This window comes from Coloeus monedula, assembly GCF_965178545.1.
Source record: "Coloeus monedula genome assembly, chromosome: Z".
Lineage (NCBI taxonomy): Eukaryota > Metazoa > Chordata > Aves > Passeriformes > Corvidae > Coloeus > Coloeus monedula.
In genome coordinates this window covers 46,860,296-47,004,474 of record NC_138822.1, presented here as the reverse complement: position 1 = coordinate 47,004,474, position 144,179 = coordinate 46,860,296, and the positions used below count along the sequence as shown (strand labels likewise).

Here is a 144,179-nt window from a genome sequence, read left to right as displayed (position 1 = left end):
TAGCAGCACTTGTTGGTCAAAAGCTTTAGTTGTCTCCAAGGTACATTTCCATCCATCTCCACATTTAGTATCTTTTATTAATTGAGGGACTGCATATCAAAATATTGTGGGAAGAATATTATTCAAGAGGGAAAGACAGCAGCATTCTCTAGAGAGGAAACAGATAATTCAGAAAAGAACCTGATTTTATCACATATTTTATGAAACTATTCATTTTTCTTGGTAGTGGCTGAGAACTTTTTACATGGCTTTCAAAACTCTTTCTAACCTCTTGTATTCAGAAACTTATGTATGCATCCATATGTGTTGGAGTGAAAGCTCCTCTGGACTCAGGCCCAAAGGGAAGCCAAAGCACAGGGATTGAATTAAAACCTTTAGACAAGCTGAGATACATTAAATCACACCAAAGTGAAATAGAAATACAGATTTTTTAACTTTTGTTAGAAATATATGCTTAGTGCCTTAAACATTGAAAAATTGCAGCAGAGACTTTAAAACACAGTTCTTACTGCAGCAGTGTTACCTTTTCACAGAATTCTTTTACTTTAGACAAAATATAGATAAACTATACTGTTCACATTTTTAGCAAGAGTGTTCAGTATAAGAACTGATAGAAACGGTATACACAAATCTGTGTAATACCTATGTAACACTTGTGTTAGGCTTACGACTGTTAGAATTAGACCAGGATAGGTTAAGAAAAGGAAAACTAAAATCATGTGTTAATCTTATTGGTCAATTAATATAATATAATATAATCCACACTTCTGTAAGAAAAAAAATATAGAGGAAACTAGAATTAGAAGAAGCAGCTGTTTTCTGCCTGCTGTTTGCTGTTGCTGCTTGGCCTTATCATGTAACCCCCTTGAACTCTGTCTTCAAGAACGCTATGAGACTATGAAATAAAGAACTTAGCAGAAAAGCAGCCTCCTCTGCTCTCTTACCCAGGTCTGACAAAGAAGGGTATCCCATCAAAAGCTCAACACATGTGCATACATGAAGTGCAACATCACAAAGCAAAGCTTCAGGAAATCATGTCTCCTACAGTGCTGGAAGAGTTGCTTTTTAATTCTGCAGGTTTCCCCAACAAGAACAGATGAGCATCTACACAGGTATTGAGGATACTTCCGTACAAACCACAGTAGAGTGTCATATTCCAATTGACTAATTCTGGCACGCAGTAAAGATACTATGAATTGCTGAGATGATGCACCATATCTTCTGATACCTCACTGAGTGCCTCATTATACCGGTTTGGCCAAATTTAGAAATATCCTCTGAGAGAAGGCACAACCACCCCTCCCCCACCAGGTTCAGGAAAAAATAAATTTTCCTCAAAGGAAAGTAAAGGAAATAAAACTATTTATTTACCAGACACATGGGAAAAGGAAAATAATGCTAAATAATAAAAATCTCTTGCTGTGGAGACAAAAACCTGGGAAAGTGTTAGAGTCCTCCCTTTGGTCTCCTTAGAGCTGGGGCTTGGCCCAGGACCAGGCCCTCTGTACCCAGTGGAAAGTCCTCCTGATGTGCTCTGATATTGAAGCAGTCCAGTAGAAAAGGGAGAAAATCCGAAATTCCAGGGAAGGAAAAAGTTCAACTCTCAGTCTCTCTCCAGAGAAAAAGAAACTGAACAACTGGCTAAAAGCTGACTGGAAAGCAGCAAGCTGGGTGCTTCCTCCCTCCCCTGCTGCAGCTGGAAAAAAAGTTGCTATCTCCGTGTGACCTTGAACAAGCTGCAAACTGCTTTGAAAAAGTTTTGCTCAGTTTTTCCTTCCCCCTCTCAGGCTCAGTTTAAAGGCATAGAAAGGCACAAGAATTAATTTCTGGGCATAGGGCAGCGACATGGGATACGCATCATAAAGTCACCCCTAGACACTCATAAAATGCTGTGCAGCTCTGTAGGGGTTAGTGAGCACATTTAGAGGCAACTAAAATATCCCCAAACTGTGCAGCCTACAGCTTTGCCACTGTTGTCAACAATAAACTATTCCACAAATGCAGTACTGATAGTACTCACAAAAATTGTTTCTATTTAAATGCATGTATTTCCTTTCCTCTCCTCAAACAGAAAGAAACCACCTTTTCACCACAAAAAGTGTCAGTTGGCTCACAGTACTTCTGTGGAAGACGGTGTTAAATCCCCCACTTACCAGAACAGCAGCAGAATTTTGCTAATATCAAGTACTCTTGAAAAATCCCAGTCTTCATCTCTAGTGTCTTGAGAATACATACACAAGAAGGATCAAGTTGTTACCTTACATGTTTCATAACATTTTCTGCAAGAGATAGCACTATTTCTTGAGTTTAATGAGCTGTGACATTTGGTGGTGAAATCAAACCTGTTACTCTAAAGGTTGCTACTATGCAAGCTCTGATGGAGCAAGCAATTGAAAATTTAGATGGATTTTTTTTCCCTTCGTGCTGTGATACAAAAGGAATTAAAAATTAAACCTAAAATCTAATCTCCCCTTAGTGTTGAACTGTAGGCATACACCAAAGAAACATGACAGCATTTTGAAACCCCACAGGTATTTTTGGCTGGGATGAAGGCCAGAGCATAAACCAGAGCTTACAGTACTCCAACTGCCACTGTCATCCATAGGACTTTTCTTGCTCCTCCACCATGGTATGGCTATTACCCTCTCTTATCACAACCAGAGAGGTGGACAGCAGGTTTGTTGGCTGGGTGGGTGGCTGGCTGGCTATCCTTTTCACTGTGCCTGCCTTCACACAGCAAGGAAGAGGACATTTGTTGCTCAGAGGTGGTTTTCCACAGCAGCAGGTGTTCCTTGTGCTTGATTTTGAGGGCAGCAGCTGGGTGGTATAAGTGTGGAGGAGATTTGTCTGTAAGAAAGGGGAAGCGTAGAAGAAGGAGGAGGCAGATGTCAAAGGTTTTGAGAAATATCAGTTCAGCATAGAAATACCTCAGAAATCAAGACAGGAGAAAAATAGAAATCACTAGGGGCACAAAAAATTGAATTAGTTTAGCCTGTTAATCTACCATAAGAGATATGGACAGAGTTGTTATGGAAAATTTTAAGTGGAAAACCTTCAGAATTCATAATTGAAGCAAAAATGCAGCTGTGATATGAGTGTTTTCTGGCTAAAAAATGACGAAATGCTGAAAACACTGGCTGACCATCCATGCAGAACTCCCTAAAGCAAACAAAAGAGAATCACAATTTCAGATTGGCAATAAAGCTTTTAATCTCTGAAGGAAGGGAAAAAACCCAAACTTTTCTTTCACCAAAGTATTAAAAAAGGTGCTGTGCACCATCCTCTCCTGCTCTACCACATGGATGTTCATCAGGCTATTTATAAATCAACAGCAATTCTAATGTAACTTGCTTGAATGTTCTGAGTGAGAAGATACTAAGGGACTGGAGGATGGCAGTGAAGGGCTTTTGTCTCTGTGCTGGTTTTGAAGGGAAGAGAGTTAACATTTTCCCCAGTAGCTGTTATGGTATTATGTTTTGGATTTGTGTTGCACACATTGTTGACAGTACAGGGCAGTTTTCATTACTGCTGAGCTGCACTGACACAGGGTCAAGGCCTTTTCTGCTCCCCATCCCACGAAGCTCACTTGGGCAAGAGGCTCTGGTGGGGGACACATCTGCAACAGCTTACTCCAGCTGACCAAGTGGATATTCCATACCACATGAAGACCAGCTCAGCAATAAAAAGCCGTAGGAAGAAGAAGGAATGGAAGACATTTAGAGTTATGGACATTCAGAATAATAACATTTGTCTCCCCAGGTGACTGTTATGCATGATGGAGCCTTGTTTTCCTTGAGATGACTGAACACCTGCCTGCCCATGAAAAGTGGTGAATTAATTCCTTGGTTTGCTTCGCTTGTGTTCACAGCTTTTGCTGTCCCTGTCAAAAAGTCTTTATCTCAAAGCCATGAGTTTTCTAACTTCTGCTCTCTTCTGACTCTCTTCTCCATCACCCTATGTGGGAGTAAATGACTATGTAGAGCTTAGTTGCTGGCTGGAGGGCTAGAAATACTGACTGATAAGCTCAAGTTTTCCTACACAATGTGAAAAGTAAAATCAAAGAAACTGTGTGCTCTAAACTGATTACTATACAATTTCAAAACTTGTGTCTCTATACAAAAATATATTCTTCCCAGATTCAGCTGAGATTTTATTGTTAAAAATGGTATTTGTTTAATTTTAGATATTTCCTGGGGACACTGATACAATCGTTATTATTCAGGGAGTAATAATGATTTGAGGTTTGAGAATTTAGTGGCATGAGGATCAGGCATTCTTACTCTGCATTCTTCACTTCAACAAGATACAGTGCCCATGTCAGAGTACATCTAAAGTAGCCAATTTGCAATAACAAAAAAATTCTATAAATATAGTTTCTACTGCCTAACCCTCCAGCTACATTACAGCACAGGGTTCATTATCTTTAATAGACTAAAAGGAAATAAATTATGTAGATAGTGAATCTAACTTAGTGATTGAGTAAAATTAAGACATCTGCAGGGGAAAGATATGGATTTATTTGTGTGTAGTCAAGGTGAGAGAGAATTCTATGCATCTCACACAAATGCCAGTGGAAGTATGAAGTTAACAGATGTCTGATCACATGGGTTTTTTTGCTTAGGTGGTGTTTTGGAAAAGTTTAGTTAATAACTGCCAGTAGTACTAATGCTCCTTCAATCCAGCTATGAAAGCTTTTTAAAATCTATGTAATCTAGCAATATTTCAACTCTATGACTTGAAAAGTGATCAGATAAATAATGATATATTAGACTTGCTAATACAAAATCTTTTGTAATAAGGGAAACAAAGTGGTCAGTACAACACAGCAAGTGACAGAAATAAACATCAGTAACACTCAAAAAAGCCAGATCCTAGTTTTTCATGGCAAACATTTCTAACACCAATCAGCCATTTAATACAAGATAAAAACCACTCTAGAGGAGTCTGCTTGCAAAAACCAGGACTGTTATTTTCTGTTGAGTCTAGAAACTAATAGTAACTTTCAAAGATTATTCTTTACAATAGATCTCCTATGACAGAAGGAAAAGAAAAAAAAACAAAAACAACAAAAAGACTTGTAAGGAATTCAGAAATTTTCTTTTTTTCTTTTTGTGTTTTCAACAATTACGCCAGCAGAAATGTATTTACAAGCAACTTGCAGAAGAGCAAAAAAAAGGACAACTTGAATTTAACTGATGGCATGGTTTTGCAAATTATACTGTAAGTACAAATAAGGCTTTTCCAGAGCAACATATAAATTGGATCCTTTCTAAATTCCCAGAGTGGTTCAGGGAAAAGCTATCTGTATTAAACAAGCATCCAGTTCTTACTGTTCAGTCAACTTACAGCATCCAGCAAAAAAGTGTTTGAAGAACTTACAATAAGCTGGAAGGCATCCAACAATTATGGAAGGAAGAAAACTTAACGAGCAGAAAAAACTTAAGTGTGAATACTACTGTTTCCAAGAAATGCATTCTGTTGCCATGGACATTAGGCAATCTATACTGGCATATGTTTCATGTGTTGACACACATATGAATGCATGTATCAACTTACAAATTAGTATGGGGAACAAAGCTGGTGGTAGATAATGACAATTTCAAAAGCAGACAATACTGCAGACTGGATTCACAATTAAAATATATCATTTATGTATGATGTGTCACACCTCACAGCACTGGTGATTGCAGACAGAAAAATAATGTGCAAAAGGGTTTAGACTTCAGGATAATTAGAGATAGAAGCAGACATAATTGGTTAAGGTATCACAGAAACAGCAGAAAAACCACTATGAAGTGGAAACCACAGATACAAAAAAAATTATCCTAAAATAAGAGAACAATACCAAATCTTAAATATCTTTTGCACAGGGGTGCTTTAAAGCATATTTTAGCAGAAGATTTAGGCATATGTAGCGGGTTGGGTTTGTAACCGGGCAGAAACACCGATTTAGTGTAGTGGTTTGGTCCAAGATACTCATTACTGTTTATCTTCTGTGAGATAGGAATTAGGAGAAATGCAAAGCAGGCACCAAACTTGAAAGAATATAAAGAAGTTTATTAACAGACCTAAAAGAGGGGAAAAAAAAAATTATACCATACCTTTAGAGCACTCCTCCTCCCCCCACCTTCCTCCCTTCTCCCACTGACAATGTAAAAAACAACCCTTAAGATGTTCAGTCTGGTTACCACTTCCATAATAACCTTGTTCAGTCCATTTAGAAAGAGAAGTCTCTTCTTGCTCGTGCTATGAAAACATTATCACAATGAGACAGCCGCCCACTTCCAAATATTGTTCAGTCCATTTAGGATGAGGAGTCTCTCTGCTCGCATGTGAGTCCCTTCCCCCGACTTGCAGCTTTTCCCACAACTGCTTTCGAGGGTCCACTCTTGAAGTTTTTTGGGGTACAATTTTAAGGTTGAGCTGTTCAGAAACAAAAGTTCTCTTCACCCATCTCTGGGAGCATTTCATCTCTAAGAACAGAGGCCCTTCTCCTTCCCTGGGAGCAAAGGGTCTTCCTCATCTTCATCTCTAGGACTATCTCTGGGAGCATCTCTAGGAACTGAGGTTTTCTCCTTTTCCATTTGGAGCAAAAGTCCTCATCGCTTCCATCTCTCCCTGTTCAAACTTCTCATGAAATTACAGCTGTGTCAGCATCTGCCTATCTCAGCGCAGCTGATTTTGCTCACAAGCACGAGTTGAACGCTCCACCCCCCATATCTTCATGAAATTACAGCGGGATACTCTGATATATCATAGCTTCACAACAGACTTTCAGCTTTAAGCTTCTCCTCTTTCTCTTCCCTCAGGTTTTCAGCTCTTCACAGCACTGAAAGGGTTAATCTCACCTCGGCCTTGCAGCTGTTTGGTTTATCGCTGTTGGTTGCCTGACCTCTGCCGGACAGAGGTGCTGCTTTGCTGAAATCTTGGCCACAGTGGAGGTGGGGGAGTGGTTCCGAGCCGCTCTGGCTGCCCACAGCCCTGCTGGGAGGGGTCATCCTGGAGCCGTGGCCCGGCCCAGCCTGGCCTGAGCAGGGCCTGGGCTGGCCCCACTGGCCCCCACACGGGGCCTGCAGCCACCTGTGCCAGCGCCGGAAACGAGAGAGAGCTGTGGGGGGAGTTTGTCTATTCTTAGGCGTGTATCACAGAGGCGGTCACAACTTTAAGTGGCTTAAAGAATTGTCCATATTCAAACTGGCCAGCTGATAGGTTCTGTCAGGTCCCAGAGGAAGCTGTAAGCATCCCTTGGCAAGGACATCACTTCCGAGACTCAGCTTGCTAACCTATGACAGCATAGTAAATCAGAAAGAAAAAACATTTATACCCAAGAGCCAAAAATCTCACCAAACCCACACATATCTATAGGCCTTATAGTCTTTAAAATAATGGGATGTCCTTTTTTTCACTTTAAAATCTTACAGATTTAGAGATTTAAATGGTTTATAAAGTAGACAATACATTGATGACTACCTGCAGCCCAGGAAGGCTTCAAACAGTTTGAAACTGAACAGGAAGAATCCCACCTGGGATAGGTAACATGAGACTTATTAGGTAAAAGAAATTCAATGAACTTGAATGGCTTGTAAGCATTCAAGTTGCTGGAACAAACAAGATTTATATAAAATAATATATCAAAATCCAAACTAACCTTTTGGCTGAAGTGTAATATATTCAAACTTGGGATACAGCCACTTACAATGTCATAAACAAATTTATAACAAATTCAGAAAGAAAACCCAAACAAACCAGAAGAACACAAACCAGTCAACTCCAGTAGTGGCAGTCACTAACTCCTGAAGATAATGGTTTCAAAAATATTCCTCTAGGAGGTTAAATGTCAGATCTACAAAGACCTTCCAGCAATGATTTCTCCCTTGCATTCAGAAACACAAGCCTAAAAATCTTGCCCAAACTCATGAATACTTGATTTTAGGAGACAGATCCCACAGCTCCAGAAGATCTGCTCTGTTACATTACTAGATCTTCTGTTTTGTTAGGGAAAAGTCAGTCCACAGAGACTAACAAAACACACCCTTCCTAACAACATTTCTCAATATAGGAGATATAATCCAAGCTGCAAACACATCTGCATTTGCTTTAGGTTGATGTATATAAGCATGTGTTTGCTTTAACAAAAGTCACAACAGGTCATTTTGTCATCATACTTCAGGATGAAGTGGTTTTTCTCCCTCCTACACAAATTTTAGCATTAGGAGCTCATAATGTGATTTATGAATTATAATTAACTATAATGTTAATCGCAACACTTTTTACTTAGCAACAAGCATTTGAACCCAGTGTTTCCAAAAGTACCATCCCAAGTCAAAGACTACTGTAAAATCCTGCGAGTAAAAAAAAAAAAAAAGAAAGAGGCCCTAGCCAATCCATTTTATTTAGTTTTGCACAGAGGAGTTCAGTTGCCCTGCAGCAGGGTAAGAAAGAGGATTCTGTACCCTCCTGACATTGATTTCAATGCCATTTAGGATACTAAAAGAATGGCACTTGTGACTCAGCTGCACTGAGCTATTTCTGTGATGAAACAGTGTAATAAATCCAGCTTAATTTAATGGTTGCATTTTGCTTACAGCTAATACTTGTTACTGACAGAAACTCAATTCCACGTTCTTTAGGCAAGAGACTATCTTTTCCACAACATATTTTTAACATGCAGGACAAAAAGGCTGAGATTCAGAACAGAAATGACTGCAGCAGACAGAACCCACTTGTGAATCAGCTTGACATTTTCTCTAGACAGCTATTTCAGAACATTACTGTTTAACTTTGGGTCACCCAATTAGAGGCATAGTAAGTATTTACAGAGGGAGTCCCTGGTGCCTTTATATCATGTCTAGAGAAGGTAAATTACAGGTTTCTCTGCATCAAATTTGCCAGTGAAATATTTTTGTCTTTAGAGTGATGGAGACAAGGGAAAAGAAGGAAAATACCCCTTCCCAGTCAGTTTCTCCATTGTTGCTCTTAATCACTTTTGAGAGTTTAACATTTCATTATCAAATGTGCCAACTACAATTTAATTAGTCATCAAAGCCTCAATACACAAAGCTAGTCTGATAAGTTTGGTATTTTGAAGAATTAGCTATTTCTTCACTTTATGGAGCTGTAAATATCAATGTTACTCTTGCCAGCCTTTTCTAAATTGAATATGACAGGTTTGATTTTTTTATGTGAAATATAATACATCAGGTTGAACAGCTGGATAAGCTAGAGCTTTAACTGGTTTTGTGAAATATTAAATCAGAAATTTATTTACCATATCAGCTATATGTTTTCCATTTGCAGTCAAAAAACCTCAAAGCTTGAACATATCTCATTTGTAAAAGTAAATATATACTTGTGCATTAGGATTGTGTGTATATGTGTAAACACATTTGTAATATATACAGGCAAGGGGGGTTTGCATGTACCCACAAATACACATGTGCTTGTATATACCATCTCTGTCATACATGTGCACAGAAATCCCTGAATGCGGATGCTTGGGGTTGATGAGGTTTTATTAAACTTCAGTGGGAATTCAAGATGCCTGTAAATTTCCTGACTCAACACCCTTGCACAAATTCCTTGAAAACCTTCCTAGGTTTTAAGCTATGTCAAATCAAGCATGGAATGGAATGGAATGGAATGGAATGGAATGGAATGGAATGGAATAGAATAGAATGGAATAGAATAGAATAGAATAGAATAGAATAGAATAGAATAGAATAGAATAGAATAGAATAGAATAGTAGGGACCTACAGTGATCATCTAGTCCAACTGCCTGACCACCTCAGCGCAGACCAGAAGTTAAAGTCCATTACGAAGGGCATTGTCCAGATGCTTCTTTTAAAGAGACTGACAGACACAGGGCATCAACCACCTCTCTAGCAACTCTGCAACAGTGTTTCATCATTTTTTCAGTAAAGACATATTTCCTAATGTCCAGGCTGAACCTCTTCTGATGCAGCTTTTACCCTTTCCCACACATCCTGTTGCTGGATCCTAGGGAGAAGAGATCAGCAAACTCCTCTGCACTTTCCCTTCTCAGGAAGAAGTAGAGAGCAATGAAGTTACCCTTCAGCCTCCTTTTCTCCAAAATAGACAAAACTAGTGTTCTCAGCCACTTTGCATCCATCTGCCAAATGTCTGAAAAAGAGCGGTCCTTTCCAAGCAGAGCAGAAGAAATACCATTGCCAAGTCTGGAACTGGAAGAGAGCAAGTAACATCTGAGCTCAAGGCATAAGGACTTAAAGAATGCAGTTGAACTGTCTCAAAACACTGTCAAAGCCATGGAAGGAACTTCTCATAATCCACAACAGGAACCTGAGATAAGCACAAACAGGACAGCAGGAAGGAGTCAGTTCCAGGACTAATGGAGGTCAAGGTTTAGTTAGTATCCAGATGAAAATTCCCACCATGGCAAACTGTGGGAAATGGAGAAAGTGCTTATGCACATATCATCTCAAGTTATCGGAACAATATCTACACCCCATGGATACCTGGGTCTTGGACTGTATAAGGGTGATACCTCCACAAGAACAATTTCATGCCCCCCACTACCATGAAGACCAGGGTGAGGAACGACCATGAGGATGCTGCAGGGATCCACATGGTGGTGATACCTTTTCCTTAATGTGTCTCTCTCACTGTCTTTCTCTCCCACGCATCCCTCTCTCTCTTCCTATTTATTCCTATCTCTCTTCCTCACATTTACTGTCAAATAAAATACATACTCTTGACTTCAACATATGGTCTCATTTTCACCTTAATTCAGGCAGAGGCAGCTCTTATAATTGGACCATAATACGAGGGCAGCAGCATGGTTGCCTTTCTCTGGCTTCTACCAGCCAGGCAGCCTGATGCATGTGCTGGTGCCTGGCTTTGTCCCTGCCCAGGGGCAGGACTTCAGACTTCTCCTTTATTAACTTCTTGGGACTCCTGTCTTGGCGGGTATGACCCTGGGGTGACACAGAGAGCAGCACTAAGTGGTAACCCCAGGCAGAAGGAGGGAATTGGCTGTGGCCATAGGAAGGCTGTACCAGGCAGCACAGGCTGGTAGGAGAACAGAGAACCAGGATGTGGGGGCAAAGGGTGGGGTTGGAGAGCTCATGAGCATCCTGGGGTGATGAGCTGTGGGGCACAAACTGGACCTGGAGACCCCTCAGCTGGAAACTTCTGCCTTGGGACCAGCTACAGAAATGGGCCTGGAGCAGACCAACATGTGCCTTCAGGGGGAAGCGGAAGACAGTCTGGAACAACCTGGCACACGTAGAAGGACCCCTCCACAAACACCCCGACCCACCCATCAAAAAAAGCAAAAATCCGTGAGGACAGCCACACCACATTCCCTGTTCATAACACTGAGACTTTTCCTGTAGTTTTCACGCATTTATTTTATTTGAATAGTTTGATCTGGAGGGCTGGGAACCCTTGAGGTCTGGTGCCCTCCCCAGCTGATGGCTCGGTCCTGGCTTGGTCAGCCCCCAAAACACCTTCCAAATTGACCGATGCAGTGTCAGCCTCTTACTGGCTGGAGAGATGTTAGGGCTACTTGTCCTCATCTGGTGCACAGCAGAGGTTTCACTGCCCCGGTTGGAAGTGGAGGGCCTAGACACAGCCTCCCCTGCTTCCTTCTGATTCTCTTTGTGCTCGGCAGGGATGGCAATCACAGAAAGGGGGTGACTTCTGGTTAACTGAAGCTAAGTTAAACCCCAACCATGGGCAGTGGAGAAGGTGCTGAGGAGCTCATCAGCACTGGGTCTTGCAGCACTGATGAAGGAGCCTGGAATGGGAGTGAGAGACGCTCCTCAGGAGAAAGCAGCGCCAGGGACACATGCAGGCTGACCCCTTGCCCCCTGGTGCAGAGATGCCCTTCCAGCCCAGCAGCCAACAGCCTCTGGTGCACCACTGCAGAGCCATGCATGCACACTCTTGCACAAATATCACCATGGCAAAGATCTTCAGCTCCTGATGGACACTGGACTGCAGGATCTGGGGGAGTATTGGATGGCTTTGGAAGTTTTTCATCCAGTTCAGGGCCTGGAGGTTGCCCACAGAATGCCTGGGTACCCTTTCTGAAGCCTACCATTAAGGGGTTTCTTCTCCTTTTCTTCTTCTCTCCAATATGAAATTGATCAGCTCAGAGAAAAACATTCAAAGTGTAACTGTGGTCTTATGAAGCAAATTCTGGTCTGTGCCGCAAGGACAAGAACATTTTGCCCAGATCTCCAAGCTTGGAAAGCTCCTCTGCATCCTTAGGAAAATGTATTTCTTTTCATTCCTTCAGGCCTGGCAGGACCTGCTCTCTCAGCTGTGAAGGCACCATGTGGCATTGTGCTATGTGGAGGAGTGGCAGCTGATAATCATCTTCCCACTGAGAAGTGTTCAACACAAGCAACCCAATAAACTCAGCCTGCCACAGAAAACAAACATAGGTCACTTTGACAGCCTACTTTTGGTGAGTTTTTGCGGGGATGGGGAGGACACATTAAGGAAAAGAAGAGACTAACTGAAGATCTAGACATCTTCCTCTTTGACAAGGCAGAGTGGCACATCTTTATCCCAATACTACATCGTAGAAGGCCCATATGTATCATAGGAGGCAATTGTTCTGTGATTCCACCTATAGTAATAATTTAAAAGGTATCTACTGGGAACTTAAAGTCTGTAGTCTTCTAGTTTCCTGAAAAATTTCACTGGTGGTGGAAAATCTTATATACAAATAGAATCTTTCACTGAACACCTGCACTCTCTAGGTACAAATATGATTATCTTCACACTCACCTCATAAATATTTACATGACCTACAAAAATATTTCTAGATTCACTCTCAATTCCAGTAGCATCTTAGAACACATTCTTAACCCATACAGTGCTCTGTAGCCTAGTGTCTAGCAGTGGGAATTCTTGCCAACTAATTCTTGCCAAAGAATTTAGATAAAAGTTATTTTTTTGCTACAGCTGAGCCTCTCATCAGAAGACCATAAAGAGTTTTATCCAGAAGATTTCTCTGAACACATTTTGACAGTCCTGATCTCACTTATGGAACACCCAGACTCATATATTATACTATAATTTCATCAGTGGGGAATCTGACCAATTATAATATGAGAATCCTTGGGGAAGGGGAAGAACAGAAATGAAATAATACTCCTTTAAGTTGTTAAAAAGTACAGCTAACTGGTACAGCTCCTAGCATGCCTATAGGAAGCTGACCAAATTCCTTGGCTTCAGAGCTGTAGAGTCAGTCTGTGGGCCCAGAAAATTCGGCATTATGTTTTTCAGTGCTAGAATGTCTGTAAGTCTAGGTCAACATAGACAACAGTTTTGTTCCTGGAACTGCTGCCAAGAAACTAGGTAAAACAAATTCTATCTAAGCTGTTTATTACAAATCAAAAAATTATATTTAAAAAAACTTATCTTTGCATTATTACTTTTAAAGTGAATTAACAGAGCACTATAGCAGCAGCTGGTGAGGAAAAGCCTATGGAAGTTAAGTTTAAGATTGTCCTGGTATCTTCAAAAGAGATCAGAATGTTGAATATATAGCTGTAGCATTGCTGGAAATAATCTGGCTGTTGTGTATTCTCCATGTTATTCCTTAAAGTTGTTAGAGTTCAGGACAAACACAGGTAAACTAAAAACTAAAACAGTTCATTTACCTGTATTTTTTCTTTAATTCATAGCAATCATACCAAAACAAAAGTAAAATCACCTAAACAAAAACATTGATTTTAATATCCACAAAGTGTCTATTCACCCTCATCAGTAGGATGGAAATACTAATAGCCAGTCCTATAGTTATTAAACACAACAAACACACTGTTTTACCTATTTATTAGAAGACATATTCCAGAGGGGCTCAAAATAAATGAAACACTAGTTAATAAGCGTACATCAACATGCCATTCTAATCTAGCTTTTTCATAATACTTCAGGTAATAATATTGAGATACTAGGGTGCATTTTCACTTTTGTACAACCTGTCAATTCAATCTTATGACTTTTTGTTTCTGCTGTGAATATCATCCACAGCTTCACTTCAATACCATCTGCTATACACCTTAGGACTCCCAAACAACAGCCTTTCCCTTCAAAACAGCAATCATTTAGAGCCATAAAATCCCCCTATTGTGTTGGTATAATTTGGGAGGCATCATGCAATCACAAATTTCATTTAATGTTTCTCAATCAACTATTTTACTTACTTTTTTCCTTCATTTTTATTAGCATTTTGAGCATGCTAGGTAGAATTGGTCTCTTTCTTCCTGCTGATTTGAAAGTGATAAAACATGAAGAAGACACAGCATACAGAGGGCATGTTAAATTTTCTGTCCTGTGATACTCTCTCACTCAGACATTTATGAAGAATCATCACCTTTCTGGAAAACCTTGTCGTTAGCTCTCCAGTTCTTAAAGACAAGGAAAGAGTAAGGGCAAATTCCAGTGCCAAGATGGCAACTGGTTTGAAGACAATTGAGACAAAGACAGGTAACATTTTTAATGTCCTTTGAAACACTGTTTCAAATGTTTCATACTCAGTCTTGACCTGTCTGAAAAAAAATATGTTTTAGAAATTTCCCTTAAGTATGAAACAACCTTAAGTTTTAACAACCCTCTAGAATATTCTAAATTGAAAAAATAAAGTATAGTTGCAATTTCAAAATGCTTCCAAGCGCATATCACGGCTCTGCCCTAAGGCAGTACTAAACCTTGCGGAGCCAGAGTCTCAGAAGCTGAGATGCCTGTGTGGTACGGATACATAAGTTGTATCTAAACAAGTGAGTTTGCACCAGAAACATTTAGCAGCTATTGCACAGAGCTTCATATGATAAGCAGGGTAAACCAGCCTATAAAGGTATACCAGACTGTGAAAGGACTGATTCCAAAATCCAAGCTAGCTTGGATTATCTAACTCTTGTTTTTTTCTACAATCTGCACTGCAACCCATCCACAGACAAACTACGTTCTTGGGAGCTTTGCTTAGTTTTCATTAGTACCCTGAGCATATCCTAGCTTTGTAACTGTGTACATACTGAGTTTCTCCTGTTCCACAGTTCAGCATCACAGAGCACAAGTACTCACTAGACTAGACTGAACTGCTGCACAATTAGGAGTGTTGCCAGCACAGGGCACTTCAAATATCCCTCATATCCATAACATTTAATTTTCTTTAATTTGCGTATTTATGCAGGAAATTTTCAAAGCAAAAAAATAAGTGAAAATTGACTCCAGCTATGCTAAAAATATAAGTAGTTTCCCAACTGTTTAGTCAATTCCTGGACTTTCTGTGTATTACAAAAAGAGAAGGGCATAACAAGATTATGAATTACTGCATTGTTTGAGAAGATATGAATAGCTAAGCTGACCTTTTCTACTTGAAAAAAACCAGAACTGTAGTTATGGTCCAGGAAACTTATTTTAAAAAAGCAACAGTAGTCAATAGTGTTTGGACACAACATACTTAAAATTATGATGGCACAATGTACATCAGGTTGGGGCTTTTTAATATTTTTTTTTAGCTATCATCAAGGAATGCAGTTTGACTGAAAAAGCCAATTAAATAAAATTCCAGGAATCACTGCACACTTACTGAAACCTACAATAAGGTCAAACAGATAGTATGAGATGAGAAATAAAATTATCTCCATTTGAAATGATTGCGCTAGATTTCCCCAGCTGTCATGGTGCAGAAATAGCAAAGATATTTTTCTCTATTTCTATTTTTGGTTTGCTTGTTGGTTTTTTGTTTTTTGGGGTTTTTTTTTTGGTTGGCTGGTTTATTGTTTGGCTGTTCCATTGTTCATTTGGTTCTAACTTCCCTGCTGTAGACAGGGACACCTTCCACTAGACCAGGTTGCTCAAAGCCCCATCCATCCTATCCTTGAACACTTCCAGGGAAGGACCATCCGCAACTTTGACCAAACTGCTGAAAAACTAAAAAAGTGTTTAGATACAATGACTTTTCAAAACCAGTTTCCCTTCAGCAGTGAGTTTTTTACAAAGCTTCAGGAGTCAGCAGTTCACCATTTAATTTGAAGATTTTTGAAAAATCAAGTTTTTACCTCAGGCTTTTGAGACTAGTTGCAGCCTGGTCCTCTTGGGCAATTTCATAGTCATCTGTGACCCTTAATATCACTTGCTCTTTATCTTTCACTTCTTGTTCCAAGGCATGAATATGTATCCTATGTTGCTTCAGTAGTTCTTTCTTTTCATGTCATGAAAAAAATGTTTTTCTCTGAGAATAAATACTTCTTGTTTAACCTTCTGATATTGCTATTAAATAAACACACAGCAGGAGATAGCAGAGAAATAAGAAACTGTATGTTAGAATCAACAGCAAAACAAATTCTCCTTGATAACTGCAGTCAAAAGCATTCAGAGTACGAGTCGGGAAAGCAATTATACAGAAGACATTTCCGTCCTCTTTGTGCAAAAGTGAACTTTGTTAAGTTTCTGTGTTACACTGTCTTAACTTGAATTATTTCATAACCCATTAAGATTTGTCTGGTTCAGTAGAAACCTTATAAAAATGCATCTTACTTTCAGCCACAGTGCCAGAAGGAAACATGAGATGCTTCAGCTCCATGACTTTGTAACTATATTTATGCCGTAAGTTTTTTGTACATGTATTACACCTCCTAAGTAGAGCCTAAACAGGGACTATACAAGTGTCACTGTAAAGCAATAGACAAACTTATTACCTGTAAATCTCCTCTGGAAGATAGGAGGTTCTCATATTTAGCATCTGAAGGCCACTGTTAAAAGCAAAGAAGATATAAAATAAATATTTATTTACCTGACTTGGAATCTGAGTTAATATTTAATCTCTATAAACTGAAACAGCTATATTTTAGGTAGTGGCTCTCTCTGACATCAGAATTCACGAGCACTCTTGTATGAGTGCAAAACAGGTACAAAGAGAATCCTGCACACAATAAGGCAAATCATCACGCTGATAAACCACCAATGTCATCATCACATTGACAGAGAACATAGGGGCTGGTGACACACGATAAAGAAAATTGCATAGAAGAGTTTGAAGAACAAGTGGAAAACAAAAAAGCAAACAAACAAAACACCAACCAAAACAAAAACAAAACAATCTAACTTAACTTGTGATTATATTTAATGCTCAAAAACATCAATTTTCTTCTTTAATTTCTTTTTTACCTGTTTAAAAATATGGAAATCTTTTCTAAAAAGAGGGCCACCTACAGAGTAACTAATTCATATTATGGATGAATTCTGCTAATAGAGTGATAATTAAAGTAGGAAACATTTCTTTTGTGTCAGCTTCAGAATAAAGGTAGACTGTTTTCTCACATGTCTTTGGTTAGCCTTTTGAAAGCAGAAAAAGTAGGGAGAAAAAAGTCATCTTACTAATTGCAAACAAGTCTCTCTCTCTGCTCAATTAAAATTTAAACTAAGTGGAATAATTGTACATATGGCATGCATAACAACAGCAATAATATCCTGTTCAATTCACTGCAATGGAAATCTTCTCCTGCTGTTAACAGTATATAATGTCACCAAATTTTAAAAATTGAATGAAATAAAAGGTAAAAAATATGGTCCCTTAAGAAGCCTTATACAATCAAAAAATCAGTACCTGACAGGACCTCAGAAAATATGTTTATGATGGCTGAAGGTTTAGCAAAAGACAACATTCATCGCATAGACCTGTTTCCTGGTGTATGCAATAAACTTCTCCCAACAGAGGTGTGTAAGATGCGATTGCAACACCAGATTTTTAAGCTTCATAAACTCAAGATCCCAACACAGTAGGAAAGAACTACAAATTTTGAGTCACATAAGATTAAGCTGAATGTCGTGATCTCTATGATTAAAAGACACATAATTCAAAAGTGCTGATAGTGAGACTCTGACACCAAATTGTTTTGTGATTGTTGCTGACTGGCTAGAAAAATTCTGGAATTCTGCCACAGATTATTATAATATTTTTGACTATTTGGAACATTGGTACCAGTATCAAAATTTTGCATACATAGGCAGTCCACTTCTCAGCAAAAAGACCTCAGTTCCTTGTCAATTAGAATGCTATGAAATGATACTACAAATTTTGTGATCATCAGTGGACATCTCATTCCTCAGTATGGTTAGCTGACTAGTGTGTCATATGTCATTAGGCCTGAGTATTACAATATTTTCTTACTTGATGTCCATTCTCATTAACTTCTTTAGGCTGTAGGCAATACAGGTTCTAGAAGCAGCTGATAATCTTTATCTTTTAAAGAAGGTTTTTAATTATTTAAAACCTATGCAATTGCACTTTTTAATAGGAAAAAAAAAAAACAAGACACATCCAAAAGAAAAAATTATAAAAATTATTAGAAACTGTTTTTAATCAGTGTTAGATGGGCAACAAAAAACTATCAGTTAACCATACTTTGATGGATTGGGGAAAAGAATAAACCATTCACATGGCCTTTTTTAGTTAGATTTTTCCAGGAGTTTTCACAATGTGATATCAAAATTAAATCACATCAAAATTGAAGATTTCCGCTTTCGTAAAAAGATTTTATTACAACTTGTATGTAGCGAGCATCCAACCTGCAGTTTGTTGGTTTCACAGAATTCTCTTTTTCTTATTGATAATTTAATTCTAATTCTATAAGTACAAAATTTGTTGCCCTAAACATGACTTGAAACTGATTTCCTTTTATTTTAATTACTTCTCTTTTTTTCGGCTTGTTGTTGTTTTTTTTTTGTTTTGGTTTTTTTTTTTTTGAGACTTTTGGTATACAAACCAGCTGCATTCTTCAAATGCACAACATGATCCTCTAAATCAGAGGGCTGAAGAAGAGAGAAAGGAAAGGGAGGGTTTATAGAGAAGGACACACTAATTCATCACGTAGTCAGTCTTCATTGATTAGGTTACTGACAAGCCTTTATTTCTTCTACCTCTTCTGAAATAGTGATTTCTTCTTGAAGATAAGTTGCATTTAATTTTCTGAGGCAAAGAAAGACAGTAGGCAAGGAAAAAAGTTATGTCTTTTATGGGAATGACAGTCTGATGTCTACAGGAAGTTAACATGGAAATATCTGATAGACACTTCATGGTTATTCAGAAATAACAGTCTAATAATTATGTAAATCAAAACTTTCTCAGTCAGAGTGCAGGGATTTGCATAATTGAGAAATAAACATACAATTATGGGTCAGTGATGGAACAGCATCAAGGTACTTGAGAGGAAATGTTTCAATATCACTGTATTTAAACCAAAAATATGGAGTAATTGAAGGGCAATAGATTGTAGCATATTAAGCCTGAGTCTACAGAAATATGAAACCTATGAAAAATCTCATTCTATGCACCAGAATGAAGTACAAATCCTCAGCTGCTAAAGGCCTGCACAACTTCACTGATTGAAATGGAGCTACATCAATTTCAATAGCTAGAAAGAGAGCATTGGTAGAATAAGTCCGTGTGCTGTGCAATCAAGATAAAGACATAGAACCAAGATAAAACTTCTTAGAGAATTACAGTCTCCCCCCCGCCCCCTCCATTTTCCTTGGAAGAATGAAAGTTGTTTGAAATCAAGATTACCCCTAATGTTATGGAGACCTTATCAATTCCCTACTGGTATTGAAGGTCCAAGTGGAGCAGCAGTCTCATCAGCTCTCTGCTTATGCTACACACCAGCATCCACAGATTTAGTGGCAGATGTTTGGGCAAAACCTTTTTGCCCAAAGATGGGATTAAATAATGTTTTCTGGTATAATCTTTCTCCAGTGCCTGGCCTATTTAGTTTGATTTTAAATTTCACAAGTGCATAAAAAGAATGTTTGAAAGTTAAATACTATTGTTATCTTTTTTTTAATTTTGTTAAGCAGAAGTAGGAAAAAAATGGCTGTTACTGGAGAAATAAACCTGTCACACGTGTCCCAACATTTTTAAAAAGACTAAAGACCTTGTTAGAGGCCTCACAACAGAGTATGAGCTAATTTTCAGCTAACTGCTAAAAGATTATTGTACTAGTTTGAAAACAAATCAGTGGGAGGCATCAAGTTAGAATAACAATTTAATAGGGAAATCAAAAAAAAATAATAAAGGCAGAAAACACTGGGTTAAATTGACAGAGCTAGGATACAACCTGACACCCTGTTAGTCAGGGTGGCAGTAGTAGTCTGATAAGATGGTGGTAGCAATCCTCCTGAAGTGATGGATGTGATTCTTTCAAAGCAGTGATCCTGTAGAAAGGGCCTGCTCTTCCTCGGAAGGTTCAGTGGTGGCTATGTAGCTCCTGTCCTCTGGGAATCCAGTGGAAAGGTTGTCTCTGATGTTCAGAATCTCAGATTATATCCAAGATGGAATGCTTGGTTCCTCCCTCTGGGTGGAGCATCTCACAATGGGATAATGAGTCATGAGGCCAGGTGTTGATTGGGCTCAGTAACAGAAGATAGTCCGGAGGGAGTTATCTATGAGTCATGCGGCAGGACAATGATGAGCCATTAACAGCAAGACAGTCTGGGGGAAGGAGGCAAGGAAACACTGCCCCACCTGATTTCAACAGCTCCTGAGGATGGTAATAGAATACACTGCAACCCAGGACAATTATACAATCTTCTATATATCTCTTCAGACCCTGAAAGTTTGGACCTCTATTCCTGTTCATGATTTTCAGATTTGTCTTTTCTTCAAGCAACAATTTCATTATGGGTTTTCAGCTCAATTATCCTAAATTATTCTAAATTATTTATCTTCTTGCCGAACGTTTCCACCTCCCTTTTTTTGTTCATGCTGGAATCAATGACTCCCTTGAATGTTAATCAAGAGAAGGGATACTAATGAAATCACATAAACTTGTCAGATGTTACAGAGGTTTCTAAAACAATGTAGCAAAAAGAAAGAAAAGCATGCTAAACTCCAGCTAGCATTGTAACTGGATTACAAAAACACACATATAGTGTCTATTTGTTCGCTGGGACAGGGAGCTGGCAGAACAGGGAAAGATTTCCCTGAGTGAAAGATGACAATGAACCTTTGGTGGCACCTCATACATTATATCACAGAAGATATAGGGATTCCCAGTTTGAGAAAAAGAGCTTTGTCCTTACCTTTAGCACTTGTTACTCTTCTGTTGAAATTTCTTCCATATACTTTGCCAAAAGACGTCTGTCCTTTAATTCATCTGTTTGCTTGATTGTTTGTTTTGCAAAATCCTAAATAAACCCACAGGATGATTTCTATTTAGGTAGCTGAAATATATCTAAAGGCAACCAAAGTAACATTATCACATCAATAATGAATGTAGTGTCAGGTTCGTATTGGGTTTTTTGCTGTGTGTAGTCTGTTTCCTACCTATTGGGTTACAAGAAATTTTCTTGAAAATCTTTGTTTTCCTCTGTCCAGTTTCACTTCCAGTTGTTATTTCACAAGCTGTTAAAAAATACAACACAAAAACATCACAGAAACACTTGTTTAAAAAATTCAACCAAAATGTATGTGTTCTCGTTTGTCAATATGAAACATACATTTCATAATTATAAACTCCTGGTTATGACAAAAATCTGCTATATCAAAATACTTCTGTAAGGCAGACTCAGAAAATATAACAAATATAAAACAAAGGAACAACTTGAAGTGCCACATTAAAACAGAGAATGTGTACCATTCAACATATGAGGTAGGCTTTTATCAGCACTGAATTGGAAAGGAAGGTATTTTCTCTTTTTAAATTGAAACAGTTCTATTTTTTAATAAACAGAAGAATTTAAATACAAGAAATACATTTAGATGCCTGTGATATTCAGTGACTTCCCATTGGCCTTATACTAGTATTTTCCACCTCATGTTTATACTTCTTAATCTTACTAAGTTGAATGTTTCTGCAGTAAATTTAGCAGAAGCTATTATTTATTTCATCAGAAGCTATGAATTAAATCTATTTCCACTCTTATCTGAAAGCTCGTATAAAACATGGGCCCTTCTTTTCATTTCATTCAAGTTGGTTTGAAAACAAAATACAATCCAGAATTGAGTCAAAAAATCACTTTCCTTCTTAGTTGCACAAACTTACATGCAGTGACCCTGGAACCTAGTAATTCATATATTCATAAAACGATGGAATTGTTGAGGTTAAGACTGGAAAAGCCTCTAAGATCATCAAGTTCAACTGTTTAACTAACCCCTCTGTGGTCGTCACCAAATCACAACCCCAGCTACCACACCCACATGCCTTTTGAACACTTGCAGGGACAGTGATTCCACCATTACCCTGGACATCCTATTTCCAGTGTCTGAACACCCACTCAGTGAAGAAATTTTTCCTAATATCAGACCTAAACTTCCTCTGGTGCAATTTGAAGGTGTTTCTGCTCATTGTGTCACTTTTTACTTGGGAGAAGAAGCTGATCCCCGCTTGGCTACAGCGTCCTTTCAAGTAGCTGTAGAGAGCAGAAAGGTACTTGACACTTCTCTTCTCCAGGCTCAACAATCCCAGCTCCTTCAGCTGCTCCTCATTTTGCCAGGTGAAGAATTGCTTGCCCCTAGTGGGCTAATTCAATGATAATTTTGCAAAATCATTAGGCTAATAGAACCGCACAATCAAAAGGTATGATAAACATTAACCAAGGAAAGGAATAAGAAACGACTCTCCATCGATCTAAGGACTCACAAAATAATGAACTAGACCAGATATGTTAACTTCTCTCTTAACTTGGAAAAATAACACCAGTTCATTGTGTGGTCAGACATGACTGTGGGGTGGCTGACTACCAGAACACCCCCAGGACAGAAGAACCTATGTGCTCATGGAAAGGAATATATCTTAATGGCTTTGGGGAAATTATTATCACATATATGTTTCTTCTGGGAAAACCTATGAATATGTATGCAAAATATAGTATGTAAACAGGAGCTTTTTCTGTTCTCAGCATGTACAACAGGTGGAGGCATCCCCTGTATATCTGGTGTCACAATGAAGAATGCCCATCTTGCAAATACAAAAATTATAATCTGAGAAGAGTTTGGTTTTTTGCTGTTTTTCATAACACTCATAGAACTTGTGCTTCCTAACCTTGCCCAGCTTTGTTGACCTTCTCCAAACTTGCTCCAACACTTAAATGTCTTTCTTGTAGTGAGGGATCAGAAACTGAATACAGGATTCAAGGTACACCAGTGCCAAGTACAGGGAAAGGATCCCTTCCTAGTCCTGCTTGACACACTATTTCTGATATTCACACTAACAACGGCAACATAAAAACATGACTTAGCTTCTATGCTAATTAAAAACTGTAAATATTTTTCTTATCTTGCTTTTCCTATTGCTGTAGATTTTGCACACCTCCTTAATAAGTACACAGCATCAGTGGCAGTACCAGGCTGCTGGACAAAAGGAAAGAGAAAACCTCCACAACTCCAACAATAGTAGCAATCAAGACCTTGACAGAAACATATGGCAATGACAGTGAAAGTACTGGAAATTAACACTAAAAAGGGGAATTTAAAAGACACCTTGTAATTTTTTTAATTAAAAGGGCAAGCTAGTTTTTTACTTCCTGGTGGCTCCTCCTGGCTAAATTTTTAAAGATAAGCAAGATGTGTGGTTGGGGTTTACTATGCTTAAACAAGCTTACATTACTCAAACAGGTGGTGTTACAAGATGAATTAGGTACCCACAGTTTAGCAATAAAAGATTAGAATTAAGACCAAATTATTAAAAGCACTTAAAGGTATTAAGACAATCACTGGAGACAGAATGTTTCTTTTTTAACAGTCAAGCAGAGGCATCTGCAGAATCAGTGTTTGAAGTCTCATACCATACATCTCAGTTTTCCATCTGCAAATATTCTAGAGTGATTCCTGTTTGTATAAAATTGGGTCTATTTGAAGAAGGAGAGAGACTGTATGTCTTATTATCAGTAGGACACTTTTTCCAGAAAGCAGTGTGCTAAGTAGAACAGGCCAGTCTTAAGTATTCGTCTGTAGAGCAATTCGTTCAAAACAGGCCTGGCTATATGAAAAATAAATACCAAGAAAAGAAAATTTTATCTAACTAATATCCTCTAAACACATTTGGCACCTGCAGTGCACTGGCTAATGAAAGAATCACTTTAAGTATGAATTTGCAGGCCTTGATTTAGTAATTAGGAATGTTTCTTAAGGTCTATAAAATAAATAGCAGACCATGTACTGACAAAGGTAAGGCAAACTACATTAAACATCACAGTGTAATGTAATGTAGAGAGCTGGAGGTAATTTCACAAGTGCAGTGCACATATGTGTGTTAGGGATGACTTGTAGCTCTCCAGTGTACATGAAACATTTCAGTGGTGGCTGGAATAGGACAAGTTTGCTTTTTGTGATTGCATCTTCAAAGAAAAAATTTTATTTCCTTTTTGGTGACAACTCCCAGCAAAATAATGATACTGATCTTAACAAAACGCCCTATTCTCTTGTTCCAAAATGCAATTCTGTAACAAACTGAATAATTCCTGAAAAGTGGAAATTTTCACTGTGTGTGCTTTTTATTTTTCTGTTCAAAAGGAAAAAAAAATCTAATATTCAACTGACTAATCAAATTCACTCTGAAACATAGAGAGGTTGTAAAATTAATGTTTCTAAATGGTATTTGTATTTATTGTTGTACTGGATTTGGCCAGGATGAAACTGACTTTCTACACAGCAGCCCTTTGGGTGCTATGCTCTGCATTCATGGCTAGGAACGTGCTACTGCTGGTAGCACACCTGTGTTTTGGCTATTGCTGAGCATGCTTGCACAGCATTAAGGCTTTCTCTCTTCTACCTTCTCCTCCTGTGAGCAGACTGAGAGTGGAAAAGAGGCTGGGAGGGCACACAACCAAAGGAGCTGACCAGATCTGCCCAATGCATTATCTCGTACCACATGGCATCTTGCTCAGCAGTGAAAGCTCAGGGAGAGGAGGAAGGAGGGATCTTTGTGGTTCTGGTATTTGTCTTCCCAAGCAACCATTATGCTTTTGTCCTGCTTCCCAGGGAGCAGCATCTACTGGGGAGTGGCAGACACTCCTCATTTTCCTTTCCATCCAGCTTTTACTCTTCTTATTAAAATGGCATTGCCTCTATCTGTGAGTCTTCTAACCTTCTTTCTATTTTGTCCGCATTCTGTAAATGTGAGTGAAAAGCTGGGTGGATGTTTGCTGGGGCAACCCACTACACTCACTCGATGATGTTACATGATTTTTTGCACTACCCATTTACTTTAATATCTCTCTACTGCTTACCTTCTGTGATTAACATATTCACTGGAAAATCTTGACTTTTTTTACCTTCCTTCCCCTTCATATTTCCCTGTGGAAAAGTGTGCTTGAACATTTTAAAAACACAAAGATAATTCAATGAGACAAATAAAGGAATTATGTGTGTCTTTGATGACACACAAAATTGAGATTCTTAAACAGAATTACAAGGCATTTCATTTTCACAAACCACAGAATGTGCTGACTTGCAAGGGACCCATCAGAATCAATGAGTACAACTCCTGGCCCTACACAAGACACCACAAGAGTCACACTGTGTGCCCAAGAGCATTGTCTAAATGCTTATTGAACTCTGTCAGGCTGGTGCTGTGACCACTTCCCTGGGGAGCCTGTTCCAGTGCCCAACCACCCTCTGGGTGACAAACTTTCTCCAACCTAAACCTCCTCTGACTCGGCTTCATGCAGTTTCCTTGAGTTCTGTCACTGGTCACTATTCTGAGGGTGGGAGAAGGCATATGTTTAAGGTTTGAGAAATATTTAAGAATATCCAGATAGGCCCTTCACAATATTATAAACAAGCACAAGGACTTACCTTTGAACCTTATTCAAAATTTTCAAAAATATCATCTGGTTTTAAGGTGGAATATTTCATGATGGCAATATAGCAAACATGAAGAATATTTTAAGAGATATTGCAAAAGCATCCCATGGGCTTTTACATAAAAACTTTCCTGATGCAAAAAAGATATTAACACCATAAAATATTACTGTGTCCCGCAGCCATAGGGAGGAGGAGAGAAGATCCAGCAGGCAGGAATTGTGCAGCAAGATTGATTGATTTAATTATTTCACAAACTCTTTTATAGATTTTTTCTTCATAGTTTAATTGGACAAAGGATCAGCCACCCCTTGGGGTGATTGGCTAAAATCCTAAAACATCCGTTGTCAAAATATTTTTCTACTATACTATAAACAAGACTTTTCAAGGCTGCAGCTGTTTCATTGTTTATAGAACTCTTCTACTATTATCTGTGAGAGAGAAAAGTCTCTCACGGACTTAGAAAATAGCAAGAAAATCCTTGCTAGCAGCATTTTTGTATCCACAAAAAGAGCTCCTTCAAAATGAAGCGTGTTCATTTTGCTTCATTGCAAATAAATGAATGAAGTACTTGTGGTAAGCTGAAATCAGAATATAGATACCCCTAAAAGTTCTGTTCAGTAAGAAATTGGTTAAAATGTGAATCATGTGACTTCCCGTTGATAACTTCTAAAATGATGAGAAGAATCAAGATTTGTCAGTAAGCAACAACATTATGATAAAGTGGGCATCTGTAGAAAACTAGCACACATTTTGTACATGCTTGAGTATACAAAATGATTTTCCACACAGCAGTGCTGAAACATATAGGTAGTTCAGCATGCCACTTTGTTTCTTTTTTTATTTTATGCTGGTGAATAAAGAAAAAAATTAAAATTTTAGAAAGGGTTATTCAAAACAATCAGACAGAGTAAAGATCCTAGAATCAGTGCAAACACCATGGACGGAGAACTCCATGATCTTACAGAGTAGACGGGAATTGTTTAAGAATGAACAATGTTGCTGACGATATGCATTAGAGAATTATGTATAAAGATAGGGGAAAAAATCTATTTAAGGGCAACCTTGGTACAGAACAAAACAAATATTGACTAAACAAAAATAAAAAGGGAGAAGGAAGTTTCTAATTGTCAGAATATGAGGCTTGACAAAGCATTGGAGAGCACTGATAACATGAACTTGGAAAAAGGGAAAGGATGTTATGACATTTCACATTCTGCTTGGCAGAGAAAACATGCATTCATAGATTTTGAAAAAAGTTGTAGCTATCAGAAAGCAGGTTGATGGAGCAATTTTTGCAATAAGACATATGCGTCTTCCCACAAGAAAAACAATGTTATTAAAAAAATTATACTGATAGGTTAGCATCAGATAATTTTGTAATATAAAACTATAAAGCTGGACAATTTTAAAATAATAATGAGTAGCCAACTTATTAAACATTCAGTTAAGATCAGGCAATCAAGTCAAGAAATACAGTGAAGAATGTGGTAAATCAATTACAAACTTCATCAGCACATTCTCTTAATAACTTGTAAGTTTTTATGACATCTCAGAGGATTTTTTGTTAAACAAAAAAATCACTTGGCATGTGGCATTAACACCTATGCTGGTTTACAAAAACAATGAAAATAAAAATACTTCCAATAGCCAGTTAAAGAAGGAAACAGCAACTGCTGACTTCAGATAAATAGAACACTTGTTCTGCTACCATCTATCCATCTATATCAGTTTAAATTCTACGGCTGCTTTCTTTCGATATCTTCAGATTTTTTCACCAAATATATTAGTAATATCAAATTATAATTTCTTTTATCAAAAAGAACTACATTTTCCACATCAAAAATGGCAAGAAAATAGTTGTTTTCCAAAAGAGCTAAAAATGCACTGAAGATATCTGTAAACTTCGGGCAGAAAAAAAGAAAAAAAAAAGATATGGTCTAAAATGCATGGTTGAAACAAAAATATTAATGTAAATTTTTCTTTTTAATTTTCAAGAAAAACCATAAAATAATCTTGTGAAATTTATGCGTCCATGACATAAGTCAGGCTACATCCTATATGACATTAAAGCTGTGGTAATAATCACACTGTACTCCTCTGTCTTTTTCCTATCACGATAATTTCTGCAGATATCTCTATGGAATTGGGATGGAAGGGAGAGAGAATATGGGATTGCTCACATTTCTGAAAACAAATCTCAGCTTTCAAGCTGAATCAGTAAGTTTCAGAAACCTCCCAGAAGAAAAGTTGCTAAGAATGGTGCTTCAAGTATTCTAACGAAAGTTCATTATTCAGTGGAGTGAGACACTCTACAGAAGTGAGAAAACACAGAGGACACCCATTTGTGGGGTCTGTAAGATATGTTGGCTAGAAATCGGTCACAGGGTACTTACATTATGAGCTACAGTCACTACGAGCCCAAGTAGCACATAGAACCCAGAGGATACTTACACTTTATGAATCTGCCCCAGAGAATTGAAGGAGACAGATGTAGGAAATGTGCAAGAGGCAAAGTGAATCATCAGTGCAGCTCCAGAACTATTCAAAAAGTTGCATTGAATATAATGAGGATGATACTGTGAATTCACATTTGCTTTTTAATTTCAACATTTTTAATAAAGATTCTGAAAGTAGAAAAAACACCTACAGTGAATTTGACAGTCTCTTCCACAGTGCTGTAAGTTTCATCTAGATACCTTAACCTTATTTATGATGCCAAATAATTCCTTTCAATCAATTTCGGTGCTACAGTGTACTCACTGCTGTAGTTTTCTCCCTCCAACAGTTCTACTCAAACACCTGATTAAAAAGAAAAATTATGTGAACATAAAATTCATGCTATTTTCTTTAACTAAACTGATCTGGACAGATGCTAAAATGCAGACAAGCGTCTAGCCTAAGGCTTAGTACTGCAAAAGAAATTAATGTATATGAGTGTATGTAATTTCCTGAAAATTTCTACTATGACTTCAAAAGTCAAAGCAGACCATGGGAAGGCTTTTCCCTTGGCAAAATGCCACTGATTTCCAAGGTAAAAATAATATGGAAATAAATCACTCCAATGCCAGATAGCTTCCTTTCTAATAAGCCTTTCTACATCTAAAGTATGACAAGGCTTTAAAGTAAAGTGCTAGAAATTACAGTAATCGTCAGTAGCACTAAAAAGGAGAGGAAAATCAGTATTCTAAAGAGCAGTTATAGAACATTATTCCTAATAATTTGATCAAAGTCTCTCTAAAGTAGTTGTGAAATAGGAATAACAGACGTGTAACAGATATATTTATGCCTCTAGGCCATAACACCAATCCCAAGGATAAAGCAAACAGCAATACCTGTAGAATTTGTGCTGGACAAGCCACTTTCAGCAGCTGCATGCCAATCCTGGGCATGCATCTTTTCTCCAGCCAAGGAAGGAAAGGACATGAAATGCCAGTGAAACAAGGTGCTCTTCCCAGTTTGCCCTACAACCAGTGCATTTTGCAGAACAGCAATAGGCAGGGCTAAATAAGAGAATTTAAGATTACTGGATGGGTGGGAGCTGTGCTTTGTGAATGTGGGGAGCTGGCTGGGAACAGTTAGACAGAGTCCCCCAGGGTTTAGAGTAAAGTCAAGGTGTAGAGTAAGAGTGGGGAAAAGGGGCTGGAGGCTGCTACCTGTCTCCCATACATGACACCATCTGTCAGCTCCAGCTTCTCAAACCTCTTCTTTGTTCAAATCACTTGTGGTGCCAAAAGTATGTCACATTAAGAATCTCAACCAGACCAGAAAGCAAGTCTCCCCTGCACTTAGCTGCCATTTCCTCAGCACTCTGCTGCCAGGCAGAAGATATATGAGTAGGTAGCTTGCTTGTTGTGAGGAGAGAGCAGATAGAATTGAGCTTTGGGCTGACACACCTGCAGAATGCCATGGCAGCACAGAGAGGCTTGTCTCTACCTGACCTTGGGGGGAGGAAATGCCACTCAGCAGAGCCCTGCAGAGAGGAGCCTGCCAGAAGCTGACAGACACCTGAACAGCATGGGATCACCCCCATATCAGGACATTAAGAAAGTGTGTTACTGACATGGCAATGTGTGATAGGTCGCTTGGTGAAAAATACCATATTAGGAAATACTGTGTCTTGAGGAGGTGTCTAAAACCAGCTCGTTTCTTTGAATAAAAATCTCAGATTCCCTGCCGGTCTGAGTCCGTGCCTTGGTCATTACAGCTTGTCACCATAAAAATCATGCAGATACACCACTTGTGTCACTATGTGCCCTTACAGACAGCCTCTATGGTCCCCATGTCCCCTACAAACTAGGAGCAGTTTGCATCTGGCTGAGTTGGAAATGGTCCTGCACTTACCTTTAGACTGCTCTCTCTGCATCTATATGTGTGACATGGCTACACATATTAGTAGTAAATTAGTAGTAAATTTCCTACTCACGTTAGGAAAGACAGAAGAACTATACTAAGCCATGGAAATTTCTACCAACAAGTATAGTTGCTATACTTTTTGTGTACAAGCACAGCCTCTCTAAAATGAAAATGAAAATTTCTTTTCCCACAAAAAAGGACTGCAGAGATTCAGGAAAAATTACATTCCTGCTTCCCATAGTGTAGTACTTATTAATATATAGATTTTTTGAAAGATATCTGGCTAATTAGTATCTTGAAGTGACACAAACTAGGAGCAGCTAAGTCTTCTGGGCTAAAAGTCTTCCTGAACTTCAGAAAGCCAAGCTCATACAAGTTTGGAGGCATATTTTTTTTATATAGACCTGATAAATGATAAGTTAATAAAAGTCTTTCATGCTGAATGTAGAGCTACCAGGACGAGAGCAGATGGCAGATGGTCTTTTTTACGTGAGGCAATCTCCGTGACTTCGTATACCATCCCTCTCAAAACCAAAAAAAGTCCTACAACCACTACTGTCCCTGCATTACAGTATTTCTGCTAGCTAGCCAGTCCATGGTTTTTGCCAAAAGATGCTGAAATTTTACCTGCAGGAATAGACAGATAAAGCTAAATTCTAATTAGCTGGCTGTACATTGCTTTTTGACACAGTTGTTGCTGTATCTGGACAGAGGCTTCCAGAATGCTCCTTTTAGTCAGAATGTAGACAAAAAATAGGTTCTTAAATACAAATGTATTTTAAAGCTACATAATACATCACTAAAAAAATACTAAGGGTGAAATGTAGGGAGAGACATGCTGAAAAGGTAAAACAAGGAAAAATCATACCTGATAAAGATGTTTGACAACAACTAACCTTGACTGTAATAGCGAACACAATTTCAAAATATACAGTACTAACCCAGCCTTCCTTAATCTGTTGACTTTGTTCTATTATTTTTGGGTTTAGTTTCCACTATAACTACTTCTATTTGTAGTTTAAATAAAAACTGTGCTCACATTTCAAAAGACCTACATAAGAAACAACGCTGGAGAAAATCAGTTTCTAAATAGTAATTTGACATCATTGCCAGAGCAATTATAGAGAAGAAGAAGTGCATAACTCACACACAAATTCCAGTACATTTGAAATTACAAAGCTTCTTGAGGTATTCCAGTACAGTCTGAAAGCCCTTCAGACTTGGAAGAACAGACCTGTTTATACATTGCAACATTAGCAGAGAGTGGATTGAAGTCACAACACATTTTGAAATTAAAAGGTATTCCTGACTGAAGATGTAAATTTCTGATACTTTCCAAAACTCCTCTCTCATGTAACATGCAGCAATTCTCTCTCTAATATTTGCAGCCGCCCAAAACAACTGACCACAAAATAAGTGAAAACTTTGAAGCTTCAGATCCATGTAGCAATATAAATTAAAACCTTTCCAAAACTCTCAAGTCTACAATCATGCTTCTCAGACAATAGAGGACCAGTCTTTTAATTCAGAAAGAGAAACTCATCTGTTTTGTAACCATTTTGGACTTTGACTTTCCCAAAACCTTAGGCTTTCCCCTCCATTCATACCATTTATCCTGAAAATACTTCATATTGCCTCCTAGAAATTTAGAAAATTAAATAGGAGAAAAATGCCTTGAAACTGGAAGACCTTGAAAAATCTAAGCCTTGCACTTTGGACTGCAGTAATACGTTGAACCATATTTCAAAGTACATACATATCAGTAGTTCCTTCCAATCAGCTGACCCTTGATGCTGTACAAAGAACTAAAATATTAATTTTTTTTTTAATGTTGAGAATACAATAATATTCACCAGTTTCCCCATTATATAATCTGTATGGCTTGGTTAAATTAAAAAATTCAATGGAAAACTGGTCCAGAAATGTTTATCTCCCTCCAAAACAAGTATTGGAATGACCAGTGAATTCTCAGTCAGTGGTTAGTTTGCCTTGGGTTTTCTTTTTTTCTCGTATTTTTATGTCTATATGGTTTTCAAATAAAAAATAGAAATAGGTCATAAAGAATTCATTGGGAACTTTTGAGAAAGGAAATTGAAACCATCAGCCAGATATGAAAGCTCTTGAAATTAGTAACTGCACAGAGCATGAAGAATGGACTACAATTCCCAGAAGATCGCATGTAAAATGCAATACTTAAGTATCACAAACATGGCTGGCATTTTGTTTTCCACAGCTCATTCCTGTTCTGGTATTACAGAGGTGCCAATTACAATTGTTATTCTGATAGTTCACAGTGGCACTTCCCATGTGTATCTGCTACATTGATTTTAAATAGATCAGAAAATGTCAGGAGCCAACAACTGGATAACCTACAACTTTGTCACAACCTGGTTACTAATGAGGCAAGGCTGTGAATATTTATTTCAGAGGAAATGCTTTACTAAACCCCTTTGTGATAGTAGATACAGTCAAACAAACTGCGAATTTACCTGAACTAAAAATAACACTCAAAAAACTTAATCCACATGAGTTGCCTGAGGGGGCCAAAAGCAATATAAAAAACAAATTATGCTGACATAACACAATGAAATGAAATGACTGTCAAACTCTGACCAAGATATCTTACTGGTGACTTCAGAGATTTCATCTGAAACTGTTCTCACCTTCACTTGGTATTGTATATTTAAAGCTATTTTACTTATTGACGTGAACTTCTCAGAGCTACTCATATTTCTGATTTGATTTTAAACACAGAAAAGAAGCTGCTTTTACTTCACTTTTATTTTTTTCAACACCTCAGACAAAACTGTAGCATCCAAGCACACCAATCCAATTGTTTACTTAGTGAATCTTTGCTGTAAAGCCTTGTAGTACTAAAGACAAAGAAGGGAGTACTGCAAAACACAGGACATTTACTGTGACGTCTCCATAATTCCAGGTTAATAGCAAATGAGATGTAGTCCAGAGATCATACTTTTAACAGGAAATCCTACTGACAGGCTATACAGGTCTTCTTTAAGGTCAAGTGTCAGGTCCTGCACCTGGGGAGGAATAACCCCAAGGGCCAGCACAGGCTGGGGGTTTCTCTTACAGAGGAGCTCTATGGGGAAGGACCAGGGACTCCTGGTGGATGACAAGTTGCCCATCAGCCAGCAGTGCCCCTGCGGCCAGGAGGGCCAATGATATCCTGGGGTGCATCAGGCAGAGTGTAGCCGGAAGGCTGAGGGAGGTGATGCTGTCCCTCTACTCGGGCACATCCAGAGTGCTGTGTCCAGTTCTGGGCTCTTCAGTAAAAGAGAGAGAAGGAGCTCCCGAAGAGGGTCCAGTGGAGGGCCAGAAAGATGATTTGGGGTCTGGGCCAAGGTTGGTCTCCTCTCTTATGAGGAGAGACAGCAGGAGCTGGGCCTGTTTAGTACGGAGATGAGAACGCTGAGAGGGGATTTCATTAACGCATATAAGTATCTCAAAGGTGGATGGCAGGAGAATGGTGCCAGACTCTTTTCAGTGGTACCCAGCAACAGGATGAGGATCCATGGCCATAAACTGAGTACCCAAGAAGTTCCACATCAACATGAGGAAGAACTTTGCACTGGGGGTGGCAGAGCACTGGCAAAGGCTGCCTAGGGAGGTCCTGGAGTTTCCCTCTCTGAAGACATTCAAAATCCACCTGGATGTGTTCCTGTGTCACCTGCTCTAGCTGAGCACTGGCTTGGCAGGGGGATGACAGGTCCTTTCCAACCCTACCGATTCTGTGATTCTCACCATACAGCAGCAGGGGATATGCAACAGAGAAAACTTCCCACAAGTGTGCAAAATGACATCATTGCAAACATCTGCTGAATTTCTTTATAATATTTGCATCTATTAATCCAAGCATCTGATGCACAGTACAGCAATACTCATTCCATGAGATATGGAGTGAAGCAGTTCTAGAGATGCACAGACCAATTTTCTCTGTTTATTGAAGCAGCTTGCAATATCCACAAATGATGATGAATGTCAGGCAGTATTCACCCATAACTTAAGATATTTTTTCATTTTCTCTCTTCTGAACGTTACTGCATTATAGAAATATTCAGTGAGGTTTTATATTCCTGATCTCAGAGATGACAACACAGCAGATAACACTGCTCCAATAAATCTGCCATAATGAACCTGCACACAGGGCATGCAAACAACCTTTCTGTAGTGCTGAAACATTACAGCTGGGATTAGCCACATGAAGCAAAACAGTTTTCAGGACACCTGTCCTGTCCCTGGGTCACAGAACAGTTGAAGGAGGAAGAGACCTCTAGGCATCACCTGGTCCAATGTCCCATGCTCAGAAGGGGTCATCTAGAGCAGATGGTCATAAACTATATTCAGAAAGCTTTTGTTTTGGTTTGGTTTGCATTCTTTGGGTTTCGTTGGGTTGGGGTTTTTTATTCTCCAAGAATGAGGACTACCACTTCCCTGGAAACCTGTGCCAGTGCTCACTAACAGTCATAGTAAAAATGCATTTCCTGATTTTCAAGAAATACCTCCTGTATTTCAATTTATGCCCACTATGTCTTGTCCTGTCACTGGGCACCACTGAGGACAGCCTGGTTCCATCTTCTTTGCACCCTCCCTTCAGGTACTTATATACATTGATAGGGTCTCTCTGATCCTTCTCTTTTCCAGGCTGAAAGTCTAAACTCTCTCAGCCTTTCTTTGTGAGATGCTCCAGTCCCTTAATCATTTTAGTGGCCCTTCATTGGACTTTTTCCAGCAGGTCAGTAGATCAGCTGTAGTGGGAAGCCCAGACCTGGACACAGATGTGACCTCACCAGTGCTAAGGAGACATGAATGATCACTTCCCTCAGCCTGTTGACAAGACTCCTCTTTATGTAGCCCAGGATACCATTAGCCCTTGCCTTCTTGCAACAACAGCACATTGCTGACTCATGTACAACCTGGTGTCTACCAGGACCCCCAGAGCAGTTTCTGCAAAGTTATTTTCCAGCTGGGCAGCTCCCAGCATGTACTGATGCCTGGTGTTACTCATCCTCAACTGCAGAGCTTTATGCTTCTCCTCACTGAGCTTCATGATCTTCCTGGCAGCCTATTTCTAGAGGTTTCGCCAGGATGAGAGCACAATATCTGAATGGCAGCACAACCCTCTAATACATCAACTACTCCCACCAGTCTTAAGTCATCAGCAGACCTGCCAAAGGTACACTCTGCCCCATCATAATGATTATAATCAGTTACTAATTAATTATTAATGAAGATATCAAACAGGATCAGACTCAGTATTTTCCTTGAGGATCACAGATTGATACTGGCCTCGAATTAGACTTTGAGTAACCAATCACCACAGTCTGGGCCTGGCCACTCTTCCACCATGCCAGGCATTTCAATGTGGAAGCTTATCAAGCCGGTCAGGCATGAACTCCTCCTCATGAAGCCATATGAACAGCCCCCCATGATGTTCTTGTCAATGTGCCTAGAAATAGTTTCCAGGGATTAAAGTGGCATTTGTTTTCTGCCAGTGTTCAGGCATTTCTCCCAGACGCCATGATCAATCATTGTGAGGCAATGCATTGTTATTGCAATGATATCATCCAGCTCCGGAAGGCAAGGCAAGTCAAGGCAAGGGGAAACAAAGTCCTGAGGTCTTCCCTCAATTACTCTGAAATTGAAAGCTCCAGGTATTTTGGCTTAACAAAATACATCCTTAAACTAGTCCAAAGAGGAAAAGGAAAAGTCCATGCAACATCTTCTGAGCAGAAACTTTCCTAAGACTTTCTAACATATGCAGAGGCTACTTCTAGCATAAAAGCAGATATATAATTTTTATCCATATCGAGTGTGTTGTCAAAGATCACCTCAATGCAATTAAGATACTATTGCTTTCTTTAAACCTTCATTCCTAAATCACAAGCTACCATAATATGCCAATATGTTCTTTGACAGACTGCTTCCTTAGCTATAGAGAAAGGAAACCTGTCAATATGGACCTCTTTAAAATGTAAAAACAAAACCATATATACTTTTTTTTTAATATAAAGAGTCAATCTCCTTTAGTTGCCTGGCTGTATCAAGTGTTGCCAGTAGTGGTTCCTGAAGTTGCCAATATGTGACCACTGAACACACCTTCTCTGAATGCCCTCAGAGCAAACAGATGACCTGCTCTAATCCTCTGGGGCCAGGCAACACCACAACCTTAGGATCAACTTATTTTCGAATACTTATCTTGACAGAAAGTTGTATGGATGCCACAGATGACAGATCATTACAGTTTTTACATCAGCAAACACAGAATAAGAATGTAACACTGAATAGCATTTTATCAATGTAGAGCCCTACAGTATAACAAATTGGTTTTTGCAAATGTATTATTTTATGTCATTATGTAATATGCAGGCTCAAAGGCTGGCTGTGCCTCAAATTATCTGGACCTATGTAACAAATGAAAAGGAAAATGCAATGTTGTATATGTAAATTTGAACTCAAATGTTGCTCTTGTGTAGACTAAAACTGATTTTCAATTCTCTAAGTTGATATTCTTCTTTACAGATCTATTCAGCAGGATTTGACAGCTAATTTAATTACTTTATAAATGTCACTGTTGATTTTAGGAAAAGGCTGGAAGCATTAATGAAAAATAGAAACTCTGAATGTAGCCAAGGCAATATGTTTAAGATATAATTGCGTTTTAGATATAAAAAGCACCTTTACTAAGATTTTGCTGAACCTCGAGTAGTTATGTTGCAGCTGGCAACAAGAAAACAGAAAGTTCCAGGGAGCAGTAAGAGATAGTAATGATCCTTTCATATTAATGACAGCCAGCAAATAATGAAAACACCATGCGAATAGCCTTTTTACACTCAGCAATACCACAGCTGTTAATGGACCAGTGAAGAGAAGAAGAGAGCAAGCTGTAGTAGAGAATGTAGTCACAGCTGGAATCAGCCCAAGTCGCAGATTCAGCTATTGAAAAGAGACTCCTCCTGAACTCCTCAGTGTATAGTAGTTACCTTAGAAGTACATAACCAGAGTTATGCTGAGTTACAGTTCTATTTATTAGGATCAGTTCAAATGAGGTCTCAAAATCAGGGGAAAAAATCCTGATTTTCCAACCTCCTCCCACCCATTATGAAGCAGGAGCTAATCTGTGCAGAGAGAGTGACACCAAAATAGCATGACCATTGTTAGTAATTGCTGACTTCTCACTGAGAGTCACTGAAGCACCCATTTGCCATCTGGACATCTCTAGAGAGGTTTTCTGTCTACTGGGGGTTTACATTTGCAATGTCACAAAGAGGCTGCCCCACCTGGTAGAACCACAGCACTATGGTGGACTCCTACTCTTTAACACAAGGTCAAATTAGGCTGCAACAAGGAGTTTGCAAAGTATCAAAAGGGGCTTCACATCCTTCAGAAACATGCTGAAGGGATCAGAACCATGGGTAGTGTTCTCCTCTATACCCTTAGCGGGAGACTGGGGACCCAAAAAAAAGATGAATAGATCAGGAAGGTGGTTGGCTGCATGGCTGGTGCCACGCTCAGGGTTTTGGGTTCTATGATCTAGGATGCACCTTTGAGAAACAGCTGACAGTTGATGGGGCTCACCTGTGTCAGTGGGGTGAGCATGTTCTGGGAAGGAAACTGGCTGGACTTCTTATCAGAGTTTAAAAGCAGACTTAGCAAGGGAAGGGGGTATATTTCCAAATGTCAGAGAGGAACCAGGAAACAATAGCTCTTACAGGAAGCAGCAAGGAAATACCAGTAAATCATCAGCAAGTAATTAGGGAAGAATTCTCCCAAAAGGTGAAGAGACCTCCAGCCCAGATGAAGTGCCTCTACACAGCTGCGTGCAGCATGGGTAACAAAGAAGACAAGTCAGAAACCATGGTGCAATTAGAAAACTATGACCTCATAGCAATCATGGAAGGATGGTGGGACAAGTCCCACAACAGGAGGACTGCAACCAAGGGCTACAAGATTTTCAGAAGAGAGAGGATGGATGTTAAGGAAGAGATAGATTGTAAAGAGCTGCCTATGAGAAACAGCCACAAACAGGTTGAGAGCCTGTGGATGAAAATCAAAGACAGGACCAACAAAGGACACCATGCCATTGGGGTCTGTTACAGGCCACCTGATCAGAGGGAGCTGCTGATGAGGCCTCTTGCTTCAGTGCCAGGATCATCATGCTGACAGGCTCCCATCCTAGTGGGGAATTTCAACCACCCAGACATATGTCGGGTAAGGAACACAGATATCTGTAGGTAAACCAGGAGGCTCCTGGACTACATCAAGGACAAATTCCTGGTCCAGACACTGGACAAACCAGCTAGAGGAGAAGCATTACTGGATCTAGTGCTCACCAGTGTGGATGAGTAACTATGCCCTGACTGAGTTCGTGATCTCAAGAAACATGGGCATGGCAAAGAGTCAGGACCGTGAACTTTGGAAGACTGAATTCCAGCTCTTTAAGGAATCAGTAGATGATATCACCTGGGAAACTGTTCTTATGGACAGAGGAGCTGATCAGAGCTGGCATCTCTTTAATGACATTTATCTTAGAGCACAAGAGGTGTCCATCACAGTGTACAGGAAATCAAGTAAGGCAGGTTGAAAACTGACATGTCTCAGCAAGGATTTGCTCCTCAAACTGAGGAGAAAGAGGTTAATGCATAGCCACAGGAAGCAAGAACAAGTGACCTAGGGGGAGTACAGGAATATAGTTCAGATGCATAAGGATGGGGTCAGAAATCTAAGACACAGATGGTTAAGGCTTAAAAAGGGATGCGAAGAATAACAAGAAGGGATTCTATAAGTACATATATCAGAAAATAAATTCCAAGGAGAGTGTACTCCCATCTCTGGTAGATGAGAAGGGTAATCTGGTATCAACAGATATGAAGAGGGTTGGAGCACTCAACAAGCTTTTTGCTTCAGTCTTCACTGACCACCAGACATCCCATGTCTCTCAAGTCCTTGAACGTCCAGGTGGGATGCAGGAGTGTCCCCTGTCGATGAAAAACAGGCTTGAAACCACTTGATGAAGCTGAACAACCACAAGTTTACAGGACCCGATGACAGGCATCCAGGGTCCTGAGGGTTGATATTGTTGCCAAGCACATCTCCATGCTATTTGAAGGGTCATAGTGACCAGGTGAAGTCTCCAATGACTGGAAAAAAGGAAACATCACTCCTGTTTTTAAAAAGGGGAGAAAAGGAGACACAAGGAACTGCAGACTGGGGAGTGTCACCTCTGTGCCTGGAAAGATCATGCAGCAGATCCTCGTAGAAAATGTTTTAAGGCACATAAAAGACAAGGAGGTGATCCAAGGCAGACAGCACACGGAGTGGCAGTAGCAGAGAGGGTTTGGATGAGCTGAGCTGACCCTAGAACTTCCACATCCCCCTCCCCCCCAAGCCTGACTAAAGATGGCAAGACTTCTGCTTCTGGCTCCAGCTGAACAAAGGCCCCACAATAATGTGAGTGGTATGGAATTAAACAGTCCTAGAAACTACACCCCTTTTTTTCTATAACCACAACACTAAGGGCAAGTTGTGCCTGACCAAACTGGTGGCCTTCTGTGATGGAGCAACTGCAATGTTGACAAGTAAAGACTGACCACTGTCATCTACCCAGACATCTGTATGGCTTCTGACACTGTTCTGCACAATATCCTTGTCTCCAAATTGAAGACAGATTGTCTTCAAATTGGACATGGATTTGAAGGGTGGACTATTTGGTAGGTAAGGAATTGGCTGGATGGACACATCCAAAGAGTGGAAGTCAATGTTCAGGTGGAGCTGATGACAAGTGATATTCCTCAGGGCTCTGTCTTGGTACCAGTGCTCTTCTTCAATGTCTTCTTCCTCAATGACACAGACAGTGAGGTCAAGTTGTCCCTCAGCAAGTTTGCAGATAAAACAAAGCTGAGCAGTACTGTTGACTCACCTGAAGAATGGGATGTCATTCCTGGACAATCTTGAGAAATGTGCCCATGAGAACCTTATGAGGTTGAACAGAGCCAAGTGCAAGGTGATGCACCTGGCTCAGGGCAATCCCAGACATGAACACAGATGGAGAAGTGATTGAGAGAAATCCTGAGGAGGACTTGGGAGTTCTTGTGAATGAAAAGCTGGACGTGAGTCAATAGTGTGAATTCACAGCCTAGAAAAAACATCTGTGTCCTGAGCTACATCAAAAGAAACATATCCAACAGGCTGAAGGAGGGGATTCTCTCTCTCTGCCCTGGCCTTGCAAGACCCCACATGGAGTGCTGCATCCAGCTCTGGGGTCTTCAGCACAAGAAAGATGTGGACCTGTTAGGAGGGCCATAAACATAAGCAGAGAGCTGTCTTCTATGAAGACAGGCTGAGACAGCTGGGGTTGTGTAGTCTAGAGAACAGAAGACTTTGGTGAGATCTTATGGCAGCCTTGCACTACCTTAACAGGACTTTAAAAAAAGAGGGAGAGCTACTTTTTATACAATTTGATAGTTTTAGGTCAAATGGGGAAGCATTTTAAATTTTATATTAGAATTAAATTAAACATTAAAATAAATTCTTTACTCAGAGTGTGATGAGTCACTGAAACAGAGAAGTTGTGGATACCCATCCCCAAAAGTGTTTGATGCCTGGTTGGATAGGGCTTTTAGCAATCAGGTCAAGTGGATGCTGTCCCTACCTGTGGGAGGGAGAGGTGAAACTAGGTGATCTATGACATCTCTTCCAACCCAAGCAATTATATGATTCTATGAAATCTTCCACAAGCCAGGACCTAGAGGCTGCATCATCAAGAAAAGACCATTACATTTTCAATTTTGCTTGGTGCTTCCTTTGCAGAAAATAAACACAGTAAAACAGTTCTGATGTTGCATAAATACTCAAGGGGGGGGGGGGGGAAAGAATAAATTGTCCAGCACTAACTGTAAACTAAGCCAATATCTAATGCATGATTGTACTATTCCTAGGCATTTGTTAATTAAATATGACGTTATTTGCTATCCCTATAAGTTTTTCTTCCTAGCTTATAATATGCTGTCCTTAGAAGCAAGGCCCTAACACAGAATAAGGAAAAGAAACAAAAATAAATGTGATTATCTGATTTACTTTTTCACATTGAGCCAATGAGTATTCTAGAAGACGCATTTCAGTTCCTCCCAGTCTTGCTGCTTTGAAATAGCAGCTGCTTGTAAAGTAGAACAAAGTATTGAGTTTTAGGAAGTGTAGTGTTTTGCAGGTGTATAAAATGCAGTGCAGAAGAAAAAACACATTGTTTTCCTTAAGGTATCTAGATTCGTGACATCAGAAGCTTGTAAATAACATAAATTGCCATTGTACACAAAACTCCTGTCATTCATAAAATTATTCACTTTCAAAAATTGAAAAAGTATTAAACGTGCCAACAGCATTCTCTTTGGTAGTGTTGTTTTCTCATGAAAGATAATAGCTTAAATTATAACTGCTAGCAAAACAGGTTACATAGAAAAGCAATACAATTAGATCTAATTCAAAATGAGGTGCCTTTTGACACACTTTTTTTTTACCGCAGTGGAGGGCACTAATAAAGTTATATTTAATATCATATGATAAGTATGTTCTTACAGTATTTTTCCTGTAAAGGACATAGAAGTATAACTTATATGGAGTTATGCTGAAATTAGTACTTTCAGTAATAGCTGGCAGCTGGCATTACCCACTGCATGTCTTAGGTGTAATTGAGACCATTGTACACCATCTTCCCCTTAAGCAGAGGTACCTAACAAATTCTGTGACAATCTTATTTATGGATAACATTTGAGAAACTAATGTTCTACAAGAGCTAGAAATAAAAGCTCTCCACCCTGTGGAGGATGTGGGGATACTAGGGATGAAAAGTAGACCATGAGCTGGTTATGTGTTCTTGCAGCCCAGAAAACCAACCCTATCCTGCAGCAAAAGGAGCAAGGCCAGCAGGTCAAGGGAGGTGAGTCTCTACTCTGCTCTCCTGTGACTCTACCTGAAGTACTCCGTCATTCTTAGCACAAGAAAAATACAGCCCAGTTCAAGCAGATCCAGAGGAGGGCCACAAAAATAATCAGAGAGATGAAGCACCTCTCCTTCAAGGAAAGGCTGGGAGAGTTAAAGTTGTTCAGCCTGGATAAAAAAAGTCTTATTGCAGCTATTCAATATAAATAGGCTTATGAGAAAGTTGGAGAAAGACTTTTTAGCAGGTTTTTTTGTGACTGGACAAAGGGTAATAGTTTGAAACTGAAACAGGGTACATTTAGTTCTAGATTGGATCTAAGGAAGAAATTCTTTATGACAAGGTTGGTGAGTCACTGAATGTTGTGGGTGCCCCATCATGGGAAGTGTTCATGGCCAGCTTGGACTGGGCTTTGAAAGACCTGATCTAATGAAAGATGCCCCTGTATATGAGAGAGGGCTTGGGATAGATGATCTTTGAATGTCCCTTCCAATTGAAATGGAATCTGTGATTCCATGAAAATTGAATTCACAGATGTCTGAAGTCAAGTTGGAGAACATTACTTGGACCCTCTGTATACTACTGACCTTACATTTTCCATTACTTAATTGTTACAGATTTTTTTTTAAAAGTGTTAACCTGAACTTAAAGATTGCTGGTATTTGAGAATTTGTTTTTTATAAGTCATCCCATGGTTATTTTTATGGAAAAAAGTACTTTTGTTTCTAATACAGGTATGTTGTCATGGGTTAGCATAGCTACAGAAGTGATTCTCTTGCAAAGAGGTGCTTACAGCTTCCTCTATGACTTGACAGAACCAATCAACTGGCTAGTTTGAATATTGGCAACTTTTTAAGCCACTTAAAGAGCTTGACACGCCTCTGTGATCAACATTTAAGAATGAACAAAGAGGCTGGAAAAGCCTCTCTTGCTTCCGGCCCTGGGACAGGTAACTGGGGGGGGCCTGTGCGGCCCACCAGGGCCAGGCCAGGCCTTGCTCGGGTTGGCTGTGGCATGGCCCTGTTCCATCCGTGCCGCCTCCTCCCCCAGCCCTGCTCCGTGCAGGCAGCCCCTGGTGTGGCCAGGGCTCATCTGAGGCCACTGCCCCATTGCCAGGCAAAGATCATGTGACCAACAGCAATAAACAAATTCCAGCTGAGGGGCCCAGGTGAGATTAACCCTTTTTTTTAGTGCTGTAAGTTTCCTCCAGAACAGATGAAACCTGCAGACATCAATCCTCTTCCAAGTCTGAGGAAGAAGGAAGGTGAAGGAAACACCATAGAGACACCAAAGTCAGTGAAGAAGGAAGAGCTGAAACCCTGAGGGAGGAGAAAGAGGAGATGCTTAGAAGCTGAAATTCTGTTGTAAAGCTATGGTGGTGATGGACTATGATACATCAGAGTACCCATTGTAATTTCATGAAAGCATGGGGGGGTGGAGTGTTCAAACTGTACTTGTGAGCAAAAGTACCTATGCTGAAACAAGCAAATGACTGCAATTGTGAGCAAAAGTTCTGTGCTGAAATGAGCAAATGCTGAAGCAGCTGTAATTTGATGAGGATTTTGAATAGGGAGAGATGGAAGCGATGAGGACTCTTGCTCCAAATCGGAAGAAGACCTCTGTTCCCAGAGATGAAGATGCTCCCAGAGACAGGTGAAGAGAATCTTAGTTTCTGAACAGCTCATCCTTAAAATGGTACCCCAGTAGCTCAAGATTGGACCCTCGAAAGCAGTTGTGGGGAAAGTCGAGGGAAGGGACTTTCACATGTGAGCAGAGAACCATCACGGGCGACTGTCTCGCTGTGACATTGAAGCCATGAGAGAACTTCTTGCCGATATATCTCCATAGCATGAGCAAGAGAGACTCCTCTCCCTAAGTGAACTGAAAAAGGTTATTATAGAAGTGGTAAACTGACTGAAAATCTCAAGGGTTGTCTTTTTATGTTGTCAGTGGGAGAAGGGAGAAAGGTGGGGGGAGGTGAAGTGCTCTGAAGGTATGGTCTGATTTTTTTTCTTTCTTTTAGGTCTGTTAATAAATTTTTTTTATATTCTTTCAAGTTTTGTGCCTGCTTTGCTTTCTCCTAATTCTTATCTCACAGAAGGTAAATAAGTAAGTAATGAGTATTTTGGACCAAACCACTACATATGTGAATTCAAGTTTTAGTCTTCTGCCTTATGTTTGCCGGCTGCCTTAAAAAATCCTGCTTCTAGACAGTGATCTTGCATTTATAAATATTGACAAGCAAATGGACTCGTGAACAGTGCTGTTCAATTAACCAAAAAATGCATGGGTTTTATTAATGCTATTTTTTTGTTTCTGACTGTCCCGCAGATTATTTGTAGCAATCTTATCTGTGAACAGCAAAAAATTTTTGAGTAAGATTAACAGCGATGGTAAGTACTAGTCTGATTTCTCTATTCAAGTACTTTCTGTTTATATACCCAATACTGCTGATAGTAGAATTTGCACTGTCACTTTTGATTTGTTAACTATGTTTGCATCCCTAGTTTTTGTAGTTACAACTCCATTCTATAAACACAGATTTTGTGATTTCCATTCCTATAATTTTCAGTGGATTATATTAGACTATGAGAGAATTCTAGAAATAGAATTTCAAGCAATATCAGAAGAGATGTCTTACAGAAGTTTATTACATCAATATCAATACTTAATCAAATAAATTTATAATTTCCATAAAAGAAAGTTTGGTAGGGTAGTTTCACATAGCCTAATTTCTCTAAGCCCACTTTGACACTATTTTATCCTATTTCAATTCTTCTTCATAATAAAAAAATTGTCTTCCATTATTCTGCATCAGATCAATGTCAATTGTTCTTATTTTTTAACTTTCCCCTTGATCAGAACTTGCTTAAAATGTCCGTTAACACCTAGAGACCAACTTGAGTGAGTTTCATTTTGATAGTAATATAACTGCAGAAGAGTGTAAGTGGATTAAATAACACACCTATTATTAATTAACCACCTATTTTAAAATTGTTTTCTTTTAACGGATAGAATGCTAGAATATTAAAAAGAAAAGAAAACAGCTAAAATTTTTCTTTTCTATATGGAAGCCTGAGGACCACGTCCTTCATTGCTTTGCTTTTTAAATATGACTACTTAAGTGGCATTCTACTCCACAAAATTGAAAACAGCTCATCTATAACAAAGAACAAACATGAAAATATTGTCTCACCTAACTGCACTCATCGGTTTAGGACCATTTAAATTCTATAAATTGAGCCTAAATTCTCAAAGCCTCAAGTCTTTTTAGATTAAAAAGATTGCTTTATTAAATGAAAAGTACATGTAAAACTAAGTTTCTGAAACTCTACTCTATATACACTTAGATAATTGTATATAAACAGATTATTGAATAGCAAGCAAAATACTGTTTTACCAGCAAACTCATTCTTACACAATTTGGAAAATTCCAATAAATATCCACAAAATCCTGTGATCTGAAACCATTAATAGAAGACCTGTATCATCATTTTGCTGATAGTATTAGTCAACACAGCTTAATGCCTTAAAATCTTACTTAGTACCGTACTATACTACAAGACTGCTTAGCACACAAATTTCGATCACATTGGTACTTGAATTTGCAAACAGGTAAAAGGTTATAATATGTTTGAAAGAAACAGGAGAACTGCTACAGCTTCTATATGTAAAGTTGATGAAAGTTTTCTGAACTGAAAATCCCAAGGAGAGCAATTTTCTTGCAGAACAGAACGTAAATGCAAACTATGGGTGTGTTCTCATTTGAATATTGTAAATAACTAAATGTGTATTTGGTCTTAAGGAAACAACATTCATTTTATAAATCAGTCTATCCCCTTTTATAAAATCAAATCTCTTCTTAAGATCATGCTTTGTGTTTCACTGTTTCAACTACGACATACAAAGTCTTCATTCTTCATCTATGCCTGGGTATACTTTGTTACAGTGAACATCTACTTTCAGCAGGTCTACATGCAAATTAGTGGCTGTTGCTGTGAACTTGAAAAAAAATATGTTGACTTAAAATGTGAAACAGCATCTTATGAAGGTTCTACTGCTCCTTGTTTTATCTGTAGTCACTTGAAAAGACTACTGAAACAAATAAATTATTCAATATGATTTTGATGTCCTTCTGGCCGTCTATATTTTCCTGTGTTTACTATTCAGGTGGATAAAAAGAGAGTTATTTGGATATTCAGTAGAGATCTAGAGATTTTTAATCTTCAGAGCTGGAGACTGAGCATTACTTTTGTAGTGTAGGAAGGAGTAGACTCTGCGAAAAGAGAAAAAAGAAATAAATCTCAGACTTTAGCTATGTAATCCAGCACAAATAAATGGAGCCCTTAGCTAGAATCAGCTGGGTTTGGTCTTATTTCAAAGGTACTCTACAAATGATCTCTGTGCTCTCTTTCAGAAATTCTCCTGGTTCATATTACAGAAGATATTCCTTCTCCAGTCTGTTTTTCAAAAGCAGGTATTGGCATTATCTATAGCACAAAAGTTCAGAAGCAGGAAATACAAAAGTGATTCATGATCCAAATGCCTCATAAAAAGTAGGGAGGTAAGTTCTGTCTAGAAAGGCAGAAAAGTGTGTCCCTGAGCTGCTTTGCCCCAGAGCAGCATAAAGCTGGCCTATTCTCAATAGGGCCAAATGCAGGTTTCAGGCAGATTGACAGACTTCCATATTTCATAAGAATATAGATACAACTACATCACTACATATTTTATGACTGTCTCTAAAACCAAATTATGACCTTAGCTTTTCCTCCATTCCATTTTTCATTCTATTTTAACTACCACTGTTACCATTATCACTTTTATAGCAGACTTCAATTTAGAAATAGACAAAATGAATACTCATGCACAGCTTATAGACATTAAGGAGCAAAAGCCCAGCATGAGAACATGAAAAGTATTCTGAAGCCACATCCTGTGGCCTTTCTTTACATTTCTTCTAACAGGTTTTGTAGGACCGCTATATTGACCACTTAAATTAAATGCAAGGAATGAAAAGCTCCCATAAGATTCATTCAACAAAAAGTCCTTTCTACACACAAACTACTACAGGAATTAAAATGAACCTATGGGGTATTCTGTCTCACAGGAAACTTTCCCCTTGTTTTCTAGCAAATTTTGTTAAAGGACACTAAAGAGAGCAGCGGTTTCTTAATGACGGTAAATATAAAACACAGTAGCAAAATGAAATAATAAGTAAAGCTTCAGATGCTATGTAATAAAGATAAAAGCAGGTATTTTACTATAACTGTACAGCAGTTAAATAGTTAGTATCTTGAAACAGATAATATTGTCAAAGTATATTCTACCAATACAAAGAGCCTTTCATATATACATTGTGTTTCTTTTTGAAGAGGATAAGTACTTCATCAGGAATTCAAAATCACTAATACTAATCCCAAGAGAAGTGAATCTAGAGAATGAGAATAATCTTTGTATACATCAACAATCAATTAAGGTTAAGGCATATACAAACACAATTAATTTTGTACACGTTTGTTCAATATCAAGGGTCCTAGTTAGGGTCCAAACTTTTAATAAAACACATTTGGCATTTTCGTTATTAGACTTATTTAATACCATAAAAGACAATTAGAGTTTAAGAGTATATTGCTTGTCCTCTTAAAAATGAGTCTTCCCAATGTATGTCTGTAGTTATATCTAAGATAGCGGAAAGTTTACTGCAAATTTACACATACCCCTTTCCATTAGGTCTTCAATGTATGCTTTCATAAACTCTTTCTCAATTTGCTCACGTTCACGTTCATTTTCTATAATTTCTTCGGTGTCTTCACAGACAATAGTTTCAACTGGACTGTCCTTGAGACTTACAAATCTAGGGAGAGATTAACAAAAGAATATATGCACAGGCAGCTGAATATCACTGGCCATCATGAATGACATTTTAGAAATTGCTACCGGAGCCAGAAGGAGAAATGTGAAGAACATTAGCTCAATTTTGCATCGTGGCATTGTTATTAGAAATGTTATTTCAACAATGTCATTGTTATTAGAAAATTGTTATTAGGCATCTATTATTAGAAATACAGATTTGAAATGGAACTTTCTCTATAATCCACTTTCCATATAAAAATTATTAGATTTCTCTTTTTCCATCTATCTACATAGCATTCTGAAAATCTCTGATTTTCACTCTAAGAAGGAAAAAAAAAATTGTTGCTTTCAAAAGAACAAATGTTCCAACAAATCATATGGCTTTCTAAAAATCTCATGAGTCACCGTGAGTTTGTGATCAGCTGCCCTTAGCTGGCCAGGTGCCCACCTAGCAGCTCTTTCTGCCCCTCTCCTCAACTAGACAAGGGGGAATAGCAGATGAAAATATTGTACATAAGCTTAATGAGAAAAGTAAAACCTATGCATAGAAGCAAGGCAAAGCAAAGCAAAAAAATTACTTTCTGCTTCTCAACAGGTAATGTCTATCTACTTCCTGGGAAGCAGAGACTGAGTGTATGTAGTTGGTTCCTTTGTGTCATGGGTTAGCAAGCATAGTCCTGGAAGTGATGTCCTTGCCAAGGGGTGCTTACAGCTTCCTCTGGGACCTGATAGAACCTATCAGCTGGCCAGTTTGAATATGGACAATTCTTTAAGCCACTTAAAATTTTGACCGCCTCTGTGATCCACACTTAAGAATAGTAAACCCCAAGGCAGAGTCTCTCTCTCATTTCCCGTGCTGGGACAGGTGGCTGCGGGCCCCGTGCGGGGGCCAGCGGGCCCTGCTTGGGCCCTGCTCCGGCCAGGCCGGGCTGGGCCACGGCCATCCTGGAGCCGATGGGCCCTGTTCCACCCGCAGAACCCTCCCCCCACAGCCCTGCTGTGGGCAGCCAGAGCCGCTCGGCTCCCCCTCTCCAGTGCAGCCAAGATTCAGCTGAAGCTGCCCTGCTGTCCAGCAAAAGATCATGGGACCAACAGCGATAAGCGACATTCCAGCTGCAAGGCCCGGGTGAGATTAACCCTTTTAGTGCTGTGAAGAGCTGAAAACCTGAGGGAGAAGAAAGAGGAGATGCTTAAAGCTGAAATTCTGTTGTAAAGCTATGATGCATCAGAGTACCCGTTGTAATTTCATGAAGGCATGGGGGGTGGAGTGTTCAACTCATGCTTGTGAGCAAAAGCACCTGCGCTGAGATAGGCAGATGCTGAAGCAGCTGTAATTTCATGAGAAGTTTGAACAGGGAGAGATGGACCAGATGGGGACTTTTGCTCCAAATGGGAAAGGAGAAGACCTCAGTTCCTAGAGATGCTCCCAGAGATAGTCCTAGAGATGAAGATGCGGAAGACCCTTTGCTCCCAGGGAAGGAGAAGGGCCTCTGTTCTTAGAGATGAAATGCTCCCAGAGATGGGTGAAGAGAACTTTTGTTTCTGAACAGCTCAACCTTAAATTTATACCCCAGTAATTCAAGAGTGGACCCTCGAGAGTAGTTGTGGGAAAAGCTGCAAGTTGTGGGAAGGGACTCACATGCGAGCAGAGAACCAACCCGGGCGGCTGTCTCATTGTGATAATGTTTTCATAGCATGGACAAGAGAGACTCCTCTCCCTAAATGGACTGAACAAGGTTATTATGGAAGTGGTAACCAGACTGAACATCTCAAGGGTTGTCTTTCTGCATTGTCAGTGGGAGAGGGGAGAAGGGGGGTTGAGGAGAAGTGTTCTGAAGGTATGGTATAATTTTTTTTTTTCTTCTTTTAGGTCTGTTAATAAACTTCTTTATATTCTTTCAAGTTTTGTGCCTGCTTTGCGTTTCTCCTAATTCTTACCTCACAGAAGGTAACCGGTGTCTTGGGGTGACTTTATGATGTGTATCCCATATTGCTGCCCTATGCCCAGAAATTAACTTTGTGCCTTTCTATGCCTCTAAACTGAGTCTGAGAGGGGGAAGGAAAAACTGAGCAAAGCTTTCTCAAAGCAGTTTGCAGCTTGTTCAAGGTCACACAGAGATAGCAGTTTCTTCCCAGCTGCCGCAGGGGAGCGAGGAGGCACCCAGCTTGCTGCTTTCCAGTCAGCTTTTGGTCAGTTGTTTCAGTTTCTTGTTCTCCAGAGAGAGACTGAGAGCTGAACTTTGCTTTTCCTTCTCTGGAATTCCAGATTTTCTCCCTTTTCTACTGGACTGCTTTCAACCTCAGAGCACATCAGGAGGACTTTCCACTGGGCACAGAGGGCCTGGCCCTGGGCCAAGCCCCAGCTCCGAGGAGACCAAAGGGAGGACTCTAACACTTTCCCAGGTTTTTTCTCCACAGCAAGAGATTTTATTATTTAGCCTTATTTTCCTTTTCCCGTGTGTTTGGTAAATAAATAGTTTTTATCTCCTTCACTTTCCTTCGAGGAAAATTTATTTTTCTCAAACCTGGGGGGGAGGGGTGGTTGTGCCTTCTCTCAGAGTATATTTCTAAATTTGGCCAAACCGCAGCAACAGTAATGAGTATTTTAGACCAAACCACTACACTAAATTGGTGTTTCTGCCCGGTTACAAACCGAACCCGCTACACTTTGGAAGACAAAAACTTCAATAACGTGATCCACCTCCCCTCTCGTTTCTCTTAGCTTTATGTGCTGAGCATGACACTATATGATATGAAATATCCCTTTGGTCAGCTGGGGTCAACTATTCTGGCTGTATCCCCTCCCAACCTCTGGCTCACCCTTAGCCTGTGGTGCTTTCTCAGGGGAGGGTTGGAGAGACAGCCTTGATGCTGTGCCACCACTGCTGAGCTATTGCTAAAAACACTGATGTGTTATCAACACCTTTCTAGCTACCAGTGCAAGGAACATTGCTAAGAGAGGATGGCTACGAGGAAAGTTAATTCCATCCAGAGCTAGCTCCACTCAAGCCAGACCCAGTATAGAGTCTGAAATAGTTCCATAATCAAAAACATGAACATTGCCTGCAGAAATGCAAAATCTCTGTAATTGCAGACTAAAAGGCCTTTTAGTCTTATCCAGCATGCAGCAGTAAGGTGGTGTTTCGCAGCAAAGAACTACTAAACTCGTGTGACCTTACTTAACATTTTACTAGCCATGTCTCCCTCTCCCAGCAAGATGCTTTTGTCAGCACTGAGCTTCCAGGCTACTAGTCCCACTCTGAAGCATGGTTTTGCAACTCCAGAGTTAGAGCTACTATGACCCAATCTACCCAGAAGTAGAAATTTAGACATACAGATGCACAATGTGGGTAAATTAAAATTATAAAACTGCAGACCCTCTGTAATTTCCAATCTTTTTAGTGCCTCCTTTACCACTCTGATATAAATGGGGTAAGAATTTGTAGAAACTGATGTTCATGAAAGCATTTCTCCAGGGTGTATCTTACCTTATCTTCTTAAGAATATTTCCCTTTCTCTCTCGCTTTTACTTACTTTAAACCTGTGGTTGACTCACAGATGGCTGTGGGTATCTCAACCAAGTCATCACCACTGACAACTAGCAAACTGAGCTTTGGCATATTGACAAGAGCTCGTGGAAGATAAGTCAACTTGTTTTTCTGTAGGAGAAGTGTCTGCAATTCATCTAACCTGTGAAGAGGTAAAAGAGAGATTACTTAAAATATTTATTTCAAACAGGAGCATCTATTCAAGATAGTAATACTGACTTAATCTTGTCTATAAGAGGAGCAATTAAGATGAAACACCTTTGGCTTCTTAAAAAGTCACTCAAACCCTACTTTCACAACATTTCATCAACTTTAATGGAAATCTCCAGTAATCATTCAGCATCATAGTATTAATAGCATACCTCTGACAAGTAATCAGAAGCATGTTCAAGATATAAAGCTACAAAATTTACTGTGCTTTCATACACATGTTGACAGAACATGATATAAAGCCTCACCATGTGCATTCTGCAACTAATGAAAAATACAGGTCATCTGCTCACACCACTGCCCACATGCTGGTTTCTATGAACTAGGTATGTCTGTGGTAGGCAGTACATCCCCATCTATTGTTTTCACTAGTAATTAGTACTGTGGGGAGCAAGAGAAGAACCAACTCTCGGTCATGGGGCTCTTGCAAGTTGTCCCAATGAGATCAATTTAATGACAGTGTTTTGTGGAGGAACTTTTGCTTTATTTCCCCTGGCTCTCCTCAGTGCAATAGAAATTTGGGCCTTTATTCCTCGGATTAGGTAGAAGACAAAAAGCATACCAAATTGATGAAAAAATTTGTCTTGTTTGACTGGAAGGGTCCATTCCTAAAACAGTGTCGAAGACTATGCTTGTCAGGTCCATGGAGTTTGTTTGAATTCAAGGAAAAATTTTAAGGCTTCAGTTTACTGTCAACTCGTCTTTATTAATCACAGACTATTGTAATGGTATTACAGACAATCATAATTCATTGAGATTCTTTGGCACCATAGGCACTGAAATCATGAGTCTGAATAAGAGTATTAGTTTCCTGATGCGGGGGTTATCCTGACATTTTCTTGTCTTCTGAATGCACATGAGCCCAAAGTCAAACAAAGAAAACCTTATTTTGTGGTGTCTGATTATGACATTCTAGCATCAAATCTGGCAACTCAATACAAAATGGAGAAGATGAAAAGAAGAAAGGGAATAATTTGAAGCTACAGGAATACAGGTTACAGGGAAAAAGAAGTTCTTTAAGTTGAGAGGGTATCCTTCTATAAAAGAAAAATATCCTCTTAGAAACTCTTTGAAGTTAGTCGAATCTCTGGTCAGATACCTTGGGAAAAATGGCAAGTTTATGTTGTTTGTAGCTAAAGCATGTGAATTACTAACACAAGTTAAGACTTCAGTGCTGCTGTCAGAATAATCTGTGATTACACAACGTCCCAGAAAAGTCTTTTTGCCCAACAAAAAAGGCCTTGCAAAAGTTAAAACTGAATGAGTTTTCTGTGAAGCTTCTTCTGCCTCAGGGATTTCTATTCCCAGATCAATAAATAGTCCAGAATATTTCTTAATAAACTTTAGTTTATATGTTTGGGTTTTTTCACTTAAGGCTAGGTAAAGTTTTGTAAACTAAGTTGCTGCAGCACTTCAGACTGAACAAATAAATTCATAATAAGATAATTAAGATAAGAATAAGAATAGTGCTCTCTTAGGCTAGCAAGTCCCATTAAAAGGATCAGCATGTTTTTTTAAAAACTAGTTCTAGTAGTTATCTAAACTGGGAGAGTTAGTATATATGCACACATCAATATATACTTCAGAACAGAAGGGGAGGATTGTCAATGGGGTTTTTGAATCTTACCAATATTTCTCTTCTTTAATAACAAAGTTTATCAGGTTATTTGAGTAACTTAAAAATGCTTTAGTTCATCTTTTCCTCCTCCCCATCTACCCTCCAGAGATTTACTGTTGCCAACTCCATACAATGAGTCCCCTTTGCTGGAACTGTGGCAGCATATACCTGGTGAACTTCCCCAAAAAAATGTCCAGATATAATGACAAATTATTATGAAAGCAGCGGAAAACGTATATAGTTAACTGACTGCCATCAATGAGCTAGAAAAATTAGCTTTTTTTCTCAGACACAGTCCATCAATAATAGGGGGAATGTTTACACGCAAAAATATGTGATACGTTTCCATGTGTGTCTTTCCATCAACAGTATCCCTTGAAAACTTGTTACTTTCTAAATTCACTTAAGAGTCCCTATACCTGTCATTGAATTAAAACATAAACTACCTGTCTATGTCTTCTGGGAGGTCTTTCAGGCTGTTGCTGCTAATATCCAACCACTGCAAATTAGACATCCGGAGTACACAAATTGGAATAGAATGGAAATTGTTTGCTGACACATCCACAAATGTGAGTTGTTTCAGGTTACTCAGCTAGAAAGAAGCAGTGCTTTATTTTAGTTACTTTTTGCAAATACAAGAAGACATTTCATTCATCAACCATTTTTATTCCTCTAAAAGCACTTAGAAAGATAAGAATTCATTATGTTTTTCTCAACTATTTTGCCAGCCCTGTGTCTTAGTCATCATTTTATAGAAAAATAAATTCAGAAATACCTACCTGCCAAATTGTTCATCACCTTTCTAACAGCATCAGGGGATTGAATGACATTTTTATTCTTTAAAACCCTACAGGTTTAGATGACAAGTCTGGAACCAGAAAATTACTTGGTTCTGAGGTGACAAAACACAATTTTTATAACTAATAGATACCAGGTTACCATTCTGAAAATCAGAGACTTGATAACCCCTATCAAAATTACATAGATTCCCTTCACTATAACTCTACTATGCAGTGAGAGTGTGATACTAGGACAGGATTAGAAAATGAAACTATCAATTTAAACCAACAGAAAATTTGGTCCAATAGTTTTCAAAGATCTTTAAAAATACAGCTTCCATCCTGCTAACTAAATATATAATAAAGTACAGTAGATATTTTTATTGGTATTCTTTTCAAAGGAATCCTATTTTTAAGTGATAAACACTTAGTGCAATGAAATTTAGCTAGAAATGTAAAATATACCTGTTAAAGAAATTAATGTGTTGAATAGGGCTCTCTCTGTACTGAATCAATTATGAACTCCACCAGTGTTCATAAAACCATGCAGCTAGCTAAAGTGAATGTCAAAGGAGTATAAATGTTAACCAAAAATTATTTTAGAATTGAAATTGTATTTCTGAGCTTCTAATCATCAGTCACCATCAAAATCAAAATCTACAGATCATGATACAGAGGAAAAAGTTGCAAAAAAATTTCCTTGGCCTTTTCCTGAAGCTATTTTAGAATATAGGAAACAAAAACCCCAAACCAAACACATTTTCCACTTCCAAGGTGAGCAGAACACATGCAAAGGATAAAATATGAAAAAAATTATAAAATAATAAAGCACATACTGAATCCTTCAGAATTACTTTTTAATTATTAAGAATTAAGACCTGTGGTTTCTTTATATTATCTATCCAAGCTACTTTTTACTGCACTACTACCAGACTTTCATCTTAATTTGACCCTTGCTATTTAAAATCCTCACATTCACAGCATGGTGCTGTGACAGAGCGAGTTTCTTTTGAGACTTTTTGGTGGTGGGTGTTTTTTGGTTTGTGGGATGTAGGTTTCTGGTTTGGTTGGTGTCTTGTGGGTTTTATTTGTTTGCTCTTTGGTTTTTTTTCTAGTTATAACCTCATACAGCTGCAAAATCTTATCATTTTGAGAAATATTTTCAGGGAGATTTACTGAAGCTATCCTATTACAATGACTACACAATGAAGTTTATCTTTCCAAAACATAATAGAGGTGCAGAGTTCCTGAAGTCAAAGGTATAATTTCAAAATCTCTCCCCACTGTCTTAAAACAGTCCTGATGATTCATCACCATGGACATCTCACTACAGATTCAGAGCAGACAAACACATTTTATTCTGACACTTCTTACTTTCCAACCATTTTGTCATTTTGGGGACTGACTGCTGGCAATGAACTCTCAGTCATATTCTGTAAATTTTCCAGATTCTGAATTTTTTGTCCAGAAAAACAGAACCTCTCTTTGAACAAGGAAAGCACAGTGACTCTTCTCGATTGTAGCAGCAAGACAATATAGAAAGTATCTGATATTATCTTTAAACTGCAATTACCTTGTGATTTCAAATTATCGTCACAATTTCAAATCCCAAGTAAATATTTCAAGTTTCTCTGTACTCAGGATAACTTGCTTAAACTGCTGATACATGTATTTCAATAAATTCTCCTCACAAAAATTTTGCAAGTACAGAATTAAAATAATATTCCGCAGTCTTAAATGCCACTCAAAAAGTTCTCAAACCATCCCTAAAGAAAAAAAGCCACACCCTCTAGACACAGAGTAGCAGATACATGTTAAAGTATACTTTCTTTACTGTTCACTCAAGTTCCTAAACATTTTGCTTTTATGTGCAGTCACCTTGCGTTCTGAAACAACTTGGTAACATTAAGATTAGATGGTAGTTATATTTCTTCAACAACAGTAACTAGTCTTCTCTGAAACTGCTTTATTGCATTAAATATTACAAGCAATCTTAACTTAGCAGTATTATCTTTTTAAGAAATATAGCTGTTTCTTCCATTTTTCAAATACCATGGTATATAGATTGGTTTAATACTTTAATACTTGGTTAGATTAAAATATACTTTTTTGGGAGTTTGTATTCCCATAAAAATGTACAAACAAAACATAAGACCATCTACTCTATCAAAACAAATTTTGGTTCAGCATGCCACAAAACATTTGGAGCCATGATTACATTGTGCATGCTGTAAGCCCTGAGTACTTGTACTTTTAGGGTAATATTTAACAAAGCTGTCCATATTCTAGAGTATGTTGAAACCTAATGGAGTTTTTAATTTAATGTCTTCATGATAGGTTACCAATAAATGCCTATGATAGATGATGCATTGGAAATTATAGCAGCTGTGTATTGTATTTCCTAAAGAAAACACTCTGTATTTTATTTCTTCTTAAAGGACTGATGGATTTTTGCACCTTTTACAACATTTCATTTTCAAACAAGCATGGCTCCCTTATCATTTTTATGTTATCATTCATTTTTACTGGATGTTGATTTTTACTATTTTCTTTATTATGCAACTTTGAATCAATCAGTATATAGGCTTTATGCAAGTTCCATTAAAAAAGGAAATAGCCATATTTAATAGTCTAGCTACCTGGATAGACTTATTGTGGTGCTTATGTTTAATCATTCTTGTCATTTTTCTTTGACAAACTGCACCATTTTACTTATCGTCATAATTTTGTTCATAAAATTAATCCAGATAACATTGTAGAGCTCTATGCTTCTTTTTCTCTCTGGCAGTTAAACCTTCAGTTGAAAGAAAAGGACACCATGCCCTGGACAAAACTATTTTTTGATTAATGGGTGTTTTATTTTTCTTCTACTTTTTTGCTGAAGAAAGGGATTTACTCATAAGGTTGCATGCTTTTTTACCCTGAGTTGCCTACTACTTAACACCGACAAATTAAAAGGTGTGACATTGTGTTAAAATACTGTATTTTTCAGTGGCATGTAAATAACAGAAACTACAAGCCATCAAAGTCAATGCATGACAAGACATCCAAGGGATTAACCTAGAAAAGTCTATCCATGCATTAAAAATGCATTTTTGCCCAGAAATTTCAGACTCAATGAAGTCAAAGAAAATTTGTATCACTTTAGTAGCATAGGCTATCACATATATTGTTTCCCATAGATTGACACTCATTGTTAACCTGCTGAACACAGTTGGATATATATGACAAAGAAACACCCTGGGAGCAAACTGCATAGTTGGCCACTTAGATATCATGAATTCACACCAAATGCCTATCTTTTCGTTCATCAAGCTGTAAGTGTAACCTCTTCTATAATCTCATTGACATTCATGGATGAAAGCACCAATTACAGAAACTTAGTACAAGAATCTTTAGAGGCAGAAGATACTTTTCATGAAGATATAATTGCATTCTTATAGCCCAGTTCACCACCAGATTGCCAAACTGGACTCTTAAACTTGATGAGGAAAAGGCATTCAACAGTCAAACCAACTGCTCAGAAGCGGTCCTAATTTCATGCTTTTTGTGACAAAACCCTCTGAAGGTCAAAAATATGTGCAATCAAACAGCACTTCATTTGGCAGTATCTTGTATAATGCCTTAAGGAGCACAGTTGCCTGTCTCAAACACTGTTAAAGCCACTCTCAAGGAGAAGGACTTTTCTGTGAGATAAGCACAGAATGGAGAGGCAGGATGGCACTAACTCTAGGCCTGGTGGAGGTGGTATCTGGCTAGTACATCCTGGACAATGCATCCAGACAAAAATTCACTCTGTGGTGAACTGTGTAAAGAAGCGACTGCTCATATGCTTACCACCAGTCAAACAAAGATCACCCCAAGTTATGGGATGGAAGGCATCCATAACCACTGAAGCCCCTCTGAATATGCCTCTGTGGATACCTGGAACGGACAGTGAGCCACCACAGCAGGAGCTTGAGATAAAATAAAGGTGGTGCTATTGTCTGAGCATTATCTCAGGGGGGAGGTTAACAAAGCCTGGGGAGAAGAATCTATCAGTGATGATGACCACAAAGAATGCAGAATTTATGGGCCATAGGGAAAGCCAACTTAGCAACTGTGATAAAATCAACTCCATCTAGGTAAAGGGTAATTCCAGCAGGAGAAGATTGCGAGCACTGACTCACAACCCACCAACCCAAGAAAACTGCCAACTCAAAAGAAGAGAGAAACTAAGTATATGGACTTACTATCATTAAACATGAGGGAATCACATAACCAATAGAATAAGAGAACTGTGTAGCCAATGAGCATTAATTCCTTTGTTTGCTAAAGTGTATAAATAATTAAGAGCTTTGAAAGACCTTGGGAACCCCACCACCAAGAAGCTCAGGGTGATGAAGGACCAATGGGATGCCAATGGATCCAGAGGTGGCAACTATCTTCTACTTTATAGCTCTCTCTCTCTCCCCTCTGCCTTTTCTATTTATTTCTTTCTACATCACATTGATTGTTAAATAAACTTAGTGGTTTTGACTTCAGCATATGGTCTTGTTTGCTTCTTAATTAGGGCAGAGGCATTTCTCACTGATTGGATCGTGACATCTTGGTAATCTATATCCAAGAAATGTAAGTGAAAGAAAGCATTCACTGCGATGTCATCATTCTGATTTTGCAATACTAAAATCCTAAACCTTTTGTAGAGTTAATCCCCCAGAAAACACTTTTATCCTTATGCCAAACTGTTACTTGGAAGTTTAACATTGTCCCCTTTCCCTGTTCATCATTTCATCATCCAAACAACTAAAGTTTAGTATCTAATAGAGTACATATAGCTATGATGATCTAAGCATTAGAAGTTCATAGAAAGGGACTTTGCTTATTATAAAGCAGTCTTTTTGTATGAAAAATCTTTCATCGGCTCTACAAAAAATGAAGAAAACAGTTTTATTCAATATTCACAAAATATATGCAATACATGCCACTTGTGCAATATTCACAAAAGTATCAGGTATTGATCATTCACAGGTGAATGAAGAATCACACAGCAATAAGGGCAGGACTATCATCATACAGTTAAAATCCCTAAGAATGTGGATCATCTATATATAAGTCTAAGTATAGGAGTCGTTTCAAGCCAATAGAAGAGTCGCATGTATGAAATTAAGTACCCAATTAATGATTTCCTGGACTAAAGCCAAAACAAGTCTTCTGTCTCAAAAAATAAATTTATGTTGATTAGTAACACTAAATTTTGATAGCTTTGATGCTGCAGCTACACACAGTCTGCATATATTATTGCACTTTGCCGTCATAAATTCATCTCATATTCAAACTTCCAAAACTTGTAAATTAAGGACACACATTAGGAGGGAAAACTAGGCTCTACCAAAAGTCAAAGATTTTTCATCAACTTAAATAGGTTCAGTAGCTCACTTTGGGAATGTACCCTTCGTATGTTTCAGTTAAAACCATTCAAAGAGGAGGAGCAGCAAAGTCAGTACCATATGAATATTAAGCAACCTATTCAGGATGTTTGGAGACCAGGTGTCCTCAAACCTAAAAAAAGACCGTTTAAAGATATATTCTGTTCCTTCATCAAGAGAAGATCAATTTTGCTCATTCTCACAACAGAATAGGGACATAGCCAAAAACATTTTTTCATTTCTGCTTCTAGATGCATAGCAATTGAAGAAATGCTATTCAAATGGTGCCATCTTAATGATGATTTAAGCATGTACAATGATTCTGGTTTGCCATGACAACACCATGCACCGTGTGAAGTTACCCTTCTGGTTCAAAAAACTGAGTATGGTCATTTGAGCTCATTCTGAATTGCAGAATAAATCACTATGTTCAAAAATGGGATGTGGGTAAAACATCCAAAAGATATGGAAATTTTATTCTGTAGCAACTTTAAAAAGATATGATAAACAAAGATGACAGCTAAAATAAATAATTATAATGCATTGGCTGTTTTGTTTTACATTGATAAAATAGTAACCATTCACTTAAAAGGAAAAAATTATCAAGGATTCTTGAAGAGGTAATGTCAGCAGAAGAGAGGTGATGATGCAATATTGATGGATGCAAAATAAATAATTAGGAAAATTGTGGGAGAAAAACATAGCAATAAAACTAAGAATGTTTTTCTGTATCACTAATTTGTTACATTCACCCCATTTTGATGATTGATGATGAAATAATTTCACCTTATGTATACTGGGGCTGGGCAACGATGGCAATCTGCATTCTACACCAGGCCGAGCAGAGATAGCCTGGTAAGCTTGGAAAAAAGACTTTCATGAAATGTCAGCCAGAAATCAGCTAGCTAATAAATTAAGTGGAAGACAAAATGTTAAGGCAAAAAAGACATTTCTACTTCAGCAGCAGAGGTCAGAAGGTTTGCAATTTGTGAGCCACCTTTATGATACCAAGAATAAACATCTCTATGGGTTTTTTACTTTGCAAACAGAAATGGTAGAAAATCTTTTTGTTTTGGCACAGAGTAACTTCACCAAAATGCGCAAGATTCTTGCCTGCTGTGGTGCTGCATACTGGAGCAGTTTTGCATAATTGTCTACCAGCAGGAGAACCCTGCAACTTGGATCTGGATTTGTCTTTTCTTGAAGCAGGAATTTTGTAAAGAATATCCACAGATTTCGGATATTCAGAATGGAGATAAGACTTCTTTGCACACTGTGACACATCTGGTCTGGAATTAGACCACATCTAATCGAGCATATTGTAAAATATCCATCATCAAAATAATTTTTCTTTTAACTCCACAGACTACATGTGTATGACATTGATAGTACACAAACCTACAACTGAGAACACTATCAACAATTTAACACAACAGGTCACTGCTTTATGGCTTGACAGGGCTATAGCAAATTTTCTCTCCCTCCTCTTCCTTCCTTTCTTATAGTGCTGCTAGATACACATGAGCTTTTTATATACTTTCTTTCAGGTAGTGACAAGACTAGCAGGAAAAAATTTGAGCTCATCTCTTCACAAAAAGTATTTCTAGGAAGTTTTATGTCTTTTAACACAAATGTGCAAATTGAAAATAAAGCTAAAAAAGGTAAAATAATCAGATATGCAAGCAGTCTTTTCCTGACTTGCACAAGAAAGCTAAGGAATGGCACAAATGTGTGTACAATGGGCAGTTTTTTGTGCAAATAAATTTCTGGCTACTTTCTGAGAAGTTTTTGGTGCAATTAAGAGCATGAGGCTAAGAATTCTTACAGTTCTTAGTGCTTCATTGCTACTTTGCACTACTCCATGCAGTTTGTGACCAAGTAACCTTCGTTCATCCAAGCAATTTAAGGTATTGAATTAGGCTGTTCTTATTAAGTTTCTGATAAATATAAAACTGAATATTTATTCATATACATACTTTAGAAAGCTCTTAATGAAACTGGACTTTCAAGATGCATCTTAGCAGAAGAATTCCCCTAATGTGAAGTATACAGAGATGTGGCATAGGTTCTGGACAGCAGCCCTCCAGTAATACCTCTCAGCCATGTGATCTTTTGTAGGGGTGATAACATAGCAAGCCTACAAACATCATCTGCTTTTTACTGGAAAGTCCTGAATTTACCTTTTTCTTGGTTTTTTTCTGTTGGTCGTTTGATTGGTAGGTTGCTTTTTTTCTGTTATACACTAATGAAGCACTTGCTGAAATGGTCTTTTTAAAAAAAATTGACTGGATGGAATATATCTGGCCAGATCTTCAGTGTAGCCAGGAGGCTTTTATATTTCTGGGAAGCTGCTAGGTCTAAATTATATCAAGACCTCTTCCACTGGCTCAGAGTACCTCAGGAAGATATAGGCACGAATGCAGCTGAAGGCTTGTTCCATAAAGCTCCTTGGATTGCTAAATCTTGTCCTGTGTCTCTTAAACAACAAGGAAAAAATGCCTAACAAAATCAGTCATCTGGCCTGTCCCAGCATAGTTGTTGGGAAGATAAATTGTGTAGAATCAGGTTTCACGGTACTGAAACAGTATAAGCTCAGATACATTTTACACTTTTACTTCTATGCCCTATATCAATATAAGTAGCTTACAAACAGATGTTTTACTAGTCAATTCCCTTCAGATTGCATCCAAGCTACTTATCTTTGTTTAGCTGCATATTGCTGCTAGAGGCATATATAGCCCTAGTAATTTTTTAGTAGTAAAACAAAAAACGTTGACATATTTGTGTATATCATGTGCAATATCAGATAATATTTTCTGTGACCATGACATTTTACAAATACCTATATAATGCTTTGAGCATATAAAAACATGAATATAACAAAAGAAAGTATGACTGCTGAACAAATACATAGGAGTAACATTTATTATTAGCAGCATGCATCTAAGCTGATAAGATTTTCACAACTGCAAATAAAATCTAATACAGAGAAGTACAAGCTAATGCAAGAACATTTCTTAAACTGACTAAAACCTGGGAAAAGATGGAAAAATGAAAAAAGTGACTTCATGAAAGTCTTGTGTTCACTATGCATTGGTGGTCAGAGAAGCAAAAAAATCGTTGGATACATATGTAATGTGATATACAATAATTAACCCCAAATTATTTCCCACTAAATAAAACACTACATACAAAACACCATAATTCCCAATTTTTCACAAGGTAAATTATAGTAGTACATGGCATTCAGAGATTAACAATAGATAATAACAGAATGGAAATACTTTGGTTTTTTCATTAAATTTTTGGTTTGCAGTAGTTTGGAAAGACCTGAATCAAGATTAGGAAAAACTGTAAAGATTAGAACAATTGAGCAAGAAATTGGTAATTCATTACATATTTTTCCTTCACAATGTTCCTCACAAGAGCAACATAACCAAAAACTTTTCACCTCTCGATAAAACCTCTACACAATTAGATTGTAGAATTTGCAACAGGTTTTTTAATAACTTCACAAAATTTTGAGGAAACTGACATTTACACAAATAATGAAAACCTCTATTTCTATGTCACAGTCCAAAGAAGCACAGTCCAAATTTTTTCAACCTCAGAATATAGCACAAACACCTCACCAGTGTTCTAGTGGAATAACACTGCTTATTGAGATTTCATATGTCAAAACTTCTAAAAGTTGAATTTTTTGTAAAGCAGATCTGCAATTTAGGGTTTATTTCTGTACTGATATCATCATTACCAGAGCACAAAAACCTGCAAATAACTCTGTGCTGCTATGCTGTAAAAAACACATATTAAGAGTTCTCTATTGTGCTGTTTCAATACCATCAATAGTCACTACAAGCAAACGAGGAAAAGTGAACAGAAACACAGTGGCAGAATGTCACTGGCAGAAAGGTGAAAAAGTACATCAGAGAAAGTATAGCACAAGTTTCCTGATTACTAGTCTTGAGATGCTGAGAACCACTCGAGGTACGTAATATAACAAGTCTATCAAGACCTTAATTATGGCAATGAAATTAACTGAGATTTAAGATGACCTGTATTTTTAGAACCTCCTCGTTTCTTCGTTCTTTTTTGAAAAAATGTAGTCCAACATTCTACAGTTCTGAATTAGGTCCTCTAGTCTTGATAACTCTTTTGTTGCCTCTAACCACCATTTCAAAGAGCATTTTGTGTCTGAGAATGAAAAATTTCAGCTATATTAAAAACAGTCTGAAGTAGCCTGGCCTCTCCTTAAAACATTTCTCTTCACTGAAAGGAGTCTATTCAAAGAGAAACCATAGGGGCAGAAAAGAACAGCAAATCATGAAATGGTGGTGCCCACACGTGATCCAGACACTTGTAGCCCCTCTGTTACAACAGTCACGCCATTCAGATATAACTTTCAACTGACCAACTCTGTATTTCCAGATGAAATGAAACATTTCATGGCAGCCAGCATATGCTGCCTGACATGACTGAAGCTAGGAGTCACAGCAGTTAGACCTCAGCAGCAGCTGGTGGTGCATACACTCCACAGTCATGTAGCCATATAATCGTGTGTCGTGTAACCAGACACAATCAGGGGAAGTTCTGTCACATAGCCATACACGTTCTTCACACAAACTCTGCACACAGGCAAGCACTGCTCACATATACCCAGCATCCACAGTGCACATGTAAACTGGCACATGGAATCTCAAATTTTGAGTCACAGAGTTTGGCAAACCAAGATTACCAGTAATACCTCAGATTAGTCAAGGAAGAAACAGTCTAATGTGGCTAGAGTAATGTAGGTGATGGGGAATCCAATAAAACACATGTCAATTAAAAATAGATTATAAGAAAAAAAAGACAAGATTGATTTTGCAAAGTAAAAGAGAAGTCTGGAAATCTTATTCTTACACAGTTGTGTTTTAACCTTTCCATAACTTCTATGATTTGCTTTCATTATTCATGAAATAACACATCTCCTTCTAAACTCCATCAGTATTAAACAGCTCTATGACAAGTCAAAATAGTGAATTGGCTGGATAGTCTAAACAGCTAGTGAAGAAATGTCTCCAATTTTCATATTCGTTCTGAATTTTCCAGCCATTCATTTCTTAACCTGAACTCATCCTGCTTTGTACTGCAGTTTAGAATGACAGAAGTCCAGGCTTGTGAGCTGGCATCTTTTCAATAAGTAAAGCAAGAACCAATGGAACATATCCTTCTTTGAAATCCCTCACAAATTCAACATCTCTTCCACTTCACATTGGGTATAATTCTATGCTCTTTTGCTCAGGACTAGTAAGACAGAGATCTTACCTGAGTTCTGTATGAGACAAAAAAAAAATCCTGGGATGATGTCTGCTTTCAACTGATTAGGCCATCTCTGTCTTTATGTCTTTCTCACTGATCAATGATGATGAATAAAAATGACAGTCAGCCTTACCAAGTGTTTTTTACAGCTGTGAAGAGTTGATCAATCATGTAACTACCTGTAATTAGTTAACCACTGATAGGAATAGATTCAGTAATAAATTAAACACATTAATTTCAATTATACTCTCCAACTTTATTTTTCGTATGGCAGAAATAATACCTCTCATTATCTGCACTTTCTGGAAAAATAAACAGCATGCTTTTCTCTCCCTTCAGCTATAACTCTCTTTTGATTCTCATCAATTCATGTATGTTGGCACCAGGGACATTTTTATGCAAGACAAAACATGCAAGTCTGATAGTGCTATGTATTTGTTTTGCTCTCGGCTTCTATTCAGTAGCTATACAAAATCTGCCTCAGATTATCTCACAGATGAATGGAAGATACATTACCAGAATTTTGAAAGCCTGTTTTGCTCTCAAAGAGATTTGGAACTGTTTTGAAAGAAAGCAAAGCTGGAAGAGTACCAAATACTTTTTCCTACCACTGAATTCTTTTACAATTAGATTCATGCTTTTTGTAATAATATAGCCATGTTTTAATGTTCACATTATGCGCCTTTGGTCATTGTTAAGTCTTCCCTTATGCTGTAAAACTACTTGTGTGTCATTCCCTATTACAAAAACATTTCAGACTGTGAAAGGTGATACTACTTTTACTGAACTAATGTGAAAGGTGAAGGAAAGGTCACTGGCACCACAGCATGGAGGTAAGCATGGGTCAGATCTCCAGTGAAGTGGACTGCTATTATTAGCTGCTGACTTATTCTGATAATGAAGTGGTTTTAAAATGGTGCTGTACTAATTAGAAGGCTTTGGAAGCACAGTGTCAAGAGTGAGATCAACTGACATGCTTTCCTGCACCTAACTGTGTAATCCTGTTTCTTAACATAGATCCATGTCCTTCTTTAGCCCCTCACCTATTAAAACATTTATGAGAAGTCCTGCAGCAGTAAGGCCTCCGAGTATCTCTTCCGACACCTAACACCTTCGCACCTGCTTTTTTGGGTTTCACACCCCTCCTGCTAATGTTTGATATTGCATCTTATACCAGCTCCATAACACAGCTGTTGTTTTGCATGGATTGGCACTTTGACCAACTGCATTGGACAGCAACTCAAGCTTTAAGCAAATTCAAAGAAAATATAAGCCCTGAACAAAGAAGGACAAGATTAAATTCTGTCTAATGGAGATGCAATGAAGTCAGGCAGTTGGAAAACCATTTCTGAGACTGAAAAATATATGTACAGAAATGTTGGCATGATTACAGTCAACTAGACATTTCCTAGTGATTTACAATGAAAAATTTACCAGGGGTTGGCTTCCCAGTACCAAGTTAAGCCCCTTATTACAGCACTCCTTTCTGCTCTGTGGTCCCAAAAAAACTCTCACAAATAAAATTCCATTTTTAACAAATCTAATACATGAACCCTTTGCAACTTGTATAAAATCTTACAGAAGTAAAGATTTGACAGATTCTTTATAGTCCCATTTAATAAGACAGGAAGGACCTGGAGAGTTCTTCCAGTGCCTTATTGGATAGTGAAACCCCTGGGAAATTAATGTCCTGTACATCCAATCGCATTTTTTATTTATAATTGTCACACGTATTAAGAAAACCCAAACAAATAACAATGAAAAGAGACAGGTTTGGAAGCATACAGATTTGAAGAAAAATGTACTGGTGAAAGAACGTGATATTTTACAGTTCTGTGTACACCAGAGACTGCTGGTCTCCCTACCTACCAGGTAAAGGCTTTGAGATGTGTCAGTCATGGATCACAAAGAGAAGAAGTTACATGAAAATGCCCAGTGGGGACTTATTTGAAGCCTCTGCATACACGCATAGACCTTGTGCTTCTGTTCTTCCCACTAAATGTGTGGCTTTGGTGAATAGGATTGGATAGACAAAAAAAAACAGGACAAAAGAGCCTGAAAATTTTCCAGTTGTTGAACCTCAGTTTTAAAATATCAGCTGGAAATGTATTAATGTGTAAAAAGTTATTTATGTCTGTTCTGGATACTGTTGTGTTTGAAAACCACAGGCAACAAATCTTAGTGCCTAATAAATCCTTAATCACGTCAGGGGCTTTTTTAGGGTCACACCTGTTGGCATTATTAAACGATTTAAGAAACAACTATTTATAATTATACTTTTCAGGTAGGCAAAGCGGAGAAATAGTACCAGTTATAACTCCTGAAAGCTTTTCCAGAGGGGATGCATTTCTCAACCTGTAGGTCATCAATGCAAGTAATCTAATTGGTGACATAAAGGTGAGAGGCAGCCTGGACTGTAGTTATCACACACTGATGGAGTTCACAGTCCAGAAGGACATGAGTTAGTCAGAGTAAAGTCAGGACCCTGAGCTTTAGGAAAGCAAATTTCCAGCTCTTCAAGGGTTTAGTCAATATCAATCCCTTAGGAAAACTTATGTCAGGGACAAGGGAGGAAAACAGAGTTGCCAGATATTTATGGATGCCTTCCATAGTGCACAAGATCTTTCTATCCCCAGGTGTAAGTGATCAGGCAAGGAGGACAAAGGACTGGAATGGCTAAGCAGGGAACTGCTGGTCAAACCAGAGGGAAAGAAGCAAATGTATAGACAGCAGAAGCAAGGACAGGTAACCTGGGAGGACTACAGGAACACAGTCCATTTGTACAAGGATGGGGTGAGGAAGACCAAGGTGAAGCTATAAGGGGATCTCTGCATCCCGCTGTACCTCCACGGACTGCAGGGGCACAGCTGCCTCACCATGGTCTACGCCACAGGCTGCAAGGGACTCTCAACTCTGGTGCCTGAAGCAGTTCCTGCCTCTCCTCCTCCACTGCCCTTGGTGTCTGCAGAGTTGTTCCTCTCATGTGTACTCACCCCGCTCTTCTCTGGTTGCAACTATATCTGCACAAAACCTTTTTTTTTCATTCTTAAATATAACAGAAGCATTGCCACCATTTCTGACTGGCCCAGCCTTAGCACTGGCTCTGCCAGACTTGGAGGAAACTTCTGGCAGCTTTTGATAGAAGCTATCCCTGTAGCACTCATGCTACCAAAACCTGGCCTTGCAAACCCAATACAGTATGCTAAGGCACACAGAAGGCTGGAAGTTGATTTGGGGCAGATCTTCAGCAGATCTTCACCAAGGAAATGTCCTGCCTGCTTAGCTTAGTGGCCTTCTACAATGGAATGACTCCATCGATGGAAAACGAAGGAGTTACACAAGTCATCTGTACAGATTTCTGTAAAGCCCTTTACATGGTCACCCACAACATACTTCTCACTGAGGTGGAGAGACAGGGATTTGATGGCTGGAGTGGTCCATGAACGAGGAATTGGCTGGATGGTGTTGTCCCCAATGTACTGGTCAATATCTCAATATCTGGATAGAAGTTTGTGAGAAGTGGTGTGCCTCAGGGGTCTGTACTGGAACCAGTGCTGCAATACCTTCATCAGTGATATAAGCAGTGGAATCAAATGGACTCTCAACAAATTTGCAGATGACACCCAGCTGAGTCGTGCAGTTGACCTGTTTGAGTGATTGTGATTGTGATGTGATGTGATGTGATGTGATGTGATGTGATTGATGTAATGTGATGTGATGCCATCCAGAGGCACCTAGACAAGCTCGAGGAAGTGGGTTCATGTGAACATCATGAGATTTAACAAGATCAAGTGTGAGGTGTTACACCCGGGTCAGAGCAACCCCAGGATCAAAGCAGGGTGGGGGATGAACAATTAAGAGCAGCCCTGAGAAGAAGGACTTGGGGGTGCTGGTGGAGGAGAGGCTGGACACAGCTCAGCCATGTGCACTCCCAGAGAGCCAAACGTGTCCTGGGCTGCATCCAAAGCAGCGTGGGCAGCAGGGGGAGGGAGGGGATTCTGCCCTTCTGCTCTGCTGAGACCCTACCTGGAACACTGCATCCAGCTCTGGGGTTTCTGGTGCAGAAAAGACCTGTTGGAGTGAGTCCAGAAGAGAAAAACAGAAATTATCAGAGTTATAAAGAACCTGCTCTGCGAGGACAAGCTGAGAGAGTTGGGGTTGTTTAACCTGGAAAAGAGTACGGTCCAGGGGACATTTCACTGCGGACTTTCAGTTCTTACAGGGGGCTTCCAGTAAAGATGGAGACAGTTTATAGTAGGGACTGTCATGATAGGACAAGGGGTAATGTTTTTAAACTAAAAGAGTTTCGAATTAGATGATACGAGGAAGGCATTTTTAATAATGAGTGTGGTGAAACACTGGTACAGGTTCCCCAGAGAGATGGTAGATATCCTGTTCCTGGAAACATTCGAAGTCAGATTGGATGGGGCTTTTAGAAACATGATCTAGATAAAGATGTTCCTGCCCATGCCAGGAGGGTTGGACTATCTTTACAGATCCTTTCCAAACTATTCTATGATTCTATGATTTTGAAGGGTTCTCGTTCTGTGCTTGCTTATATTAGGACTTAGCTGAAACTGTGCATTAGAAATACAAAACAAGATTTAATTTGGTCTTTTGAAAACACATTGTGTTAAATCACCCAGAAAGCATAGCCTTTTAATTTCTCTGAATTTCAAAGATCAGGTTACGAAGGATGGAGGCATTCATAGATACACACTCTGCTTGACAAATTATTCATATGCTTTAATAGTCTCTAATTCCTTCACTTTGCTCTACCCAGATGATACAGAAAAAATTCAGATCATTTACTGGGACTGCTCAGATGTAGTATGGAACACTGTTCAAAGTAGAATAAGTTTGAAAAAAAAATCTTTGTAAATTTTTTTCTGTATCAGAACATCTACTGCAAACATTTCTGTCTTGCTCCTGGTCCTGTGGAATGACTTGCCTGTCCTCTGACTGACAGCATGTGCTATACCAGATGTAGGAAATTAGAACTTCTTCATCTTCCCTCTCTTCTCACTGAAGTTCCTTTGGGTCACATAGATACTGTTGGCTGCAGCAACATTATTGGCAGAAAAAAAAGAAACACACAACAAAGTTGTTTCTTTGAAATATCATACACAGGAAACTGTAATTGTGTGATTCAGTAAATAACTGTAGCAAGTAATACTTTCAGAAGAAAACACACCTGAAAATAAGGTCAGAGCAGCTTTTCTCCAAACTTTTATCAGAAAATATATTATTTATAATACAATTTTTGCTCCTGGGAAAACAAAATAATTGCATAACCTGTTTGATGATGATAGCGAGAGGAGCTCTATCCAACAGTTAAAATACAAATACCAGCATTATACTAATTCTTAAATTCACATGCAAAATATACAAGAAATTTAGAAATAAATCCATCCATCTCCTTCTCTCTGAAATCACTAATATAAAGTATCCAGTATAATCACACTATGCGAAGAGAGGGACTGAATAAGGTACAGGGCATGCCTCTCTTGAGCATCTTAGCTAGAAGAACAAAGTCCTCTCCACCTAAGAGTTTTATGACTATGTGCCATATCATGGAGGATTGTGCCCTAAGCCTCATAGTGTACCTTCCTCTGCTAAACTTGGCTATTGAGGTCTAGAAGAACCTGTTACAAACTGACTGCATAAATTTAATGTCATGTAGCTTGCCTTTTCTTATATTTATATTTTATTTCAATTTATATTGTCACTCGTCCAGAGGAAGAAATTTTTAATTTGAAAATGTGGCTAATATAGATTTGAACTCAACTGCAGATCATAAACTTTCTCTGCCAAAGGTCTACTTTCAATTGATACTTATCAAATATTGATGTTAACTATAACTTTTTAATATCTAAAAACGTGAGACATCCAACAGTAGAATAAATAAAAATAAATTGAAAACTATACATTGAAACAGATTGCTCTTCCTTGGATATAATATGGAATGGTATGAAATCCTAAGCCTTGAGAAAGTAAAAGATGAGAGCACACATCCTCAATTTTTTTTCATGTAGCATCAGATTACCTCATTTTAAGATTTAGTGAGATGACTACAGAGTGCTGGAAGCGGCTTTTACAAGCAGAGAAAGAGCTTTCCCTTAGAAATGAACAGGCAAGTGAGCTGTGTGCTTTCTTCCTGATGCTATGGCACAAGGCATGCCCCTCAAGGAACAGTTCCAAAGCATACCCAAATAGAAATACAGAAAAAGTCCAGGCACTTGGACATACGTGCTCCTAATAGGCTGATGCAGCTACTCCATGAGGTGCTTTAGGATAAGAATAATATTAGAGTTTCGGATGGGGTGTCTCTCTGGCCATTACTCTATGTAAAAAAAAACCCAAGGCAAAATTAAACTTTAATCATTTCTACTGGGCTGCAGTTTGCCTTTATTAATTTTGACTAAGTTTTGCACTGAAGAATACTGATGATTTTCTCACACACTTCCTTAATTTTCCCAAAAGAAACTTTTAAGGATTTGAAAGTCAGATAAAAATTTACAAACCTAACAGAGGATAAAGAGGAAATTTTTTTATCAACATTCTATGTTATTTTTTCTATTAGTTGCCAAGTTTTCTCTTTCCTCCTAATGTTGTAAAGCGAAGCCATTCTCCTACCAAAACAGAACTTGCATATATTTGCTGGCTTATAATCTTCAGTTCCCGGTACTGACTCCACATGAGAGATGTGACCAACCCTTATGAGCATTTCACTGGATTCATGGATGTTAGCAACAACTGTGTTAGACAATAAATGATATAGTCTAACTTGTAGTCATAAACACTTTTACTGCTTATCCATGACAAGGTGCTGGCAGTGTGGGGAGTTCAGGGGAAGACACTCTGTGGGAAGACATCAGGGGCTGTCCCAAAAGGAGACCAACAATTCCAGATGGTTCCAATGGACTGCAGATAGGACACAGGAAAACTCCTCAGTGAAGTGTGTGGTGCCACTCTAAAAACTGATTTAAGAAAGAGGGGGAAAATCCACCAGAGAAAGGGGGAGAATAAAAAGAGTGAGAAAGAACAGAGGGAATACCAAGTCAGAGCAGGAGAAGAAGGAGGTGCTGCATGGTGGAGTAGATCTCCACAATACAGCTCATGGAAGACTCATGCCGCTGCAGATGGATATTCCTGAAAAAAGCTCAGCCCATGGGGACACCACATGAGGGGAGGACAAAACTGTGAGAAGGAAGAAGAAGCAGCTATAAACCACTGTGTACTGGCTGTAACTTCCCTTGCCTCCCTACACTGCTCAGGGATGGAAGAGGAATCTGAAATGAAGTTGACATTGGGAGAGAGGGGAGGAAAGATCTTGGTTTCATGTCTTTGTTTTTTATTACTGAAATATATATTGACAATATTAAATTAATCTTCCCAAAGTACAGTCTCCTTTGCCTACAAAAATAAATAAGAAACAATCTCCCTTTTATCTTGAACCATGAGGTTTCTTAAACTGTTTTCTCCCAAAATCCTACTGAGGAGGGAGATGAAGTGAGCAGACAGGTAGGTGTTTGGCTGTTAGACAAAGCTAGCCCGCCACTGTCTTTCTGCTTTCCCTCCTTAAATTGTTCAGACTTCAATATTTTAATTCATTAAATAGCTACCTGCCAATCACTATAACTATTTGTGCGAGATTCAGCATCAAACACCTATTAATTTTAGCAAGGATACTGATGCAATGGCTCTGAATAACATGGGCCATGTTGAGTATGCCAAAGGACAAACACTTTGCAGCATTTCAAATCACTTGACAGAAGTGTTCTTTTAATTGTATGTTCAGCTTCCAAAGCTGCCCTTGAAATGTTGATTCTGGGAAACTAAGTTTATAATCTAAATCAGACAAGCTTGTATAGCCTGCCTCCCAGATCACTGCAAATATAAATTGAGTTTTAGCCTCTAGAGAAACACAATAAATAATGCCAATATTTTTCTTCTCAACCTTTTATACCATGCTGACATGACATTGCTTGAAGTTTTTGCTGTTATATAAAGTTATTTGCACAGCTCCAATTTTCTTCCATAGGTTTTAAGTGAACCATTATCCAATAACCTACACTCAGTTTTGTGGCTTTCAATCTCATTGAATAGGGGACTTTTGGAAGGAAACAATATTTTTGAGCTCTCCAAAAGAAACGCCAGTCTCTCAGAGCTCAGCCCTGGAAAGGCCTACATGCACAGGTAGGTTTACTTGCAAAGGCTACCCATAATGCATAAACATAGGTAAATCTTTGCACTACAAGACCTCTGTAAGCAACTGGGAAAAATACTCAGTGATGTTAAAATATCAGTGACTGGGGGTAAGTTTACCATCCACAAGTTTGAATACACTCACTTTTCTAAGATAATTTTATTTAACTCCTTTGCCTAATCAGGACATATGGTTTTCTGATTCCACTGTGGTTCCTTTTTATCAGTTAAATTCTGTTTTGTTGCCTGGTTTTGCTATCCAAAGAAAGAGATGAGGAAGGAGAAAGGAGACCTGCTTTGCTTATTCTGTTTCTAGCATTTTTTTGCCATGTCCACTTATGATGGGAAGGTTGAGTCCTTGTTTCGGTTTTGTTCACACAATTTTTCAGCAATTCTTTTCAGATAAACTACTTTACTACAAAAAGTCAAAGGAGAAAATTAATTACTGTTAGTTTCCTCAGAAGAGAACATAAGCATGGCTAAATTAGATCTCACATTAAGTTTAATCCACTCCAACATTGCCTGTGAATCACCAGTAACAGATGTTTAGAGAAAAAGTAGGAATCAGTAAAGAGGACCCTGACACTTTTCCCCAAAGATCCCCCCACTCAGCCCCCAGAAATCAGGATATTAAGAACCTGAGAAATACAAATGACAGCTAAAATTGTGATTAGGTACCACCCAATGACTTTATATTTTCCTGACAATAAGTCTCAGAGCATCTGTGGCAGAGAGCAGTTATGAAGCCAACAGGAAAAAAATAAAGTTGGTGCATGCCTGGGAGTTCTTTTCTCAGTCTGTTATATATTCATGCCACTCCTCAGATGTAATAGCCTTTTCAAAGAGATATTCGTTCTCATAACAAAATGCAGTGCTGTTTATAGAACTCCTCATACAGTTTTTAAAGGAAACCGACACTGGGAACATACAAAGTGTGTATGTTAATTTGACTATCAAGATGCACTTCATTTTTACAGAAAATAGCTATTTGCAGCCTTCAGCTTATTACCACAGCCAAATCCCCTTTAGGATCATGTCCTCCTTCATATATCAGAATATATATAAAAATTTAGTCACTTGAAAACGAAAACAAAGTACGTTGGCCCTATTTAACTGCTTCTAAGGCATTTTCAATTATATTACTACTAAAACATTATTGCTAAAAAGTGCAAAGAATGTGATTTAATCTGTTAAGAGAAGATTTGAACACTGTGATAAAATAACTTTTAAGCCAAATAAAAAAGATGGGAAAAAACATAGATTATTATCTTACTTCAAATGGGAGCTCTGTTATTTCCATATTTCCAGACAAATCCAGTTTTTCTAGATTCTCACAATCACCCAGTTCTGGAGGAACTGACTTCAAATTATTGAAACTCACATTGAGCACTTTGAGGTTTTTTAAGCAGCCTGTGAGGGTAAGATAATTCAAATCAGTGTACTTAAAAAAAAAAAAAAAGGGAGAAAATAAAAATCAAAGGTATACTCAGTTAAGCAAAGAAAAAGTTCCATATTGTCATGATGAGTAAGATTAATAAATATTTTCTGCAGTGATCATTAATGTTTTGAAGGGCAATAATGCCCCTTAATCAGCAATGATTTTAGCGAGAGTTTGAAAGGAGGCAGCAAAGACTTTCAAATATCTTGTCTCTTCTAATGTTGAGATACCTCTTGACCTCAGCTGAAACTAGAGAAGTTGGCTTTTGGTTTGGCCACCATAGAAAATTTGCTTGCCAACTGAAAAACATCATAACAGTACAACCTGTTCATTGGGAACAATCACTCCTACTAAACTTACTACATCAAGAATTCTGTCTTTAGTATCCTGCATTGCATACTTTTGATTATAAAAGGTAATGGATGTGTGCATGTGTTTCATTAAACTTCTTCCAAAGCAAATGTTGGCTTAGAGTTTCTCACCATTTGCAATCTGTGGAAATCCTTACCAGAGGCTACTTGATACTTCCACAGAACAGGACAGAGAAGAAGCATGGGGAGTCAAAAGCTCTACATTTTTTTCATGAGAAATTGCTGTTGTCAGAGCCAGAGACATGAAGTTTGATGGTCAACACTAGGAGCCACCAAATCACACAACATTTTACATAAACACCTTAGTTTCCTTAGGACACAACAATGTCTTCAAATGATGACTGGACCATCCAAATCATCTCACATGTGGCAGACAAGGCATATATTGTGAGAACTCTGTTATATTAATCTCTACAGGATACAACAAAGAAAAACATAGGCTCTTCCACTCAGCTTCCTTCCTGTTTTAGCTCTGCCAGAAACAGAAACTGAGGTGTATTTCAAAATTCAGCAGTCCTTTTAGGACAGTGACCCTGTTTTCCTTTACTATAAGCTGCTGGTTCAGTTAAAATATCAGAAGAAAAATTTTCTGTAAGACTACAACAGGCATTGTTTTTCCAGTAAAATGCTATCTGACAAGGGTCGTTGGAGTAATAGTACTAATTCAATGGAGTCAATGTGTGAACTACTTTATTTCCATATTTTTGAGCACCTAAAAATAATAGAAGTTTATTCTATCCATCAGGGAGCCTCACCAGGTTTAGTATCATAATGTAGATGAAGATATTATATCACGTTAAGTGTCATAACCATGAATTCATGCCTTCATTGCAACAAAATAATCACTGAAACAGAAATGCTTTTAAATTAGAGAATCAGAAAATCACTATTTATTTCCTCAATCAATTAATCCCGTAATAAAGGAGAACAAATCCCACTGGAGTGAAAAAGGAACCATTGACTCAATAGCCCTTGAATATTTTGTCTGTCTTTTTAGCACTGGAATATTATACTGGTTCTATCTGGAATGGAGTTAGTGTTTCTCATAGCAACTCATATAATGCTATGTTTTGGATTTGTGACCAAACAGTAAAAACTGAACAGTGCTAACACAGCAAAAAAGCCATCTTTTGTTTCTCACTCTGCTGCCCCAGTGAGTCAGCTGTGAGTGGGCAGGAGGCTGAGAGGGGACAGGGCTGAGACCCTGGATTCAAATTGACCCAAGGAATATGCTGTAGCATGTAATGTCACATTCAGCAGTAAAAGCTGGAGACAGGGGAGGAATGGGAGGAAATTTTCCAAGGTCCCTATTGCTTAGAGACTGAATGTGGATCAGTTTGTGGCGAGTGCTTTTACATCACTAGATTTTTACATCTTCTTCACTTATTAAACTGTCTTTATCCTGATGCACGAGTTTTCTCACTTTTGCCTTTCTCCTTCTCTTCCTATCCTGCTGTGGGAGACTGGACTGCAGGGGACCGAGCAAGCTGTATGAGGCTTAGCTGCCTGTAAGTGTTAACCCACAACAGATATAGTTGCTAATTTTTCAGTCATTGAAATTTCTACCTCTCAGTTCCATTAGTAGTTGGAGAACTAAAGTAGACAAGACATCTAGCGTTACCAACATGCTAGTAAACCTCTTGTCTAGCTCTGTTTAGATGATCATCTCTGATGCATTAGAGACATGGAGCAGAACCACTCATGAAAAAAAATCACAAAAAATACAGCAGCTCTTCTGGGTAGCGTGATGGACTCAAGCACAGCTTCTCTGTCTGACTTTCATAGCATCTAACATGTATGTCAATGCTCCCACTGTGGTTTACAGGTATGAGAAAAAAGATAAGTAGAAAGCACATCACATTTTTTCTTGTGATAGATAATCCCTCTCTAACCTAACAGAAGGGCACTACAGAATCTACAGTCAATTTACGCTAATTGCTGTGACTAAGATTATCAAAATTACTGTGAAAAGCCATGAGTCTTGCAACAGAATTTAATTTCCATTACAAATTCAGGATAACACAAATGAGTGGGATGAAGCTTGCCAAGATCTGCCTGCCGGGAGCAATCTCTTGGAATTCTACAGGGGCTATTTTTCACCTCTGGGCTCTTCAGTGGATTAAGTTATGCCACCTGACAAGTGAGCAGTAGTCAAGCATTAACACCCCCTCTAGGACCATAAGACATATGTAGGACTAACCAGGATCTCCTGCATGAAATCCTTACATGACCACATAATTCCATTCTTTTCTTTATTACATTCCATTTTAAAAGTAGTTTATTTTTTACATCTGCTGTTGTTATGGAAGAACATAGTTACTGAGTTTCATAATTTTCTTTATTTGGAATAGTCTTCAGATTGCTAGCCTGAATTATTTGCAGAAGTTTTATAACCATTAATTATTTTGTCTATTTTATCTTTAAATAACTCTTTTCCTTCTCTGGTGTTTACTTCTGATGTTTCCATAGGTAACAGACATCTCATAATATATTTCTGTAGCCTGACTAAGCCATTTTTTCTAGTCTCTGCTGACAAAATAAAAATTCCCCTCTTTAAATGGTCCTAATAGACTTATTTTGCATCTGTTCTCATCTAAAATTACTGGATAGTCCTCCTGTGACTGTTAGATTTGGAATTTCATTTCTTCAGTTTTTTGCATTTAATGATTTCTGACATGCTGCACAAAAACTGAATACATGACCTTGAGCTCTGCAACTGTGAATTTAATCTCGGTATTTTTTCAGAAGCCTATCTGCTCATCAGCCTTTCCATTTTTCCGCCTGTTTTCAGTGACAATGCACAGCCAAACTGTGTCAGCAGAAAATTTCAGTAGCCTCATTCCTGAAAATTACTAAGTAATAAAGCTAAGACTGACCCTTGAGAAAATCTACAAATTACCTTCCTCATGACCAATACCTTCCCTTTCCAAATAAGCATATTTTTGCCTCTGGTTTATCAAGTCTTTTGCTCATTTTTACAATTGTGGCATCAAAGTCCATTCTGTAAGAGTCAAACATTCATTTTCCATAGTTCTCTGTATCAAATACTTCATGGAATACCAGGTAGACAAGATCTACTAATTGAAGCTCAACCAACTTCTCAAAGGATAGAAACCAAATGAGTTGGGAAAAACTTGCTTTTCCTTTAGAAATTTTTTATTTCCACCTGGTTTCCATTCAGCACCACATCATCTAATTACTTCTTCCTCTAAATAACTGTTCAAAAATTTTTACAACTAACAGTCTACATAAGGGTAGAATTAGGCTGGATGAGCTGCCAGAAGCGTTATCCAGATTACAGACTGAGATCTGCTAGGCTAGCTTTGTCAGAGAGAGAGCACAATTGTGTGTCTATAAAAAAACCCCACTAAAACCTAAAAATTAGTTTAAAACTAAAAACTTAAAGTTTAAAACTAAAAACTAAAGAAAACTAAAGATTCTCAAATTCTGTGTGTTGACTTAAGAAACACAAAATTGTGGAGCGATGAATCCCAAAATACTCTTCAAATTCCATAGACATTGTCAGCTGACAGAGGGGGAATAAGAAGGTAAGACAGTATGTATGACTTTCACAATCCGAAATCTGAATCCAGGGTCTTTTTTATGTCTTCTTGGTGCAGAAGTTCTCCATTGTCTTTGGTATGCTGCCCAGTCAATATCAGGCTTAATGAGTATGTAATACAGCCATTGAGGCAGCTTTAGGAGGAGAGAGAGGTGGTGACATCCCTTCCATGACCGCACAAATGTAGAGCAGGGTTTGACTCCCACACATGTCACCTATACATTCAAATAACATTCAAGCACAACTTCTGAATTAAAAGTAGTAATAGTAAAATAATTGCTGCTGCAATAGTGCTATTAACTATGTTTAATGTCACTGAATTTTTTTTTCTATGAAATTTGAAAATTCTGGAATTAAACAGCTATCATCTTTGTGTTTTCCATGACGACACAGTAAAAGCCGTAATGAAATCCATGGCCTCCCTGAAAGTTTCACAGTTAAGATTTTTTTTTTTTTTAGATGGGAGATGCAATGTCATAGTTGCTATGTTTATTCACAGTTTAAATTTTTAATTCATTTAAAAAAAACTGACGTGGTAATTAAATTCTCTAGTTTCTTATAAAAAAATTGTAGTACAAATTCACCTCTTACACAAGCCTACATTAGTGATGCAAACAAGGTGTCAGAGACAAAATACAGATGAGGTTACAAAATGCCTTTGTCATCTAAGGATCAATGCAAATGTAGATTCACTTGTGCGAACTGGAGTAAAACACTAGGCAACTTTTTACATTAATTTGCAATCACAGAACCATTGAATTGTGGAATGGTTTGGGTTGGAAGGAACCTTAAAGATCATCTAGCTCCAACCCCACCGCCATGAGCAAGGTCACCTTTCTCTAGACCAGGGTTCTCAAAGCCCCATCCAATCCAGTCTTGAACACTTCCAGGGATGAGTCACCCACAACTTATCTGGGCAACCTGTTTAACTGCCTCACCACCCTCACAGTAAAGAATATCTATGTAATATTTAAACCAAATCTACCCTCATCAAGTTTATGGCCATGACCCCTTGTCCTGTAACTACATGCCCTTGTAAACAGTTCCTACCAAGCTTTTCTGTAGGCCTCCTTCAGGTACTGAAAGGCCACAGTAAGGTCACCCCAGAGCCCTCTTTCCTACAGGCTGAATAATCCCGTTTCTCTCAGCCTGTCATCATAGAAGAGATCCTCCATCCCTCTAATCATCCTTGTGTATCTGCTCTTGTGTATCCCATCCTTGTGCATATCACGCCAACAGGTCCATGTCCATCCAGAGCTGGATGCAGAGTTCCAAGTGGGGTGTCACCAGAGCAGAGCAGAGGGGCAGAATGTCCTCCCTCATCCTGCTGCCCACGCTGCTTTGGATGAAGCCCAGGATAAGTTTGGCTTTCTGGGCTGCACATGCACATGGCTGGGTCATGCTAAGTCTCTCACTCACCAGCACACCCAAGTCCTTCCCCCCAGGGCTGCTCTCAATCTGTTCATCCCCCAGCCTGTGTTGGTACCAGAGTGTGCTTCAACCCAAGCACAGCACCTTGTACTTGGCCTTGCTAAACCTCATGAGATTCACAGGAGCCCAGTTCCCAAGCTTGTCCAAGTCCCTCTGTATGAGAGACAGGTTAACCTATCCTTCAAACAAGTCAGCCACACCACTCAGCTGGATGTTGTCTGCAAATATGTTGAGGGTGCACTCAAACCCACCGCCTACATCATTGATGAAGACATTGAATAGCACTGTTTCCAATACAGACCCCTGAGGCACACCACTTCTCACAAACATCCATCCAGACATTGAGTTCTTGACCAATGCACTCTGGATGAGAACATCTAGCCAAGACCTCATCCACTGAACAGCCCACTTATCGCATCCATGTCTCTGCACTTTAGAGAGAAAGATGTTGTGGGGGACCATATCAAAGGCCTTACCAAAGCCTAGACAGATGACAGGTTAGCCCTTCTCTTGTCCATGGGTAAAGTCACTCCACTGTAGGAGTGACTCAGTTGATCAGTTGATAAGTTGATCAGGAAGGATTTTTCCTCAGTGAAGCCATGCTTGTTTTCTCAAGCTACCCCTCTGGCCTCTATGTGCCTTAGCATAGCTTTCAAGAGGATCTCTTCCATGATTTTCCCAGGGACAGAGATGATGCTGACAGGTCAGCAGATCCCAAGGTCCTCCTTTTTACCTTCTTCTAAAATGAGCACAGTGTTTTCCATCTTTCAGTCACCTGGGAGTTTACCTGACCACCATAACTTTTCAAGTGTCACACAATGGCTTGGTGGCTACATCAGGCAGTTCCCTCAAGCCTCTGGGATGCATCTCATCAGTTTCCATAGACACACCTATATTCAGGTTCCTCAGGTGGTCATGAACCTGATCATTGTTTACAGTGCCAGTGACTTAACTTCCCCAGTCCCTGCTCCCAGCTCCATCCACTCAGGAAGAGTGAGAACAAAGGGTGCCATTGAAAACTGAGTCCAAAATGTCCTCACAAAAACAGTCAAATTGCAACACCACTGTTTAATACTGCCTCTTCAAAAGGGGGATATAAACAAAATTTTCCTCAGTTTCATAAAAGACTGAGCTGTTGGACAAATAACCCTGAATACTGAATAAATGACAAAGGTAATAAATCAGTTTGCAGTTCCTCAGAATAGGCTTTTAAGCTGAGAATATGTTTTTTCTTCTTGGAAACTCACAGAACACATTGGGAATCTTATTAATAGAAAAAGCTATTTTAGATATCTAGAAGTCACTTAAAACTCTATTACTAATAGTTTTCCCCTCTGAGTTCTAGAAAATTGGATTAATGATATGCACAAATGAAATTTTATAACATGCAGTAGAAAAGAAACAAAAATTCACTGTGATTTCTTATTAAAGTAGGTCTCAAAAGCAGTTATTTTTAATGCTAAATATTTGGAAAATAAAAAATGTGAGAGAACACAGTACAAATATTTTAACAGCTCTTTGAGATGTTTAATGAATAATTTGTGGTGCTAAAAAATCCTGATACAGCCTTACAATCTCATCCCAGCACAAAGGCTTTGGGATCATATGAAATTTCAGTTCACTACTTCCTATGTGTCTATGAAAATATATTGTTGGATATTTTCAATTATATCAATTACTAATGTACTAGCACTAGTTTATACACAGCAACTGCACTGCAGTCACACAGTCAGAGCCAGAGCGGTAATCTCACTCAGAAGACAAAGAAAATCCCCTGGCTACACCCATTCATGATTTTTATTCTGTTACTCCTAGACAAATCACTTTAAGACAGACAGCTCCATTCTGCAGGGGTTTTTTTCTTTTCTTTACATGATTCCCATTAAAATATTTGCTATTACACAAAAAGTATAAAATCAAAAGTATTCTCAACTTTCTTCTGTTACAAAGTTGCTCTTATTCCTGTACATATGTGACCATAAGAATGTGGTTTGACATATCTGATAATGGATTCAGCTCTTTCTTCTCTCTGACTCAGAGTGGAGCATTATCCTCTAAATCTGGTAAAACAGGAATATAAACTTCAATAATACATAAGTCCAGAAACTTCTACTGCAGCGATAATTTTTTTCATTGAAAATATTCTTATCACTTCGTGTTCTCTCATACCTTTACCTCCTGCGAGAATCAAAAGTTGTCCTAATATGTCTCACTAGGTTATCCTCTGCCAGATGATTTGTTGATCTAAACTTGACTTCAATTCTGTCTGAAGATTAAAGACTCAACAAGATGCATGTCACTGCCAACATCAGCTATCTGTCATTACTCTCACATACATTTTAGCTGTGATATTTACCTAGTTATTGCTGTTTTGTAAACAGGAGACAAAATGATGAATACCTTAGCAGTTAACCTTTCCAGACACCTTACCTTCTGATTTAACACCCAGTCCTCACTCTTTGCTTAGATAGAGCTCCCAAATCAAACCCACATCAATTATTTTCCTTGTGAAAATTTAGTAGATAAGCTGACTAAAGTAAGAAAGGTTCCATTTAGAAGCAGTATTCAAAAACTTCAAAATATCCAAAACCTTTCATATTATCGTCTCATGAAAATAATTAGCATTTCCAATACACATTAACGTCCATCTCTGTATGCATATATAGTACATGAAATAAAAGCACAGCGATTTGCAAGCATGCCCCCTTACACATAAACAAAGAGAGAATTACACAAATTGAAAAAAACTCCTCTGTAATTTGTGCCATAATTAAAAGGGCAGTGCCACTGCCTTACTAGTAGGTGGCCTATCAACACACAACTTTCAGTAAGACTGAAAAACATCTGGAAGTTTTGGCAAAAAAGTGCTGAAGAGTTCAGTTACACAGTCTTGGAGTGGCTTTTTTGTATTATTTCTTTTTAAACTACATCAGTGATTATGCATCATTTTCTGGATAGGCTAGAATTACTACTGTGATGTAGAATTATTGTATAAATAGCATCTATGGCCTAGCAAATTTGTTATTTTGGTTATGCAGTGTCTAATGTTCAAATCTATGTTTCCACAGAGGAGTGCTTAAGTTTAATGAAACTTGAAAAATAAAATTTCTGAACAAAAGTTCAATGGTAAGAGGAGGATGGTGAGTGCTATTACATTGTGTCTGAGGAAGCCCTACAGCAAACCGTTTTCTAACATTCTCTGGCCCTTCCAGGCAAACACTTACAGAAAAAAACAGCAACAAAAACATTGAAAAAAGAAATCATGGGTATAAACTAGCAGGATAAACATATTGGAGGGAAAGTGAATAAATGGGAATAACATAAAAGCTACAGATGAGCAGAAGTCACATAATTTTAATGCTATTGAAAGAACAGTGATTGCTACTAGAAACATTGAGACTTTTTAGCTTATTTCCAAAAAAGGTCTGATACAGGCTCTACTTTACCCTCTTACTAGAACAATCTACTTGTCCCCTGGTCACCAGTGGTGTTCCCCAGGGCTCAGTTTTGGCGCCAGCCCTTTTCATAGTCTTTATTGTTGATCTGGATATGGAGGTTGAGTGTCCCCCTAGTCACTTTGCAAACAACACTAAGCTGGGTGGGAGTATTGATCTACTATAGGGTGGGAAAGATGTTCAGTCATCTGGACCAGCTGAATCAATGGGCCAAGGGCAATTGCATGAGGTTCAATAACACAAAGGGCTGGGTCCTGTCCTTGGGTCACAACAGCCCCATACAGCACTACAGGCTTGGGGAAAAGCAGCAGAAAAGCTGCCTGGCAGAAAAGGACCTGGGAGTGCTGGTTGACGGCCAGTCAAACATGATCCAGCACTGTGCCCACGTGGCCAAGAAGGCCAAAGACATTCTGGCCTGTATCAAAAATAGTGTGGCCAGCAGGACCAGGGCAGTGATTGTCCTGCTGTCCTCAGCATTGATGAGGCCACACCTCAAATCCTGTGTTCAGCTCTGGGACCTTGTCCTAGTTTCGTCCAGGACAGAGCTAAATTTTGCAGAAGCCAGGAGGGGGCATTGCTAATACCCAGAGGTTATTCTATACCACCTCACATCATTTTTTAGGGGTGAGAGAAGGGATCCCTTCTGGTCAAGTAAGTATGGCGGGGTATCACTGCTTTGCTCTGTAACTGACGTTTTAGCTCTTTCCAGTAAATTGTTCTTATCTCAACCCCTGATCATTACCTTTTGTGCCACAAATATTCCTCTCCACACCATGCAAAGGGGAGGGGGAGAGGAGAGGGGAGTGAGTGAGTGCCACATGGTTTGGAGTGCTTCAGTGAGAACATTAAATTGGGGAATACCATTTCTAAACCTTCACAGCCCCAGACACTGAGGTGCTGTAGAGTGTCCAGAGAGGGGCAACAGAGCTGGGGAAGGGTCTGGAGCACAAGTTTTATGAGGAGCAGCTGGGGGAGCTGGGGTTGTTGATCCTGGAGAAAAGGAAGATGAGGAGTGACCTTATCACTCTCTACAACTGCCCGAAAGGAGGGTGTAGCCAGACAAGAGTCAGTCTCTTCTCCCACATGAGAAGTGGGAGAAGCCACAGGATGAGGGGAAATGACCTCGAGTTGCACAAGGGGAGGTCTAGATTGGATACTAGAGAAAAAATTCTTCACTGAAAGGTTGGCCAGGCATTGGAACAGGATACTCAAATAGTAGGTAGAGTTAACATTCCCAAAATTGTTAAAAAAAAATGTGTGCATTTGTCACTGAGGGACATGGTTTAGAGTTTAACACAGTGGGGATTGGTTTATGGTTGGAGTCAATGATCTTAGAGGCTGTTTCCAATCTTAACAATTCTTTGATTCTGAGATCTGTATTTGTGCCTTTTTTGTGGAAACAGATTTTAATAGCATTAATAATATTTTTTTCTCGTTTTCATTAACAGTGCACAATATTATGAGAATAAAGAAGAAACTTTTTCTGCCTCTACTACCTCAGTTGTTAAGCAGCAGCCCCTTAAAACCCTCTGTTTAATGGTTTAGAGTAGCCTCTGGCAGGAAACTAGTAGCCTTTCCCCTTTCTTCCAGGCTATTTGCCCTTTCTTCCAAACTATGTCTTAAAAGTTGTTTGTCCATTAAACTCACTGACCTATCTGAGTTCTGTAGTCAAAGTGCTGGTAAAACAGTGTTCATTTTATGTCCATTATCTCCTGCTTATGTCTTATGATCTGTTAGTGTGTTTAGATGCCAGGCTGAAGCTATAAAATATATCTCGATGTCTGTGTAAAATTTTCTTTGCAAAATATAGTACTAGTAAATAAATCAAAACACTCAAATAGGTGTTACTTGAGTAATAGAATACTAAAAGAATAGAAAGTTCTAGCACAGATTTCTGTGTTTCAGGACACTCTCCCTCTTCCTGTTTTTCTTAGTTAAACCTATGATATCAAGCTAGGTGGAGGTTTTAGTCTTTAAGCTGTTTTCTCTTAGTGTACATAAGGAATGGAAATAATGGGGAAATCTTAGGACTACTGCATTTAAAATCTAAGGCTGAGGTATTAGTACAGCTGGGTGCATGGGCTCGACAGTGGCAAACCCATGGTGGGCCCAGTTTCTTCAGCTCTCGAAGATGCCACCTGTTACAGCTATATTTTTCCTTGTAAGAGCAGTAAATCCCTCTCAATATCAATATAATCTGTCAAACAAGCTTTTATATTGTAAGATCCAAAAACACAGGGGAGGCAAGCATTAAAATTATTGTTATGGAACTTAAAACGGCAAGGGCTAACACAGGAAAGCATTAAGAATTTGTTTCTCTAAAACTCGTAACATCAGGTTGGGTAGATTTAGATTAGGTATTAGGAAGAAAATCTTCACTGTGAGGGTGTTGAGGCACTGGCACAGGTTTCCCAGAAAAGTGGCGGAAACACCATCCCTGGAAACATTCAAGGCCAGGTTGGAAGTGACTCTGACAAACCTGGTCTAATGAAAAGTGTCCCTGCCCATGGCAGTGTGGTTGTAACTAGATGACTTTTAAGGTCCCTTCCAATCCAAATTATTCTATGACTCAATTATTCGATAATATATATCTTTATTAAATTAAGATCATTACTGAACGCTTTAAAAAATATAAATTTATATTTTCTGCAGGATTCTATTTTTGTTTCCTTTTCCCCACAACCTTATGTTTTGATTCATCTTGTTTGAGGCTTAAAATTCTGTAATACTTCTATTTTTCTTAACCTGTAAGGAATATAAAACACCACCTGTTCCCAGAAACAACTCTCCAACTACTTGAATATAAGCAATAACTGCCTTATAATCAGATAGCAAAAATGTGCTAACTTTTTCCCATGTTTGATCCATACTACATACATGGTTTTCACTACAATCTGGCAAGTATAATTAAAGACAGAGAGATATAAAAATGTAGAGGGGATTGTTCAGTGTAAACAAGGAAAAAAATTATCAGTAAATTAACAAGAATATCCATGGATGCTCATTTCCCTGCAATAGAGTTAAATGGAATGTGTATAAATATCTGAATATCTTGGACCAACTCACCAATCTCTGCTGGAAGATGGTTGATTTGATTTTTTGACAATTCCAGTACTCTCAGATCTTGAAATATTGCAATGTAGGCTGGAATGGTTTGTATCAATGTATTGTACACGTGCCATTCTTTCAGATAGGTCCGTTCTTTCAGAGAATCTGGGAGTTCCTGTAAATGAAATAAGAACAGGCAAATAGAAAGCATGAAGTTAGAATTTTGTTACCCTGTTTCCAAATAGGGAGAAAAATGCACTTTGCCTTAATTATCTTGATGTAGAATAGCAGTTTGCCAAAGTCTTACAGAAGCTGTCTGCTTTTGAAGAGCATTGCAGCTGTCTTCACCACGTATTTATTTTTTTAACTCATAATGCAATTATTTGCTCTAAAACAGAAACCTATCTGAAGAACTCAATCTGTTTGAGTTCACATTATCTCTTTTGAGTTCACACATTATCTCTTTTTTCCAGATGGAGGATTTTTTTAAAACACATTTCAGTGCTTTAATTCACACATAAAGATGTAGTGAAATGCAGTACGGAACAGAAGAGTGCATAGAGAATATCTAAATAGGACCTGCTAAAAAGAAAGAAAAAAGGTGTGACTATGTTCTGAATACCTGCCAATGTTTCAAATTTTGTTTTCCAAGACAGAACAGAAGCATTTCAGATAGTGTACACACATACCACCTGTCTCAACTTCCTAAACTGTTACAGCAGTGCTCAAAAATTTTTCCAGGTTTTCTTTAGGAAGAATAAAATTGATTTTTAAATTAAATAGCAAAACTTATCTTTAAATCAGTCCATATTTGCAAGTAGTTCTTGATTTAGTCATGCAGAATCCTTTGTTTTCCAAATTTCAGTAATTTTTAAATTTCCTGTGATTTCTGAGTAATTTTCAGATTATTCTATTTAACAAAACTCTTTAACGTAAAAATGAAACTAAAATTTATAAAGCTTTTGATTCTTACGAAGTTGCTTTAATTAATTGGTATTCACTTCAGATCTACATGTCTTTGTTTGAATTTTGTCACTGAATTCTTTGAACTTGAAACAGACAAAAATGAGTTTCAAGAGATGATGGCCAGATAATTTAAACTCCACTTTCTTAAGCATCACATAGCTTACCAGCCTGTCCTATGTTTTATAGCACTGTGCACTGGTAAACATGAGGAATAAATAATCTGGAAGAGGTTCTACCACTAACTTTGCTCTGTAAGAAGACGTGTGAGAGTGTCAGCCTTTGATTCTTTTATAGATTTCAGATTTGTTTCCTGTGTGTGAAGAGTATGACACAGTAGGAATTAGTGTTTTTATAAAAAGGATATTGCTCATTTCTTTTTTTCCTTCTAGATTTCATAGATCCCCCAAGACGTTTATAAGAGTGATGCATTTGAATTAGGGTTTTTTTATTAATGCTGAACTTCTGGATTAGCAATACTGCTACTTAACTCTTAGTTAAATTAAAACATCTAATTGCAATTGTAGATATACTGGACTGTTGACCAGTGTCCTGGGTTGCAGTGTATTCTATTACCATCCTCAGGAGCTGTTGAAATCAGGTGGGGCAGTGTTTCCTTGCCTCCTCCCCCCAGACTATCTTGCTGTTAATGGCCCATCATTGTCCTGCCGCATGACTCATAGATAACTCCCTCCGGACTATCTTCTGTTACTGAGCCCAATCAACACCTGGCCTCATGACTCATTATCCCATTGTGAGATGCTCCACCCAGAGGGAGGAACCAAGCATCCCATCGTGGATATAAGCTGAGGCTGAACACCAGAGACAAGGCCTTTCCACTGGATTTCCAGAGGACAGGAGCTACACAGCCACCACTGGACCTTCTGAGGAGGAGCAGACTTTTTTTTTCTACAGGATCGCCACTTCGGGAGGACTGCAGCCACCATTCTACCAGACTGCCACCACCACCCTGACTAACAGGGTGCCAGGTTGTATCTTAACTCTGTCAGTTTAACCCAGTGTTATCCGCTTTTATTGTTTTTTTCCTTTCCCCCTCCTTTTATTGCCCTATTAAATTGTTATTCTGACTTGGTGTCTCCCACTAGTTTGTTTTCAAACTAGTACAACCAGAAGCCATTTTTTCGTCATTACTGCCTCTCATTTCAGTTCTTTTCAAATTTGCACATGCAGACAGAAAACCTGTGTTTTGTCATTCTGCCTTGCTACCTTCCCTTTCATATTTGATACAGATAATTTCATTTCTTATTTCATCTTCCAGTTAGATATGTGTGTGTATTCCATTGTGACCCATCTTCTGTATTTGTCAGTTTAAGACAATTAAAAAATAAAATACCTCAAATGTCTCAGGGCTGGTAGTGAGAAATCTCCCCGAATTTGTGGAATTCATCACTATTTCTCACCTTCAGTGCTGCACATTTTTCTGCAGCAAAATAAAATACTAGATGACAGCAAGAAATTTGGTTAGCGTTGTCTTTCCTACCTGTAACGAATGGAAAATTCAGCATAGGGGATAATATTTAGCTGGAGTGTCATAGATGTCTCTGTAGGGAATAACTATGATTCAGAGAGAGAGAGATGAATAATCATACTGAAGGGGAAAAGATGTCTGTGTTAACACTCTATTTCTCCACAGTTCAGATCAGTCTTTGACTTTCTATTGACCTACTGTTTTTTGCACTTTTTTGTCACAAGACACCATCTCCAGCTCTTTGGTGGCAAATACAGCCCTTTTCCCTCTGAAGCCAACAGCCATGCTGTTTTCCCACACTGAAGGGGGTACGCCACAAAATTCTCCTTGATCCATTGAAAACAGTGCAGCACACAAGGCTCTCTGCCAGATCAAGATCAAAGTCATTCACCATTTTAGAAAAATTAACCCAAAATATGAAAAAATATTTGTTTATTATTAATGCATGAAGATTTTTTTAAATCTCTATGTCTGCATTAAGGCTAGTTTAGAGCACCAAGATATTCCTGTGCAGCAACAGAAATACATTTAGACATGACTTCAAAAGAATGGAAGTAGATTCCATTTTTCTACCAACTGCAAACGTGCTTTTCTTTCTTGAGAATATTTCTTTGTATCATATGATCATATTTACAACTTGCAAATGCAAGCATGCAAATACATTGCTACTACGTGCCTTTTCAATATTTTCCATTTTAAAATACATTTATATTTGTGTTGCTGAAGCATAAATGGATGTGATATTTTGCTTCATTTACAAACTAGATAGGGATGGCAACTGAAACTTCCACAAGCTTTACGTTTGCTTTACTCTCTGATTCTCTTGTGTTCTTTTGTAATCTGCTGCTGCCATGCTAAAGCTGCCATCCTGCTGATAAATTGCTGCATGAAGACTGACACTTGGAGGATAGCCAATCTTTTGTCTTTAACAGCAAAACAATACTTCAAACTTGTTTGATTTTTGGAAGAGAAAAAAAGTTTTAAAAGGAAATAAATAACAAACATACAACCACTGCTGATTATAATATTTCTAATTAGGAGAGAAAATTACCTGCTAAACCTGAGCCTGAACTAAAACTGTGATCAAAGCTCTAAGAAGTTTCAATTTGGTTTATTTTCCAGCTCTATACTTCTATTTGTCATGGGCCAAAACAAAATTTTGGATCCAAATCTCCCACTCTTTTAAAAAAATTTTGAGCTTTTTCCAGGCACTCCCTGCTGCAGGTCTACAGCACAACACTGCCACTGTCCCCATGTCCCCCCCTGTTGTCCCAAAACAACTGGGTGTTGTCTTTCACTCAGTGTGCAAGAGGCTGATCCACACACAGGAGTTCTTTGACTAATTTACAGTTCTGCACAGAAAGGGTTGCTGGGTGGAAAGCCCTAAACCTTAACAAAGCAATTCTATCAACAAGTAGTTTACCCTTCTGACACCTGGACATCACTCCCCAGCCACTGGCTGCCCAGGGTGGTGGCACCCCAAGCAGCTGAAGGCAGACAGGGCTGAGCTAAGCAGGGCCACAGGCACTGGGGCTATGTGCGGGTGATGGTTTGGGTCAGCTGGAGCCTCTGTGAGGAGAAAGCAGCCTTATGCCAGGCATGGCTGCTTCCAGCTGGGTCCACCTGCTGGAAGCCCCCCCAGCCCGCTCTGTGCATCCTCACCCAGCTGTTACAAGGCCACTGGGGTCACTGCACATGGGGTACCATGATCACAGCAGCACATTCCTGGGTCTTTTGTGGTGCAGGGGTCTCATGGTGCCTAGAGTCCACTGTCACGCAGGGCCACGCATGACAGGAGGTTATTTAAAAAACACTAAGATCTGGAGTGCCAAATCCCAGGAGAAGACTTCCCTCAGGAGGCAGCGTCTCCCCTGAGTGCCTCAGTGGCAGAGGTTGCCAAAGAGTCACACGGTGACAGACTAGGGGGACGGGACCACCACCTCCTCCTCCACCTCATCCTCTTTGTCTTTCTTCTCTTGCCCATTGGTGGGCCACAGGCAGCCATAGGCAGTAGTGCAGGCAGAGGAGCGCTGAGTGCCTCTCACTGCCAAAGTTCAAGAGATGCCAAAGGCAGCAGCTTCTTCTGACTTTGTCAAGTACGTGACAGCAGCAGACGCAGAGAGACAGGGAGCTGCTGCACACAGACCCTGCTGCCCACCCTCCAGCTCCTCATCAAGCCCTCTGGAAGCCCACACCCTCAATGGGCAATGGGTGGGGTAGTAGCAGGGGCAGTCCTGGAAGTGTCAGAGACCAAGAAGGAGGTCTTGTCAGAGGAGGGGGAAGTCTTTAAATTCTGCAACCCCCAAGAGCTGTCTCAAGTGGAACATAATGAAGACCAAAACTGGAGTGCTAGAAAAGAGAAGACCCCCTTGCCCCTCACATGTTAGGCATGGTCAGAGTACTGGGGCTTTAACAATGGGATATCCCAGCTCAGTATCCCACCTCTAAGCAGGAGGGAAACAGGCTCAACTTTGACCCTGATTTATGAGCCTCCCTGGGAGGCTGAAATGATGGATATGAGGACGACAGCAACATCCACAGCAGCAGACGCAGAGAGCCAAGAAGCTGCAATTCACAGGCCCTGCTGGTCACCCCCCAGCTCCTCCACGTCAAGCCAGCTGGAAGCCCATGTCCTCAGTGGGCAGCAAGTAGGACTGGCAGCAGGGGCACTCCTGTCAGCACCAGTGACCAAGGCCTTGGCTAAGATGGAGAAAGACTGGGAAGATAACAGAGACCAAAAGCTGTCCTGAGGAGAGGACAGCACAGAAAAAAATTGGAATACTGAGGAAGAGAGTCTTCCCATGCCCAGCCCACACAAGGCATGAGAAGAGCTCTGGGACAGTCAGCTACACACACCCACAAGTACTGAATTGGATCCACCGAGGTGGGTCCATAGCAGGCTTTCTTATGACCTGGATCCACCCTGCTTGGATTGGGAGGAAGAAAGTTTTTTCAGCTTTGAAGGTGACCTCATGTGGCATATGAGGGAAAGAATCACTTCCGAAGAGACCACTTTCTGGGAGGAGGATTTGATGGCATGGAATAGGAAGTCATTTGAGCGTATGCTACACAGGTCCTCACCTCCAGCTGTCCCCAAGCAAGAGGCCTCTTTCTTCAGGAGAGCACTTGGTGCACTGTGCTGGGTGTTCCAGTGCCCTTGCCTCACAAGACAGCCAGAGCTATAGCAACCTGCTGCCAGCGTCGGCAGATTTCTGGAGATGGCAGCTGGCCCTAATCCTGTGCCCTGTAATATCCCCGGAGATAAGGGGCTAATGTGTATGTCTCAAACAGCAATATACGGATGGATGGCTGTGGATCCAACCAAGTATTTTGGTAATAAAATACAAGAATTGTTGATAATAACCAAGGATTTTTGGTAATAACATGCCATGGGAAAGAACATGATACGGCTGGAGAAGGCAGCCACACAGTAGGCTGTGCTGGCCCAAGCAGAGCAGTGCCTCTTCAGGACAAACATCCTTGTTGTAGCTCCCAGAGATAAGCATGATGCAGAACCACCTAAGCACAGGAACAAGGCCAAGAAATGGCCTTGGACTGGACAGGGATATCAAGGCCACCCAAAACCCCCAAAGGCCTCCAACCTATTTCCAGAAATGTCTGTAAGAATGGACTGTTCATGATGACAAATTTGCACAGCAAGTGAGAAACCTGCCTTCAGGGCACAAAAACCTCTCTACAAAATGTACCTCCATCAAGTCCAGGAGGAATTTCCCATGTGATGTTAGACTTGTGAAAAAAGGAGATAATAGCTTCCACTTGCTCTCCTTGTAACTCTTCTGTTTGGCCATTAAAAAAGCCAAACAGAAAATGGTGATTGAGTATGGATTGTGGAAAACTAAATGCTAATACTGCACCTTTAACAGCAGCATTAGCTGCTCAGCCTAACATTGCTGAGTTAATTGCCATAATACAGGAAGATCATCCAAGTTTAGCCACCACCACCATGAAAGATTGGTACTTTCTGGTTCCATTTCAGGAGAGCCATTGGAATTGTTTTGCTTCACATGGGAGGAGATCCAATACACTTTCACCCAAATACTGCAGCAATACCAAGACTCCCCCACACTAGGCTACTTTACCCTAGCCCAAGAATTAGCTGCAATTTCAGTAGATGAGGGGATAAGGACTTACCAATATATTGATGATGTATTGATTGGGGGTCCAGACACAGATAAAATGGGAAACATTAAAAAATATATTATTGAGCACATTGAAAGATTTCAGAGGATTAAATTCAGTGTCCCGGTAAGAGAAAAAATTCTTGGCAAGGGAGATGCTGTTCCCTCTTGAGACATTAACTTCAGTGTAGCAGGTAACCATGCCATAAATTAAAAAGGAGCAAGGGCACCTGAGGAGATCTGCCCATAGCCTATCCCAAAGTGGTACGTTTTGATAAAGCACTGAGGGATGTTACCATCCCCAAGCACATACCCCACAGGCCTATCTTGGCACTTTTTCACCCCTTGGCTTAACATTGGGCCCAGTTCCTGGAAATTAAGATGCACTGGACCCATATCCAACAGGCAGTACTTGTGGAAACCCTTGCACCCACTACCTGTTAAAGACTATTGTGCTCCCATTGTCTCCCTAAAAATATTTGTTAGACTGTAATGACACCTGGATTTGCAAGATGAGGAACTATCTTGTACCATTTGGATAGGCTTTGAGATTTAAAATGCTTTTTACACTTTATATAGTTATCAGATCACATCAATGGACAATAGAAAACATCACATAGCAAGCGCATACGTCAAGCAGTTGGACAAAGTATGCCTCTGGGGAACTTAAATTGCAAATCCATTAAGTGTCAAAAAAGATTTTAAAAAATCAATGAGGATTAGTTAAATTAATCTTTAATTACTTAAAGAACAAGATGTATGTGGAATGTTATATTCAACCGATAGAGAATGTTGCATTACCTTTCATAATGCCTCTACTTCCGTTAAGAAAGCATGAGCTAAAATGAAAGAAATAACTGGCTAAACTGCAGAACTGTTTCAATCCATGAAACCAAATGACTGGTTTAGACAGTTGGAGCCCTATCTCCGGGTTGATGTCTACACTCTAATCATTAGGACTCATAGGGTGGGGCTCATGGTTACTGCAATTTGTAATGATTTCTTATAAAGAAATAATTAAGAATTATTTTCTTAATTATTGGAATGGCAATTGTTTGATATATGATTTGTTGCATTATCTCTTCTGCTTCATTCTTTTTTTGTTCCTCTGTTTGGTATGTTCACATCACCACCATGGATGAAGACAATGATCAAAGACTATGACCACTGATCAAAGTTTAAGTAAGAAAAGGGTTAATAACATTTGCAGCTTATACTTCAAACAAGCACTCAGTGGTAGCTATCTTCTGCTTGTACTATCTCCTCTATCTCTGTATCTCTCTCTCCCTCCTCCCCACCTTGCTCTTTTCTTCCCATATGCTTAATAAAATTGGTACACAAAGTAAAATGATTATTCTTAAACCAGCATTTGGCCTCATTTGCACCTTCATTTGGGCAAAGGACTTTAATATCAAATTGTAACAGTAATTTACTGATAAAACTTTGTGAGTTTTTTTGCACCCTCTAAATGTCATTTCTTTCAACCATGAGCACTTACAAATCTGGGGTGGGGCATCACAGTCCCAAGGGAGCAGTGTGGGGGATTTTTTGTGGACATGTTAATAAAACAGGATGATTTTCCAACCATACTCACTCGTGCCTGTTGCTTCTTGATGGAAAGATGAGTGCAGGAAAGGCCCATGCTGACAGGGAGAGCAGGAGAGCCCCCTTACTCCTGTTCTATGGGCTAAGCAGAGACCCTGCCCGTAGCCTCTCACATACCTCTTGCACTCCAGCTCCTGACCAGTTGAAGCCCAGAAGCACAGAGGGGCTGCTTCCCAACAGTGCCACCAGGCTAAACATTCCCCAGGCATTTAGGGTCACAGGCTAGTGGTGGATGTGACAGCATTAGGTTAATGGCTGGACTCAATGATCTTAGATATCTTTTCAAACCTTACTGATACTGTGATTCTATGAAATGTAGTATGTCTCGGGACCACCTGTAATAATAAAAGTGGTCATGACTGAGTCAGATTTTTTTTTTTTTTTTTTTTTTTTTTTTTTTTTTTTGAGGGGGGGGGATATCTCTGGAGAAATCTCTGGAATTTACATAAGCGCAAGAGAGATTTTCCCTGTCCATTCAATGCACCAATGCTACTTGACCCGTTGTAGGAAATAAATACATCACTGTCACAAACAGTTGGGAATAACAACAGGAAATTCTCTGTTTTCAGTGAAAATACATATTATGTTAGACAATAAAACTGTGAGAATAAATACAAATACAGTAATTTGCTGCCTTGTTCTATGAGGAAGTTATTTGCAAGAAAATCATGGTTTATGAGTAAAGAATTTTACCACCATTCACTTACTTGCACATCTGACAATAAAGTTTTTTAAAGTAGGTATGTATCCAGATCCTCTACTTAGGTAAAGCAGGATAGCTGAGAACAGTCCTACTCTGTATTTGAGGAGCATCATCAATTTTCCTCTGCCAGTATTGATATCACAACATTTAAAAATTTGTTCATCCTGAATATTCTGTGAAAAACATTTAATTCACTGATTCACTAGAGAATAAACATTCATTAATTAACAGCAGAAAATAAATACTCAGAGGGGAGAAACAGAGTTAAAGTGATTTAATTTAAAAATTCATATGAATATTCATGGCATTATTTTGCCTCAGTTTCTAGTTCTAATGGTGCTGTTTCTCTGAAGAGCAAATTTAATTGAGTAGATACATGTTTATGTGTATAGAGGTTCTCAATTAAGTGTTTTATCAACTATGCATTGTTCTTTCCTAGGCATCCAATTCAAAGGTCCATAATATTATATATATATTTGTACATATCTTTTTCACAGTGTGTTTGTCTGAAAAACTCTCAAATAAATAATTTTCTTCTTCTGAAACATACCTTGGGAACCTGAAATTACTTGTGGCACAACACACCATACTCATGTTGTCAAAGTCCCAAGTGTTTTGCAAACACAGGAAGATTTAGGAGACTCACTGCTGGGGCAATACAACTGTATTCTGCCCCTTTTTTATTAAAAGAGAAAAAGAAGAGAAAACCTGTCTGATTTCATTCACAATATCAGATTGAGATTCTATGATTATAAGACCAGCCCATTTTTTATTGTATGCCCTTTTCTTTCCTAACTTTAAATATTAATTCATTACTGTTCCCAGCTGGCAGAAATGTCCACCCATGGGAAGTAGACACTAGAGTCACAGAATCGCAGCATCACAGAATTAACTACCTTGGAAAAGACCTTTGAGATCATCAAGTCCAACCTACGACCCAACACCACCTTGTCAACCCATGGCACTAAGTGCCACATCCACTCTTTTCTTAGACACCTCCAGGGACCATGACTACACCAGCTCCCCGGGCAGCCCATTACAAAGACTAATTACTCCTTTTGTGAAGAAGTTCTTCCTAATGTCCAGCCTAAAATATTTGCCTGGTATGTAAAAGGGAGACAAGGACCCCTGAACCTTAAGGATGTTGTCAAAGAATGCCAGCCAGATGGAGCTGTGACAGACAAAGGTAAGACTATCTCATCAGTGTAGTTATCAACCACTGTCCGCAGGCTGAAGGTAACTACATGGACAGGCATGGCTAAACTGGAACCCAAGTTACAGAATGTCTTTCAGATTCAGAGGGACTTGCTGAGTACTTGTTCTTCAAGCACAGAGGCTTCGTACTAGTTCTACTTCCAGTGCTGTTGATCCACAAGGAAATATGGATCTGCATAAAGAGAATACAATTTTTTTCAGAATTCTTATACTGTAAAATTAAGCCCTAGTCTCTTTAGCTACTACTTTGTGCCTATTTTTTCAACCTAGTATTTGTTGTGGGAGCTTTTTGCTTTTGCGTGAGCTACACAAAACATTGTAGTGGGTCACTTGCTGTTGCAATCTAGCATTTTCTCCTTCTGTTTTCCTGGCATCAAAATAGTATTCATTTGTGTACTTACCCCTTGCAAGACATGCCTAGTGCTAGCTGTATCATGTTTAACATTGTTATTCTTACTTCTAAGAAAACTTGATTTGTACTTGATTCTTCTTGTTTCCAGTCTCTTTTCACTGATCTCACTGTCACTCTAGCTTTGTTAAAAAGCCCAAACTGAGCGGCTTCCTTGTCTTCTTTAACACTGTGTCATAATTCCTTGGCTTTTAATCTATAAATCACTCACTTTATTCATCTTCTTCACAGAAATATGTGCCTTTAAGGAGGCCTATAATCACGAATACTAGAAGTAAAATTGTACCAAAAAGTGTTAAAGACTAATTGTTACATAATTATTACCCTTTTTTTCCCCTCACTATTTTGTTGCTGTTAAAGACCTTTATTTTTTCTCAGATGTGTTAAAATAATTACTTTGCAAGTACAAGGAACAGTGGGTCCCCAGCTAACGAAAATACATTATTATATCCATGATATTTGAGAGGTGGGAAAAAAGTGCCACGAGGTCTCAAAGGAAGGAATTCCTATTAGGAACTCAAAATGTGTGATCTGCTCTGATTTTCACCTTTACTAAGGTTCTCAGAAGAAGGTCTGACATTATTTTCAAAATGCATGATCCAGATTATTTTCAAAATATTTTTCCAAACTATCCCAAACTCTTGTGGCTGGGTGAATATTGCTGCCTATCCACAAGTACTCTGGCTGTGCAAGGTATCCTCAGAGATAAGGAGAGACCATGTTCCCTAGATGCCAGCCAGCCTCATGGTGCTTCTGCTGAAGCATGACCAAAGACATTGACTACATCCCTCAACTGCTAGGTTAATGGGTTTCTCAGTGAACTTAAAGGTCTTCTCCATCCTAAATACTTCTATGATTCCATCCATTTTAAACCTCCTACTCAACAATGCAGAATCAGTAAGCCAGATGCTCTGTGGATATCGAGGACAAAGCAGCAGCTTCCTTCTAACAAGACTACATTTTTACCATCTAGACATCGTGGGCACTCTGACATTGAGGCCTATGAGAAGGATGTGGTAAAGCCATATCCTTGTGCTGGGGATTACTCCTCTGTGAAACTTAGCTTCCCAGAAGACATAAAAAGAACTGGTATGGCCCAGAAGCAAGCCTTGTTCTCAAAATGAAACCTCTAAGACACACCAGCAACCTACTCAGATTTAGCTATCAACTGTCTAGAGGATATATTACTGCTTCATTGATGAGGGGAAAGGGGAAACATAATAGAAATACTTATCAGGTAAAAGGAAGATAGAAGATTCAGCTGCTCGTCCCCAAATGGATACTTTACAGGACTGTGCTGTTTGCTGCTGCCAATGGTAAGTGCCAAGTCAACAGCAAATCCAGCTGGTTATGTGCCCGTAAATCTGCACAGGTAATCCCAGCTCTGACTTCTCCAAGTCCCTGAGTGCTTAATCACTGAAACTTTCAACTCATAGATGTATTTGTGTGCAAAACACATCAAAAAAACTAAACCACAATAGACAACACAGCTCCCAGCTACATAACATACAGGCTTCTCTGAGGAAACTGTCATATGCCCACAGATTTTTTTAATGTGCAGATTGCTAGACTGTGCAGCATTGGTTTTATAGTCTGAAAATTCATTTTGTTTAAATGTGAATTACTTTCTTTTTGTGAGAAAGTAATGGGGGGAAACAGTATAATATCTGATTCTGTCTTTGGTTCAGAAGCACCAGTTCAGTTTTTAAAAAAACAAAATGAGTGGTATGATTTGTATAACATAAAAACTTTACAAAATTTTTGCAGTAAGTTGATATACACTTCTTTCAGAACTTTGTCAAGTGAGTTTTCACAATTTTAAAATAATTTTCAGCTGTTAGAAAGTGACATTTATTTTTTATTTTAAAGGAGCACTGATCTTTAAATAAATAATCTTTGATTGTATCTTTTTCTGCAGACATCTGAACTATGTCACAGTTCATTGTTGAAACAGGACACCCACTTTAGCTAGGCTAGAGCTGGACCATGAGACCTGATGTGTGTTTGATGTGGCCCCACTGAGCATCTGTTAAGGAGATATCAAAGCCCATGGTGGTTAGGAATGTACTGCTCAAGGTGGCATAGTGTACATAACAGTACACCAATTTCTCTTAAATGGTGTTTTTTCAGAATGGGATTTTTCAGAATGTCAAATTAAAATTACATACTCTGGAAAACAGAACAAAATGTGTGTTTGATTTTGCCTCCTAATGTAAAGCCTAGGTTATGGTGACAAAGCAAAATTTTAATGGTTTGGCAAAAGAGAATAAGCAAAAGAAAAGTTTAATTATGCAACTCTTCCCTGATGAACTGAGGATATTTGCAGTTGCTACTATATCAGTGTCTAAGGAGCTGTAATCTCTCTCATTTTTTTTACCTAAGGTACCACTAAGCTAAGGTTTATAATACCCAAAAGAATGAAGTATTTGACTACACATCTTAAACATCACTTTCAAAACCCCAAGTTCTTGAATGAAGAGATGTGATAATTCTCCAGCAGCCAGTCCTATCACATCAATGATTGGTATCAGTTGAAGAAAGAGTATCCTTAGTAGAGCTGAATGGGAACCAGGGTTTTCTATAGTCCAGAAATTTTCACTATTCTAGGTTTATTCAGAAAGAAATTAAAGCAAGAAAAAAATGAAAACTGAAAAAGAAAACACCATCAGATTCAAAATCAAATCTAGGTAATGTTACACTTCAGGTCAATCAAAAAATAATTCTAGCTTTTTTTATCAATTAACATTTTGACTTTTTTTAAATGCAAATGCTACAGAAAAATCAAAATTTTGATTTCACATCATAAATAATGTAGTGTTTCTCTGAATACATATCAATCAAAGCTTTTACAACTCCAGAAAGCTTCAGAACACTAGCTCAATTTCAAGCCAGCACTAACTCACATCTTACCTGCAAACTGGTATTTCACATCAAACATATCTGCAAGTCAAATATGCTTTTTTTTCAGTAAGACCATTGTGGATTGATGCTAATATTAGTTTCAAACTGAGTAGAGCTTGAGAAAGTGTTATCAGACCATTAGAGCAAGAACACAGATCTCTGATTAGTCGAAGACAGCAATAAGACAACAGACATTATTTTCTTCTCTCTTCACCCATCTGGGAATTTTAGCATAAGATAATCTTATTGCAACATTATTGCTCATACCAAAATTTTTGAGAGGGATAAATTGCATGTATCAGCAGAGAATTTAAAATACACATACCTAAAAACTAAACCACTAGTTCAGGCTGAGGTAGAAAATGCTTTAGTCACTTCTAACACTGTGAAAAAGCATCAACTTAATATGCATCTCCCATTAAAACAAAAGCAGTGATTAAAAGATAAAGTCTAAGACACCCGAACTCTTCACCAACAGAAACATATTTTCCATTATATTTACCGTCCACTGCTCTCCAGAAAGCTGAAAAATAAACTTGTTTTGTTCCTTATTTGCTCCATCTGGCAAAGCACAACTCTTCTTGAGCTGAGGAGTCTTTCCATAAGTGTCCAGATCCTTCTCATTGATGTCTACAAAGCCATTCTTGAGGTATTTTGATTGAGGAATACCTTTCTTACGGCACTCTAGTATCAAATTCCATTCCTGTTTTATCCTGAAATAGTGCCAAAAAAAGTTTATGTGAATCAGCTGAAAAAATATGGCAGGTAAGTTCTAAAACTTAATCTGTGTTTGCACAAGTACTTCACAAAATATAATTATTCATCTAAGGTATTGGCTATTTTTTATATCTCTGTTTTAAAAAGTTGTATTTCCTGGAGTTACGCTAAGATTTTCTAGCCATACATATAGATTTCAAATGATCAGGATTTCATTCACTGACTACAGTACAGTGACTCCCAGAGAATAATAGAAAAGTGGAGACTGAGCAAACTGTTGTGGAAAAGAGCAAAAATTATGCTCTTCAATTTGATAAGAGAGAAAATATATTCTCACAGAACAAGTTATATGCATAAACAAAATCAAGTACCTGGTGATACATGAAAACATTTTCCTTGGGGAAAAATAAGTGAGAAGTGCCTTTTTCCCTTGCCCTTTCTTGTTCAAGTATAATGATTTATTTTAATTTTTACACCAATAACTTCAAAGTTATTACATGACAACTGATTTCAGATTCAGTTTCACTATAACTTCTGTATCACCTTCAAGGCAAACTTTTTCTCTTGTATCTTCAGGCGCAAATTCAATTTGACATAATTAAGCATTGTCAAAAGCTCATGCTTCTAGTTAGGAGAGATTTATTTCCTCTTAATTAAAAACTGGTTAATTAACAGAAGCAAGTCTTCCTTACACCAAAATAAGACTCTGCAAAGCCTCTTGTATGATAAATCTGACTTCACACTTTGGATTCTAGATCCTGTGGTACATGAGACTCATTTATGTCATCCTCATCCTCTGATAGAAATCTTAATCTAAAGGATTGAAGAAAATTGACAGCTGAAGAAGGACAAAAAGTTCAGCATAAAGTACCCCTAGAGAAAGCAAATACATCATGTCCTAGAAAGAGAATTACATGAAAGTTTATAAAGTTCAAACAGAAAGCAACAAAACCTTTACATGTATTGCCACTTACTCATGGGATTTTTCTCTACAATGTTAAGAAGGAAAAAAAAGATCACATGAAACAGAATCATAGAATTGTGGAATTATTTGGGTTGGAAAGGACATTGAAGATCATCTAGTTCCAGCCCCACCACCACAGACAGGGACACCTTCCGCTAGACGAGGTTGCTCAAGTTCCCCCTCAGCCACAAAGGAGGCTTGAACACTTCCAGGGATGCGGCATCCACAGCTTCTCTGAGGAACTTGTTTCACTGCCTCATTACCCTCACAGTAAAGAATTTCTTCCTAATATCTAATATAAACCTACTCTCTTTCAGTTTGAAGCCATTCTCCCGTGTCTTGGCACTACAGCTCTTGATGAAGAGATTCTCTCTGGCTTCCCTGTAGCCCCCCTTCAGATAATGGAAGCTTGCTATGAGATCTCCAAGCAACTTTCTCTTCTCCAGGCTGAACAACCCAAACTTTCTCAGCCTGTCTTCGTAAGGGAGATGATCCAGTCCTCCTATCAACTTTGTGGTCTCCTCTGGACTTTCTCCAACAATTCCATGTTGTTTTTATTTTGTGGGCACCAGAGCTGGATGTGGGGTCTTACAAGAGCAGAGTAGAGGGGTAGAATCACCTCCCTTGACCTGCTATTGATGCAGCCCAGGACACAGTTGCTTTCTGGGCTGTGAACACACATTGCTGGTTCATGTTTAGTTATTGTCAAGTATCACCTGCAAGTCCTTCTCCTCAGGCCCACTCTCAATCAATTCTGTTCCCAGCCTGTAAGTATGCCTGAGATTGCCTCGACCCAGGTGTAGGACCTTGCACTTCACTTTGTTGAACTTCATGATTTTTGCATAAACCCACCTCTCAAGCCTGTCAAGGTCCCTCTGGCTGACATCCCTTCCCTCCAACGTGTCTGCATCACACAGCTTGGTGTTGTCAGAGCACTTGCTGAGGGTGCCCTCAATCCCACTGTTCATGTCACCAAAGAAAAGATGCTGAGCAGTGTCAGCTCCAACACTGACTCCTGAGGGACACCAGTCACCGAGTCCATCCGTCAAAATCCATGACCCCCTATTTAGAGTCAAAGATGTTATGCAAGACAGCACTGAACACTGTATAAGTCCGGGTAGATGATGTCAATTGCTTTGCCCCTATTCACCAGTGCCATGGCCCCATCATAAAAGACCCCCAAATTCATCAGAATTAAAAACAGAATGTCTGGTTTTAAGTCACATACAGGAAACCAGTTACAAACTTAGGTACAAGAAGTATGTCCCAAAATCTTGTTGAAATAAATAATTTTTGGACACTCGTAACAAGGAATGAAACTGCAGTGCAGAATACTCTTATGGAAATATGGCAGCACTGACTTCCTGCTATCAAAATAAGTCTTTAGAGAGCAAAACTGCATGCCTAGATAGAAAGGTTTTACTGAGACAGTTGTATACATTGTGTCACAGAAATCTCAGGGGATGTTAGAGAGGCTTGAAGGCAGAGAGCGCAGCAATGGTGAAGACAAATACAGAGCACAGGGACACACTGCAGGCACTTTGTACACTTTTGGAAAATACATATAACCATTTATCAGAGCAGCAAGCCTGAGGGACCACCAGAGGACAGTTTCAAGGAGCAGCACACTACACATGGAACACAAGAGAACTGCAGAAAGCCCCTTCTGTAATGACTGCAATGTATTCCCAAGTGACATCTTTATAAAGGGAAAGTGCAGAAAAGCACCTTCTACAAATATTTCAGAGGGTGAATTAACAGACAGGTTGTTTAAAAGGTAGCTCACTGGATAAAGTGTTAACAGACTACCTGAAGACACCAAAAACTCAGACTAAGTACATTCTAATGATGACAGTAAGGATCTATTTCTCCCTTATTTAAAAAATAACAAAAATATTTTTAAAAGATAAAATTGTATTTATCTTCAAATGAAAAAAGTTAGAAGGAAATATAAGCTGTGATTAACACAGAAAAAGGAAATGAAGCTACTACAGGTATGAAAATTAGTAGGAAGAGGATTTGTAGCATATCAGAAGACAGAAGCCTGAGAAAGATGATGGGAACCATAATTTCTCAAAATGTGAAAGGAGAAATAAAGGAATAGTTAAAGAAGTTATTGATAGCTGCGGAAGTGTTACTCATTCTTGGCTTCAGTTTTCATTAGAGAGATCAGAATGCACTTCACAAGTAGACATCTGGAAGAATTTTTGGTATTAAAAGTATCAATAGAGGAGGTGTGAGGATACTAAAATATATTTGAAATAACTCTCCCAGTTTCTGTCAGTGTCTACTGCACCTGGAATATTTCATACCACAGCAAGCTGTGATATGTAAATGAGTCAAGAAAAAAAAGACTGGACAGACAGAAAAGCCTTCAGCCCAGCGAGTCCCTAGAGTGGACTAAAGGTGCTAGCACAGTCAAGGAAGAGTCCACCAACTATGCACAATATCTTCACAATAATTTTCTGAATTTACTTGATATGACAAAGACAACAAAATAGGTTAAAAGAGATACAGCTTCTTAGCCCATACTCTGATACCTCAACAAGCTGTAGCTAATATTTCTAAATTTTCTATTACAGAGGGAGAGATATCCAAACACCTGATTTCACTAAGCAGCCCTACTAAAGGTATCCCCACCAGCTGCAGTCTAGAAGGGCTCAGACGACAGAGTTTTCCATATCAGCAGACATGATAGTTCAAACACTTTCAGATGCTTTGACACATGAGCCAATCAAATTTTCAGTGTTGATCTTAACTATTCAATCCGTCATTTGAACCCTAGAAACTGCCAACACAGCAGAGTGTGGAGATTGTAATGGCAAGAGAACACTAGGAAAAGCTACAAAACAATATCTTCATATACTATAAGGAAAAAAAACCAGTCCCAAACCACATATTCACATTTTGTTCCAAAACTTGTCTATCAGTGAGCATAGCTAAATAATCATAAAAGCTCTGTATTGATGGGAAATGAAGTGGTATGGGAAGGGTGCTAAATGAATCTCAAGGAAGACAACAAAATTATCTGAACAATTAAGAGTCAGGAGCCAGAAGGACCATAGGATCAAATACCTAGAATTATTTTTTTAAAATATTCCAAGTTTTACTTACCACTCCCATACTGCTCTTTCTCACATTCTCCAGTCCTCCACCTATAGCTTTTTTGTCCTTCTGTGAAGCTTAACTCTGCATTACTACCCTCTCATTTCCATGGAATTCCTTCATTTTCTACCAAAGCAATAAATATTTCACTCCGTGCATAATTTATTGCACTGAAAAAACTTGCCCACAAAATGGGGAGTTTTTGTATTCGTTGCTCTTCTCTCAAGCACAAAAAATGACTGACTTATTCCTCACAGTATAAATTCTAAGGTTAGAAATTTTAAAAACAGAAAGAAGAGGTCAAAAAGTTTAATTCAATAAACAGTAAGCTGCATCAGTGCTGGCTCTCTTAGGTAGGCCCCAGGAACACTACAGCTGAGGGCTCAGATCTAAAATTTTACTCTGTCAAAACAAGAAACGTAAAAAATAGAAGAAGGGAGTTACAGTAAAGCTGAAAAAAAAAAAACCTGCCCTCTGACAGTCTGCTGATTATATATACAAAATACAAAACGCAGGAGGTCATTGCTAGCCAAGTAAAATATAATGCATGTAACAAAAATGACTGTTAAGCAAATCAGTCAGTGAAGCATTTACCTCAGAAGAAAGACAGGGGTCAAAAATAAAACCTGGTAGGGAATTCAGCGTGTATATTGCACACTGATATGGAAGTCCTATGTCAAATTTCTTCTTTACTCATATATTAAGTTAATGGAAACATGCTCTGTTAAGCTTTTAAAGAATGCAAGTATTGAGTACAAGCACATTTAGAACAGATGGAAAGAGAATTAATAATGAAGCAACAAAAGTGCATAATTTTGTACAGTACATCTCAGAATGAAAACATTATATTTCCCGTGGGCAAAGGGTCTAATAATTTACAACACCTGCCTGTACTCTTGGGTTATATGCTAACCAAATTAATCACTATGAGCCTTACTGGTCTGGAATTGCAACTTATATCAAGACAGTGTGCATCACGAAGCAAAGATGACAAAGCTGTAAATTTGCAGGTCCGGTTGAGATCAAACCAAAGGGATCTATTTGGCTACATGGTTGTCATTCTGCTCTGTCATTGTAAAAAAAAAGAGGTGATGGTACTTTTTATGGGATCATTACGAAAATAAAGACCTTTTTAAGTCTTCATTTGGTGACAATCCTCAGATAAGACAGAATTTCTACCAGGTTTGTCATATCTGGAGGCTACAACATGAATCTTTGGGACAAATATCTAAAAGAAAAGGCCTCCAAACCAATGGGGCAAAAAGAGAAAAAAAATCTCCACAAAAATAAAATAATCTTCTAAATACTAATACACTTTTAGAGAAATTAAATTTCTGGTCTTGACAATTTAAAGACTCCTGATGTTCCAGAAACACATTTTCACAGATGACAAATGAGTTACAAAATCACAGCTCTCCTGAAGTTTATGTCTTTTTAATACTATTTAACAATAAAATATTTTTGCCTTCCTCTACACCTTGATCAAATGGTTTCAGTCAGATTAAAGAAACAACAATCATTTTCTGTATTAAGAAAGTTGAAGATAGTCAAGTCAAGCCTAATTTATGTGGGAATATGAACACAAAAAAATATTTTTCCTGGACAAAGGGCCAGATGAGATCTAAGGTTCTAAATCAGCTAATTACTCCAGTATTTCCACTTCAATCATACAAATAGTTCCACTAATTTTAAAAAAGGCTTGTTGCATGCTGCTTATGTTTGTCAAAAAAAAAGTTACATTTCATACCTATACATCTGTAACACAAAAGCACATGTGTCACTAAGGCAGATGTATGTGGTATAGAGGAAATTTTACCCTGGCAAGCTATTTTCCAACACTTTTCCATTTTCCAGTAAGCTTTCAGGACAATACACTATAGTTATGAAATGGGATCAGCAGGGAAATAGAAGATTCAAGTATTTCCATTTTAATTAGTCCTGAATTTCACTTCAGGTAATCATTTCCCAAACGCTACTTCACTATTGGAGTATACATTCAGAAAAAAGATTCACAGCATATAATTTTTTAATTATTACACATATTTCTTTTCAAGGATGCAAGAGTTCCCTGCTTGAAATTTTATTTTCTCCAACAAAATTCTCCATCTAATCAACCTGATGCAAAGAGTTACTGTATAATAAGTTCAGTGATTGGACCTTTCAAAGGAACAACCAGCTTGGAAAGGAAGTGTGCATTGGTAGGGGTTTCAGAGCCATTGAAGCTAATGAAGAGTAATTGGGTTTCTTTGAATTGCTCTTCCTTCAGCAGTTATCCTCTGCTCAATGTCTGCTTAGCAGCTCTTGGGGAAAAGCTATGATTCTTAGGTAAGGAAAGGAAGTTTCGTTAGATGGCACTATTTCCTCTAAACCAGGACAGAAGAATTGACCAGGACGCTACATGATGACACCAGCTGAGAACTCCTGAGTGATGTTTAAATCAGAATCACTAGCCATGTAGGATCATTAAATAATCGCATGGAATTTTTAGAAGAGCATTGCAGTAAAACTGGAGCTCAGCCCAGAATAATATTCCTGATGGATGAGTAACATTTGCTTCAAATTCAATTGGATTGATTCAATTTCAGTATCACTGCGAGGCTCTTCCCTCCGTTTTAATGGATTGTGGCTAAACAACAGCTTTTATCTTACAATGCACTTCTGTGCATTACTTAAGACGCACAGTCTGTTTGCACAAGTGCTTACAAACAAAGTCAAATAACTTAGTATATTTATTAATGCTGCAGATTTAAACCAAACTTTTTGCCTATAATTTGTGTTTGGGGCCAAGGAACTCCCAGCTTGAGTTTTAGACTTGCTTGGAAAAAGCTCTGCATTGGTAGGAGAATAAAGATAGTATTCTCCTTTAGTAGGAGAATAAAGATAAACATAACAAATAAAATCTTAGTTCAGGTACAAATAGAGTTATAACACTGAAGTTTGGCAGAGAGATAGAGACAAATCTATTTTATTGGACAAAAGTGTAACCTTTCAGGGAAAAAAGTCAGTCTGCCTGCAGAGTGTAGTTTGCTGTTTTGCTTTTTACTTTTAATATTCGGGAAGCATATAACTCAAAAAAATAATACATGCACATTTAATTAGTCAGACCTCGAGGAGAAATTTTTGGAGAAGAGACACACTGGAAGAGGTAGCTGAACAACCTTTAATTTTTGCTGCATGTTTGTGGGTGGACAGAGCAAGCTGTGCCATTTCACAACAAAGATTTAGATAGCTAATCTGGGCAAACAGCTCTGGCATTTCCTCACTTGAATGCTTAATTTGTTAGCCTTCAGATTTATCTTACCTGCTTTTCACACAAATGACAAACACGTTGCAACCCTTCAAAAAAAAAAATCTAACTGTAAATTTTCATTCTTATTCCCTTAAAAAAAAAAAAGAGAGAGAGAAAAGGAAACAAGTAGAAAAGAAATCTCAATGTGGAAAATTGTCATTTCACATCAAGTTCATCTGACAACATTCAGGATTTTTAACAATCTTTTATTGTTCCCCACAACCATGCTCTAGAAGATTAAACATAAAACAGTGCTATAAATACAAACTTCTTTCCATAATATGCACTTTCATAAACATATAGAAAATCTCAGCACAGTGGACACATTTTGTAACATTGTGTTTCATATTCTATGGGAGATTTCGAATGGCCTTGTCTGATGGGATCAAGAACATGAAGTAAAATGAAAATAAGTCTACCAAACACTGTCCTATTTCTTTTTCTTTTATATTCAGTTGCTGGTTTATGTGTGTTCTTTAAACTGCCATACTTTCACAGTCCCACAAAACCAAAAATTTATCTGATACCAGTACCTCAGAAGGCCAGTATTCTCACTAGTTGGTTGTCCAGAATCAGATTTCACTGGCCAGTTGCTTAAATATCTGCCCTGTAAACAAATCTTTACAAGACCTCATCATTAATGCACAGTTGAAGCTTTTAATTTATTTGTGAGATTTTCCTACGAAAATCTTCATTCAAAAAATGTCTTACAAGTTACTGTTTAATGATGCTGCATGAACTAAATTACCTTGCCCTAAGGCAAAAACAGTTCCCTAGAGGTTAACTGGAAGTTTGTCTTTGAATAATACATACTACATTTCACTGCATATTATCAGGTCATTTTACATAGTAACACTGCATATAAAGGAACTGCAAAATCTCGAAGACATTAGCAAATTATAACGTCTTTGAGAAAAACTGGGGTTTGTTTAAAAAAGAAAAGCAGCCTGAAAAGGCCAGATTCCAAACTCTGTTACATGAGTGTATTTGCAGAGAAACCCTATTAATTTCAACCTACTTAGGAATTCACTGTGACTTCTGGCAAAAGTAAATATCTAGAATCTTAAATGCTAGAACGCAGCCTCATTTCAGGAAAGTGTCCCTTGTAAACGTCTTTTGGGAATTATCATTTTGGATCATAGTACTTTCAAAATACTTTCTTACCGTGGCACAGTATGTACTTGCTTTGATTTCAGTGGACCTACCTGACAATAGTAAAATTTTAATCTCTGAGTATGATACCTGAATTTACTTAATGCAGAACTCCATAAAATAATGAAATGTAGTTACACATCGAAATATTATTTGTATTATTTAATTAGAAATACAATTAAATCTATACTTTAAAGCTAAAAACCAGTGAAGTCTTCTCATATTTTTGGTCCAACATTTGAGAGCACTGAAAAGCACTTAAGAAATAACATGTGAGCTGACATTTAGGACCTAAATGCCAGTGGTCACTTCACACCTGATAAAAAAAAGAGGATTTCCTTTTAACTGAATTTAGCATTTTGTTACTAATATTCTTATTACTTTGACCATTATTCTATCAGCTTTGTTCATTCTATAAGGCCTGAATCATGAGAATGCACACGAACTTTGTCATTTGTTTCAGTAGGTATAATACTGATCACTCATATTCAGAAGACAAAGTCTAATGTATTTCCTTCTTTTTTCCCAGGACCTCTACAAGTAGAACTAACTGGAAAGCAATCTGAGTGTGTGAAGATACACAACTATGCAAAGCATAATATGCAATTAGCAATTTAAAAGAAGAAAACAAAAATCCTTTGTGCAAGCTGCAGGTGCACCTGGGAACTTTTACTTCTGTGCATTTTATCTCAAATTCCCCATCTTCAGGTGGTACAGGAGGATAAGATAATGAATTTGGACATCATTACTGGAAAAAAAGCAGGAAAAGTGGTGAAGCTCCATTCTTTCAGATGGAAGTGTATCTACAACAATTAACCACAGGCAGAAAAACAGGGAGAATGTATTGCTTTTATGGAAAAGACAAGTCAACGTAAGAAATTAGTCTTGACATATGCTACTGACAAAAGACATGGGAGCTCAAATTAGCTACCTCAGAGGACATAACGTGACCCTCTTTCCTTCTTACAGAGAGAATTTACCATGCATCATTTGCTTTTGTACTAGTGAACTCAACACTTATCTTCTGCACCACAGAAAACCAAAACAAAAGTGCGGCAGGGGGATGTTGACATGTTGTCCACACTGGGACAGAAATAAGGTTTGAGTAAGTTTCATCCCAAATCCTTTCACTTGTCTTTTCCACATAAGGGAAACATAATATGAATATGAAACATAAGGGAAACAGCAAACATCCATCTCTCCACTGTCATGGTTAAACCCCAGATGGCAGCCAAGTACCACACACGCACTTACTCCCCAGCCCCCGGCAGGATGGGCAGGAGAATCAGAAAATAAATATAACATTTCTGCATTAAGAACAGTTTCATAAGAGAAACAAAGTAAATAATAATAATAATAATAATAATAACAACAACAACAACAACGAGAGAGAGAAAAAGAAAACCCAAGAGAAATAAATTATATAAATTATACCCAATACAAGTGCTCACAACCTGCTGACTAACTCCTAGTCCATTCCTGAGAAACAATCACTCGCTCCTTGCCAAGTCCACCAGTTTCTATACTGAGAATAATGTTCTATGGTATGGAGTATCATGTTCAGGTCAGCTGTCCTGGCTGTGCTACCTGCCAGCTCTTTGTGCAGCCCCTAACTAGCAGAGAATGAGACACTGGAAAGTCCTTGACTTAGCATAAGAACTACTTAGCAACGATCCAAACAAGTGTGTTATCAACATTATTCTCTTACTACATCCGAAACACAGCAGTGTACCAGTTACTAAGAAGAAAACTAACTCCCAGTTATGAAGAAGAAAACTAACTCTATCTTAGCTGAAACCAGGACACAGCTCACACCAAAAAGAAAGCTTATCCTTGCTAGAGAATTCAATCTGAAGGATGAACTTCTTTTTCCTTTTTCTTTTTTTTTTTTTTTTTTTTTTTTTTTTTTTTGTTAGGAGTATGGTTTTTAATGTAAGCTTTGGTAAAGATGGGAAATCCAAGACTGCTCCTATGGCTGTTTTGAAGAGAAAGGTTCCACAGAAAGGACAGTCAGACTTTGCATTACCCTGATCTCATCTTAGACCAGCTGATCTGTTGTCAGGGTAGCTGCACTGGCAGTGAGAATATATGAGTGAGGGCCTGAAAGCACTGAAACACCACACAAAAGTTCAATGCAATTATATTCTTAAACAAGGCCACTGTTTAATCCTATGCATTTTCTTTTTGAAACAGAAGGTGATTTTTACTTTTTTTCTCTTCTCAGAGGGAGGAAATTAATGTCATATGTTTCCAACCTTGCCAACACAATATAATATTATGGGAAGCAAAATACTGCTTAAAGAAAAAATTAATTCAATATAATAAAAACAATAAAATTATCAGTGTGTGTAAGCATTGAAATCAAGGCCTTCTTTAATACCCCAACAAGAAAAAAATAATTAATCAATTCTTATTCTCTTCACTATTAACTATACAGAAGCAATTGAATATGTCCACTAATTTAATTAGTTTTCTTTCTCCTGTCAACTCAACAAAAAGTCTTAAAGTATTTCTTAGTACTGAAACTTACGAGCATGTTCCATAATTAATAAGCCATACTTTTATGCAGCATATGAGAAATAGAAAGGTACAAAATGTGTTATTTTTCCCTTCAATTTATGTCTACAGTAAACAATAAGGTATACCACTAATATATCACATAGGAAAGAGCAAGAACTAATGAAATACAAGTGTAGTTTGTGCTGCATTTCTCTTTCTGTCATGTAGGGAAAGGAGGAAAGAAGTCATTGAAATCAAACCCAAACCCCAAAATTTTAATAATCAAAAATAAATATTTCATATATTAGTTATATTTATTATATATATTTATAGTATATTTAGTATATATCAATGTTAAAATGAACAACACAAAAGTTGTCTTACTTCTCCAATGCACTTCTTTCTAATCTTTCTTTCTCCTTCTTCTGACGTTCTTTGTTCTTCTTAACTCGAGTTTCCCACAGTCCTCTTATGACAGAAAAGTCAAATATTATCACCTGATGCCCCATATTGTTGACATTAAGCTTCTCCTGTAAGAACAAGGCAACCCTTCAGAAAAGGAATAACAAGAAAAATAAAGATCCAAATTATCATGTTTCATTTAAATCATCTGGGGATAAGAGCTGAAGTAATAAGAAATATTAACATAGTATGTTTTCCGTCTTACCCAGTTTATCTAGGGTTATGTGCTGGCATAATCAATGTAGCACTCAACTGACTTGTACATAAAATCCACAGCAACAGCTACATGCTGAATTTTTGTATTCCTTATATTTTTTCCTTTTCAAGATAAAGACAGAGTTACAAAAAAAATACTGGTTTGATTAAGTAACATTGATGAAAACAGCTTTGAAGGCTTTGCATTTTTAATAATTTCTGTGACTAATATTAAAATGAATGTTCATACAGAATTTATTCATTTTAAATCTTGCAAAAGCCCTTCATCTCAAGTTCTCGTGTATTGATCTTTATGACCTCAAGCTATGCTATTTCAGTGGAATTTGTGAAATTCCAGAGTTCCCATTAGTATGTGCTTATCTGTGAACTGCATTGAAAGACGAGCCCCATAATACACAAAAAAATTTACCTGAGGCAGAGACACGGGGAAGGTTTTATGAGCATATCATGGTCTCCACTTATTAACAGGTCCTTATTCTGGCCAAATCAGGGTTAACTTTGCAGCAGCCAGGAGGGGTATGACCAGGACCCTGAGGGTATTCACCTCAGCTGGTGGTGAGGTGGCCACACCTGCCTTTTTCAGTTTGCTGGAGTTAGAAGCCAGGTAATGCCAGGTTGTTCATAGTGAGCAATCACGTGTGAATCATTCACCTAACCTGTACAGTCTGTTATTAGCATTGGTGTAACTGGGTTTTTTATTTCATTGCTGTTTCCACTAAATCATTCTTATCTCGACCTATGATTTTTACCTTTTTGTGCCTCCCATTCTTCTCTTGATCCTGCTACAAGGGAGGGCAGGCAGTGAGAGAGCATCACATTGTCTGTGGTATTTTGAGTGGGAACACTAAACTGGGGAGTACCATTCCTAAACCACAACACATATGGAAACACATTCCAACGGCTTGGTATCAGTGTATCAGATTCCCTGCAGTTAAGAACTGACGTCAGCCAGAAAAGGAAGGTCAAAGAATATGTACCCCCTCTGATATAAAATGCTGGAAAACTGGTAGTAATGGACAAGGAGAAAGCTGAGGTACTCTCAGTCTTTAATGGCAACCTCTTTTCCCAACTTTCTTGACTGGGTGGACCGCAGGATGTGGACTGGAAGAGAAGACTCCCTTCCCCAAGGTCAAGTTCGTGACCACCTGAGGATCCTGAACATACTTAACTTTTTGGGGCCTGATGAGATGCGTATCAGAGTCCTGAGGGAATTGGCTGATGTGGTTGACAGCCAATCTCCTTGATATCAGAATAGTTATAGAAGTCAGGATAAATCCCTGGTGGCTAGAAAAAGGGAAACATTGTACCTATCTTTAAAAAGGCTAGAAAGGAGGACCTTGGGCATTACCAAACAGTCAGCTTCACTTCTGTGCCTGGGAAGGTCCTGGAACAGGTCCTCCTACAAGCTATGCTAAGACACATAGAGAACAGGAAGATGATTTGGGACAGCCAGCACAGCTTCACCAAGGGCAAGTCCTGCCTGACCAGCCCAGAGGCCTTCCATGATGAAGTGACCACACCAGTGGACAAGAGAAGGGCTATGGCTGTCATGTATATGGACTTCTGTAAAGCCTTTGATACAGTCCCCCACAATGTCCTTCTCTCCAGTTTGGAGAGACAAGGATTTGACAGGTGGACTGTTGGATGGATAAGGAGTTGGCTGGACAGTCACATCCAGAGAGTAGTGGTCAACAGCTCAGAGTCCTGATGGACATCAATGACTAGTGGTGTCCCTCAGGAGTCTGTATTGGGACCAGTAGTAGCCAATATCTTAGTTTATGACTTACAGAAAAAGATCAAGTGTACCCTCAGCAAATTTGCAGAGGACACCAAGCTGAGTGGTGCTGCTGACACACCTGAAAAATGGGATGGCATCCACAGGCACCTGGACAAGACTGAGAAGTAGGCCTATGAGCATTTCCCACTTCTTTTCCCACTTTCCCGCTTGGCACAAGTGCAACTTGCTGCATCAAGTGCAAGTGCAAGAAGACCAAGTGCAAGGTGCTGTACCTGGGTTGGAAAACCCCTTACAACATAGGCTGGGGGATGAACAGATGGAGAGCAGCCCTGCCAAGAAAGACTTGGGGTTGCTGGTGGATGAGAGGCTGGACATGACCCAGCCATGGGCACTCACAACCCAGAGAGCCAAACATGTCCTGGAGTGGATCAAAAGGAATGGTCAGCAGATTGAAGGAGGGGATTCTTCCCTTCTACTCCACTCTTGTGAGGACCCAACCTGGACTGCTGCATCCTCCTCTATGTTCCTCATTACAGGAAAGGCACTGACCTGTTGGAGCAGTCCAGAGAAGGACCACCAAGATGATTAGAGGGATGGAACACATCTCCTTCGAGAAAAGTCTGTGAGAATTGGGATTGTTCAGCCTGGAGGAGAGAAGGCTTTGGGGTAATAGCAACTGTTGGTTTTGCAAATTGCAAATGTAGGTACCTGAAGGAAGCCTACAAGAAAGATGGAGAGAGAATTTTTTACAAGAGCATGTAATGATAAGACAAGAGGGAATGGATTCAAATTGAAAGAGAAAGTTTAGATTTGATATTCTGAAGAAATTCTTTTCTGTGAGGGTGGTAAGGCACTGGAACAGGTTGCCCACACAAGTTGTAGATTACGTCTCCCTGGAAGTGTTCAAGGTCAGGCTGGATGGGGCTCTGAGCAACGTGGTCCAGTGAAAGGTGTCCCTGTCCTGGAACTGAATGACACCTAAGGTCCTTTCCAACCCAAGCCATTCTATGATTTTCTGTGTGAAACACATGACATATGACATGGTGTTCCTTACTAAACTGTTACAGTGGTTCAGTACCAACATAGGAAACTAATTACCTACTAATTTCTAAGCAAGTACACAAACAAATCTCCAGAAAAGAGGTGAAACTATATTTTCTTGCCCAGAGTCACTGGTGGAGGTACGATCATCACAATATACTGGAGTTCATTAAATGTAGCTAGATTACCAACAGAGGAAAGTCAGTTATTTAAGCTTTGTGTGAGGTTTAATCAGAGAAGACATATATTATACCATTTATAAGTTTAGGGAAAAAAAATAAAGGAACAGTAGAAGAAAATCCTGCTTGACCATCTACTGATTAGTTAAAGAGCAATCCTCCCCTTCCTTTCCTGTGTGTTTTCAAGCTCATGTCTACAATTTTTTCCTCAGAAGCTACTGTGATCATTTTTTTCAAGCAATGCGTCCTTCAGCTGGGGCCATTTTTTATCTGTCCTTTTGTTATAATATTGAGGACAAAGGGGAAATTATTCTCCTCTCCATATTTTTTCTCTTGTAACTTTGCAACCGTCCCTTTTCTCTTTCACTCCCTTTCACCTATACATCCTTCTGTAGTACATAACACATAAAGGAATAATTTCTTCTGAGCCAGGAAAACACTCTTGTGTCCTCTGGAAAATGCACAGCATGGAATAAAAGGAATTATGCATAGGTAAATCCAGAGCAAAGATACTTCTGTTCATCTCAATAAGAAAGGCCCTTACAAATACCTACAAGTACTGGCTCAGAAACTGGTCAGAGACCAGTATCATTCTATTTGCATAACCTTCTCTATCTTAGGATGTTCATATAAAATGTTATCTTTGCTGTTCATAAAGCTGTACCTATTGCTTGTTTATCTTTGCTGGCACTAAAATGAGGCAAAAATAGTTCCTAACCTATCTGGAACTAACAGCTGACACCAGCTGAGTCAAAACCCCATTAAAGCAGTGTAATTAAAACAGTGACCTTATTCTCTGTGGAAAGGTTTATACTTCTAAAACATATTCACTACTAATTTACAGGAACTGTTTACCTTATAAAATAAAATGTTCACCTCTGCTTACAGGAGAAAGAAACCCAGTGACAAGGACTTCACCCCTCACAGTAACTGCAGAGCAGCAGTCACTCTGCAGGGTCTAATTCATTTTAATAGACCAATTCATAGAAGTGTGTTTTGGTAGAAAGGCTATTGCAGGAGCTGAATTGTTGCGAGACAGTGAAGTTGCAGCTGGACACTTGACCTCTGCTGGAACTAGATGGCCTTAATCAGCACAGAGTCTGAATAGACTGTGAAAGTGTTCCTTTTCCTTGACTTGTTTCTCACCTTTCTGTCTCACAGGTTAAGTCATCTGTTCTTTATTGAGACGCTGATTTATTAAACGCTAGTTTTGAAAAGTTCATACAGCTTTTATCCACATATTGCACTAAGCTGCAAGGCATTGTGGGGTTTTCTTCAATGGTAAAGCCAAGCAGAGGAGGTACTTGAGTGGGAGGTGAGAGCTGTCCATCATAAGTCCTCAGAATTAATCTCTTCAGTAGGAGCAAAGCCACAAATCCTGATCAGATTACAGGGTGACTAAGGCTTTAGAAATACACATCAGGACAAATGTGAAACACTTTTTGACATCTACAGCTCTGAAAAGGTCACCTAGCAATCTTCACAGGGCTGGTGCTTTATCCTATATCCTTGTCTAGAAAATGGGCACGAAGTATCAAGCATGATGGCAGAATACATATTTGCCAAAGTTCAGACACCACCATTTTCCTGACGATGAGATGTTGCCCAGAAAGGAAAACTGACTAAAGCTAGTCTTATCTGATACTAAGTGTAGGTTCTTCAGGATACCTACTCGTGCATCACAAGAATTTGTGACAGAAGAAGCAGCTACTAATAATGATTTTGATTTCTAGAAATACATGTTCAAGTTCACGTGCAGTGGTTTCTTGCTTCCAAACATCAGGTTAGGCCTGCAGCTGAAAACTCAAAGCTATCATTTATTATTCACAGATGGTAAGCTACCTTTAGACAGAGAAAAGTCTCATCATACACTTCTTTCTAACTTCTTCCCTTCAACCAGAAACACAGCTATGTTTCCTCCCATAGTTAGGTTATTCACAGGTAATCACTGTTATAATTTTGTCCATTGTCAGAAACCACAGTGAAGTTAGGTAGAGTCTATAGAGGTCACCTCGCCTGACTGCTCTGTTCAAAGCAGTCATATGGTTATTGACCCAAATCTGTACATCCTGCAACACCCTTCCTTTTCCAATTTCCTCATCATTTTGTAATTCAGCATTGCTCCTTTCTCATCCCACACCTACTCATTATCACTAAGGACAGGCTTTGGTCATACTTATGATGATTACCTGACCCATTCACATGGCAGAAAAACAAAAAACTATTTCTTACCCAAGAAACAGGCAACCTTGCTTTCATTAAGGACAAGTCCTGACTGCAAAAGCAGTCATCACCTGCGTTCGCAAGACTCTACTTCATAACTACATGAGTTTGCCACCTAAAGTCATCTTCCTTGAGTGACATCTACATCTAAATTATGCTATAGATCATCAGCATACCTTTCTTAGATGATGCATGGTTAAAACATTTATCAGGCTTTTGAGTTATTAGTGAGGTAGGTGACAAAATAAGGCTACTCAGTAACATATGATAATTAATGTACAGCACTTTCCAGGGGCAAAGGGATTCAGGAAGACAAAAAGGAGGCAAAGATGTCATTTGCAGAGAATCATTTATGGAGAAACTAGTTCTCTGTGTGTATCTATGGAAGCAAATAATCTTATCCCTAGCCATTTACACCTCCCAAGAAGTTATCTGCAAGACCTTAATCAATATCCTTAAAAGGCAACATACTGGAAAGTCAAGCTGATCTTGTCTTCTTTGTAATGATTAGCTCAGAAACAAAGCTGGCCATTCAGGATACATTTTTTTGTTTTGTTTTAATTATTTCAAGATTTTCCCTTCAGAAGCAGCCACATATTAGATTTAAGGAAATACTTTTAGGTAATATAATAAATAAATAAATAAATAAAATAATCTCAAAATTTTAAAAATAGCTTTTTTTTAATAAGCATTGCGTTACTTGGCAAAATGATATGAGAGTTTGTAACCAGAGAAACTTGTATTAGAGGCAGAGGAAATAAATTTTCTTTGGCTTCACTCCTTCCCTCTCTTTACACTTTTTTTTAGGAAGAGGGAGAATAAAAAATCCCTTTGAACATCATGGCCTTTGCAACATCTTCTGTTCCTCAACCAGCAGGCTATGTCAACCTTGTCCCAGTTTTCATTAATAAGGAAATCCCAGGAATCTTTATAACTAGAATTTTCCCTCTACTCTCTAAACTACAGATTCTTCTTTCCCATACATCTCCCCAGGGATGTACTTTCAGTTCAAGATACTATAGCCTGCAAAATGTTTTTGATTCCATCATTCCAGAGTCCTGTGCCTTCACTAGAGCACCTATCAAGCCCCTCTCCTACCAAGCAACTCTCTCTGATTCTTCCTATTGCAGGCCCCATCTCAACACTGAGATCCATCTTCTTATCAAGTGAATTTAATAATAATAACCTCTGGGCCAGCTAAGGTGAGGAGAAGAGCTTGCTCTGTAAGAGCACTCTTTTGCTGTCAACATTTGGGTTTGGGTGCCCTATTGCTGTGAGTTATCCCTGCACGCATAGAAGAGAAAAACTGCCTTTAAAGTAACTTTTGTTCAGTTTCTGATCTTAGAAAGAAGGTAACACCTTTCCTTAATCTTGAGGAAAAGTTATTCATTTAAATGTATCAACAAATAGGCCTATTAAAATCAAACACTCTCCTCATTTGTATAATGATATTGATACTCTTAGGCATTTGGAGAATTAAGTGGTAAAAACCCATAATCTTAGGGATGATACTCATCATATGTTTTTATTTAAGGGATATAATATTAATGCCAAATATTATTGCTTGTAAAAACATCTGCCTAAGTATCTGCTTGGATTATTTTTATTTTAGCATTTATGTTACCATTTATTTTATTATATTGTGTAAATTCACCTAAAAGTGGGCAGACTGGTCTCTAGCATCTATTTCAGATGTTCTTTCTTAATTGGTAGGAGTACTCAGAAGCTCTAAACCAGAATCTCTTCAGCAAGGTGTTGAAAATATACAGGATGGAAAAGAAGATAACAACCTTGTAATGTCTATAATCTTTATTATTTTTATTTATTGTTGTTCATGTTGTTGCTACAAATATATGCATACTTCAGATGTCAACTCATCAGTAAAACTGGAGAGGTTTAGTATGCTGTGCCTTAAATACTCTTGCTCCCTTCAGCTACTGATATCTCCAACCCTTGTTTACAGGTCTGCCACAGACGTGCCAGATGCTTCCACAGCCATCTTTGATAGCAGCCGGTGATATCGTGACCACTTTTATTTGTTTCCACTTGACCTCTGAACCCTGAGCAGTCATTTGATGACTGGGTTTTTTTCTTTTTTCTTTTTTCTTTTTTTTTCCCCTAAGCTTAATTTAAAGGGGGAAAATGATGACTCGCAATACCTCTGAAAGTATAACCAGCTTGGCGTATGGAGGAACAATGGAGGCAACTAGATTTCAAAATTGAGATGGCTTTTAGCAGCTCCTGGTGTTAATGCTCAAGGAGTTTGATCTCAGTTACCTGCACTTGCATCATGGGGTGCCATGGACTACCCGATCTTCAAAAAACAGTTTAAGGATACATGAGCTAAAAGTAACACTGAATTCTGGATGGAAGGCCTTCCACAGAGAAAAAGTGCTTTCAAATCAGCAACTTCATTGAAAGAACAGTTTGTAAACTTTCTGCACTTATCTCAGCACCTGAGAAATATCAATCAATGCATAGATGCACAGAGAAGCATACTACAAAAAAATTAAAAGAGACAAGGCAAGATCTTCTTTGAAAAGTAGAGCACAAGAGAAGTATTCTTAGATATGATTACTCTGTGGTCTGTCAAGATTAACTTACCAACTCCCCTGCTGCTCCTCCCTGTTTACCAACATTATTTGTCTTCTCTTCAGTGGTAGAATACAGCCAGTGATAAGCCAAAATTACACTGGCTCTATTATAGTTGAGTTTAATGTCCCCTGAACATAGCTGACACCAGTGTTAATGCTGAACAACTTATGTGCACACAGTGTATTCTGTAGAACAAAACTTGTGTCTTCTCTTGAGTCTGGAAAGAGTCCAACATAGTTTTGATAACTACAGATACAGCCAGTATTAGTCTCTGTTAACAGCTTTCCTGATTTCATATGCCACCTGGTTGCCCTAAAAAACAGCATTGTGTATGCTTTCCTTTGCTGCTTTACATGCATTATTAAATTATTAATGTTTTGGTTTCTTCAATTTGATAAACAACCTGGTTCACTTTTTCAACCTGGGCCCTTTTTCTTTCAGATAATCACTGTGGGAGATCTGCTGCAATCTAATGAATATTACTGGCAGGATTACATGGGGGAAAATGTGAGTGAAATATTTCCTACCAATCCTGCAAATAATTTCTTAGGAAATAAGCTCACTCACACTGTGCTTCAGAATTATCAAGTCATTTATCTCTCAAGTCTTTAAATAATTCAGAGGAAACCTGACATTTGAATAGCAACTGAACACATTTTTTATGTTATCAGGAAAAGATTAAATTAGAGAAACGTGCTGTGATTGAAAGAGCAATAGAGATTGTGACAATGTTCATTGTACACAATTATATTTTGCTAACTGTGCACAGCTTGTAAGTGGGGTAGTGCTTCTCTGTTCCACCTGGGGAATGGGAGAGGACTGCAAAGTGGGAAGTTGCCCTTCCCTACCTAGTTTTGCCGCTAGTAACAATCTCTTGTTGTTCTACACCAGCAGGGAATTATCCTTCCTGCTAATTTGGTTGGTTTATCTGTCACTACTCTTGCCAAATGTGCAGATCTGACAGTGAGAGTTTGAGGTCCGGGATCCAAGATAGATTGTGCTTCAGAACAAGTATGCATGCATGCATGTGATTGCTGGGTCCTGGGGAACATGTGGGAAGGGCAATGCAATGGATCACACTGAGTGTCTCCCTGAAGGACTGGGTCTACAGAGATCCAGTAAATGTAGCTATACCACAGAATAAATACCAAAGGAAAGAGACAAGCTGCTCCAGGGCTGGAGAAAACAGTCCTGACACCTGGACTTGAGCCCAGATGTTTTGGGAGTTTCAAATGTTCCTTCCTGCTCTCTCAAGAGTACAGTCTCAGCCAGCTGGCTCCTACATAAACAAACACAGACAAACAGTGACACTTTCAAGCTATTAATTAGTCCAACTTTCAGCGAAGTTAATTTCAGAAATTAGTGTCTTTCCGTATCATGGAGTTTAATCATGAATGCTTTGATGAATTAAGGTCTTTTTTTAGTTTTCTTCTTTAGCCATTTCATGAAAGAGACAGTTATGAATAGAGTCTGACATACACAAATAAATAACTTTTGCATTGTTTACACACCACAACTAAGATAAAATATATCTTTTATTAACCTACTCCTTATACTTCAGGTAAAAATAGCTATGAACACTATAAAATTAAAAACAGATATGCAAGTGCTGAACTTGTTTTCTACACATTTTTATGTGCATATTTCTCTTTGTCCAGTGCTGCAGCATAATGCTTTACTGACAGTTTTCATTAATCAGCTCCTATTCTAGATGTAAATTAACCAGTCTCACAAACAAGAGTCCTCTTTATCACTGCAGTCTTCACATCTTGATTTTTAGACAATTTTTCACGGGGCTATTCATTAATTAGGTCTTTAATTATGGATTAATTAGCACCTGAATTACAATATTCCTTATACTTTCTCAACTCTTGTAACACTAATATGTTTGCCATCAAGCATGATAGATGTTACATATGCAAGGGGATTTATTACATATGTATTCCCCTAGCACTTCAGTGAGCGGACTAATTATTCTTCCACTGACAGTGAAGCTAATGAAACACTGGACTGATGTCTCAGACAAAAATCCTTTTTTTTTTTTTTCAGTGCGTATTGCTGAGGAGAGGTCTAATTGTCTTAAGACTGAGAGAGGGATGATGTTTTTGAAATGAGCATGTATTTTGAGGCTGTGTCTTATCAGAGGAAAAACAGTAAGCTCTAAAGTGTATTACATATTGGTAAAGGTGTTGAATCTATGAATTTAGCTGTAGTCAGCAGGTGTAAACAATTGTCTTAGGTAGTATACAACAGAGTCCTGGGAAACCAAGAGCATATTCTAAGAACTGATTAGAGAGATCCCACTTAACTGCTCATACATAGACATGGCAAATAAAATTGCACTCATTGCCACTGAGCAAAACATTGAGGCTTTCATATACAATTAGATGATCTTAATTAAGCATAACATTACACTCTCAGGTTTCTCAAACCTGTTTCATGACCATTGTGTTTTTAAACACAATGTTTCATTGACTTATTCTTATTTGTCTTAAGATTACTGAACAATTCCCAAGCAGTGAGGCTACTATTGCTTACCTTTCATCTACCTTTAGAGGGTACTCTGAAGAGAAGGGCCTCTGAAGTTATCTGTGTGGATGACTACATCATAAATGTTATTTTAAACTCTCTGTCCTAACTGACACTAATTAAAGACCCTCAAAATTTATCATTTTCTTTTCCTCCCCAGGGACCATTTTACATGTATTGATCTAAGAATCCAATACTATCACCTGCCTCTACTGCAGATGGAGAGCATAAATTTATATCTGACATATAGCAGTCCTATTTCCAGTGTTAGATACAGGATCATTAGTTGTATAATGAGTAAAATGCTCATAGCCAATTGCCAAGATGTTAAATTCTGTGATTTAAGATGGCAGATAATTTAGATAAGCAAGAGATGATTCTGCTTTCAACTACTCCAGCAGTCCAGTTATTTTAGCCCTAATGGTTTGAATCCCACCGTAGAATCATGAGGTGACATCTGTATTTTATCAGTTTCTCACCGCAGCTGTGTCCTTAGTCTTTCCCACAAAACTTTCCCATGCCTGTGGATAGGGGACGCAGGTGACATTGACAGCTGAACACCTTCCTTTGGAATAATTCTCCTTTGGAATAATAATTTGCCTTCTGTCTGAGGAGCACAAAGTGAATTAAACTCTTTGGTATGATCTACCTCTTTGGTTAATAAGCATTATCATCCATCCCAGCTCCTTGAAACTCCGCTCAGTTAACTACTGTTGAGAGGAAGAGAGCTAGTCAGTACCTTTTAACCTCAGAAAGTAACATGTCAATGATAGCACATAAATACTTGTGATAGCAACAACAACAACAACAATGACAATATTTGACTTTAAATGATAGGCTGTGTTCACAAAAGATATAGCAGGCTGTATTTCCTATGCCAGTAAGATTAACTATAAGTAGCCTTCAGAAACTTATGTTCTATAACTCTTTTTAAATTCCACAGTAAATTTAAACAACAAAGATAAATGATGGGCCTCTCAAACCATTTTTTTATTGAAAATCATTCTCACACCAGCATATGTCCTTGAGATGTAATAGCAAGGGTTTATTATAACTGAGTCACAGAGTGAAACTTGAAAGGTTTCCTAAATTATAAAGTTCAGATTTGTCACAAGTGTAAATCTATTTAGAGGAACTATATACAGGGTTAATCTCACTTATCTTTAAAGATATCCACCAAACATACTGCCTTGGACTAAGTGCTCTCTGTTCCAGTTATTTTTCCCATATACATTAGTTTTTGAAGACCCGCACTACAACAACAGCAACCTGATAGCTACTTCTCACTTTCCCTCCCATTTTCCACCTTGACTTCACACATCTGAAGAAACACAATAACCAGCAAAACTGTCACTTACCTACTACTAAAGAACACAAGTGTCCAGAGCTCCCGAGTGGGCTCTGCAGTTATTCAATGTGAGACACTGAGGTTGTTTATAGCATAGCATAGCTCATGGCCAGCCAGATCTGTTTGAGCCCCACAGCGTGACTAGCCTTCCAGATGTACTAATATGCTATATTTGTAAAGTGATAACATGATATGTGGTCTTACAGAAGAGACACAGGCAGGATAAAGTGTCTGCACTGCATGACTCAACACAGGATGGAAACAACAGTGCTAGGACAGCATCTCATTTGCTTCAAGGAAAGTGTAACAGACCTAATGTTACTCATGCTTATGTATTTTCATCAGAAAAGGGCATGGAGAATAAAACAAAAATGCATATATAGTCTGCATTCCTCTAGTACAGGTTACCTTTTCCTTCTCATGTCCATTCATTTCTGAGATAAACATACACACCTGTGTACACAGACTATCACCATGCACTTTGCATGACTGATTGATTATAGGGAGGGAGGGAGGAAGGAAGGAAGGAAGGAAGGAAGGAAGGAAGGAAGGAAGGAAGGAAGGAAGGAAGGAAGGAAGGAAGCCTTTCAACAAAGGCTTACTTTCAATAAATAAAGTTTTTCATCAGAGGTACTTTCAAAAACTGCTTTTAATTTAATTTCCTTTTAAATTCAGCTTTTTAATGAAAATAGCTTCATATCTTTAAAAAAAACAGGCTTTTTCAACAATTTCTGTTTGTTTTTCATCACTGCGAGTAACAATAAACATTATTTACTACAGCTGGGCTCAGCTTAAACTTCAGATACTAGTTTTACATTGCTGCATTTTCAGTGACCTTGCTGAAATCACATTGTATTGGAATGGGAAAGACAGGGAAAGTCATGAGCTGTGAGTTTAAACGTTCAATTTTGTCTTCAAGACTGAAGGAGTTAGCGTCAGGATTCACTTTGATCTTTTTCAATGCAGTGTGTTTCAAGGCATGGTGACATACCTGAAGGATCCTGCATCACAAATTCTTACTGTTCAGTCATCTTATCCTTCACAAACATCAGTAATAAATAGTGATCGTCACATCCAATTTTTGTAACACCTTTTTATTTTCTGATACAACTACCCACACATTTGCTTATTTTTTGCCATATAGCTATCTGGGTTTCCTGCAGCAGTGACCATTATCATACTTCAGCCACAAAAGCTCATGAAGAAATCAGTGAGGGAGAAGAGAGTTTGAACAGGGAAAGTGCATCCCTTCTGTGTTCAAAAGCATGGTCCACATTTCAGCTTTCGTGCACACTGCCTAGGAAAACATGTTGCTATGTTTTTGCTCAGAATGTGACAACATGTAATAATACTTAATTAGCAATTATATTGAGAAAAAAGTGACCTCCATCTCACTTTTTCAGGATCCATCCCTTGCTGTACAGGTGTTGATTTTGGCAAAGGATGGTAAGAAGTCTTGCGTTCTTTAAATGTTGAAATACTGAAATGCATTTCGGTAACAGAAAGCTGAGCTTCTAGTAAATTCCCTGGCCCTAGCCAAGGATTCATAGATCAGCTAACCTTCCAACTACAATCATAGCTTACCCATGACAAGGAAAGGCTTGGGATGTTTGCTGGAAAGCGAATGAGAAAAAAGATCAGCCGGTGAAGTAGGCATCACCTACTTAAAAAAAAATAAAAGGCTGTTGTATCAAAGAAAAGGCACTAAGGATGGAAAAACAACTGAGGAAGGGCATGAAAGATTTAGAAAAAGTATTAAAAAGTGACTGACTGGGAAGTCAGAAAGAGAGAGAGAGGAGAGAGAGACAGATATATAATACTGTTCAGTCATGGATCTCAGCGTACTTGAAAAAAAAATACTAAGGGAAAGGAAAACTGTAAGTCAATGCCTAAATGCTTGCATAGTATGGAAATGCCACAAGCAAGAGAGTAGTAGACAGCATACTGCTTAGGCCAGTGAACAGACAGAAGGCTTGCTTGGAAACAAACAAACCCATTGGCAGGCTTGAATCTATTTAAGGCATGCTAGAGTGACAGAAGCTAGTTTTTTCAAAGGTATTCCCTACCTACTGCATCCTGCATCCCAGTTCATCATCAGCAGTATTAGTCTGTCAGAGCCAAACTGACCTTGGCTCCAACACAGCCTTTCATGCCTGCCACAGCATTCCCACAGGAGGTGCTCCTCATCCAGTGGTCCAGTGGACTGACCAGGATCGATGTACTCATTTGACTCTGCAGTCTACTGAATCATCCTCCTGGACAAGGACCGTTGCCTGGGAAGTGGTACAAAACCAGTCATTTCATAAAGAGGCAAGTCCATTTTGGCTGCTGAAGCTCATCAGTCTCATAAACTGGAGCTATTGGAAACAGAGGAGCCATCACTGGACTCCCTGACATCCAGGTCTTGGAAACAGCTTGCAAATCTGCCCAAGCTGCTGCAGTGTGAAGTCAGCTGCTCCAGAGGCAGCAGCTGTGTTGCTTCCAGTGATGAGTTCACTCTGAAAGCAAAACAGCCCTGGTCATGAATCAGTGCACTATCCTAGGATAGCAGATCCTCTGCCCATGAAACGGTCAGATCCACAACTCAGATAATCCAACTGAACTAAATGAGAATTGACTATAAAAAACAAACCAAGGGATATTATCTTTTTCCACTTGTGCATTAGGTGGAGCAAAACTTCTCTACTTAATCTCTTTATAGAAAACTCACAAAGTAAAGGCAACAAAGATACTAGCAACATAATCTGCTGTATAAATAATTGCTGTAGATATGCTTATTTTGCTGGTCTATCTTCATTGTTCGTTCTACTAAGGATAACAATATGCAATTAAATTAAGGTCAGTAGAAAACTCTAAACATTAAGGTCAGTGTCTGGGTAACACAGGCTGCAGCCAAGACCCAGCACGGGGTAGATGTGGAAACAGCATTTCATGTAGACAAGGCACCTTCACGCCAGCATTTCAGACCTAAAAGACTGACAAAAGAAGGGGTTCTAGCATTGCTGTCATCAAAACATCTATTAGAAGGAAACACTTGACAAGTAACAGCTTTTTAGGGACACATTTCCCATAAATATACAGCAAAGCAAAATCTATGCAAAGACTTACACAAAGTCAGGCTGAAGAAAGGATAGAAATTGCTATAGTAATTTATCATGTACTGATAAATAAAACATTTTTGCTTGTTACTTTGTTTTCATATTATCCGTATGGCTTTCAGTCTTGAGCTGTCAGAGCTGCTGAGTAAATGTAATAATACTGCAGAATCCGTAAGTCATATTAAAAATCTCTTCAGCAGGTCGGATTCTTACATCTGTGACCTTTCAGTTTTAAGAGGTCAGTCCTTTCTGATGCAATCTCAGTATGCACCAAAGAAAGATCCAATTTATAACTCCTGACAAAGCTACAGCCCAGAGATGGCTGTTCTGAAATGTGCCTGGAGCATTAGTATGATGACCTGAGTCTCAGGCAATGTTCATAATTCTGGGCTCTGAGTCACATTATTTTGCTGTCCTACCTGTGCTGTGAGACCTTTTGTGCAGACTTACCTCTGCCACGACACAAGTGTTTCAGCAGGTTTGGCTTGTAGTTCATCTTGGTTTTTTTTTTTGTGAGATTGCACAGCTCTTCTCAAAACAAACCCTTCCTCTGCTGCTCTTTAGAGACTTCGTTGGAGACTCTGTTGACTTAATACATAAGTCCTCAAAAGCTGCAGCTCCCAAGTGATCTGGGAATAAGTAACTTTCAAAGAACCACAGGACACCTGTATATGTATCCCCAGAATTTCATAAGTGACTTAAAAATAATTTCAACTCCTTAAGACTGTTTGTCCAGAGGTAAGTCAGCTTCCAGTAAATGTGCAAGGACTTTCGAATCATGACAGGAAGAATGTCTGAAAGTTCATGAAGGATTGCGTGGGCACCGTGAGGAAGAAGTGTAGCACTTAAAATCCAGAGTTGTATAAGACACCACAGACTTTGAGTAGACAACAAGGGTGTGACTGGTTGAGGTCCTCCTGGGAGGCTGTTAACAAGGTTATAAAGATACCCAAGATGAAAACCTGTCAGAACATATATTAGAATTAGCATTTGATGATCAGCCCTCTATGTGAATGATGTACACGTTTGTAAGTGGAAACACAGTTTTACTCAACAACAGATTCCTTTTAGAGCTACTTAGACTTGTACCTGATTTGAACTGAATCACCTCATTTAAGAAACATTTTCTGAACTAAATAATGGGCATGTCATCTATTGATCTGTCTCATTACATTTAATTGTGCAACAAATGAAAGACACAGGAGCCCACCAGGAGCCCACTGGTGTGAATGAACAGAAATTAGATGTGTGTTACGTTTGATTGAACAGTAATTGTTGAGAACAGGAAGCTTTTTGGCAGGAGCTGGGCTTAGTAGACAGCATCATTAGATATGTCATTAAAGGGAGCCAACCACAGCTATGCCTCCATCCTGACCAAGTCAGTGAAGGAGCACAAGCTCTTTCTGGGCATGCATAACTTCATCAAGATGTAATAGGGCACTATCAAGGGACAAAACTCATTGCTTTCCAGGGACAATTAAATCTGCAAGAAGGAGGGGAAATATAGGAAAACTCAGTTCCATTTATAGTCACCTTTGCCTGCCAGGAGCTCAGGAGAAAGCAGACCACTGGGCTACCAAAAGCAACACCCTGCCTAGGCAGCTGTGGTGGGTTAATCCTGGCTGGATTCCAAGCACACACCAAAGCTTCTCTATCACCTCACTTTGCAAATGGACAGGGGAGAGGAAATATAACAAAGGTTCCTGGGTTGAGATAAGGACAGGGAGAGATCACTTACCAATACCATCACCTTGGTGTCTGCAGGGGTGTTCCTCTCACTTATTCTCACTCTGCTCTTCTCTGGCCACAATTACATCTGCACAATAACTTTTCTCCCTTAAATATGTTATTCCAGACATGTTACCACCGTTTCTAAATGGTCCAGCTTTGCCCAGTGGCACATGCAAGTTTGAAGCTGCCAGGGATTGGGTCTCCCAGACATGGAGGAAGATTTCAGCAGCTTCTCACAGAACCCATCCTTGTAGCCCCCCGCTACCAAAACCCGGCCACACAAACTCGATACAGCAGTCTATTCATGTAATGTGTCTGAGAGGATGAGGCGACTCTAGCCTGTGAAAACCACAGCACACCGTAGACTGACACAGATTTATGGCTCGTTCCCCATTGCACTCCACCGTGATACCATAAAGAAAACAAAGAAAAGTTCCTATTCTGAGCTGGCTAGAAAGCAGCACAGACATTGTCAGCCTCCTCCTGCAGATTTTCTGCTTAATGAAACTGCAGCAGAGGATGATGTTTTTAAGAAAGAAATGAAGGGTGCCATCTATTGTCCAAATTACAGGGACACCCATCTTCTTGCATTTGTCACATTAAACCCTAAGGTTCTTCTGCCTTCAACTATCTGCTATTATGGAGAGATGAATACAAATAGCTGCTTTTCCCTTTTATTCCTTTGTGCCACATGGAGCCTCAGAGATAGATCTGCTTTGGCAGTCTATTTTACAGAGTGCAGGTACATGCAAGAATATGTAACTAGAACACAGAATAACCCTCTGGTGTGACTGCCTCACCCCAGTAGACCCACTGTAGAGCCATTCATATACAGTATGAAGTTCAAAGGGCTCCCTATGTCTATTCCTAGGCTACAGACAGTAATTTTCCTGGATGTAGGCATACTAGCTACAGATAGAAAAGACAGAGAGGAGAAACTGCCTTTGTCTACTCTAATCCAGAAACAGTTTTATTTCTAATTCATGACCCGCTGCTAGTAAACTAAATAGTTCACCACTAAGCAGCACTTAATATTTACCTTTTTTTTCTTTTTTTTTTTTTTTTGTAGCCCACATACCTTGTAGGCGTTCCTTAACTATCTCATGCGTGGAATTGTCACAAAATGACAGAAAAAGAAAATAAGAAAATAGGACTGACCTTTTCAGAGCCCCTGATGTAAGGGGAATGAACTTGAATTTGATTAAATATATGAAAAGAGGCACCAAAGAATTAAACAAACAAACAAAAAAAAAAAACAACAAACAAAAGATCAGTGAGAACTCATGAGGCTGTCATGAGTCAGGCCTGCAAGTGAGGAAAAACTGTGACATCAGAAAACAAATTTGGCCTGCAGTGCCAGATGCCCACTCTTGTCTTTGCAGGGAAGAAGCTGTAATCTGACCTCATATCACCATTCTGACACATGGTTAATCAGAGGAGGCTGGGCTAAAGGCTTAGAGACTTTGGGATTCTGACTCATGACCAAGGATTGCCTAGCAGGATAGCAAATGCCCTTACATTGCCCACTGCCTTCTCCCCCCCAACTATGTTGATGTAAAAGCAGACTATAAAGGGTCTCTGAAGCATGTTTGCAAACAGTATTTTGGGCTGGCAGCAGAAATGCCAGAGAGTTTTAATGTTTTGCTGACTCAGGTGACACTTCTCGAGGGGCACATGAGCCAGAAGAAAGAGTTTATTACAATAAAGGTGCAACCCATGTAACTTGAAGAAAAAATTTGCCTTGAGAATTTTTAAAACTTGTATCTTGCTCATGTGCTGCCAGCCAGCTCTTCTGCCCCTATCTGCACGATATTTTTGAGCTTTTGCAAAATTCTTATCATAACTTTACAATGGAAGACAGAGCCATGAGGAAAAGGAGTTTTGTTACATACCTACAAACTATTAGCAGAGGAAGTGTAAATATGAATATGATCACCCTCAAGAGTGATCAACTTTCAGATAAACACAGCAAAAAAGTTACTAAGGGACTTCTCAACTCAGTACCATGTTACTGATTATACGCTAAATTTAGATCCCACTGGAATGACCTAATAAGCATTACAAGAGTTCAAGTGAGTTTTTTATGCTTGCAGCCCATATGAGTAAGATAATTTCTAGTTTCAAAGTGACACATAAGAAGCTAGCTCAAACTAGGGCAATAAAGCTCAATCTAGGGTAGTAATGAAAAGTCTGTGGTCACTGCAGATCTTGTGCCACCAGAGTTAAGCTAATTTTGTAGTGCTTCTCTCTGTAATTTATTTCATTCTCTATACTACAAACAGAGCTGAAAGAAATTACACTGAACGGAAGTTCAGCCTCAAAACACACCATTATAACACTGCAGTTGTAAAGACTGCAGAAAGAGCCCTGAAAGAAAGAGAAATAACTTAATTTTGCCAGTCTGATGGTTCTTAATGGTTTTCGTTTATATAGAGTACAATGTTTTAACTTAATAGCAGAGAAATACAAAGAACAAGATTAAGAATGGTGTACTGAAGGTGGATAAGGAGAAGTTTTAATTTTATGAACATTCTTAGCACACATTAATATTGATAAGGTAATTCACCCAGAAACAGTCAGGCATCTCCTCTACACATGACTCATGGGGCTAGTTATCAGAATTAAGTATTTAGCTGGAACAGAGTACAGGCTCTTAGCAAAAGAACCTCTAAACTGCAAGGGCAAGACATCAGGTTTGCTGACCCCACAGCTTATAAATCTTCACATAGCCAAAAGCCACCAAGATATATATCCCCATGCCACAGAGAGCCTGATGATCTGGGAAGCTCTGTGAATAGTACACAGGGTAGATGTGGCACCCTGTTCCAGAAGTCTCACCAGTCACCTACAGAAGAACCAGGTCTGGGTTTGGCAGGTGCTTTAGTTCAGGGATGATTACTGACAGTGGTGCTAGCAGCCCTTTCTGAGTCCTGCAGCCCAGTCAGATATGTTAACCATTCCTGTGACCACACAGACCCACCATCAGGTCTTGTGCGCCATAATCCTCGCATGGAAGACACACTTGAAGGCCTTGCCAGCCTTTGCAGTTGAAAGGCATCACACCAATTCACTACTAGCAGCACAATAGCAGCAGCGTTATCCGTTGCCAGTGTAGCTTTACACAGTTGAGCTTTGTATTGTTGACAACAGCAAATATTAAAGGTGCTACAATCATTAAATATATATTACCTTTCAGTCTGTCAAGCAAATATTACAAGGGGGGGGGGGGGCAGTGGCAATTACAGAGGGTAATTACAAGTGGAGACAAAGCAGTTTATCACAGCAGAAGATGAATTGTGAGAAAGGATGAAGGACCCTTGCTCTGTCTAGGCAATTCATACAGATTAAACAATAACTTTGAAATAATTAACCTAGTAGAATGTAACATTTTTTTAAAAACCGTTTAAATGGTCTTTAATTTGTTTAAATGAACTATCCTATTAAGACACAAATTCATCATTTTGATTTGGAAGGGAAGTTTTAATAAAACCAACCTTTAGCACAGCTTTAATGATTGTATTACAGATTTATAGACGAATGTCTGAGGTGGAACAGATCCTAGTACAATGAACTCATAAGTAGGACTGGTAATGATTTCTCAGAATACTTAAAATCAGAGACACGGGGAATAATTTGATGGCAATATGTTTTTATGTTTTCAACTATTTCCAACAACAGATATATGTACTTTTATACTAGGACACAGGTTTCTAACACAGATTCAAAAAGTCATATGAAGTACAATGGGTATAACAAAATATCCTAAAAAGAAGAGGCATTACTGAAATAGCATTTTTTCATAACTGTAGTGAAAATATCTTTTAAGAAGGCCCTTTTAACTTCAGGATCTTTTGAACTAAGTTTCCTACTACTGGTGGAACCAGTCAGACAGTGTTTTTCCTCAGCTGATCAAACTCCCCCAGTGCTATTGAAAAAGAGGCTACTGCATCTCATTTGTTTGGAGGTGAGTAGACCTCTCCTTGTGTTGCACCCATAATTACTCACAGCCAGTTTGTGCTGGTTGTGTAAAGGCTAGCACAGCCTTTACCTGCAAAAGCACAGGAACTGAATAAAGGATACCTCAGTCAGATTTCTTGCCTCCACAATAATTACAAAACATGTAGGATGCCAGGACTAAACGAACTAGGTAAAAGAAACACTGTGCGAAAAACAGAACAATTAAAATGTGTGTTTCTCAGTACTGGCGAAGAAAAAACGGATTTAAGCAGCACTTCATTGTGTATCCACAAGCAATGGGTGCCAAAAAAAAAAATGGGAGATGATAAGTAGTTTTCTGACTGTCATTGATTCCCAGGTAGTTTGTGTTTTAAACAGTTTTTCGTTCAATCCGATAAGGCTAACTGGAAGACTATATTTCAGAGATTTGAGATCTTCATTATAAGTAATGAAGGAGCACCAAAATTAGATTTTTTTTAAAGGTAAAAAGACACTTTGAGACTGATTCAAGCTTGTTTTTAATCTCTTGAAGGGTGTTCCGGTTTGGCCAAATTTAGAAATATATCCTCTGAGAGAAGGCACAACCACCCCTTCCCCCCCAGGTTCGGGAAAAAATAAATTTTCCTCGAAGGAAAGTGAAGGAGATAAAAACTATTTATTTACCAAACACGTGGGAAAAGGAAAATAAGGCTAAATAATAAAATGTTTCGCTGTGGAGGAAAAACCTGGGAAAGTGTTAGAGTCCTCCCTTTGGTCTCCTCAGAGCTGGGGCTTGGCCCAGGGCCAGGCCCTCTGTGCCCAGTGGAAAGTCCTCCCGATGTGCTCAGAGGTTGAAAGCAGTCCAGTAGAAAAGGGAGAAAATCTGGAATTCCAGAGAAGGAAAAGCAAAGTTCAGCTCTCAGTCTCTCTCTGGAGAACAAGAAACTGAAACAACTGACCAAAAGCTGACTGGAAAGCAGCAAGCTGGGTGCCTCCTCCCTCCCCTGCTGCAGCTGAGGAAAAGCAAACCTGCTATCTTTATGTGACCTTGAACAAGCTGCAAACTGCTTTGAAAAAGTTTTGCTCAGTTTTTCCTTCCCCCTCTCAGGCTCAGTTTAGAGGCATAGAAAGACACAGAAATTAATTTCTGGGCATAGGGCAGCAATATGGGATACACATCATAAGGTCACCCCAAGACAGAGGGCTACCTGAGGCCCACAATAAGAGGCATAAGAAGCTGGGATAAAATTTGCCAGAAAAAAAAACCTACCAGACCTCCTTCAGTCATTTTACCTTTTTCTCTGCCCTGGACACGTCCATCTTCCCTTCTCTTCTTTTGGCACTGGTACATCCATTGTTCCACACACAGCAGGTTTGGGGAGTTAAAGCATAAGAGAAAAAACATCCCATCTCTTCTGGCAGCATCATATGCTGTCGGCTGAACTCCACAGCTGGCAAAGCTCAGCAGGTAGGGACATCTGCAGCAGAAGGGAGGAGTGCCGCATGGCCGCAGCTCTAGGTAAGCAGGACCAAAGCCAAAGTAGCTCAGCACTTGGGAAACTGAAGTCTCAGTCTCGGACAACCAAGCACAAGTTTTTTGTACTGCTGACCATGAGCTAAAATGACTGTACTGCTACTGAGCAGATTCTAGGAGACTTAAGAGTCTTCAGAAGAGCCTCAGGGATCTCAAAGGTCTTCCTGGTTTCTATCAAGAGATTGTACATAGGTATTTTAAATTTTATACTTTTAATATTGAATGTTGACTATAAATACTGGCTAAAGCATGGTTGACAGTATCTTGAACACACAATATACAGTGAGAAGCACCTACTGTGCTGTGCTTGCCCTCTGTCATGATCATCAGCTAAAGTCAGTCAATGAACACATCAGACCTTTGCATTGCTCTAAATTATTTCTGACTAGGGGATACATGGCATCTCTTAGGAACTACTTAGGAACCTCTTTGTGTGTGGTCCATACGGACAGTAGTTTGCTAGTATAAGATTTTGGGATCCAAATCCAAAATTTTCCCAGTGTCTTCAATAATCTGTTCTGGAAGAGAACAATGTACATCATAGCACTTTCTGCCTTCAGACCCAAGGTCTGAGTAATATATACAGGTGTATGCAGGCGTTAGTCCAAGCCTGAATGTGTTTAAGGCATGATTCCATGAGACAGGAAATCATGGAATTTCATCAGAGAAGGATTTTTGCTCGTTTTTGCCTTACATGTTCAGGTCCAAAGCAAGAGATGAGGAGAAGCAAACTTCAGCCTGAAGATTCCCTGGTAGAAGAGCACAGCAAGCTATACGAAAATTCCTTGAAAGTCCTAATTCTTTCCCTGCTCCCAGGTGAATACTTTCATCCTTTACCTTGTACCAGCTCTGCCAGCAAGCAGTTCTTCTCTGTGTCTTATAATTAACTCAGAAGAAACAGTTCCAGCAAAATATATTAGCAGCTTTCAGAGAAAGCAATTAATTTAAAACAGGATTTCTGGATCTAAAACATACCAGCACAAGTGGCTGCTCAGATGAGGGTGGAAAAAAAAAAAACTAGAGGGGCAGAGGGAGATTTCTGAGCATAGACTAGAATCATGGACTATCCTGACCTGGAAGGAACCCACAAGTGTCATCCAAGTCCAGCTCCTGGCACTGTAGAGGACAGCCCCACGAATCACACCATGTGATTTACCCCAACAGTGAAAACAATTTTTTTATATTCAGTTCATCAGGATTTGAAATCAGTTTAAATTGGGGGAGGAGGGGGACTGGGAGGAGGGTAGGCCATGAGGGGCAGGAGGTGGGAAAGAATGTCATAGTACCATTAGTTTTAAGTCATAAATGCTTGAGACTTTCTTGGAAGAGAGGGCATTTGGTTTCTCCTCTGGAGTCATGTTACTTCACTATCTAACTCAGGATCATTTAACACTCCGTGTCCACATCATCCCCTAGGATTTAAATGTATTTACAGCTACACAAGGGGAAAACTCACAGAATGTTTACTGACACAGGCTTTTTTGCTTCACTTTATACCTTAGCATTTGCAAATACAAACATTGGAAGAAGAAATAGATTTGCAGGATCTGTAAGTTACTGCTCATGTTTGATACATTCACGGCACCCTTCTTCCTGAAGAATACAGAAAACATGCAGAGAAAAACATAGTTTATCATATTTCAATTTACACGACTGGGAACTTAATATACATAGTTCCAGCAACATCAGCACATACCCCTCCTATATTGTCTAAGCAATCTGATGCAAAATGGCCATACATTTTGACACATACAATCCATAAAAAAAACATGCTGTTGACCTCCTGGCCAGTCTTTGTACCAGCATATTCACAATGGAGGTCTTAACAATTGTGTACACTCATCACATTGCAGATGAGAAAGCTTGTAGTGTTTCTGACCCAGTTTTTTGATTCAACAATTTGTCTTTACATATTTAGCTAATTTTGTTCTTAAGGTTGATTTCAGTGAGATTGGTGAACTGGGTAAACAGCAACAGAAGTCATGGTTGCTGCCCCTTCTTTTCCAAATCCCGTTCCCACTTCCCCTGCTTTTGACAGAGAAACACCCAATCTGATATCAAATGAGCCAATTCAAGTCACAGACCAAAGAAAGAAAAAACACTTTGTTTTGTTATTCAGTGTGTTTTCGGTCTGAAGGGATGAGAAGGTGATCAGCCAATGACAACGAACTGTTCACTGGATGGGAGCAGCTCATGTATTCCATACTAAAAGGCATGACCCGCCCTCCCTAATCTAGAAAGCCCTGCATCATGTCAGTAGTGATGAATACCAAGGGAATTAAAAAATCTCTGCCTCACCCAGACACCAGGAACCTCCTGCATTTTCAGCATGATAAGAATAATGTCATAACCAGCTCATTGGCTTCTCTGTTGAAGCATAGCCTCTTCCAGTTCTGGCTCAGCAATGAAATGATGCAAAGTACTTGTAAAATTGCATGAGCATGTCCGATCAAAAATTTTCACTGCTGCTTGAAATCACAGCTCCCCATGAGAAAAAGGGTACATTCAAATGTAAATCTGCCTGAAGGGTTATAACTTGCAACCCCACATAATCTGGTTCATGTAAACATATATATATTTGTGTGTGTGTCTGTGTGTGTGTACATATATAGAAGAGAAAACTAATCCCTTTTTAATCAAACTTGGAAAGGCTCACACAGCTGGAAAACTCAGGATATTTGTGTGGAGAAGCTGATAACTGCTATCACTGTCTCCTCATTGACTCTTCATTGGCAGCTTCACACTTCTTGCTGTTCTGCAAGTATCAATTTAAAATGGCCTGCAACAGTGCCAGCTCAATTTAACACCAAGAAGCTGAAACTAGTAAAAAAGAAAGTATTGAAAAAACTGTGCAAGTGCTGCAAGATAGTCCATGACTTTAACGTAGTTCTTAGTACAACTTGGAAGACACATTGCTCCTCCATTTCCACAGATTTCTCTTTTTGCTTTATATGCAGATATGTATTTATATATATATATGTCTCTGTGTATGTGTGTGTGCGCGCTTATATGCATAAGCATCCAAGGAATGTTGGTATCCCAGAGCTAAATTTTAGTTATCACTTATTTATATTTGGCCATCAAAGTTCCATTTCCTGGCAGATCATTACACATTTTTCTCACAGCTTTGCACATGTGAAAAAGGAGATCCTTTTTTTTCCAAGGACTGCAGTATAGCCATTCTGTTGTGCACTCAGTAAACTCCACAAATCCTGTGAGATCCATCCCAAGTAACTGCAGATGATGGTGTACTCAAAACAAAAGCAGTGGTTACCCAAGGGGCTGCCACTAATTTCAACAGTAGTGGAATTGACTGCTTATTAGACCCCATTTGAAATTTTCTTTAATGTAATGGAGGTTTGGCTTCTAGTCCTTTGTTCTCTATTGCCTTGACCTTGTGTTTTGTGCTTGTATTGCAAAATGAGTGCATAAATCCATATTGTTGAACTATTTCTCCCAAAGGACCAGGGCCTTTGACATGGCAATTTATGTGTAATTTACAATGCCCACAAAGCTTCGATTAGTTGTGTTAGGCTTAAAGAGCCTTGGCCACATGCCTGACATTCACCTGATGATTTGCTCAAATTTAAACTTTACAGGTGCAAATTTCCTTGAGGCAGGCACCATCTGCATACAAGGCAAGGTTAGCATACAAGGCATTCAGTTTTGTATTGACTTGGCAGATCTTAAGCCTACCTAGAGATCCTGCGATTTCATGAAGCTTTGACAGGACTAAAGACTTCGTTTGATACAGCTTTCAGTTCCATGCCCAAGGAATGGCCAGGGCTCCTGTTTGGAAAGGAATGGACTGTATCAAAGTTGTCTGCTACTCCATACTCAACGCTATTAGACATCCTAGACTTAATGTAATTAGGATTCTTTCGAATATGAGAAATCATTCTACTCATTGCTGCAGTGTTTCAGTTTTCAATCAGATATTTCCTTGAATGTGTTACAGATGTGGTTTTTCCATTCACAAAAGTCTTTCTGTGCTACCTGCTGGCTTTCCAAAAGGTTCCTGGGGCAATTATATCTGTGTAGGTATAAATAAATCTTCATCCCATGAATATCAGTGAAAATACATCTGCCTCTGACACCTGCTGCAAAATGTGTGTAGTACTGGGGCAGTATGTGCCAGAAACTGGCAGTCTGTATCTGCTGTGACATATGTTCACTCAGGTGAGCTGTAGTGGAAATATCCATACTGGGAGTGGGGGGTAGACAGGTGATAATTGCCTTGCAATTGCTTATTGACTAACTTGCTAGGCAGGAATGCAGAGGTAGCAGCATTTAAACCTTACAGAACACAACTTGGAAAGCTGCTTCCAGTTCTCACAGTGAGTTGGTCTTGAAAACAGATGATGGTAAGCAATGGCTAGAGGGACTTGACAACAAAATGCGCTGTTATTTCTTCCTTGCTTTTGGAAGTATACAAAAGGATGATGTGTAAAGAGCCTCCCTACCAGGCTAGAAAGGTCAAGATCCTCTTTACAGCTCTGTTAGTGCTCTTGACTGATTATTTTAGCAACTGAAGGGGAAAGATTTCTCTGCTTCTCTAGTGGATTGAATTTGTTTATATAAACTTTTGCAAAATTTTTTATCTTATATACAACTTTTGAGGAGTTCCTCCACCTTTCTCACCTATGCTGCAACTTAGACTTGTCCTTGCCTCTGCTGAGCCCCTTTTTGTGTTGTGAATTCATTTGTGTTCTGCTTCTGTTCTCTGACACAATGAAGCTAGGACTGGTGTTTGGTAAGAGCTTTTCCTTTCAGTGTGTTAGGGAAGATTTGAAAATATTTTCCCTTCTTTTTTTTTTTTCTTATAGTATATTTTTCAGTTTTTAAAATTAAGAGCACACCAGAAGGCATCCACTGAAAAATGGACAGACAGTTGCACCAGGACACAAATTTTTAGATTCTCCCTAGAGTAACTAGTGGAACAAATATATTTTCAAAGGTATAACCTAGCTACCTCTCCTTGGCCTCAGAGACAGTAAGTTCCTGCACCACCTTATAATTAAAGATTATGCACTGGAGCAATTTTCTGCCATAGGAATGGTGGCAACATGGCTGAATAATTCACACTAATTGCCTTAGTGACTTTTGCCTCCCCTTCATCTTTTGCTAACCGTGAAAAGATTTCTTTATTCTTCAACTAGTCATTAAAAAACTGAGTCCTCCATCTCCAATTTCTAAACTGTTATTTGACCACCATAATACTCTGCATCTTTCTAGTCCTTAATTTAGACTATTTGTTCTTATTTTAAGATAATTCCAACAAAAAAAATCTCAGGTTTTCTGAGGTCATTCTTGTAGGAAAGAATTTTTGCAGATAGTAAGCTTCCTCACTTTAGAAAACTTAAAATAAAGGAGTTATGACCAGTTATGACAAATGTGTAACCTTGCTATGTATCCAGCAACCTCTACTTGAAGCTATTAAAAGTCTTTCATGCTGGAAGCCAGCTGGAGCTTGCTGTTTTCAAAGAAACTATTTTCCAACCACTTGAAGAAAATATTTTTTAAAAGGGAAAAGTTATTTGGGAAATGAAATATACATGCTGTGCTTGAAAAATATAATTTTTGTACTAGAAGAGACTTGGTCTCGATTGGCAAAAGCCACTAACAGGTGAGGGAAAGAGCTTTTTGTGATCATATTTTAAAACTTTGGTGATATCCAAAATTTCTTCATTTAAAATCATCTTTTTAAGATGGACTCTTACTTGAAAAAGACTCTCAAGTTTTCTCTGTATCCTTGCCAAAGTGTTCCTGGCAATAAATTAATACAGCTCCCTGACCACATCAGGGAGGTGATTTTTTACTAAACATGGTGTTACAGAACCATTTCCTCCTGTCACCCTGACTTCAATCTGCCTTCAGCAATAACACAAGGAAAATACAGTACTGAAGGACAACCCTGTTTCTCAGTTTCTGCTGAAAGAATATCAAGCAATTATAGAGCTACAAAAAAGGGAAGGCAAGACATCAAGAGGTTATCTTATCATCCTGCCCTGTGGTCCAGGACAGGATAAAAAATATCCAAAAGCAATCTAGTCCTTGTACAACAGACATTTCCAATATTTCTGTATTTTTAAAATACTTTTCCTTTATTTTTTTTCAATGCAGTTGAAGGAAATACACTATTTATAACTCTCAGGTGATCAAACACAAAAACACATGCATGTGTGAAGGTAGGATTTAGGGGAGGATTATTGTTTTTAGTAGAATTTTAAAGGCAAGTTGTTAAATTTGTTAAACTTTGCTGTAAAAATAAAGAACTTGTACCATGGAGAGTTGGTTTTGTCTACTTTGGGGTTGGGAGGGTGGGTACGTTTAGTGTCTTAACACTTCTGTGGCTGGTACTGTGGCTGATGGACATAGTCACAGTGAAAACACATGAACATTATGAAAAATAAAATGGAAATTTTAAAAAGAAATCTATATTCTAGTGGTTTACCAATAGGCTCGTTTTAAAATAAACAGGGTTCTTTGTCTGTGTTTAGCAGAGACTGTGATGCTGTTATCCACGGTAAAGAGGAATTTGTTCCTTTTCCATACAAGTGTGTTTGTAGGACTCCGCAAAGCATAGCACATATTTCAAGACGTCTGTGGTAAGTAAATTATCTTTAGGGGCTGAGACAGCAAATATGTGGCGTGCATTTTCTCACTAAGCAGGATCCTAAGCTGCTAGGTTGCAGTAGGCTGCTGACATCAACATTACAACTAGGACATCAAACATGCCGAAAAACATCTTGGAGAACCCTCATACTACAGGACAACTGTCTAATTAATTGAGGGGGAAAATGTTTGGTCAAAGGTCTCTGTTGATAAAACAACGAAATAGGGAAAATCTAGATTTATAAAAAGATTATTTTAGAAAGCTACCTAGAAATCCAAGAATCTGACTTTTGCCTAGTAGGCAAGGAACAAACTGCTGCTCTAGCTTTTCTAGCTTCCACTATCTTCTCTCTTCTGAATGCAACCGTTAACAGCTATTCACAGCTCCTTTCAAATTTCCTGTGCTCCTGAGTGCCCGCCAGAAATGCATTCCAATGGCTCAAAAAGGTTTTTGAATAGAAGGGGGAAATGTGCATGTTCACTGAGAAAAGAATTCCTCCTTTTGATTTCGGTTTGTCAAGTAAAGTAAGGATGAAGAGGAGATTCTCAAAATACTTTCCCAGTGTCTTACCAGCCGAAAACATCTGTGGTTATTTTCACGCTACTTGTATTCTGCTTTCCAGCATGGAAGAAGAAGAGAAAGTTCCCACTTTTTTTGGACTTAAAAGCGTGATTTCAGGGTTGGTTTTTCTTCTTTTAATGTAAAAGTTTTGTAGGGCCTGACTAGCAGTATTGCCTTCTTTTTTCTTGTTTTAACAGTCCCGAGAAATTAAATGAGAATTTTTTTATAAAGCCGTGTTTTTCTGTACTTGCAGCGATCTGCCTCTACCACCGTGGAAGGTGTAACAGAAAAATCAAGCCGATTGTCAGTATACCTCAAGTCAGTATCCGGGGATCTTCACACGCTTTTGTGAGGGGAAAAAGAGGAGAGGGGGGTGGGGAGATTGACAAATAGATATTTTTACACAGGATGTCGTCTTCTACATTGTGTAGAGAATGTAGGTGTTCGCTTAAATATCTATAGTTTTATGGTGGACATCTGACAAGCCTGTTAGTATCTCTCTAATTCCCCAAATTATCTTCCTCGAGAGGAATGAAATTTCCTGAGCAACTTTTTTTCTTCACAAGAACTGAAAATTATTTTGTCTAGGAAAGACCCTGGGCTTATAATATATTGGTTTCAATGACTGGTACAGTTAAAATGGCAACTTAAATAATGCAGTACCCACTTACATAGTTCAAACAACTACTTGTTAAAACTTTCTTTTCCTAGGCAACTAGATTACTTTTCTTATGACTCTTCATCAGATAATTGAGGTTACTATTTCTCACACCATGAGGTTTTTTTCCTCCTTCTTCATCAAGAAGTTTAATTCAAATGCCATGCTTACTTTAGACTTTTATGTGTATACATATCTCTTTCTATGGTCAGAAACGTTTCCTGCCATGCATGTGCCAATTCGGTGAAGAATTACAAATCATGTTGTGCAACCTGCTCTTTTAGCTATCTCAATGTCTGTATTTCAATCATGGTGAAATAAAAAAAGCTCATAATACTGTCCTAGGCCTTCCCTTAAATAATTTACTTCTTATTAGAAGCTTATACTTTTAACAAAAAGAAAAAGGCTTTTTAAAGTCTTAAGTTTCCCCTGTTACTCCTTGAATTGCTTAATTTTCAAACTTCAAATTTGTTCACAGTTGATACCTACTTTGTATTTTTAGGATGCCTTTGTGCTTTAAGAACGTCTTCTCTGTAAAAGTATTTTTACATCATAACACTTGCTGGACTTTTTGCTGAGTGGCAGATTTTTAAATAAGGTTGATTTCGATCTCAGTACAGCTATTCCCTGATTTGTATAGTCCAGTGAATCAGAATTTTCCATGTGTGTACACATGCAATCTTCTCTAAGAATGGCTGTAATGAGCAATAGTTTGTGCTCACAACTGCTAATAGGTTCTGGTTTTCCATGAAAAACAAATTGCCTCCTGCTGCTGGGCTGTAGAATGGTTAGCCTTTGTTTTAATCAAAGTGGCAAAATATAACTACAATGACCTTTTGTGGAAAGCCTCTGATCCTCAGCTTCCAGTAGGTCCCAAATTGCTGACCTGAAGGGATTCCCTGAAAATTAGCAGCTACAAGTTTTGCAAACATGCTTTACAATAACACCTTCTTTGCTTACAAACAACATTAAGATCTCACAAAGATGGGTTCAATACAAAGAGAGGGAGAAACAGATCCTAATGTTGTGAAGATGACAACTTTTATTGGGCAATACAGACAAATTAGGAATTAATTAAAATTCACCATTGTTTTAAAGGTGTAAAACCTGGATCCAGAGACCACATAGCTCTGAAAGAAATGGTTCTCTTGGAGAAAGTAGCACTTAATTTTCTGAAGCACAGAACGGTGGCTCTGCCCTAGAGCAGTGGCTGTCAAATTCAGAGTTTGATGAAAATTTAATTGCTGAAGCAAGTTTGCGCTTAATGTCCTTAGTGAAAGTTTGGAAAGTACGGCTTTCAGATCTTTGTAATGCAGAAAAACTAGTTTTATTGCAAACAGAGTGCTCCCAAGAGCTGCAGTTAGTCTGTGAGGAGATGCCACTGGGAGAAATGCATAACATCTTCTAATAATTCTGTGTTATCTTGGCATTAGTGTCTTTCAGAATCTAGCTAGTACACGACTGTCTTTAAAGGATTACCTCATATCAACTGAACACACTCACTTGTGGGATAATTTGACCCTTATTTCTGGTACTTTCATCAAAAATTTTAACCTGCTTTTGAGTTTCTTGACTTCTCTCCCTCCCATTTCCTTTCTAGTTTCTAATCTCATTAGTACCTCAGATACCATCTAAATAGGTTAATAGACTGCTGCTGTGGAGCACTGAAAATCCATCTGGGCAATCAGTCTTCTGTTTAAAGCAGTCAAGTGAAGCTCTAAAGTAAAGATGGGGCCTGAATCAAAATGTTAGGTCTAAGCACCTTTACCCAGTGGGACAGACTGAATATAGGGTCATGGTTTGTAGCCCTTTTCTGAGCCGTTCAATTATCTTGCCTTGCATGCAACCAGCAATGGGAGTTTCTCATTTTCTTCTCAAGTGTTTCGAACAGAAAAAAGCCCAAATATTCAGGTAGAGGCATATTAAACAGAAATGACCACTGTTGATTAATTAATGTCAGACCTAATATTTCAGTAGGTGAATGGAAAGGTACAACAATCTCTGTGTCACATGGATAACTAGGTCCCAGTTCTCCTTGGTGATTTGGCACTGGTTCAGGAGAAAAAGTAAAACATGTTGATGCCTTTTGGTGATCCCACAAAATTTGTTAAAGAAAACACTAGGCCAAAAATCTGAAAACAAAAGGATCTTCACACGCCCTGTTGTCCCTAGATAGACCTTTTGTGTGGTGGACACCCCTGAAAAAGAAGCAGGCAGACTGACACCAAGGCA

The 144,179-nt window shown here is 38.7% G+C and overlaps 1 protein-coding gene across 3 annotated transcripts; it reads right to left on the bottom strand.

Annotated features, from left to right (window-relative positions):
* Positions 1–31,312: 31,312 nt before the first annotated feature.
* Positions 31,313–123,955, bottom strand: LRRC2 (leucine rich repeat containing 2). Of its 3 annotated transcripts, XM_082301565.1 has the most exons (10): positions 123,824–123,918; positions 114,448–114,617; positions 111,867–112,012; positions 100,259–100,469; positions 86,351–86,507; positions 74,301–74,437; positions 53,778–53,923; positions 51,490–51,645; positions 47,820–47,956; positions 31,313–46,378 (listed from the first exon to the last, which is right to left on the bottom strand). In XM_082301565.1, the coding sequence occupies exons 3-10, from the start codon at positions 111,989–111,991 to the stop codon at positions 46,329–46,331; spliced, it is 1,119 nt and encodes a 372-aa protein (XP_082157691.1). In that variant the 5' UTR covers positions 111,992–112,012; positions 114,448–114,617; positions 123,824–123,918; the 3' UTR covers positions 31,313–46,328. The 3 variants fall into 3 exon arrangements, with proteins under 3 accessions (XP_082157691.1, XP_082157690.1, XP_082157692.1); XM_082301564.1 differs by lacking the exon at positions 114,448–114,617 and having other exon boundaries at positions 123,824–123,955; XM_082301566.1 differs by lacking the exon at positions 114,448–114,617 and having other exon boundaries at positions 111,867–112,031; positions 123,824–123,878.
* Between the last annotated feature and the right edge of the window lie 20,224 nt (positions 123,956–144,179).

Excerpts from the sequence above, each read along its gene's own strand:
- LRRC2 (XM_082301564.1), bottom strand. The coding sequence starts at position 111,991 with ATGGGGCATCAGGTGATAATATTTGACTTTTCTGTCATAAGAGGACTG. Across the intron at positions 86,508-100,258 it reads TTTCTGGAGAGCAGTGGACG|GAACTCCCAGATTCTCTGAA; the intron begins GTAAATATAATG and ends TTTCATTTACAG. Across the intron at positions 53,924-74,300 it reads TAACAGAGCTCCCATTTGAA|CTGAGTAACCTGAAACAACT; the intron begins GTAAGATAATAA and ends GCTTCTTTCTAG.